At 44.4% G+C, this 144,179-nt stretch overlaps 6 protein-coding genes and 1 non-coding gene across 7 annotated transcripts; 1 reads left to right on the top strand and 6 right to left on the bottom strand.

The window, feature by feature from the left end:
- Positions 1-8,236: 8,236 nt before the first annotated feature.
- On the bottom strand, positions 8,237-9,115 carry LOC140898137 (olfactory receptor 2T1). The gene has a single exon (XM_073311583.2). The coding sequence runs from the start codon at positions 9,113-9,115 to the stop codon at positions 8,237-8,239; it is 879 nt and encodes a 292-aa protein (XP_073167684.2).
- A 13,732-nt stretch (positions 9,116-22,847) lies between these two features.
- On the bottom strand, positions 22,848-39,050 carry LOC140898286 (L-amino-acid oxidase). The gene is made up of 7 exons (XM_073311923.2): positions 39,038-39,050; positions 34,320-34,543; positions 33,192-33,298; positions 32,375-32,576; positions 29,877-29,930; positions 24,412-24,542; positions 22,848-23,661 (listed from the first exon to the last, which is right to left on the bottom strand). The coding sequence occupies exons 1-7, from the start codon at positions 39,048-39,050 to the stop codon at positions 22,848-22,850; spliced, it is 1,545 nt and encodes a 514-aa protein (XP_073168024.2).
- A 10,805-nt stretch (positions 39,051-49,855) lies between these two features.
- Positions 49,856-60,808, bottom strand: LOC140898288 (L-amino-acid oxidase). The gene is made up of 7 exons (XM_073311925.2): positions 60,796-60,808; positions 59,502-59,725; positions 57,762-57,874; positions 56,313-56,514; positions 52,611-52,664; positions 51,325-51,455; positions 49,856-50,639 (listed from the first exon to the last, which is right to left on the bottom strand). Exons 1-7 carry the CDS (start codon positions 60,806-60,808, stop codon positions 49,856-49,858), a joined length of 1,521 nt encoding a protein of 506 aa, XP_073168026.1.
- Positions 60,809-69,718: 8,910 nt separating this feature from the next.
- LOC140898285 (L-amino-acid oxidase) lies at positions 69,719-83,297 on the bottom strand. Its single transcript, XM_073311922.1, has 7 exons — positions 83,285-83,297; positions 76,971-77,194; positions 75,839-75,945; positions 74,296-74,497; positions 72,506-72,559; positions 71,240-71,373; positions 69,719-70,532 (listed from the first exon to the last, which is right to left on the bottom strand). Exons 1-7 carry the CDS (start codon positions 83,295-83,297, stop codon positions 69,719-69,721), a joined length of 1,548 nt encoding a protein of 515 aa, XP_073168023.1.
- A 12,585-nt stretch (positions 83,298-95,882) lies between these two features.
- On the bottom strand, positions 95,883-109,812 carry LOC140898136 (L-amino-acid oxidase). Its single transcript, XM_073311582.1, has 7 exons — positions 109,785-109,812; positions 109,159-109,382; positions 105,813-105,919; positions 102,822-103,023; positions 99,165-99,218; positions 97,418-97,551; positions 95,883-96,696 (listed from the first exon to the last, which is right to left on the bottom strand). The coding sequence occupies exons 1-7, from the start codon at positions 109,810-109,812 to the stop codon at positions 95,883-95,885; spliced, it is 1,563 nt and encodes a 520-aa protein (XP_073167683.1).
- On the top strand, positions 106,763-106,834 carry TRNAD-GUC (transfer RNA aspartic acid (anticodon GUC)). The gene has a single exon. It is a non-coding gene; the product is annotated as a tRNA-Asp (tRNA).
- A 21,846-nt stretch (positions 109,813-131,658) lies between the features above and the next one.
- LOC140898290 (olfactory receptor 2A12-like) lies at positions 131,659-132,578 on the bottom strand. Its single transcript, XM_078848835.1, is given in 3 exon segments — positions 131,659-131,719; positions 131,721-132,455; positions 132,457-132,578. Coding segments are annotated over 3 exon segments (918 nt in total).
- Between the last annotated feature and the right edge of the window lie 11,601 nt (positions 132,579-144,179).

Raw genomic sequence — 144,179 nt, 5'->3', positions numbered from 1 at the left:
AAATGCCGATATCCTATTTCTTTCCTGCAATTCAGTTTTCATACAGACTTAAACCAAGGAAATCGTAGTTTTGGCCTGGCTGTTTCATTGTACAATGTTACCAATTTATTTATTTTACACAAAGCTACAGACACCTGGATTATTAGAAACTTGATGCTTTACATGTGTTGGGCCAGTGAAATGGTGTTCCCTGGAGTCAGAGAACTGACATTTTGGGGACAATGACCAGGGTTTGACAAATAGCCATGAAGGCCAGTTGGCTGAGGAAAAAGGATATGGGGATGTGAAGGCAGGAGTCCACTTGGATTAGAAACAAGAGGAGTGTGTTTTTGGACATGGTGGTAAGGAAGGCAAGTAAAATCATGGTAAGGAGGAAGGTGTGTGTCTCCGTTTGGTTCAGAAGGCCCAGCAGAATAAATTCTGTCTGTGAAGTTACATTTGCTCTCTCTGTTTCTGCTTCTGCTTCACTTGGTTTGACCTGATGGAGAGAATTTTAAAAAATAAAACAAACAAACAGCCCTCTTATGAAATATATACGTCACATAGGGCAACAACAAGGGAGTGTAAATGAGAAACCAGATTCTGCCTTCTGTGAACAAACAAACAAAACCCCAGCTATTCTGCTTAAAGAACACCATGTGCCGTACTTCCCAGGAAGTTTTAATTATTTAGGTTAAAACCTTTGAAGGATGACCTCTGATTTTGGGTGACTACAGGTTTGATGTCCAGTTTGAGACACTCTCAGCTTGGATTTCACTTCTGATGAGCACCCAGAAGTTTAAATCAAGTCACTGGAAAATACAGGCATTCAGCATCACTGAGCATGAGTATCCATGGCCAAGATTATGCAAAGTATCTCTTGATTTTTGGTGCTCAGCTTCAATTGCATCCTCCTCACCATAATCAATTATTCATGATTAATTATGATTAATTATTAATATTATATTTCTTTAAATTGCTGTTCCATAGCCAAGCAGAAGCACAATATTTAGCCTTGCGGATCATTTTCCCATTTGGAGAAGTCAGTCATGCAAAGTCAGGCATTTTCTTGGTGCACTTTGTTTAAAAGAAGTACTAAAAAAATTTTCACAGCACTGGTAACAAACTTCACACGGAAGCTAAGTAAGCAGAAACCTCAGGTCAGTCACTGCTACCTTGTTCCAAGAATTGGCTGTCTTTAGCCTCAGTCTCGCTCTTTCTCTTGGGTTTTTTTCACATCTGAAAACTTCTCAAAACTATTTCCTCTTCCTGCCCTCGTTGATGAGCTTTACCCCCCTGCCCAATTACTCTAAGCTCTCCACCCTCCTACAAGATCCCATGGCCCTCAAAGTTCAGCTTGGGAAGTAGCCCTGCTTTTCTGCATCTGCTCTGCAATACAAAGGAACCTCAGAGCTTTAACACCTAGGGTACATCATAGACTCATAGAATATTAGGGTTGGAAGAGACCTCAGGAGGTCATCTTGTCCAACCCCCTGCTCAAAGCAGGACCAGCACCAGCTAAATCATCCCAGCCAGGGCTTTGTCAAACCGGGCCTTAATAACCTCTAAGGATGGAGATTCCACCACCTCCCTAGGTAACCTATTCCAGTGCTTTACCACCCTGCTAGTAAAATAGTGTTTCCTGATATCCAACCTAGACCTCCCCCACTGCAACTTGAGACCACTGCTCCTGCGGCTGGGACTTGAGGTGAGGGGGATGGGGCTGGAGTTGGTGCTCAGGCCGCCTCGTGCTCCGGGGCTGGGGGCACTGAGTTTGGGGGCACTGGGGCTGCACCTCCCACTTGGTGTTCTGGGATTGGAGGCACTCGGGGGCCTTAGGCTGGAGAGAGGGGAGGGCGGTGACCACAGGGGGGGCGGGGGGCGGCCTCTGGGCTCCAGCGGGTGTGTGTGTGTGTGTAAGAGGCGGGGGAGGGGCAGGGCCTCTTGCAGAAGGGGCAGGGCTGGGGGTTAGCCTCCCTGAACGGGCAGGTCATGCACCCTTCATGCAAAAAGGATTTGCACAGTGTCAATGGCCAGTTGGCCAAGGCTTTCAAAAGGGACTTGTGACTTTAAGTGCCTCAGTTTACCAGTGCCAGATTTGAGACTCTTCTAAAGAAACTTGTGTTTCAAAAGGCAAGCGCTCAGCTCATTCTGAAATCAGGCCTCTAACAGATACATTATGCTGGGCATGCAAAACTGGAGGCATCCAGAACTTGAGGCAATATTTGCAAATGTTGGCCTTAGATGGTTGAAAACAAGAAGAGAAACTTTACACATGTGATTAGACTCACTGAAGTCAGTGGGACTCCTCACAGCATGTAAAATGCAGCAGCTGTACACACTTTTGCAGGATCCGGGCTTTTACACGACCTCTCCTTCAACACAGGCTGATACTAACAGTACAAGCTGGTTACGAGATGCAAAATTGTGAAGTGCGTAAAATCCACTGTGTTCCCTCCATCAAAGTGTGATTTCAAGTGTATTAGAAGCTAAAATGTATGATCTGATATTATAAAATGTAATCTATGTATCTGATATCCATCACTAAAAATGCCTTATATGTAAAAGAATTGCTATTATGACAAATGAAAATTATAATCTATGTAGTTGTTCTAATTTGGGGATCTGCTTTTATTATTTTTATAAATGAATGTTTAAAAAGAAAATTTGAGTCTGTCAGGTGATCTGTGTGATCTGTTCTGACTAATGAGTGTTCTTATTATTTAAAATAGGGACTGAAAATATATTTTGGCCGAAAAATCTATGCAGCTGCTTCTCTGCTCTATTGTTGTAAGACATTTTATGCAGAGTAATTATCCTCCTAAAAATAAAAAAAGGCAACCAAAGTCTTGAAAAACTGAACACGTAACCTAGAAACACAAGAAGCCAGTGACTGCCTACCTCCATCTATCCCATCTTGTTCTGTCAGCAATCTAGAAAAGAGAGAATTGTTCACCTTTTTTGGAAAAATGCTGCTGTTTGTTTGAAATCAAGCTGTGTGTCTTATCATTCTGTTCTGTTATATTCCTATAATCTATCTGTCTCCCCATCACTGTGGTATATGGTCATTCATAACCAACACACATTTATGAGCTGAAAATGATTTCAACAAGTACATAAATAAGCAACCCATGTAAGTCTTCTTTGCCGCTTTTACATTTACTGCGGAAAAAGTCAAAATAATGCATAATAATAGGCACATAGAGTGCTCAGTCTAATTAAGGTTGCATTCATTTAGTATAGGGCAGTAGTATTATTCTCAGGGATTCATTTAGTTTAAAAGTGTTAAGGCATAAATATTCATGCCTGAAGGCTGAAAAAGAATTTAATGATTTTTTAAAAAACAGGATAAAAGATGCCACTTGGAAACCCCCAATCTACAAGAACTATAGTCTGTAATTAGTTACCAAAAATACTGGATGAGACACTTTAAATCTGACTCTCTAACCTAGGTCTAAAGCTACCCCAGTCAATTGCTTACTAAAGAAAAAGGAACAATAACTGGTAGAAGAAAATATAATATTTCAATAGTTTGAGTCAAGGTTGGGACCATTACATCAGCTCGAAATTAATACTCTAAGGGGACATATGTATCTAAATATTACCAGACTTTGGGGAATACTCTCCTAAGTCTTTAATTAAGGTGCAGTTATAGGAGGAAATGTAGCCCTAAGCAATGCCCCCCCCACACCCTCCGCGCACATGCTTTGAAACTCTGCAAGTTTCTCCTTGTGGGTCTTTCCATTCTTCTGTCATGAGATCAGGCGAGGTTCAGAGACCCCAAAAGAGGGGAGTGGAGTTGGCCCTCCCTTCCAGAGTCAGTAGAGGATTATGCTCTCACCCAACCACACACTCACCCACGCACTCAATTCACAGATCTCTGGAGATTCACCTGGATCTTGAGAGATGGGTGGAGTCCAGGAGCATCCATTTAGCTGTTTCTTGCTTGGACATTAGTTCTCTGTAGAGGCCAGGGTCATCCATGTAGATGGCTCCTGACTTCAGAATACTTTTCAGCTTTATCCACATACCCCACACTTTGAAAGCATGGGAGTCAAGCTCCTGTGGGCTAACACCAGCTCCCACATTACCTATTACCCACTAACCTCTCTGTCCCTTCCCCCTTACAGTCTTAGAAAATATCCCAACAGGGTTTTGCAAAGGGTTGATGCTACTGAGCGTTTTGTATCCTAGTCTCCAGTCCTCCCCATTTGTAGAACCCATTCTCTGCAGAGCAGAAATTCACCCTCCCTCCGCACCAGGCCGACTGTTATGTACCCATTAAGCCCTGTTTTGCAGGAGCGCTCTTGCCATGATGAACAGCCTTTTCTTTGACTCTCTGCAGAGAGGTGAAGTTCACACTTGTTTATCTTTTCTCACATGACTAATCCTATTGAAATAAATGGGACTAGCCTTGACCAAAGTTACTCCATAAAGAAAAGCAGTTTAGGGGCAAAAATGTCTTCCACTAAATTCAGTGCTGATGAAAGCACAATCCCATCAGCTTCAGTTTGTTCCATGTTTCATCGTTCACCATTAACTGTTACTAACTGGAAGAAAGTTACACTGGGCATCACTGGTCATTGCTTTTGAGACCTGTAGTAACTGGTTGCTCTGTTAAGTTTTGGTGGGTGAAGTTACAGCTCTTGAGACACAGAAGAGAAGAAATCAAAAAGCTTCCAAAATTTTTTTTGATGGTCAATGGAGCCCCTTAAGAGTGAAAGCAGAGAGTCAGCACAAGGCTGTTTTGAGCTAGAAGTGGGATTTAAGTGGGTTAAGAGCCATAATTGTGATGTCCATCTAGACAGGGGCATATCCACCTGTCTGTAGTACTTATATAGAATCATAGACTTTAAGGTCAGAAGGGACCATTATGATTGTCTAGTCTGATCTCCTGCACAACACAGGCCACGGAATCTTACCCACCCACTCCTGTAACAAGCCGCTAACTTATGTCTGAGCTACTGAAGTCCTCAAATCGTGGTTTCAAGGTGCAGAGAATCCTCCAGCAAGTGACCCGTGCCCCACACTGCAGAGGAAGGTGAAAATCCACCAGGGCCTCTGCCAATCTGTCCTGGGGGAAAATTCCTTCCTGACCCCAAATATGGCGATCAGCTAAACCCTGAACATGTGGGCAAGACTCACCAGCCAGACACCCAGGAAAGAATTCTCCGTAGTAACTCAGATCCCACCCCATCTAACATCCCATCACAGGCCATTGGGCATATCTACTACTAATAGTCAAAGATCAATTAATTGCCAAAATTAGGCTGTCGCATTACCATAGTATCTGATAGCTAAACAACTGTAATGTGTTTATACTTCTGCCCAGATCCACAAGTGCACCTAGAAAATCACAGGAACAACACTGGGATCCACAAAGCCTGAGCTAGGTACCGAGGATCTCTGTACAGTGAATGGGGAGTGATAGGTGCCTTAGAATGGAATCCATTAAAGGCAACACTCTAGCTAGAGAGCTGCCTTAGCAAGCCAATGGGAGATGCCAAGGAGAGGGGTGTGCTAAGCCCTGATCCTCTCATGAACATAGGTGCTTGAGTCTAGGTAGATGTGCCTCTCTCATCTAGCAATCCACAAATTGGGGGAAGATAGTCAGGCCTCCACCAAACACATGTGGGGCAAATTCAATACACCCTTATGAGCAAATTCAAACCTGAGATAACCACATTGACATCAGTGAACATGCTATGCCAGCAATGAATATGACCCATGATGCACCAACAAGCATGATGAAGGAAAATATGACCTAAAACATCCATGGTTTCAGTTTGGTATATTGTGATGATAATATGTGGCCCAGTGCATTGACATTGGCTAGAAATTAAATATCATAAATTACCACCCAAATACAGATGGATTAAGGCTACATGTGGAATGAATCTTCCCAACCGGCTCATGTATTTTACTTTATTTTTGTGGCTGGGAAGTTGAAGGTAGAGGCTGTGGCTTTGAAAAATCATTGCATCATTTTCACTGAGTACTGATGCCTAAATATTTACAGTGACTGACAAACTGTAAATATGATGGATGAGAGGATTATATTATTTACCAGTTCATTTTCAATCTCTAGCTTAACCTATTTGTTCATTGAATAATCTTTTCATTTTTCCAGTTAATTTTGGGTTAGTAAAAGCTTTCTACCATTCAGAAATCTTGAATCCCCATTTCTTCCATTCATAACAGAATAAATTATTGAACCCCATGTCCTTTTTACTTCCTCGTGTGCAGTCGTCATCTGAATTTAAATTAAGGAAACTTCCCATTTATCTTGATCTTCCATTGCCAAGTTTTTAAGTTATGTTAAATGCCTGTCAGAGATTGTCTAGGTTAATTTGTTCCTGCCTGAGGGCAGAAGGATGCACTAGATGATGACTTATCCAGGTCCCTTCCAGCCCTACATTTCCACAATTCTCTATATAAATCATATTCATTTATTTTACACAACATTTACGGGGGTTGGACTAGATGATCTCCTGAGGTCCCTTCCAACCCTGTGATTCTGTGATACCTGCAGTCTGGATTTATAGTTACTTCCTACTTTACATAACTAGGGCTGCTAAAGAGAGAACGCAAAGAACATACTTTGCACCAATAAAAAACAAGGATAACACCTCTGTACTCAGTGGAGCTAAACCAATTTAAAACCAATGTGAGGGGAGAATCAGGCCCAAAGTGGTCTCACACTCTGAAGAGTGAATATTAACAATGTCCCCTTCTTAGCACTGGGCCTACTTCCTGTGGGAGAAATTCAGCCTTCTGCAGAGGGCCGGGCCGGTATGAGGCCTATGCACATTTATAGTTCCTTTTCAGCTCTATTTTGAGCAATGCACATAAAATCTGGTGTGAATGCACTATCAAAGTAGAACACATTATGGACTAGATTCACAACGGGGGCTTAAATGTTGCAATGATGAGTATTACACCCCCTCACTTCTAGCTGCCCTGCCACCTAACGGAATTCACAACTCTGAGCTACATGACTAAGGTGCCTAAAAAGTGACCCACAGAGGATAGCACTCTGAGAAGGGAGCTGCCTAAGTGAGCCATTAAGAAATGTCTCAAAGCCCTGCCTCTCAAGAGGACTTAGATGCCTTACTCTGTGCCGGAGGGTCACACCATCTCTTGTTGGGGATTCACAGCCATGAACCCTCTCCTGGAGTTAGGCGCTTAGGTCAGATTGAGCCTTTCTCACAATAAACCAAGGAGGAACAGAGGGACGATTATCTCAATAGCCCAGTGGTTAGAGCACTCACCGGGGATGTAGGAGACCCGTGCACAAATCCCTATTCTGTTTCATATGGAGCAGGTGCTAGAATCCAGGTCTCCCATATCCCAGATGAGTGCCCTAAACTGTTGGGTATAAGTTGGGGAACAACCTCCTCCTTGCTGGTTAGGTGTGCTCAAAGAACTCCTACACGGCTGGGCCCCACAGGAAGGATCGCTGGGGGAATGCCAAGTTTGTGAATCCCATGGGGGCTTCGGTGTGAGCTAGGTGCTGAGCCCCTCTCTGCCCGTAGGATATAGGGCCCATGTACAGAAACTTAGGTATATAGAGGACTAAATCAGTAGAAACTCAAGTACGTAGGTCTGGATTTTTAAAGGTATTTAACCATTGTTGTGCTCAGTGTCACAATGCCTAACTGATTTATGGCACCTAAATCCCATCAACTGTCCATGGGATTTGGCTCCTAAGGGCATATCTTAGCAGTCAATAGGATTTTGGGTCCTAAGAGCAAAAATCCTATAACAGTCGATAGAATTTAGGCTCCTAAATCAATTTTGCCCAGATTTTAAAAAGCATTCAAAAGTTGCAGCCTCAATCTCATTTTCCAAGCACTCTCCCTTTTGAAAATGGGATTTCAGCTCCTCCATCAGGTAAGGGTTGCAATGCTGAGTGCAGCAATAACCAAACACCGTTACAAATCTGGGGCTTAGGGAATTTAGGTGCCTCCAGGGTTTGGCAGCAGCTGAGCCACGGTTTTGTGAATTTAATTGTGCCTAAATGTCGGACTCAGACAGCTAATGTACAATTAGGTGCCCCTTGTGAATCTAGACACGTGCGAAAATGTCAAAAGTGCTTAAGAAACTTAAAAGCCTAAGACACATTGATTTACAGTGGAACTTGAGCGCTAAGGAATTTTGAAAAATATACCCTACAACTAAATCTTTTAGGAAACCCTGTCTGTGGTCAAGTAGGAAGTGATCAAACCTAGGACACAACAGTCAATGACATTTCATATCAAAGTTTCCGACAGACTCTGCATTTCCCAACCAATTTTCTTAGGGATACTAAAACATCCTTGTTTCTTAGGCTGTAGATGAGGGGATTCAGCACTGGGGTGACAACGGTGTAAAACACAGACACCATCTTGTCTTGCTGAGGTGAGTGGTAGGAAGTGGGTCTCATGTACATGAAGATGGCTGCTCCGTAGAATAGCCCCACCACGGTCAAATGTGAGGAGCAAGTGGCTAGTGCCTTCTGCTTTCCTTTGACTGAGCTCATCCTCAGGACCGAAGAGAGGATGCACATATAAGAAGACAGTATGATTGAGGAAGGGATGAGGAGCAGTACAATGCCGGACACAAAGAGGACTGTCTCATAAGTGGAGGTGTCAGGGCATGACAATTTCAGCAGGGCTGGGATCTCACAGAAGAAGTGGTTGATCTCTTTTGAGCCGCAGTAAGGCAGTTGCAGAATAAAAACTGTGTGAATCAAGGCATCTAAAGATGCTCCAAACCAGACACCAGCTGCCATGCTTAGGCAGGTTCTCTTCTTCATGCGGACATGGTATTGCAAGGGATTGCATATTGCCACATACCTGTCATAAGACATGACCGCCAGAAGGAGGCACACTGCTCCTCCTGTGGTCATCGTGAGAAATATCTGGGCCCCACATCCAACTATCGAAATGGTGTTCCCTGGGATCAGGGAGTCCATTGCCATTTTGGGGACAACGATCAGGATCTGACAGATATCCATGAAGGCCAACTGACTGAGGAAAAAATACATGGGACTGTGAAGGCTGGAATCTGTTTGGATTAGAAATATGAAGAGACCATTCCCTGATAAGGCAGTGATGAAGGCAATTAAAATCATGGCCACGAGGAAGGTGTGCATCTCCGTTTGGTTAAAGAGCCCCAGCAGGATAAATTCTGTTGGAAATGTTGCATTATTCCTCTCTACTTCCTCTTCATTTGATTTGGCCTAAACGCACAAGAAGAGATTAGAACAAAAAATGTGTGGAATATGCACACATTGTGTGTAGGGGTAACACTGACGGAGTCTGATACACTAGTCAGCTTCTCCCTTTGGTGGAAGAAATGCCAAATATCTTGGCTAACATGCAAATTCTGTCACTTCCCAGGAAGTTGTATTTTTTTCGGGTATGTCTACACTACAGGCAGACATAGCTATGCCAACATTGTCTTGTAGTGTTGATGCAGTCTACTCTTACAGAAATAGTTTTTCCAATGGTATAGGAAACCACCTCTCTGATCAATAGTAGCGAAGTTGACAGAAGTATTCTTCCATCAAGCTAGCTGTGTCTGTGCAATGGGTGAGGTTGGCATAATTATGTTGCTCAGGGATGGGGACTTTTCACACTCCTGAGTTCCATAGCTATGTCAACCTAACTTTTCAGTGTAGACCAGGCCTGAGGCTAAAGGGGTTTTTTTGGTGGTTTTTTTTAAATAACATGCAATATTGCAAATCTCAGCATTTGGGTATTTAGCTTCAGGTCTTTTCTATATTTAGAGCTGCCGTGGTTGAACTAAAAGTGTGATTTTATAATCATCTAGATAAAGCGATGCAAATCACAGTGTGGACAATTTGATTTGATTTAAAACAATTTTATGTCAATTTAACTCTGATCTGCAAGGTATCAACTATAACTAAAGCAATATAAGCTTGGTTTAAATCGAACAAAGAGTCTCCAGACTGTAGGCTGTTGGGAATATTTTTTTTCCTGCTATAAAAAATTGGTGACAGAGATTGTTTTCCCATTTTTCTTGAAAATTTTCATTGAAATTTCTCTGGGTACAGCATACTTTAGATGAAAATGGGAATTTTCCTTCAGTCAAAAAGCCATCTTCCATTGGGAAAAAAAAAATGTTTCAACAAATCATTTCTGACCAGCTGCAGTCCACACGGCATTTTTGTCCCAGTTCCACCAAACCGTCTTTTAAATCAAGTTCAAGTTCAAACAGTACAATTTATAAATAAGGCCAGAGGCACTTTTGAGCCTAACTCTCCCATGTTATAAGCATCGATAAGTCCAACTGAAGTCACTGGGAAATACCGGTGCTCAAAATCTTTGAGAACTAGCCCCAGAGGAAAGTTTTTCTAAAGTGACCAATGACTGCAGCCCAACCTGAGTCACATTAGATAATAATGAGAATAATTACAAGTTATAGCTGTGATGACATTGCATCTGGGGCTTGAGGTCGGAAGCCTGGGTGGGGGGCTGGGCTTCCTTGTCTGAATTCCAGCCTGAGCCACAACTTCAAAGTAGTTTTCAGAGTAGCAGCCGTGTTAGTCTGTATCTGCAAAAAGAAAAGGAGGACTTGTGGCACCTTAGAGACTAACCAATTTATTTGAGCATAAGCTTTCGTGAGCTCCAGCTCACTTTATCGGATGCATCACTTCAAAGCACTGTCTACACAGCTGTTTTTAGAGCACAATCCCCAGCAGCCTGTGTCTGTTGACCCAGCCTGCGAGGCTTCCTGCCTCATACTGTGTAGACATGCCCCCTGATGATAAGAAACAGTCCCTGCCCCAAACATATTACAATTCCCTTTATAAATCAATTCTAAAAACAGGAAATCTTGCTCCCAATGCATATTCACTGCTGGGAATTTTCCCTGACAAAATATATTTTCAGGTGCGAATACAGTGAAAATATCCTCACAATGAACATTTCCAGTTGATGAGCGCCAAGATTTTCAAAACTGACAGTGACGTTAGTAGAACGGATAGAAAAATGTGTGTGTGTGGGGGGGGGGTTCTGCAGCAAATTATGGGCAAACTGGAAAACAAATCATCTAAATTTTCCACAAATCATTTCGATTTTTCTTTGAAAATATGAATACCGAAAATTTTCAGTCAAAACCAGAAATATTTGATTGAAAACTGGTGTTATCTGAACTACTTTGCTTTCTGTTTGAAATATTTGGTTTTGAAGTATTTAGTTTTTTGACAACAAATCAAAACTTCTTTCACTAAAAGTTTGTTTAGTCGAAAACCCAGTTGTCTGTCAAAAACAGTTTTGACAGAATTTTTTCCACCAGCTCAAATTTTTAGTGTCTTAATTTAGAAGGGCTCAAATTGAGACACTTTAAAAGCACCTGAACTTTGGATAGTTGGGTGCTCAGCATATTCGAAAAAATCCAGGCTCATCATGTTGGACACCCAAAAACTGAGACACTTATAATCAGAGGTGATATTTGCAAATGTGAGGCTTGGTCCATTAAATAAAGAAAACAAATAAATAAACAACGAAATATAAGGCTGGAGCAGGACAGAAACATGAACATTTATGTGAAAATATTTTAAATCACAAAGAAATTTTCTCTTCCTCCTGGAGAAATTATGGCAGGCTCACTGGCTTGTATCATACTAGGAAAGGTCCCTGCTGGGTTAACAGACAGAGCAGCAAAAGCCTTCTGCCAAGCAAACCACTTATTTAACCTCAGTCATTCCTGATAAAACCCTGCAGTAGAGAGAGCTGGGTGATTTTTTTATGAAATGTCTTCACTGAGAAATGCATTTTGGAAGGTCTGAAATTGAAAAACGTATTTAGGTTTGCATTGAATTAGATTTTTTTTTTTCAAAAAATGTTTTGGTTAAGCCCCTGAGCTCAAACAGCCATTATTTACTCAGCACTAGCAGTAGATACAGAAAGAATGACATGGAAATGTTCTCCCCATCAATTCCACAGGCCAATACCCTCCATCTCAGTGCCCACAAGCAGCAGAGCATAAAACCACCCAAGACTATCTGAAGTTCAGCAACAAATACTTTCCAGGATTCAACCATACACAAACTGACAGCACAGCAAATGGGGACTTTTTATTATTATTTACTATTGTAGCACCAAAAGACCTCAGTCAGGACTGGGGCCCCATTGTAGAAACATGTAAGAAAACGTGATCCTTTGGCCTGAAGAGTTTGTGAATGGGGTATAGGTCAGGGTGGAGTTCGGCCCATAATATTTTGCAATCCTATAACACTTTCTATCCACAAATGTCAAAGTCATTAAAAAACATGCTTTAATATACCCAACAGACCCACTCTGAGGTAGTTAATAAATGTAGGTTTATTGTAAGGAGAGTGATCACTTTAGATAAGCTATTGCCAGCAGGAGAGTGGGATGGGGGGAGGTATTTTTTCATGCTTTGTGTGTATGAAAGATCTTCTACACTTTCCACAGTATGCATCCGATGAAGTGAGCTGTAGCTCACGAAAGCTTATGCTCAAATAAATTGGTTAGTCTCTAAGGTGCCACAAGCACTCCTTTTCTTTTTAATAAATGTAGTTTTCTGTATTGTGGCCTTAGTCCTGAAAAGCCCCAGGCACATGAATAATTTTAGGGATGTGAGTAGACCTGTTTAGTTCAATGGGACAACACCCAGTGTGCAATGTTAAGGATAAGTGTAAATCTTTGCTTGATCAGAGACTTGGAAGTCCTTCTTTGAAGAGCAGATATCCCAAACTGGGTGTTAGACACCATATTGTGCAGTACATTAAAAAAACATCCAAAACAAAACAGCGGGATCCTTCAACTGGACAAGGTTTCAGAAGCACAAGAAATGAAAATGTATGATATATTATAAAAATTAATCTCTATGTATTTGGGATTTTTAATGGCACTAAAATTGCCTTGAAAAAAATTCTTGTCCTGTTGATGTCAATTGCGGTATTTTTCAGTGGCTTCAGTAGATCAAGGTGTCACACCTTATATGTAAACATCATAAACTATGACAATGACTACTTCCACCAATAGCAATAATTGTATTCATTATCTTTACTTAGAAGACATGGCTGCTAGAATGAGGCATTCTGCTCCCTCCATGGTCAGCATGAGAAATATTTGGGCCCACATCCAAACAGTGAAATAATGTTCCCCAGAGACTGGAAGCCTATCCATTTTAGGGACAATGACTAGGGTTTGTCAGATACCCATGAAGGGCAATTGACTGAGGAAAAAGTACATGGGGGTGCGAGGTCTGGAGTCCACTTGGATTAGAAACATGAGGAGAGAGTTTCCGGACAAGTCAGTAATGAAACAACGCTCGACTCATGTGGAATGCCATTCCGGCACTTTTTGGGAGTTGGAACGGCATTCCATGTGCCCCTCCTTCACCACAGGCAGATACTAATAGCGCAGACTGGCTATAAGAAGCAGAACTGTAAGGCATATAAATTCCACGGTGTTCCCTTCATCAGAGCCAGATTTCAAATGAATGAGAAATTCAAATGTAACATATGCTATCATAAAAAGTAGTCAGTATGTATTTAATATCTTTTAAGGCCCTATATGTAATCAGTTGCTACTACAATTCATGATAATTATAATGATTAATTTATTCTAAGTAGCATTTCTAATTTTAATGATTTAATTAAAATATTGAATGTTCAAAACCATAGCGGGCTTTTCTCCAAGGTTATGTGTGTGCTCCATCATCATCATGGTGAGAATAATAACTTGAAAATATCTTTTGATAAAAAAATTGTATACTTGCATCTCTGCTAGTCTGGTATGAGAAATTTTCTGTGTAAGAATGGTGCTCTTCAAAAGAACAAAGCAACGGCCAAAGCTGTGAAGGTTTGAACACATAGCCTAGAAACATAAGAAGACAGTAACTGCTTACCTCCCTATATCCCATCTTGTCGTGTGAGTAATCTAGAAAGGAGAGAAAGTTCACCTCTTTTGGAAAAATGCCACCATTTGTTTTAAAGAAAACTGTTGTTGTATTGTCCCACATTGTGTTATAGTCTTAGAATGCATTTGCCTCCCCATAATTCTGGTATATGGTCATTCATAACCAACAAACATTTATGAATCATAGAATCATTGAATAGCAGGGTTGGAAGGGACCTCAGGAGGTCATCTAGTCCAACCCCCTGCTCAAAGCAGGACCAATCCCCAACTAAAGCATCCGAGCCAGGGCTTTGTCAAGCCTGACCTTAAAAATTGAAAATGAACTGAAAATAGTTGCAACAAGTACATAAATAAGCAATCCACATCAATCTCTTCTTTGTCACCTTTATAGTTCCTGTTGGAGAAATGTCAAAATACTGTCTTATAAGAGGCATATGTAATGAGCACTCCAATTAACATGGCATTCTTCCAGCCTAGGGCAATAATATTATTCTAAGGGAGAAAATTAGTTTAAAATCTTTAAGACATGTATTCCGTTTATACTGAAAAAATAAATAATACCATAAATATTTATACCTGCTCTCACAAAAAACCTTAATGATTTTTTTTTTAAATAGGTTAGAAAATGTCAAGTTGAAACCCGCCGGCTGTAAGAACTGCAGTCTGTAATCGGTAACCAAAAATATTGCATGAGACACTTTAAATCTGACTCTCTAACCTACGTCTAAAGCTACCCCAGTCGATTCCTTACTGAAGAAAAAGGAACAATAACTGGTGGAAGAACATACAATATTTAAATAGTCTGAGTTAAGGTTGGGACCATTACATCACCCCAGTAGCTCAAAATTAACAATCTAAGGGGAAATATGTATCTAAACTTTACCAGGCTTTGGGGAATACTCTACCAAGTCTTTAATTAAGACACAGTTACAGGAGGAAATGTAGTCCTCAGCTGTTCTCCCCCCCACCCCCGCACATGTTTTGCAACTCGGCAAGTTTCTGCTTGTGGTCCTTTGCATTCTTCTGCCATGAGATCAGACCGGGCAGAGACCGCAAAAAAGGGGAGTGGGGTTGGCCCTCCTTTTCAGAGTCAGTAGAGGGGTCTTCTCTCACCCAACCACACACAGACACACCCAATTCACAGATCTCTGGAGATTCACATGGATCTTGGGAGATGGGTGGAATTCAGGAGCATCGAGTTAGCTGCTTCTTGCTTGGACATTAGCTCTCTGTAGAGGCCAGGGTCATCCGTTCAGACACCTCCTGACTGCAGAATATTTCTCAGCTTTATCCACTTACTCCAATTTTGAAAGCCAGGCTCCATTGGGCTATCACCAGTTCCCACATTGCCTGTTCCCCCACTAACCTCTCTGTCCCTTCCCCCCTTACAGTCTTAGAAAATATCCCGATAGGGCTTTGGAAGGCGACAGTGCTACTGAGCATTTTGTATCCCAGTCTCCAGTCCGCCCCATCTGTGGAACCCATTCTCTGCAGACTGGAAAATTCACCCCTGCACATGGCGGACTGTTATGTAATCCCTTAAACCCTGTTTTGCAAAACTGAGTGCTATTCCAGCGGTGCACAGGCCTGTAGCAAGGTGATGTTAATGCTTGTTTAACAATACTCACATGGCTAGTCCCATTGAAGTAAATGTGACTAATCTTGGCATTTACTTAATAAATATAGTACTTGAAGAGCAAAAGCCTCAGGAACTAAATTCAACACTGATCAAAGCAGGCACAGGTCCACCGACTTCTGTTAATTCCCTCTTTTATTGTTGGTTGTTGCTAACTGGAAAATAGTTGCACTGGGCTTCATTAGTTATTGGTTTTGAGACCTGTAGTAAGTCGTCACTCCAGGAAGTTTCACTGGGTAAAGTTAAAGGGCTGGAGAGTCAGTAAAAAAGAAATACAAAAGCTTCCAGGAAAGACTTTTATGGTCAATGTTGGCACTTGTGAGTGAAATTCACCCCTCTCCAGAGACCCAGCACCAGGCTATTTTGAGTTTGAAGTGGGATTTAAGTGGCTTATAGACCATACTTTTGATGTCCCTCTACACAGGAAAAAATCTGTCTAAGGTTCAGATAAGTCCCCAATTATCTGAGCAGCTCACCATGTTTAATATATTGATCCTCATAGCAGCCCTCTGAGGAAGGGAAGTACTATTATTTTCATTTTACATCTGGGGAACTGACGTACAGAAAACCGAAGTGACTTGCATATGGTCACTCAGGAAGGCTAAAGCAGAGATTTGAACTCAGACATCCTACCGTATATGATGGTGCCCTAAATACTGGACCATATTTCCTCTTGAAAGCCTTTACTAATGTGCAGTTGAGATACTCCAAAACTACCTTGTGTTAGTCAATACATATATGTTAGGCATAGTGTACACCATGCTAATAGGTATTATGTGCATGGTATTAACATTTATATATATAAAGTGTTGGGAAGTTATGTTAACTAAATGTATTATGCTCTTCCTACAATTCTGTTCATCAAGCTAAGTAATCCCAACAACACTTTGCAAAGCTGAAGTCAACTTTGATATTAAAAAACAAGAAACTTGTCCAAGCAAAGATGTAGGAATCCTTTGTACCAAGAACTGTGAGAGAGTAGTTTTATGGCTCATCAGCACTTGGAATTTAGTAATCAAAATAAGATATGGGTAAATATAGGTAGGTACCTTCCAGTACCTTGAAATCCTAGTATCCAAAACAGAGATAAGGAAGATACCGAACAATAAGTTAGGAACTGGGCCAAACTGGAGGGCTAGATTTTGGTGACTCATAGAAAGTTTTGTGACTTGTAAAATTACACTATACAGACTGCAAGCTGAAATGCCTCTCTTTGAAGCAAGTCTTCTGTGTAAGGGGAACACCCTGGAAGAATTTGCTTCCTGGAAGCAGGGTGTGTACGTCTCCTTTCGTACTGCTTTGTCTTTAAATATTAAATTTGGCTAAATTTAGTTATTTGGTCTCTGGAAAGAAACATGAGTGTAGTCAAACAACTGGCTACCCCTTTTAGTCAATAATGGGCTTAATTCATCACCCACTAAAGTCTCCATAAGTCTCTCCACCGGATAAGGTTCTAAACCAACAGGACTGATCCTTTCAATAACCACTATTACAGGGCTTAAGTATGACTTAAGTGTGGCATAAGGCTTTGTTCTGTCCCTCTGCTTGGGGTGAATTTCACCTTGTGTGCATATTTCCATAGCTGTTATCTAAGTGACTGCTTTATTAGTAAGATGCCAAAGTAACTGGGTTTCCAATACATGTTTCTTTCTTTTAATTTTAATGTCCCTGCAAGGTAAAATGTATTGACATAACGGATACGTGATGGCAACTTTAGGCAAACACTTACTAATGTGAGTAACTTTAGACATAAATTTGTCCTGCTGAATTTATACACATGCTCAGAAGTGTTCGGATCATTGGGGCCATAACTTTATCTTGATACTTCTTTTGTATTAGGGTTGCAATATGATAGGGGTTCCAGCACATGTTGTGTTTTCCCCTCACTCATCTAATCCAAGATGAAGCTGTGGCCTGGCTCAAGCAAACCCCCATTTTTCAATGGAAAAAAAGTGGGTTGACAAACTCTAGTTATAATATGATGCCCTGACTTTGCTTGATGCAAAATGTCAATGAAAAGCTCTGTTGGAGTTCCAAGTTAATACTTAGGGCCATGCTGCAGCCACGTTTCGGCAGTCCAGCTGTACAAAATGGCTATAAACTCAGTGGATCTGGCCACAGGATCATCCCCTGCATAGGAAACCCTCTCATAGTTCTGAGACACTCTAGCACAATCTTCAGCACCTTTTCTCCCCCGACTGGCATGGGCAGCATGGCTGGGCAAAAAGGGGATGATCTCTACACCACAGAGGTCTTTGAATACCCTTGTGTGTCATTGCCAGCTGGGATAAGGCATAGCAGGTGTGATCCTCCTCTAGTTTACTCCATAACTGGCCTGGCAGAGAGAGGTCCCCCAGATCAGGGATCCAAAAAGCTACTTGTCCCACTCCCCTTCCAAGCTAAACTCAGGGCTTGTCTACACCGATGCAGCTGTGTGGCTGCAGAGCTTAAGTGAAGATGCTACCTACGCTGATGAATGGGGTTTTCCCATCGGAGTTAGTAATCCACCTCTAGGTCAATGGGAGAATTCTTCAATTGACCGAGAGGTGTCTACATTGGGGGTTAGGTTAATTTAACTGCATCACTCAGGGATGTGGATTTTTCACACCCTGGAGCAAAGTAGTTATACTGACCCAATTTCCTAGTGCAGACCAGACCTCAGACTCAGCCCAAGGGCAGAGATCAAGGGGGCACCCAGATAGCTGGTAATGAATTTCAGCTGGCTTAATTAGTTCAAGTGTATTCCAGTTCTTTAATGTCATGAATGGTGTCAAGGTTCCTTCCCCACTCTGAACTCTAGGGTAGAGATGTGGGGACCTGCGTGAAAGACCCCCTAAGCTTATTTTTACCAGTTTAGGTTAAAAACTTCTCCAAGGTACAAACTTTGCCTTGTCCTTGAAACGTATGCTGCCACCACCAAACGTGTTAAACAAAGAACAGGGAAAGAGCCCACTTGGAGATGTCTTCCCCCAAATATCCCCCCAAGCCCTACACTCCCTTTCCTGGGGAAGGCTTGATAAAAATCCTCACCAGTTGGTACAGGTGAACACAGACGCAAACCCTTGGACCTTAAGAACAATGAAAAATCAATCAGGTTCTTAAAAGGAGAATTTTAATTAAAGAAAAGGTAAGAGAATCACCTCTGTAAAATCAGGATGGTAAATACCTTAGAGGGTAATCAGATTCAAAACAAAGAGAAACCCTCCAGGCAAAACCTTAAGTTACAAAAAGACACAAAAACAGGAATATACATTCCATTCAGCACAGAGTATTTTACCAGCCATTAAACAAAAGGAAATCTAACACATTTCTAGCTAGATTACTTACTGACTTTACAGAAGTTCTGAGTCTGCATTCCTGATCTGTTCCCAGCAAAAGCATCACCCAGACAGACAGACCCTTTGTCCCCACCTCCAGCTTTGAAAGTATCTTGTCTCCTCATTGGTCATTTTGGTCAGGTGCCAGCCAGGTTATCTTAGCTTCTTAACCCTTTACAGGTGAAAGGGTTTCGCCTCTGGCCTGGAGGGATTTTATAGCACTGTATACAGAAAGATGGTTACCCTTCCCTTTATTTTTATGACAAATGGTATCTGATCAATGTCATGCAAGTTGTCAGTTGAATGAGGGAAAAATGTAGACCTCAGTATGCAAGGAAAAGGGGAGAACATCCTAAGAAGAACAATAGGCTATACCTATTTCAGAGGTGAGTCGGAAACAGGAGCATAGAAAGCAATTAATACAGGACTCAGAGAATGGAGAGCAGGACTTTTGAAAGAAAGTTAAATTAAATTATTTGGTAAGTAGAGAGAGAGAGAGAGGAAGAAAATTCTATTCCTGGCTCTCTCACATCACATCCCAGTAACTCAGCATCCCCATCTGTAACATGTGGTTAATAATACTTACCAACTTTGAGATATATGAATGAAAACCACATCATCAGAGCTAGGTATTAACATTTATTAATTAATTTAATTAGATTTATAAAATGGGGCTGTCCCACATTCTTTGAGCATATCGCTATTGAACTTTCTTGATTTTTCTCTATATTTACCATATATATAGAACCTGGACTGATATTAAATGCCCTAAAACTCTGTTAATGCAAAATAAAGGTTGCTCAATGATACCTAGTAGACTTCCGGAATATGTTAAAACAAAAGCAGATTAAGCTACAGTGAACTAACGCTACTTTATTTCTGAATGAGAGTGTCCACACAGCTGTTTAATGCATATTAATGGGCTTTAACATCATACCTGCAGTAACTTGGTTTTAACTTCCCTGAGTGTCCTGGTGTGGATAGGCCGAAGATAATGTTAACAGACTGGGGAAGCAGCCAGAAGAGTCTGATGTCACAGAGCAACTGAGCATAGCAGTCTGCTGTTGGTTTAGACAGTTTCTGCACCGCCCCATCTGGGCTTCACCTAAAGTAACAATCTAGGGCCGGATTGTTTCATTGTATCATTGTGCTCCCTCCCCTCACCCCCATCTGTCTGTATCAAGCTTGTCTTATAATTAGATTGTAAGCTCTGCGGGGTAGTGTAATGGTCCTCATTCAGAGTCTGGTTGGGGAGCGTGGCCTACTGGTCATAGTCTCAACCCCAGACTGCCAAGAGGGTTTTGGGGAGGGGAGCCTGGGCTAGTCAACTCTGACCTAGGGCCATTTAGGATACCAGCAGCCTGGCAACCAAGGCTGCTTAAGGCTGTCCTCTTCCTCTCGTTCCCTCTCTCCCAGGGTCAACTTAGTTCAACACCTTCCCCTGGTGGGGAAACCCAAACCACAATAAGTAAAGGGGGTTACCAAAGTGCAAGGTCCACAGGATACTTCCCTCTCTGGTTGTCTCTGGGGCGGGTCCTCCCTATCCTCGGGGGGGGGGATGAGGGCGTGCTTTGGGCAGCTGTGTCAGAGTCTTAGGCTTCCCTCTGCTCTGTGCTGCTGGAGATGTGGGCTACAGAGCTGCTCACCTCCAGTCCTGCCACCCAAATGAGCTAATTCCTTGCCTTGTAATGCCTCCAACAGATGGAACATTTGCTGCAGGTATGGCAGGGCAGGGCTGGCTGAGCCCCAAATAATCCTTTTAGCTCCTTGTTGCCCAGTGTGGAGTTTGTACACCCCATCACAGGCAGACACTCTCTCTTTTTTGTTCTGCGTTTTTCGAGTGACTCTCACAGCCGGACACCTAGGTGCAACCATCAGCACAACCACAACAATAAGGACACTCGATGATTAGCAGCGCAATCCCCATTTGTTTGTACCTTCACCAAACATTCATAATGTTGTGACTTTGTCCTTACCCATAACTATTTCACATTTGGGGACAATGTCTACCTTCAAATCAGCGGCACTGCTATGGGTACCCGCATGGCCCCACAGTATGCCAATATTTTTATGGCTGATTTAGAACAACGCTTCCTCAACTCTCGTCCCCTAACGCCCCTACTCTACTTGCGCTATATTGATGACATCTTCATCATCTGGACCCATGGAAAAGAAGCCCTTGAGGAATTCCACCATGATTTCAACAACTTCCATCCCACCATCAATCTCAGCCTGGTCCAGTCCACACAAGAGATCCACTTCCTGGACACTACAGTGCTAATAAACAATGGTCACATAAACACCACCCTATACCGGAAACCTACTGACCGCTATTCCTACCTACATGCCTCCAGCTTTCATCCTGACCACACCACATGATCCATCGTCTACAGCCAAGCTCTGCGATACAACCGCATTTGCTCCAACCCCTCAGACAGAGACAAACACCTACAAGATCTCAATCAAGCATTCTTACAACTACAATACCCACCTGCGGAAGTAAAGAAACAGATTGATAGAGCCAGAAGAGTTCCCAGAAGTTACCTACTACAGGACAGACCTAACAAAGAAAATAACAGAACGCCACTAGCCGTCACCTTCAGCCCCCAACTAAAACCCCTCCAATGCATTATTAAGGATCTACAATCTATCCTAAAGGATGACCCAACACTCTCACAAATCTTGGGAGACAGGCCAGTCCTTGCCTACAGACAGCCCCGCAACCTGAAGCAAATACTCACCAACAACCACATACCACACAACAGAACCACTAACCCAGGAACTTATCCTTGCAACAAAGTCTGTTGCCAACTGTGTCCATATATCTATTCAGGGGACACCATCACAGGGCCTAATAACATCAGCCACACCATCAGAGGCTCGTTCACCTGCACATCCACCAATGTGATATATGCCATCATGTGCCAGCAATGCCCCTCTGCCATTTACATTGGTCAAACTGGACAGTCTCTACGTAAAAGAATAAATGGACACAAATCAGATGTCAAGAATTATAACATTCATAAACCAGTCGGAGAACACTTCAATCTCTCTGGTCACGCAATCACAGACATGAAGGTCGCTATCTTAAAACAAAAAAACTTCAAATCCAGACTCCAGCGAGAAACTGCTGAATTGGAATTCATTTGCAAATTGGATACTATTAGTTTAGGCTTAAATAGAGACTGGGAGTGGCTAAGTCATTATGCAAGGTAGCCTGTTTCCTCTTGTTTTTTCCTACCTCCCCCCCCCCCCCCCCCCAGATGTTCTGGTTTAACTTGGATTTAAACTTGGAGAGTGGTCAGTTTGGATGAGCTATTGCCAGCAGGAGAGTGAGTTTGTGTGTGTCCCTGGGGGAAAAAAAAAGGGGGGGGGTAAGAAAGCCTGGATTTGTGCTGGCCGGACATGGCCCACCTTGATTACCATGCACATTGTAGGGAGAGTGGTCACTTTGGATGAGCTATTACCAGCAGGAGAGTGAGTTTGTGTGTGTATGGGGGTGGGGGGGGTGAGAAAACCTGAATTTGTGCTGGAAATGGCCCACCTTGATTATCATGCACATTGTGAGGAGAGTGGTCACTTTGGATGAGCTATTACCAGCAGGATAGTGAGTTTGTGTGTGTGTTTTTTGGAGGGGGTGAGGGGGTGAGAGAACCTGGATTTGTGCAGGAAATGGCCCAACTTGATTATCATGCACATTGTGTAGAGAGTTGTCACTTTGGATGGGCTATTACCAGCAGGAGAGTGAATTTGTGTGGGGGGGTGTGGAGGGTGAGAAAACCTGGATTTATGCTGGAAATGGCCCAACCTGATGATCACTTTAGATAAGCTATTACCAGCAGGACAGTGGGGTGGGAGGAGGTATTGTTTCATATTCTCTGTGTGTATATAAAGTCTGCTGCAGTTTCCACGGTATGCATCCGATGAAGTGAGCTTTAGCTCACGAAAGCTCATGCTCAAATAAATTGGTTAGTCTCTAAGGTGCCACAAGTACTCCTTTTCTTTTTGCGAAATCCTTTACAGTTCATTTTCCCTCAGCTCTTTCTGTTGCCACTTAGGTGATGCACTGATATCAGCATGGATGTTTCTGGCTGCTCTCACAGCAGCTTTCATAGCCGTTTCGATCCAGGCGTGAGGGTGAGCAGTGTATTCTCCTGCAAAATAGACCCTCCCTTCATTCTGAAACAAAGCTTTGGAGTAGTCGACAAACTGGTACGGGGTGAATGAAACATATGCTCCCATCGAATATTTGTCCAGGCCCCATTTCTTGATCACATGTTTATCACAGACGTTCTGGATATAATTCTTGGGCATTTGGTGGATTTCTGCCAGGTCCTCCAGCACCACATCAACACACTTTTCATCACTGAGGGGAACGAAGAATTCAGCATCATCATCCCAAGTGTAGGAAGCCAGGATCACCCCCACCCCACTGGAGAAATTGTGGTTGGGGTAGTAGATGAATCTGGAGGGGCGATCAGTGATTGACCTCCCATTATAGATTCCATCCTTTTCCCAAAACTTTTCCCTGCAGACCAAAAAAATCTTCACGTCCTTTGAGTAGTGGAGGGAGCGCAGGGCATGGGTCTTGTTGGAGGAAAGAGGTGGAGAAAATTTAATGAGCCGTGCGGCTTTTGCGGTGGTTGTGACAAGGACATAGTCGGCCGTCACTGAGGAGGGGAGCGATGAGCGTGGCCTGCGATAAAACACTCTCACTTTTTCATTGTTGTGTAGTATCTTCACCACTGTGGACTGAAATAGAATATCCCAATGCATAGTCTTGTAGAAAGCCTCTGGAAGCTGATCGAATCCCCCCGTGATCTCATCAAAACTGAAAGAAAGGCAGTGGGGCGGGGGGCGGGGAGGGGGGAGATGATGGTAGAAGAATTACAGCTTCTGTTAACAGTTCTCTGAATGAATATCACAAAAATAATAAGCGGATCTGTAAGGAGCTGCTTAGCTGAAGATATAATTTACCCCTTCCATCCCCTCCTCCCCCAGTGACTACTTCAATTCCGGCTTCTTTTATTACAGGCAACTGCCAGGTCTGCGGTAGTTAAGGTTAAGACAAGCTTTCTGTTTAAAGCTTCACTCTTCGACGTGATCTAAATTCTGCATGATTACTGAGATTGCCTTAGAATTAGGTGTGCCTCCTGGGGACGGGGTAGGGTTAGTAATCCCAATTCTGGATCATTTGACCAAAGGGTTCCCTCGATACAACAGAGTGATGCTCTGATATCACTATTACAGGTACCCTCAGTCAGAAGTTAATTAGTGAATTCCATAGGAACGCTCCCCATTAGACATTTTCAGTAATGTCCATCTCATCCCTTGTGAAAGTGTTCCCTGCCTTGTATGGCTAGAGAAACATAGTAATGAACACCTGCCCTCTGTGACAGTTCAGACCATCAGTGCCTACTTGAAAGAAGGCAACTGGCCGCACAGATAGATGGATAAGATACATCTATCTTCTTATCAACCTCATTATATCAGAAGATGGATGGATCGATAGACAGATCCTACCATAGATACATGTTCTTCTCCATATAAAGCAAGTAATTAAAGATACTCTTCTTCTTACCCTTCTTTGAATGCAATATCATCCATGACCGAGTACAGAAAAGACATGTGGAAACTACCATCTATATTCAGCAAGTCACCAATCATGTCAATGGCTCCTCTACTTAACTTTCCTTCTTTAATCAAATATTCCTGGTTGGGGAAGAGAGGAAGGGCAGAAAGTGCATGCATATCATATCCACATTGAACCATGACAGCTGAAGAGATGAACATAGGACTTAATCAGTACCCGTAAGGGTTAGCCAAAGGTCACACCCATAGAGATACAGAGACCCCTTGGCAAACAGTCTCCTGTTCTTTGCAAACATCTCTCAGCTCAGACCTGACAAACTGACTACACCAAACACACCTTACAAGCTATTTATCTATGAATAGTAACATGTAAGGTATCTCCAGAAAGCTCACAACTTGTCAAGATTCATAATCGTGGCGAGATGTATGTATGGGTAATATTAAAATGTAACCCTTCTGCCCGTCAGAGTTGGCAGCAACAAGGGCCGGGTTCAATATCTAGGGGTTCCATTCCAATAACACAATGCAAACCGGCTCAAGCCCCCACCCAGTGACCTGGGACAAATATATACCACCCCCGCTGGGCGCCTCCAAGAGGCAATACTTCCCCTCTCGCAAGCACATAGTCTGAGTGTAGCAAAAGTCTTTTAATAACAGAGAGAAACAATGTGGCATTATGTTGGGGAAACACCCCCAACAGGATTCATAACACAACCCATGAGCAAAAACAACCCCACCCCAGACAAATTGGGGCATGCCCTTTTCCCTTTGGTTCTTGAGTCCAGCAACCCCAAAAGTCCAATGCCCCAAAAGTCTCTGTCCCTGGTCAGGGCAGCCCCAGAGTTCGAAAGTTTATCGGCGGAGCTTTACCTCCCAACCTGGGTGGAAATGGGACGGGGGTAAGAGGCACCTTACGTGATCTGAAGCTGACCGCCCCATAGCTCCATAGCGGCGCTCCGCCAGCCGCCCCACGAACTCCTTCGCTCAGCTGCGCTCCGCTCCGTCAGCCGCCCCACGAACTCCTTCGCTCAGCTGCCCCACGAACTCAGCTCCACGGCCCACAAGCAGCTCCTGCCATCCACACACTGCTCCGCGTCGAACTGCTTCACCAGCCGTCCCGCAAACTGCTCCACAATATATCTTCAGGCTCCCCCACTACTTAACACAACACTCAGTGATTTCAGCTCTTAGGTGAATTCAGCTTATAGTAGGGGAGCCCCAGTGCTGGTGCACTGTCAGCCCAAAGTCAGCTCAGCAGCCTATAACTAGACTTCTAATGAAATCAAAATTAGCTCTGATATTCCACAGTGGAGAGAGGAGGAAGTGCAATCAGCATGTAAGGCCCTCACCAGGGGCCCATGCCACCAAGTATTAATACTTGTCCCCAGCCTCTCTCCATTCACACAGTTTTGGAACCCATGACCCTTGCCTAGCGAGTGCTACTTAGTTGATGGTGAATCCCTCCATCATAACAAAAGGCCACGTACAGTTCCAAGCACAGTTCCCATAATCAGGGTAATAACAATTTATTCTTCCTGCCCCAATAACAGAGACACTGGGGATCCCACAGCAGCCAAAGTGACCATTTGGGCAGCTATGGTCTCATTCTAGGCGTGGTGGGTGTGCCTATGCAAATGAGATCGGCCCCTGAAGTTCTTTTCCACAACTTGCCACACCTCACCACCAGATGTCAGGGTGGAGCTCATCCTGACACTGCTTACATCCTCCCCCCAGCCGAGACTTTGTCGTCCCGACAAATCACACTCCCTTTATACCAACTCATTGGTTTCCTCCAAAGGGCCTCAGGAAGCCCACTTTAGCTTCCACAAGCCTGTGTGCTAAATGTATTGGCTCCTCACTAGTCACCCCAGGTGCATCATAAGTTAACCGTTTCACTGGTCTTATCACCCTGTCTCGTCTATTGAGAATCTCTGTTGCCGAGGTAGGGGGAACATCCTCTTGAGTGACGGATGGAGAGGCTTCCCTGGAGGGTCCCTCGGCTACTGGCGTAGGCCCCTGCACTCCTAGTTCTAACGCTGGAGGGTCCAAGGTGCCCAGGACATCCTCTACCTGTCTGTCCCCATTGTCCAATAACCTGTGTTTGTCATCACAGGGGGGTCTCATCAGCAGCACCGGGGTATCAGAAAGGGGCCTAAATAGTTCCGCCATTGGGTTTAGGGCGGAAGAGGGAAAACTCTCGTTTGGTTCAGCTGATCGAGACTGAAATCTTGTCTCCATCCCAGGATACACCAGGGTTGTGTCTTCCTCCTCAGACTCACTCTCAGATGTGCAGAATAGGGGTAAGTTAGCTGCAGGGGGCCCACTGTCTGTGTTGGATGGCGGCTTTGGTCTAGCACCTCTGTTCTGCCCGGCGGCCCTGCCGTGGCCCATCTCACAAGGGGTGCTTACCAATTCCCCCACAGGGAGCAAAAGGTTTCTATGCACCGTCTTTATTTGCCCTGGACCGTCTTCAGGTTTGATCTTGTAGACCGGCAGATCTCCCAGCTTTTCCATCACCAGGTAAGGTATTGCCTTCCATCTGTCAGCTATCTTGTGTTTGCCAGCAATACCCAAATTTCGCAGCAGGACTCTGTCCCCCGGCTGGAGCTCCTGCGAACGCACTCTAGCATCATATCGATGTTTGTTGCCACACCTCACCACCAGATGTCAGGGTGGAGCTCATCCTGACACTGCTTACATCAGGAATAAAGTATTTATACTGAAAGTATGCTTGATGGACTTGGGGTAAAAATTAGTCATCGGGGTACTGTGTCTAGGTGACAACTCATTCAAACCAGAGGGACTTGTTCCCCTCCCTCAGTCAGCCAGTAGGTAATGCAAGGTTCTTTTCACTACCCTGGCCACATCCCAGAACAAATTATCAAAAAAAAAAACCCATTATAACAGGCAGGAGATGGCCCTGGCTATGAATCAAGGCAAAAGACTGTTTCAGTATAAACAGAGTGTCAGGGAAGGCATTCTGGATTCATTCACTGAGAAAACCCCTCAAGGCAGTGGTCCCCAAACTGTGGGGCATGCCCCCCCTAGAGGGGCATGGAGGAACGTGCGGGGGGCTTGATGGGGCCCAGGCCAGCCCCCATTGGGGGCAGGGAAGGAGCACCATCCAGCCCCACTCTGCCCCCATCTCTGCTCCAGCCCAACCCCAACCCCAGCTGAGGCCCTGGCTTTGGCTTCCGGCCCCCGACCATGGCCCGGCCCTGGCCTCAGCCAGGGACCATAGCCAGGCTTCCGGCTCTCGGCTCCAGCTCAGTTCCCAGCCACGGTTCCAGGTCTGGCAGTGGCTCTGCTCCTGGCCCCAACCCCAGTCACAGCTCTGGCCCCGATCCCCGGCTCCCAGCCTTCGGCCCCCGAAGGGGTGCAGACAGATTACATTATGGGTAAGGGGGAGCATGACATAAAAAGTTTGGGGACCCCTGCCTTAAGGAGCAGGGGCCTTGCATGAACATTTTGATGCTGATTCTGGTGAACCCAGCCAACTTTGCAACAGACTGAGCTTTGCAGGGGAAGCCTACTTTAGTGTATTGGAAAAGTAACTATTGAGAAGGGTACACCCAGCTTTGTGTTTTATGCTTTTATATTCTAGCCATTTGCTTCTAATCACTTTCTCTCAATTCTAGTTAAATACTTATTCTTTCTCAAACAAACCTTCTTTCATTCTTTTATAAGTGCTCACCAGGGCTATGTGGTTTACAGGAGTGGTGGTTTAAAGTAAAACTGGTAAACTGAGGTACACTGCGGGGGAGCTGGGATTTCTGTGAGTAGCCCGCGGCTGGGACTGGATATCACAGGGAAATGAGTCTCGGGAATTGGGGTTCACATACTGTTAACCACCCGCAAGGCAAAGCTACGACTGGCCCGGCCCAGAGGAGAGAGCTTGTGTGACTGAAAGGCTGGTGGTGTCAGGGAGCTGCCACTCAGCTACCACAACAAAGACTTCCTCGAGCTGGAGGCAGGGAGAAACAAAGTGACTTAGGCCTTGTCTTCACTACCATGCTAAATCGGTGCTGCTGCCATTGATGCAGCGGTGTCGATTTAGCGGGCCTGGTGACGATGCGATAAGTCGACGGGAGAGCGCTCTTCTGTCGACTTCAGTACCCCACCTCAACGAGAGGCGGAAGCTATGTTGATGGGAGAGTGTCTCCTGTCAACATAGCACGGCACAGACCCAACAGAAGTCAATGCCATTTACGTGAACTTGAGTTACGGAACTTAACTAGCGTAACTTAGATCAACTTCCAGTGTTAGTGTAGACAAGGCCTTAGAGGCCCAGGTGACTGGAATACCATCCCAAACATCAGCTACCCTCCTGTGTGAGTTGTCAGCTTCCTCATAACCAATCACTGGAGTAAGGCGGATGATCCCATTCAGGACACAATCCCCCATCCCTTTTGATTCACTGGGTGAAATCCTGACCCCAGTGAAATCAACGGGAGCTTTGTCATTGATTTCAGTGGGGGCAGGATTTCATTCAGAGTGTCCATAGCAAGATTTTATTGCCTTTGATTAAACAGCCATGGTCCAGGTCACACTTCCTACAGCAGTGGTTCTCAACCAGGGGTACACGTATCCCTAGGGGAACACAGAGATCTCCAAGGGGGTACATCAACTCATGTAGATATTTGTCTAGTTTTACAACAAGCTACATAAAAAGCACTAGCTAAGTCAGTGCAAACTAAAATTTCAGGCAGACAATGACTTCTTTATACTGCTCTATATACTACACACTGCCATGTAAGTATAATATTTATATTCCAATTGATTCGTTTTATAATTATATGGTAAAATTGAGAAAGTCAGCAATTTTCCAGTAATAATATGCTGTGATACTTTTGTATTTTTAGGTCTGATTTTGTAAGCAAGTGGTTTTTAAGTGAGCTGAAACTTGGGGTATGCATGAAAATCAGGTGAAAGGGGTACAGTCATCTGGAAAGGTTGAGAGCCACTTTCGTATGGATTAAAAATAATGATGGGCAGGTACACAGAGGAAGGGTGCCTCATTGAAATAACCATGGATGAGGACACATAGTTGGATGCCACTCAGAGACCCAGGGTGAGAAGAAGAGATGCCATGTCAGTTACATAGGTATGGAGGAGGGTCCTGTCTTCACTACACAAACACAGGACCGATGGGAGCACAGAGACCGTTTGCTTTCTACTGACCAATGTAGGCAAAGAAGATATGGGTCCGTGGCCCTGCCCTCCCCGTTCCGCAATGCAGAACCCGGAGGACCACAGGGGAAAGTATGCAAGGCCCCATGAGGCAACCGTGTTTCCTCCGCATAGCCAGGAGGTGTAGGAGGATTCAGATGTAATACCTCCTACCATGGACTGTGTGAACATGGCACAATCTATCCCACAAGGTGTTGCATTAGCTGGTGTGAGGAAAGTTTTAGGAAATCAGGCACAGGATACTGGAATGCCTTATTCAATTACCTTGATGGAAAAGGAGTCATATTTCTCTTTCAAAACTCTGCAGTCTGTTGTCACCTGGGGAGCAACAAGGCAAACAGTTGCTAGTCTCACAATCACAGCTCTACCTTTGCAGATTGGTTATTTTCCCTGTTTGTGATCACGTACTTATAGGTGGTATCCTAGTGCATATGCCCATGGAGCAGGACATGAAATGACTGCTCAGGTGGAAGAGCTGTTAACAAGATCTTTTTAATGGGGACGTAGGCACGGACCTCTCCTCTAGCTGGTGGGTGCTCGACACCCCCCCCAGGCCTCACCCCCACTCCGCCCTTTCCCCCAAGCCCCCACCACTGCCCTGCCTCTTCCCACCTCTGCCCCACCTATTTCTGCCCCCTCCCCTGAGTGTGCCCCATCGCCACTACTCCCCCTCCCTCCAGGAGCCTCCTGCATGCCTCAGAACAATTGTTCAAGGCAGGTGAGAGGTGATGGGAGGGAGTGGGAGGAGTTGATCAGTGGTGCCGCCGGTGGACAGGAGGCACTGGGGGAGGGGGGATCTGGCTGCTGGCACTGTGCTAAGCACCCGCTAATTTTTTAACTTGGGTGTTCCAGCCCTGGAGCACCCACTGAGTCAGTGCCTATGAATGGGGATAAGGAGCGGTAATTTTTGTTTTCCTTTCCTGCAGTTTTCCAGCTGTCTCAACTGCTTTCGCTCAGACTTTTTGAACAATAAAATTAATAGTTTAAGGCAATGTCTACAGTAGCAGTTTTGTTGGTCAACCTTTTATCCATCCATGGTCTGAAAAAACACCCCTCCTGACCGATAAAAGTTTCACTAACAAAAGCACTGGTGTGGACAGCGCTATGTCGGTGGGAGAGCTCATTGGGGGTGGTTTAATTATGCCGGTAGGAGAGCTCTCTCCTGCCGGCGTAGAGAAGCTACACAGGAGATCTTACAGTGGCACAGCTGCGATGTGCCGCTGTAAGATCTATCCGGTAGACAGAGCCTAAAGGTAAAAAGAGAACCAGATTTTCAAATGTATTTCATTGTTTAAAGAGGCAGATAGGCATCTACTGGCATTTTCAAAAGCACCTATGTGTCTTTAATCCTATTGAAATCACACTGATCTTTTGGAAATATCGCAAGAGGCTAGATTCACAAATGGATATAGACATTGCAGTGCTACGTGTCTCAACACCTAACTTTTAGGTGTCTAGAAAATCACTGGGATTCACACAGTCACATTCTCAGGCTCCCTACACAATGAAGGGTGGAAGAAAGGTTAGGCACCTAAGAATGGGATCCACAAAAGGCTCAAGCAGGCTGAGCTAGCTAAACTGGCCAACGAGAGATGCCAAAAAAGGGGTGTGTCCTAATCCCTACCCCTCCCAGGGCGTTCAACGCCTATCTCTGCTTGGGGATCTCAACTGTGAAGCCTCTCCTAGAGTCAGGAGCCTAAGGTGTGTCTTGAAATAGCACCAGCCTCATAGCTTTTCCCAGGGATTTGGGTACTCACCAAGCATGTGGGAAACCTCTTGTGCAAGTCTTCCCTCTATCTGATCAGCAGTGGGGATTTGAATAGGGGTCTGTTCCTCTCAGTTGAGATACTGCACCCTCTCTGGTGACGCATTCACCCATGTGTATACTGCTAGGACTTCTGGGGCCATTTTCCGTGGTTCTCTGTGCCGTAGTAAGCTGAGCCACTCTATGATTCTTTCCCAGAACTAGTTTATATTTCTGGGCACCTGGGGGTGGGGATTGTGGGAAGGCATTGGAGGACTATCAGAACTCAAGGGTTTTAGCTTGCACCTTCACTGCACACACTGAGTTGCCTACTAGCTCAAGTGAACACAGACCCTTAGCTCTAACTCATACCCTCAGCCATAGGTACTGACTCTGTGGGTGCTCCAGGGCTGGAGCATACCTTATCCAGGGCTGGAGCATCCATGGAAAAAAAATAGCGGGTGCTTAGCACCCACCAGCAGTCAGCTGCCACCCCCTACACCCCAGCACCTCCGGCCCACTAGTGGGTCCAGCTGATCAACTCCTCCCCATCCCTCCCCGTGCCTCTGGCCTGCTGTGGTCAGCTGCTCCATGGTGTGCAGGAGGCACTGGGGGAGAGGGTGCGCTTGGGAGAGGGGCCGGAACTGGGTGGGAAGAGGTGGAGCGGAGGCAGAGTGGGGACAGGAAGAGGTGGGGTGGGGGTGGGGCCTTGGTGGAAAGGGGTGCAGTGGAGGTGAGGCCTATGGTGGAGCAGGGGTGGGGCAGTGGTGGGAGCATGGGGGAAGGGGGGAAGGGGTGCAGTGGGGGCAGGGTGTGGGGTTGATCTGGGTTTGAGCACCCCCAGGGAAAGGAGAAAGCCAGCACCTGTTCCCTGAAGCAATGCCAGCTAGCCTGGGTTGAAAGGACCACTTAAGTTGAGCAAGATGGTTTTGTGTGTGGATGAGATGGGGTTTAGGACCAAAATCTAACTTTGAAGTGAAGACCTACAGTACAAAAGTCCATTCCACAACACACATACCATATCCAGTGTCTGGTCATAAAGTTCACTGGCAGATTTCCCTTTCTCTGTGGGAAGCAGAGGGTATTGCAAGATATCAGGGTTTCGGTCAACATCTCCAGATCTTGCCCTGATGTTGTTAGCCAAATACCAGGCATTGTCATTAGTATTATAGAATGGGTTCAGTTTAAGTTTGAATTTGGTAATAAATTCACGCACAACCCTAAAGAAAAGAAAAGGAGTAAAAAGAGAAAAATTCCAAAATGAGAAAGAATTTTATATGTTCATATATGGTCCCGAGCATGAATGGCCCAGTCCTACCTAGGTAAATGACATTATTTGTGTGTCATATGACCCCAAATCTATATTTTGCTAAATTCACATTCAACCCTGTTTTGCAGTAGATGAAAAATGTGGATAACTAGTTCAATAATGATGATAAATATGTTCATAATAAAAATTGTAGTTAAATATGTCATGAAACATTTTGCTAAAACTGAAACAAAACAATGCACTAAACAATTTACTTTTGAAAAAATGCCACTTGGCATTTTGGCTGGTGGAGTAGATTGTCATAATTCAACCCACTCTGCACTTCTGCCCACCCAGTCCCATCCCATCTATGCAGGAAGAGTTACAGCTCCATAGAGATTTCAGTCCGTGCACACAGACTGACTATCTGATGCAATGCAATTAGTCCACACAAAGAGAGATTTTAACCTACCCAAATTTGAGCCTTCAAAGATTTTTTTTCTTGGAATTATCATAAAAGTCTTTAAAATGGGGCTTCCACTGTTCTGAAAAAGGCTGGCGGGTGAGGAGGGCAACTGTGTATTACCTATGGTCTCTTGGCAAACGCATGGCTCCCAGCTCCGCATACCAATCTTTTTCTCGATAGGTCAAGATACGTCCTCCCACGCGGTTACTGGCTTCCAGAATCAGGACCTAGGGGCAAAACACAGGTCATGATTTTCAGTCCTTTGCTGGTACCTAGTGGCTGTAGGTAGGGCTTGATTTATCCCACATCCTTTCGTTTGTAAATGGCCATCAAAGAAAGAACATTAATGTTTTATCAAAGTAATTTCAGATGATATGTAAGCATACAGGCCTTGATTCAGAAAAGCAGGTACACATATGCTCAACTTGAATTTCAACTTCATAGGACTTAAGCATAGGCTTAAAGTTAAGCATGTGCTCAACCATGCTTCCAGAATCAGGCTGTATTCCTGCATTGGGTACTCAAGGAACACATTCCAGTATGGACGTTTTCACAGTAATAGTGATTTTTCCATTCATTATTAATGCCAGATTTTCAGTGAGGGAGGTTTTAAACCAACAACATCAACTAAGCACTTCAAATATAAATACACAAGCTATCTCTGTTGACTTTTCCAGACTCAGGGGCTGTAGTTCTTGGGTGGTTTTGAGAAGGGGGAGTAGAGGATGTTTAGGCAATCTATAGGGATAATGGATTTGGGTCCTTCCCATGGCCCAAGACAGTAGCTTTTTCTATGGAAAAACAAAACAAAGCAAACAAACAAACAAACAAACAAGAGTGAAAGTTAAAGTTGTTATGAGATAGTTAATATCAGGTTTCACAGGTAGAGAATTTTGTCAGAAATATGCGAACTGTTAGGGCATTTGAATCTTTTGGAACATTTACTTAACTAATCACCATTTCCATAAAAGGTACGGATTAGGGTTTTTTTAGCTGCAGTGTTATTTTTCATACAGCTATGCTATTATTTCGCTAATAACCTTAACTTCAAGACAATGAACATGTTGTCTGGAAATCAAAATAATAGATTTTTCTCTCTCTTTCCTTCACAAGTCACCCAGTTTACTTCAGTTCACATCGTTTTGTTCTTCAGCATTGTTTACGCTATCAAAAAGGAATGATAAGACTATTTCAGAGGAGCACTGCCTCCCTGGCCTGTCTCTGGCTCCTCTTGGTCATTATAATTACCTTGCAACCAGCATCTTTCAGCAGTTTGGCAGCAGTGAGTCCACTGATTCCTGCCCCGACAATCACCACCTTCTTTGAACAACATGCTTTTTCCAACCCATTTTTGGCAATATCCACCAGTTCTTCATAGTCAGAGTCAATAAAGCATTTTTCCCACTCCTTCAGTTTGTGAGGGATACCGTCTGAGCTCAGGACTGCTACAAGGAGGAAGAGCTGAAGAAATACTAGAAACAGAGATGCAAAGAAAACACCCATGTTGAAGCAAACTCACTCTCTGAGACCATGCAGCTTAGTAACATCACTGACATGCTACTCCTCATCTCTAGGAAGAGGCTAACAACCTCAAATGCAGAGCTCTGTTATATTAACAAACCAGGAATGTTATTACAATCCAATACAATCAGCATATAAATCCAGAGAAGGGAAGTCAGTTCTCAAATCCTCTCACAGTTCATGCATTCTTATAAACTGGAAAATATAAGAAAGGCCATACTGGGTCAGACCAATAGTCCCTCTAGCCCAGTATCCTGTTTTCTGTTAGTGGCTGGTACCACACATGGCCCACCACCCAGTCTACCACTGAGGGTCCTGGGCCCCACAGATTCACTTAGATCTGTGCATACCACAGGGATGTGATGATTTTGGGGGCCAGCCATGATCTGTGCGAATGGATGCAGGAGAAATTCATCCATGGTGGACAATGTGACTGAACAAGGTCTTCAAGACTTAACTTCATGAGGTGAATTGAGGAACCTAACCAGAGTCTCTGTCTTATGCCATTAAAAAAATCCCCTCAGTTCTGCTTTTGCTTTCCACAATTCAAGATAAGTTTTTTGTTTTTTCAAAATGGAAAGCTGTGATTCCCCCTCTCGATGACCATGAAGGAGCTCTGTGTCCTGTGGAGTGCAGTTACAGAAGGATCACACAAAGAAATACGTGGTGCATGAGGTCACCAGTCCCCTAACCCGTTACAGCTTTAAAATCAAATCAACACACGGAACTCTGTCTGGAAGTTCACAGGCTGTCAGCGCAGTTTTCAAAGCAAGATTATTATGATGTTCTCAATGGAAAGCTCCTTCCTAGTGAACACTCACATTTTCCACTCTTATCAGTTTTTGACTGGTCTAAACTGAAGGTGACAAAGGCATGGAGGTCCCACATTTCACAGCATTGGTGACTCTGCTGCTTTTTCCTCACCTTTTTGAGCTTCCTTTATCTCCCTTTCCTGCTTGATGACTCTGTTCACTGCTTCAATGCAAATAAAGCAGAACACACAATCCTCTGTTTGAGACAGAGCTGTTTGCCAACCTCAGTCTGGGACATGAGTTAAAAACACCATACAGTGGAATCTTATAACTGCATGAAAATGTTGCCACACATACGTTATCAGGACAATATTAATCATCAAATTATGAGTTTTCAATTGATACCTTAAAAGACATACTTGGTACAAAGATTATTACCATAATAATATGGAGGGTGTGGATACAGGGCTACATCCTGCCACAAATCCTGTTACTCCTTCTCATAACACAAGAACTAGGGGTCACCAAGTGAAATTAATGGACAGCAGGTTTAAAAGAAACAAAAGGAAGTATTTCTTCATACAACGCACAGTCAACCTGTGGAACTCTTTGCCAGAGGATGTTGTGAAGGCTAAGACTATAACGGGGTTCAAAAAAGAACTAGATAAATTCATGGAGGTTAGGTCCATTAATGGCTATTAGCCAGGATGGGCAGGGATGGTGTCCTTAGCCTCTGTTTGCCAGAAGCTGGTAATAAGCGACAGGGAACAGATCATTAGATGATTACTTGTTATGTTCATTCCTTCTGGGGCACCTGGCATTGGCCACTGTCGGAAAAAAAGATACTGGGCTAGATGGAACATTGGTCTGACCCAGTATGGCTGTTCTTATGTTTTTATATTCTAAATAACTATCCCATGAAACCAAAAATGGTACAGGATCACCACAGCCATAAACACCCATGTAATGTGTTTTTAATTACAGTGTTGAAACTGTTAGCAAAAAGCAAAACCAGGAAGGACTGGGTTAAAGCCATCGATACTCTTGACAATTATTATGTTCTTCTTACTCTGCAATTATCCATATCTTCCGATGTGATAGGCTGAAACACGGGCTGGAGGATTGCCACCACGCCTGTTTATTTGCAGTGACACTGAAGGGGATAGTGCATCTTGACCTTTAGCAGCATAATCATGTTATTCCCACAGCGCATAATGTTTCTTTTGTTAAAATGTGTGTATGTGGAGGGGGGGCATGGACTCCTGGCCCTCCTGTTTCTGGCACCAGTGCACCACGCTCAGTTGTGGCCGTATGAGACATTGACACAACTATGCTTCAGTTTTCCTCCTGTCTCCTTTGACCTATTTTGTCTGTAGGAGTGGCCTGACCTTCTGTCTACGACACCTTCAAATGTCTGACCCCATCCAGGACCACGGCACCCTTTAACACAAGGCTCCTCAACCTTTTTTTTTTCTGAGGCCCCCCTGACAGGCTATAAAAACACCACGACCCACCTATGCCTCAACAACTGTTTTCCTGCATATAAAAGGCAGGGTCAGCGTTAGGGGGTAGCAAGCAGGGCAATTGCCCAGGGCCCCATGCCACAGGTGCCCTGCATAGCTAAGTTACTTGGACTTCGACTTTCGTCTGAGCTTGGGTTTTGGGCCTGAGTGGCGGGACTTGGCCTTCAGCTTTCTACCCTGGGCCCCAGTGAATCTAATACCAGTCCTGCTTGGCAGACCCCTGAAACCTGCTTGTGGCCCTGAACGGGGCTATGGACCCCCATCTGAGAACTGCTGATTTAACAAGTCCAACAGAAACATAGAAATAACTACATCTTTGGCCTCAGCTGGCTACCCCTCTCCTTTGCAGGTGGGACCCAGCTACCATGCACATCTGTCCTCAGTCTCCTCTGCTTCACTCCACCCTAAAGTCTATACCTGGCTCAATTCTCCCCACCTTCCCAGGGTTTTGCAGGAAGGCTGTCATCCCTCAATGGCTCCTGACAGCCACTCAAGCACCAGGCTCACCTTAGAGGTTTCCTGTTTGCTTCTTAGTCCCTTAAACCTTCTATCAGTCGCAGAGAGAGGGAACTCACTACATCCTCCCTCCTAGGTCTCCTTCCCCAGCTGACCTCAGTCATGGAACCGCAGGGATTTCCTGGTGGGAGAGGTGTAAGGACGCTCATGTGAGTTGGAAATGGTCACAAGACATGCATTTTTCTTTACTTGTTTCAGATGTTACAAATCAGCTTCAGCTGCTGAAAAGCAGAATGTATCCAATCCTCAGTTTTTAATTAAAATGTATTTTTAAAAGACAATTAAAAATTTCCCATCAACTTTTTTGTTTAGAACTAAGGTAAATTTTCCTAAAAAAATATTCTTCAAATGACATATTTTGACCAGCATTAAAATTAACTTAGTTTTCCAGAAACATGCTTTGACTCAGCTATCTTCAAAGAAAGGACAGACCATGTCCTATTCATGGAGCCCTTCCAACCATAAAAGGACATGATAGCAATCATAGAATCTAAGAAGTGTAGGACTGGAAGGGACCTCGAGAGGTCATCTAGTCCCGTCCCCCACACTCAAGGCAGGACTAAGTATTATCTAGACCACCCCTGACAGGTGTTTGTCTAACCTGTTCTTAAAAGTCTTCACTGATGGAGATTCCACAACCTCCCTAGGCAATTTATTCCAGTGCTTAACCACCCTGACAGTTAGGAACATTTTCCTAATGTCCAACCTAAACCTCCCTTGCTGCAATTTAGCCCATTGCTTCTTGCCAGTTAAGAAGAACAATTTTTCTCCCTCCTCCTTGTAACAGCCTTTTATGTACTTGAAAACTGTTCTGTCATGTCCCCTCTCAGTCTCCTCTTCTCCAGACTAAACAAACCCATTTTTTTCCAATCTTCCTTCAGAGGTCATGTTTTCTAGAGTTTTAAATGCAGATTAATTCAGGACTGTGAAATACACCGTACAATTTAACTGTAAGAGTTGCAGGTGAAAACAGTCAGCCAAGGTATAATAAATAATAAATATAATAAAAATAAAATAATAACCGTAATAATAATAATATTTGCATTTCTCTTCCATCCACATTTCCAAATGGACATTGGACAAGAAATAAACAGGGCGTCTAACATATACTGTGAGGAAAAACAGCTTGCAATTGGGAGCACCCTTGCCATGTTAACTCAAGGAAACAATTCCTTAGAACCCCCACAAGAACGTCAACAGCATCATCAGTACTTTGATTTTTGAGTAAATGTATTTAAAATCTCAAAGGCTTTTCTGTTGTATAAAAATAAATACGTTCAGCACTGACTTACAACATTGTTGTCCCTTCCCTTGGTGAACATATAATTTGCTCTCAATGTTTTAACTGAATCTAATCACTGAGCCACAGCCATGGAAAGTGCAGATCAGCTATACCTGCGTCCCACAGTGTCACTGAGGCCAAGTGCAACCGAAAATACCACTCTGGTGTTTGTTTCCTCCTAAATTCACACTTAAAGAGGAGTTGAGGATTCTGGGAGAAGCTCAACTGAAAGTGAGGAAGAAAAAGACAAAAAGAGAAAGACGATAAGAGAGAAAGATGTGAAACACGAAAGCCCATTGATACAGTAAGATGTGCCCAAAAGAATAATGTATCCCATCGCTCTGAAAAAGCTCAAAGAGAAGTTTCACTCACAGAACCTGTCCATTTCAGATGGTGGGTGGAGTCATCCACTTGCCCTCTTATTTTATACCCACCTTTTATATAGGCAGACTGATGAATATCCCAGCAGGAACTGCTGACTCTGTGTCTGGTGAAACTGGGAGATGGCTGTCACATGGTCTTATAGGACCTCCTCCTGTGACAAGCTCATAGCCTGCAGGTTACTCTGAGTTGAGTCAGCTCCATTCAGGCACATAGGACTTGGGAACAAAGGAATTGTGGTAGTAGACTCTGTCCCATCTATCTTCCTCCACACTCTGCTGAATCTGGCAGCCTCCTATTCTTTCCTGGAAACCACTCCACATTTCCTTCCATATCCTCATGAGCTGATATCCTCTCTCCTGCTGAAGCTGTTCCCGTGTGTGGAAAAAAAGTCATTGGCACAGAGGGACTGGATGCTGGGTCTCCCACGTCAACGCTTTAACCACTAGGCAATGGAGTCATTCTCTGGCTTGTTTTCTTTCTCTGGACCAGTGTGTTCTTTCACTAGTTAGCCACAATGGGTGCTTTGTTTCAGAGGCACAAGTTAAAATCTGTATTTCCTGGGTTTCAAAACATTTGAAATTTTATTTAATCTGTAGTTCTATGTTCTTGTAAGGTAATATGAGTTCAGTCACAAATGGTCAATTTTGAATAATGTCTCACATTTCCACATTTTGAATCACATGATCATTTCAATTTGGATTTTGGATTTTCAGTTTTTTAATTTTCATTATTTTCTTGCTCTACCGCTTTTTTAAAAAAAAAAAAACTTTTCCAAAAGAGAGAAAAGGCAAATAAGAAAGTAGGTTAAAAATATTCTCTGTATTACATGCCTTTCTTTTTTTCCCCAAATGACAAAGTGTGAAGCCATTTTTAAAGCTTTGTCAAGATGAAAACTTAAAAAATTTATTTTACATTTTAAAATTCTTTTTTTCACACTTTTTGAGCTGGTAATAAAAATGTGTGTGTCCCCCCTGCCATTTTCTCACACTTTAATAAAACCTTTCTTTCCTAACATTTGTGGTTTTCCCTACTTTCTCTCACTTTAGAGTCTTTCCCACAGTTTTTCCATTGGAAAAGAGACCAGAAGGGGAAAAAAGGCAAAGAACAGGTGGGGAAATACCAAAAATTCAGTGTAAGAAAGTGCAAGCACTGACATGCCATTTCTAAAAGCAGGTCGGGGAGGGAGAAATCCTGACAGTTTCAGTTCAAATCCTGGAAATCTCAGCATTGGTGAAAAAGTCTATTTGAAATTAAATAATTTTCTACTTCATCATTCTATTTTGAAAATTTTCCCTGAAAAAGAAACGTTCAGAGAAACATATTTTTCCAATGAAAAATTTAAATGTTCAACAAAAGTATTTTTTCAATAGAAGAAGTTTGTTTGACACTTCTGACCAGCTCTAGTTATAATTTGCTTCCCCAACGCAGTTCAGATTCTAAGCTAATATTTTTGGCCATACTGGGGCCATTATTAGACTAGTCCAGAAACACAAAAGGGTTCTAACTGTATGGAATGTGCTTTCAGAGGCAGCGTGGGAACTCCTTAATTAGCCAGGAAGGGATGAGTCAAAGCTATTGCTATTACCAGCAGTTACTCATTCTGCTTATTCTGCAATTATAGATCTTCTTGCACAACTTTATAACTGATATGCCAAGAATGACATGGGATGAATGGGCTGGAGAGAGGAATTGACACCCAGCTATCTTTTGCAATTGCACTGCAAAACAGGAAACATTCTCTGTCAGTCAGTGTAAAGGGCTTTCACGCGCTGCAGGTGTGCCTCCTTGTGGCTGGGCCTGGGAATTAGTTCTCGCCCCATCTGGCACCCCCTTTCATTGGTTGCTCATGATGTGGCCCTATGCTTTCTGTGTGCCTTGGGGTGCACCCTCTTTGTGACTCAGCCCTCTAGTTTCCCCCTACCAAGGTAACAAAGTCCCACCGTACTAGCTTTGCAGACACTGTCTCAGACAGTTTTCCATTCCAACTCTCCAGGTCCTGTGCCACTTTCCAGCAGGTGGTAGTGGAGCCCAGGCCCACCCACTACTCTGGATTCCAGCTCAGGGACCCTAAAATGAACAATCCTGATCTGCTCAATCTCACATACTGTTGCTATTTCCCTGGAGTCCTTCCTACCCTACCTCTCTATTGCCTGGCCAATCTCTGGTTTAACCTGGGAGATTCCTCTGTTCCCCATGGCTACGTCCCCCTCTAGGCCAGGCATGCCAGAACAGTGGGAGTCAGGGGGCCATGGCCCCATCACTTTTAAATGGGGGAGGGATATGCCCTTCCACTTCTTATTGGCCATAAGGGTGAGCAATGGGAGGAGTGGGTGGAGAGGAGTGCGCAGGGCCACGTCTTGGGGAGAAGAGGTGGTATGAGGGTGGGGCCTCAGAGGAATAGGCAGGGCCAGAGCAGTGGCTCAGGAAGAAGGGGCGGCATGGGGTGTGGGTCCTCGGGGGAAGGGGCGGCATATGGGGTGGGGCCATGGTTCCAGCATCAGTGGCCCCCCACTTCTAGGGAGCTTCAGCCACTTCTGGTGAGAGTAGCCAGAGATGAGGAGCATAAACATGGCAGCACCACAGAGGAGTGTCGCCGCAGTGATGGGTAAGGCGCAGTTGGAGAAGGCCTTGAAACTCTCTTCAGCCGGGCATATCCTCAAGACAGCCACTGTGATGAAAGCATAAGAGACCAAGATCAAGGAGAACAGGGCCAGGAGTAGTCTACCGCCTCACTGACCCATGTGCGTCCACACTGGCCCCACTTCAAAATGGCCAGCACCTCACAAAAGCTGGGGTTAATCTTATCCTGGCTGCGATAGGGCAGAGTTATGGTGACGCTGGTGTGCATTGTGGCAAAGGAAATGTCGCAGGCCCAGGAGACCATTGTCATCCTGACACAGATCAGCCGGCTCATGATAAGGGTGTAGCACAGTAGGTGGCAGTTGGCTACGTACTGGTCATTGGCTACCATGGCATGGAGGACGCACTCAGTTATCCCCAGGAAGAGGAAAATGTACATCTGGGTGATGCAGCCAACATAGGAGATGCTCTTCTTCCTGGAGAGGAGAAGGAGCAGCACCTGGGGCATGGTGGTGTCGGTTTAACTGATGTCCAGAAAACAGAGATTAGGCAGTCCCAGCAAGGGCAATGAAGAGGCTGTTCTGAAAGGTGGCCTCCAGAATGATGGCCTGAAAGTCTGCAAGGACCAGCAGCTGCATTCTCTGTCAGCTGGGAAATCCCAGCAGGATGAAATCTTGACACTGAGCTTCTGCATCTGGAGCTATCATCCAGGCAGGGTCTACGTGGCCATGCAGGAGGGCAAGGGAAGCATTACTCAGCTGCAGGGACAATCTGGACCTATTGGTCTTGTTAAGGCTGAATTTCTCTTGTGTGAGACTGCCAGGAGATCAGATCAATAAGCACATTCCTGGCCTCTCTGGCCAAACCCCTCTCTTTAGGGCTTCCTAGAGTAGATGGTGAGGTCATTTCCAAGAACCTATTGACAAAGTCCATCTATCTATTTGCCCAAGGGCCTTTTGCAAGGGTGTCTACTGATACAAGGACTTCTAATACAATTGACACAACACATCAAAAAACTCGCAAGCGAATAAAAGTTGCACTTTGTCTCATTGATTCTGTGAATGTGCTCCTGGCTTAATTCCTGCTGCTTAGTTTGAGAGGGACTAGTTTCAAGTAGCAAAAGCAATCGCTTAAGAGTAGAGCTGTGTGGGAATGGAATTTCCATTCAGTGACAAATCTCGGAAGATTTCACAGAAGGAAGAAGGTCTACCTGGCTGCACAAACAGGGAGCCTGTCAACTCAAGATGCCATGCAGGCTGCCTGTGACCCATGCGTTCCCACGGAGACTCAGCTCCCAGGCAGCCACCCATGCAAGCTGCCTCACATCCAGGAGCTCTGGGGATCCTGTAAGCTTGCCTAGCAGCAAGCTGGCAGGAGGGTGGGCAGGCTGGCAGCCTGTCTACCTGGTGTCAAAGAACATTTTGTTGGAAATAACATTCCCACAGAACATTTCAGTTCCATCAAACCGGCATTATTCAATGGAACTCTGTGCTGTCAGAAAATTTTCAGCCTACTCTTCTTAAATTTATTCTTTGAGATTTCCTTTAGGCCAACCAACATGGAGCTTTAAAGGAGAAACTGTGATGGGTTGGATCACAGAAACCCCCTGGGAGGTGCCACTTGATGTGCCAAGACTACTTCTGATCCTGCTTTCCTGCCCAGTCAGCTTAGGACTTCAGTGCCCTGCCTGGTTTGAGCCAGACCCGCTAGCCTGCTGCAAACCCAGACCCAGGTCTGAACCACGTCCCCTAACAGCTATAGGCTTAACTGAAAGCAACTTACAGAAGTGTTCCTGTCCTTGACACTCAGATGCCCAACTCCCAATGGGGTCCAAACCCTGAATAAATCCGTTTTACCCTGTATAAAGCTTATACAGGGTAAACTCATAAATTGTTCGCCCTCTATAACACTGATAGAGAGACATGTTTGCCCCCCCCAGCCATATAAGGGGGTGGAACAGAAGTATTAATACATACTCTGGGTTAATTAATAAGTAAAAAGTTATTTTATTAAGTACAGAAAGTAGGATTTAAGTCATTCCAAGTAGTAACAGACAGAACAAAGTGAATTACCAAGAAAAACAAAATAAAACACGCAAGTCTAAGTCTAGTACATAATAAAAACTGAATACAGATTTAATCTCATCCTTAGAGGTGTTTCAATAAGTTTCTTTCACAGACTGGACACCTTCCTAGTCTGGGCACAATCCTTTCCTCTGGTTCCAGCTCAGGTGATAGCTAAGGAATTCCTCATGATGGCTCCCCGTTTGTTCTGTTCCACCCCCTTATATGGCTTTGGCACAAGACGGGAATCCTTTGTCTCTCTGGGTCCTCCCCCCTCACCCCCAAATGGAAAAGCACCAGGTTTAAGATGGATTTCAGTACCAGGTGACATGGTCACATTTCCCGTGAGACCCCAAGCCTTCATTCCTCCCAGCCTGACTCACAGGAAGGTCTCCCTGCAAACAGCCATCCGCAGTCAATTGTCCTGGTTGATGGGAGCCATCAAGATTCCAAACCACCATCAATGGCCCACACTTTGCATAATTACAATAGGCCCTCAGAGTTATATTTCATATTTCTAGTTTCAGATACAAGAGTGATATATTTATACAAATAGGATGAGTACACTCAGTAGATTATAAGCTTTATAATAAAAAGAAAAGGAGTACTTGTGGCACCTTAGAGACTAACCAATTTATTAGAGCATAAGCTTTCGTGACCTACAGCTCACTTCATCAGATGCATATCGTGGAAACTGCAGCAGACTTTATATATACACAGAGAATATGAAACAATACCTCCTCCCACCCCACTGTCCTGCTGGTAATAGCTTATCTAAAGTGATCATCAGGTGGGCCATTTCCAGCACAAATCCAGGTTTTCTCACCCTCCACCCCCCCACACAAATTCACTCTCCTGCTGGTGATAGCCCATCCAAAGTGACAACTCTTTACACAATGTGCATGACAATCAAGTTGGGCTATTTCCTGCACAAATCCAGGTTTTCTCACATCCCCCCCACCCAATGTACATGACCAATGTACATGGCAGAGGGGCATTGCTGGCACATGATGGCATATATCACATTGGTGGATGTGCAGGTGAACGAGCCTCTGATAGTGTGGCTGATGTTATTAGGCCCTGTGATGGTGTCCCCTGAATAGATATGTGGGCACAATTGGCAACGGGCTTTGTTGCAAGGATAAGTTCCTGGGTTAGTGGTTCTGTTGTGTGGTATGTGGTTGTTGGTGAGTATTTGCTTCAGGTTGCGGGGCTGTCTGTAGGCAAGGACTGGCCTGTCTCCCAAGATTTGTGAGAGTGTTGGGTCATCCTTTAGGATAGATTGTAGATCCTTAATAATGCATTGGAGGGGTTTTAGTTGGGGGCTGAAGGTGACGGCTAGTGGCGTTCTGTTATTTTCTTTGTTAGGTCTGTCCTGTAGTAGGTAACTTCTGGGAACTCTTCTGGCTCTATCAATCTGTTTCTTTACTTCCGCAGGTGGGTATTGTAGTTGTAAGAAAGCTTGACAGAGATCTTGTAGGTGTTTGTCTCTGTCTGAGGGGTTGGAGCAAATGCGGTTGTATCGCAGAGCTTGGCTGTAGACGATGGATCGTGTGGTGTGGTCAGGATGAAAGCTGGAGGCATGCAGGTAGGAATAGCGGTCAGTAGGTTTCCGGTATAGGGTGGTGTTTATGTGACCATTGTTTATTAGCACTGTAGTGTCCAGGAAGTGGATCTCTTGTGTGGACTGGACCAGGCTGAGGTTGGTGGTGGGATGGAAATTGTTGAAATCATGGTGGAATTCCTCAAGGGCTTCTTTTCCATGGGTCCATATGATGAAGATGTCATCAATATAGCGCAAGTAGAGTAGGGGCTTTAGGGGACGAGAGCTGAGGAAGCGTTGTTCTAAATCAGCCATAAAAATGTTGGCATACTGTGGGGCCATGCAGGTACCCATAGCAGTGCCGCTGATCTGAAGGTATACATTGTCCCCAAATGTGAAGTAGTTATGGGTAAGGACAAAGTCACAAAGTTCAGCCACCAGGTTAGCCGTGACATTATCGGGGATAGTGTTCTTGACGGCTTGTAGTCCATCTTTGTGTGGAATGTTGGTGTAGAGGGCTTCTACATCCATAGTGGCCAGGATGGTGTTATCAGGAAGATCACCGATGGATTGAAGTTTCCTCAGGAAGTCAGTGTTGTCTCGAAGATAGCTGGGAGTGCTGGTAGCGTAGGGCCTGAGGAGGGAGTCTACATAGCCAGACAATCCTGCTGTCAGGGTGCCAATGCCTGAGATGATGGGGCGCCCAGGATTTCCAGGTTTATGGATCTTGGGTAGTAGATAGAATATCCCAGGTCGGGGTTCCAGGGGTGTGTCTGTGCGGATTTGATCTTGTGCTTTTTCAGGAAGTTTCTTGAGCAAATGCTGTAGTTGCTTTTGGTAACTCTCAGTGGGATCAGAGGGTAATGGCTTGTAGAAACTCGTGTTGGAGAGCTGCCGAGCAGCCTCTTGTTCATATTCCGACCTATTCATGATGACAACAGCACCTCCTTTGTCAGCCTTTTATAAAGCTTTATAATGATACCTTACAAGAGACCTTTTGCATGAAAAATATTGTAGTTACATTATATTCACACTCATCAGCATACTTTCATAAAATCATATAGAGTGCATCACAACCAGCATATAGCATTACTTAGTAATATCCTAAAATTCAGTTCTTTAAGGTGTAGCTAGAGAGCACAGACTAATGCCGCTAACTTACAGCTACTTCTATTAAATAAAACAAAGAGAAATACAGCCTCTGAAATGGAGGCTCACCATTGCCTCTTAGTTCTGGTAACCTTTGGAGGAGGAGAGAGGCTGCCCCCATTGGCTGCTCCAAAGTGTCAGATTTCACTTTTTGGCTCCATCAACTTTTCAATGGAAACAGTGACTCTGAGGTTCCGTTCAGTGACCTTGTGTATAATAACCATTCTCCGACAACCCCAGGAAAAAGGTCTCTTCTTAGTTTCCATTGCACATTTGTCAACAGTCTCTCGTATTCCAGTTCCTGCAGTTTCTCTTCTGCTTCCATCGATATCCAGTAGAAGGCATTGATGTACAATATATTTATTTCAGGTTTCAGAGTAGCAGCTGTGTTAGTCTGAATCCGCAGAAAGAACAGGAGTACTTGTGGTGCCTTAGAGACCAAAAATTTGATTTGAGCATAAGCTTTTGTGGGCTACAGAAAAGCTTAGCCCACAAAAGCTTATGCTCAAATCAATTTGTTAGTCTCTAAGGTGCCACAAGTACTCCTGTTCTTTTTAATGTTTTTATTGTTCTTTTCAGGTCAGAAGGGCTTTTTTTTAAGTTTGACTCATTTCAGAGACTATATTTGCATATTAACCCACACTAGTCATTACAATTTCCCATTTAATCACTTCCTCTTAATATTCAAAACTATACACACTAAGTGCTTATTCCTTCCACCAAATCTTTTTTCTGGTCTGCAATTCCATTATATAAATATAATTATTTCAGAGTGCAACAACCATTCAAAAAGAAAAAAAGTTACAGTTCCTCTAAATTTGATAGGCATGTCATACTTTCTTTGATTATTCTGAGACATTTCATTTCACATTCTCTTGGGATTAACAGAATAAGAGACATCCTATTGGTGGAACAAGATACGTTATCCACACAAAGAGAGATAGTATATCAGATTCATAAGGCAGACAAGAGTACAATTTTATTTCTTTGTTTACTTTTGGTTTGATTTTGAATTTGTGGTGAAAGAAAGGTAGTTCAAATTCTGTGGAGTATCAGAACATTTGATCTATTCATCCTTCAGTTTCTTTGGGTTATTTCTAGTCTATTCAATCCGACATCTTCCAAGCACTTATCGGGGATTTAGTAAACTCAGAGGAGGCAATGAGCCAATCTGATCAGGAAATAAGGTTTTTACCCTTATTTGTCAATCATCCAGGAGGGTGCTTCAGTAACTGCAGAAGAGAAAAAGGATTCCCCTAAATTTCTGAGAGAGTCTTGCCTCAGTAACTAGCAGTAGTTTGATGATCTTATTTAAACATTCCAGGTTTTATTCCTCAGGCGGGGATGAGCGGGGGAGGACATAGGCACTATTTTGGGTAAACAGAGATGGGTGCGAGTTTCTTGCTGTGTCACTGAGAAGAGAACAGATTCAGATCACAGTTGCCAACTTTCACGCAGTAAATAAGCACCCCGACTTTCACAATAAGCCAAAATCAAGCTAATTCCATATCAAAACAAGGCCAAAACAAGCCAGTCCCTAAGAACCCCAACACTCTATGTAACTAGATCCCCCCAGTGTGCAATCTGAGACTATGGTGGGCCTGCTGTGCACCCCTGACTCTCTTTCCCCCTTGCCCCTGCTTGCCCCTTGCCCCTGTTTGCCAGGAGCCGATCAAAAAAAAGAAGCAACAAGCAACAAGCTACAAGCCAAACAAGCAACAAGCTACATGCTAAAAGCTAGTCAACAAGCAACCCAGAAGCCAATTAAACCAAAAACAAGCCCAATTTCTGCATTTTTTTCATGGGTTTGCCATGTCTGATTCAGATTTTAACCTTGCACATTAGAAATGACTCTCATAATTAACAATATACTCAAGGGATAGCTGATATCTATACACATCACACCTGATTCCATCCATGTTGACCATGGAATGACCATAATCAGAGTCAAAGATGAGGTCATTGGTTTCCTGCTACACATTGCATTTCACTGGTGGACAGACTGCAATGGAGGCAAAACCCTGAACAGGGGGGGATGCAGAGTGACTTATCCCATCCCAGGAGATGCCTCCTGTGAAATTTGCTTTGGGGAGCTTTGAGGAAGTGCAGAAGCATTGCTGCCAGATTGGAGATCAAGACATGTACTGCTGATTGCAGCCTTGCAGTTCTGCCTCTCCTCCCATTTTGGGAATGCTGGTGTGGCTGATAGGATCTGCAAGGGCTGGACTTGTTGGCTCTGGAACCAGGAGACAGAATAGTAATTGTATGCCTGCCATCTAGGCATGAGGCTAGATTGGGAAGCAGATTATTTGCCTCATTAGGGAAGCAAGAACCACCTTCAGACTCTGACGTGGGCTACATAGACCTTGAGGGTAGGGCAGCTAGGAGTTACTGGGGCTACTCATTCATTTCTTCCCTTCTTAGGAGTAAGTGAGTGTATTGGGCACAGCTGTGGCTTTACCCTCTGGTGGCTGAGCAGGGTGGCTGAGTATGAGGGCATGCAGAGTTGTTGTAGCTAGGTTGGTCCCAGCATACCAGACAGATGAGGTGGGTGAGGTAATATCTTTTATGGGACCCATAGGCACCGACTCCATGAGTGCTCCTGGGCTAGAGTAACCACAGAAAAAAATTAGTGGGTGCTTAGCATCCACCGGTAGCCAGCTCTCCCCTTCCCCTGCAGCGCCTCCCATCTGCCGGATGCCCTGCCGATCAGCTCCTCGCCCTCCCCCCCATCACCTCCCACCCACCGGGATCAGCTGTTCTGCCGCAGTCCCTGCTCTTCCCCATTCCCCCCAGTGCCTCCTGCACACGGCAGAACAGCTGATCCCGGTGGGTGGGAGGTGCTGGGGGGGAGGGCGAGGAGCTGATCGGCAGGGCATCCGGCAGATGGAAGGCGCTGCAGGGGAAGGGGAGAGCTGGCTACCGGTGGATGCTAAGCACCCACACTCAGAGTAGGGGCGCACTCAGAGTAGGGGGCGGAACTGGGCGGGAAGAGGAGGGTAGGGGTGGGAAGAGGCGGGACAGGAGTGGGGACTTGGGAGAAGGGGTGGGGTGGGGTGGGGGCAGGGCCTGGCGTGGAGCATGGGATGTTGAGCACCCCCAGGGCCCAGAGGAAGCCAGACCCTGTGATTGGACCAACTTCTGTGGGTGAGAGAGAGCTGAAGAAGAGCTCTGTGTAAGCTTGAAATCTTGCCTCTCTCACCAGCAGAAGTTGGTCCAATAAAAGATAATTACCTCACCCCCTTCTCTCTCTGAGTGTAAGGGTAACAGTCTAATGCCAATGCATACAGTTTATGCATCCCCCCCATCAGGGCTAAACCTAAAGTAACAATCTTGTAATGCCCGCTGATAAGCAGTGCAATTTCTAAATTCCCCAGTCAGTAGCTGATGCATTTGTACCTTCCCCAAGCACCCTTATTATTATTATTATAATATCATCAATTATGTTTTATTTTTCTTCAGCTCTTGCTGCTACTGCCTGGGTGATGCATTGATAGCGCCATGGATGTTCCTGGCCGCTCTCACTGCAGATTTCATAGCGGTTTCGATCCAGCCGTGAGGCTGGGCTGTGAGTTCTCCTGCAAAATGGACCCTCCCTTCATTCTGAAACAGAGCCTTGGAGTAGTCAACAAACTGGTACGGAGTGAATGAAACAAAGGATCCCATGGAATATCTGTCCAGGCCCCATTTCTTGATCATGTGCTTATCGCAGACACTCTGGATATAATTCTTGGGCACTTGGTGGATTTCTGCCAGGTCCCCCAGAACCACATCAACACACTTTTCATCACTGAGGGGACTGAAGAATTCAGCATCATCGCCCCAGGTGTAGGAAGCCAGGATCACGCCCAGGCCACTGGGGAAATTGTGGCTGGGGTAGTAGACGAATCTGGAGGGGCGATCCGTGACTGACCTCCCACCCTGGATTCCCTCCTTCTCCCAAAACCTTTCAGTACAGACCAAAACAATCTTAGTGGCTTCTGAATAGTGAATGGAGCGCAGGGCATGGGCCTTGTTAGTCGAAAGAGGTGGTGAAAATTTAATAAGCCGTGTGGCTTTTGCCGTGGCAGTGACAAGAACATAGTCGGATGTCACAGCCAAGGGGACCAATGCATCTGGCCCCTGGTAAAACACTCTCACTTGGTCATCCTCGTTTAGTATCTTCACTACTGTGGAGTGAAATAGAACGCCCCTGTGAATATACTGGTAGAAAGTATCAGGAAGCTGATCAAATCCCCCAGTGATCTCATCATAACTGAAAGAAAGGGGGAGAAAAGAGGATGGTAAGGCAACAACATCATTGGACAACAGTTATCTGAGAGAATTTCACAAGAACGACAAGGAGAGCTGTAAGGAGCTGCATAGTTGAAGATAGAACCTAGCCCCCACTGAGTGCCAACTCCAACTTCTTTTATTATAGTAGAGTGGCAGGCCTGCTGCTGTTAAGGTTAAGATCAACTATCTGTTTAAAGCTTGACTCTGCTAAATGCTCTAAAATCTGCGTGATTACTCAGATTCCCTTGGAATTAGTTCTGCCTCATGGGAGCGCTGGGGAGCATTAATGATACTACTTTAGCGTCATTTGACCTAGGAGGTTCTGAGATACAGCAGAGTGATGCCCCAGTATGCCCATAACACATACACTCTGGACTTAATTACTGAATTCCATAGGATCTGACCCAGTTAGAAGCTATGGACACTGTGAAAGTGACCCTGGTTTTTAATGGCTAGTGAACTATAGTAATGAACACTTATCCTTTATAACAAGTCAGACCACCAGTGCCTACTTCAAAGAAGGCAACCGGCTGCATTGATAAGATGAGGTTGATGGACAGTTAAATGTATTGAAAGATGGATGGATTGCCAGACAGATCCTACCAGAGCTACATGTCCCTTCCACATACAAAGCAACTGAATAAAGATTCCTTTTTCCTTACCGCTTCTCAGAGAATATAATATGGTCCATGAAAGAGTGAAGAAATGACACCTGGAATTCACTATCTTCATTCAGCAAATCACCGATCATGTTGATGGCTCCTCTACTTAAATTTCCTTCTTTAATCAAAAACTCCTGGGTGGGGAAGAGTGGAGAGGGTGGAAGGTGCATGCATATTATATCCCCATAGAGAAGAGATATTTCTTTTCAGTTGAACATAGGAATTTTTCAATATCCATAAGGGATGGGCAGAAGTCAAACCCATCCACTATCCTACTCGATGATTTGTCTGCTTCCTCATAAACAATCACTGAAGTAAGGCTGATGCTCACTTTCAAGACACAATCCCTCACCCAGTTTTGATGCACGTGGTGCAGTCCTGACCCCCCCCCCAATAAAGTCAATGGGAGCTTTGCCATTGATTTCAATGGGGCCAGGATTTTATTCCTAGTGTCCATACCAAGATTTCACTGTCTTTGACTAAAGATTCATGATCCAGTCCACACCTCCTGCGGGGTAAAAAGTAATTGTGGGTGGGTATACGGAGACAGGTTCTCTCACTGAAATAATTTTGGATGGGGATACATAGGTGGATGTCACATAAAGTGCTGGGGTGGGAAGAAGAGATGTCAAATCAGTCACACCAGAGTGGAGGAGGGCGCTACACAAACACTAGGCAGGTGGGAGCACAGAGACTGGTGTTTTGGATAGGGAGAGACAGAGAAGATCCATGGCCTTGCCCTCCCCCTGCCACTAAGGGGAATCCAGAGGACCACCGAGGGAAGAAGGCTGTGCTCCGTGAAGACTCATGAGGCAAATGTGTTGCCTCCACCCAACCAGTAGCTTTCAGAGGATTCGGATGCATTGTCTCCTACCAAGGACTTTGTGCACATGGCAAGAACTATCCCACAAGGAGTTACATTGGCAAAGTGAGGAAAGTATGTCTACACTACCCGCTGGATCGGTGAGTAGTGATCCATCTATCGGCGGTCAATTTATCGCATCTAGTATAGATGCGACAAAGTCGATCCCCGATCGCTCTGCCGTCGACTCTGGTACTGCGAGAGGCGGAAGCAGAGTTGATGGGGGAGTGGCGGCAGTCAACCCCGCACCATGAGGACGTGAGGTGAGTCGATCTAAGATACGTCGACTTCAGCTAGGCTATTCTCGTAGCTGAAGTTGCATATCTTAGTTCGATCCCTCCCCCCCCCCCCACCCCCACTGTAGACCAGGGCTTAGAAAATCAGGCACCTTTAGATTTAAAGATACTGGAATGCTAACTTCAATTACCTTGGTGGAAAAGGAGTCATATTTCTCTTTCAGAACACTGCAGTCTGTGGTCACCTGGGTAGCAACGAAGAAAACAGTTGTTTGTTTCATGATCACAGTTCCACCTTTAAAGGGTGTTATTTTCCCTGTTTGTGATCATGTACTTATATATGGTATCCTATTACATATGCACAAGGGGGCAGGACATGAAATGACTGCTCAGGTGAAAAAGCTGTTAAGAATATCTTTTAAATGGAGATACAAGGGACAGCTTTTGTTTTCCACTCCTGCAGTTCTCCAAATGACTGAACTGCTTTCACTCAAGCTTTCTAAACAATACAAACAAATAGACTAAAGGTAAAATGTTTAAATGTGGCAAAATGAATCTGGGATCTAGCTCCCACCTTAGAAGTGACTTAGGTACTTTAGGGGGCGCATTTTCAAAGGTATTTAGGCATCTAAACATGCAGATAGCACTGGGATTTTCAAAAGCACCGAAGTGCCTAAATCCCATTGAAATCCATGGGAGTATGGCACCTAAGTCTTTGGAAATACCACTAGCGGCTAGATTCACAAAAGAACTTATGCTCAGCAACGCAATGCCTAACTTCTAGATGCCTAGAAAATCAGTGGGATTCACAAAGGTTGAATTTGGCATTCAGGGTTATGTCTATACCGGAAAAAAAACAACAACCCCAAAACCCACACCTCCAAGTCTCAGAGCCCAGTCATGACTTGGGAATGCACGGCTGAGGCCGCAGGGATAAAAATAGCAGTGTAGATGTTCCCTCTGGAGTCCTGGCTCTGAAACCCAGTGAGGGGAGAGAGTTTTGGAGCATGTGCTCCAGCCCAAGCAAGAATGTGTACACCAATATTATTAGGCTTGCAGCCCAAGGCCCCTGCTCCTGGGCTTTGACACTTGGCACCATGGGTTTTTCTTTGCAGTGCAGACTTACCCTCAGGCTCCCTGCACAGTGAGTGGAGGTAGACAGGCCTTTAAGAATTAGATCCACAAAAGCCAGCACACAGACTAAATTAGTCAATGGGAGATGCCAAGGAGAGGGGTGTATACTGTGGAGGAAAAAATCTAGTAGGCCTAAACTTATAGGCCTAAAACTTTGGTCAAGCTAACTGTGTATATAGAGCATAAGAAGAGGATGAGGAAAATTCCATTGTGGGGCAATTACAACAGCACATCTTAAGAAATGTAACCATAACAGCTAGAAATTAGGAAAGACCGTTAACCGCAAAAGAACAGATTTGTCAATAACAGGAAAAGCTTGTTTTGCTATATTCCAAATAAGGAAAGCTGCAGTTAAAACTTGCACTATATGCCAAATATGGGAAAATGCCGTTAAAGGAAATTTGCTTAACAAATTGTGGTTTTCAGCTATATAAGCTCCTGTATTTTCTGTATACGACAGGAACAGCTACTTAGAGCTGTTACCCCCTGCGCTTGTAATCAATAAAGGAGCCTCAGGCTTGTTCTGATCCAAACACAACCCGTGGTTAATTTTCCACCACAATCCTAAATCCCATCCCTCTCAGGAAGTTCGGCACCTGCGTCTGCTTGGGATTCTCAGCTGCGAGCCTTCTCCTGGAATCAGTCACCTCAGGTGTCTGTTGCAAGCAGTAGCAGCAGCAGCCGCTTTCTAGCTTTTGGTGGCAGTAATTAGAGTGAGTCGGGGGTGGGGGGTGGGCGAGAGCTGCCCCCGCCCATGTCCCTTCCCCTGGGGCCCCCTGCCCAGTGCAGGTGGAGGGTCCATGCCACGGCTCCCCACAGCTGCCCAGCCACTCAGCTCTTACCATGGACAGGCTGAGGCTTCAAGGCCCCATCCTTCGGCCAGGGGCGGGGCCTTGAGCAGAAGGAGCAGGGCACGGCGGGGCCACAGAGGGGGCAGGGCCCTTGGCCCCCCATTTTTGGGAAGGCTCCACCACTGCTGGTATGAGTACGCTAATGTGGGAGACCACCAGTTCAAGTCCCCTCTCTACCTGCTGAGGGGGAGGGATTTGAACAGGAGTCTCCCCACCTCTTCCATAAATGCCCTAACTGCTGGGCTAGTCCCAATCTCTCTTGCTGAAGCTGTTCCATTTTGGATGAACAAATAGTCATTGGAGCAGAGGAACTGGATCCAGGGTGTCCCAGGTGAGTGTTTTAACCACTGGATTACACAGTCATGCTCACTTGCTCCCTACTTTGTCTCTTTTTTAAAAAAATCCAGCCCCAGATGCCTCTGCATCCATGAGCATAGGTGCTGAGTTTTATTTTTCTCCAGGGATACTCAACCCTGGCTCTGTCCTGAGGTCCCTTCCCCACTCCGCCCCCTCCCACAAGGCCCTGCCTTTGCTCCACCTCCTCCTGTCTCCACTCCGACTCCAACCCTGAGACTTCCACCCACCCGCTGCTTGCTGCTCTCTGCCCTCCCCGAAGTGCCTCTGCCAGCACCAAACAGCTGATGGGTGGCACCCACAAAGAGCTGTGGCTGATCATAGAATCATAGAATCTCAGGGTTGGAAGGGACCTCAGGAGGTCATCTAGTCTCAAAGCAGGACCCATCCCCAATTTTTGCCCAATATCCCTACAAGGCCCTCTCAAGGATTGAACTCACAACCCTGGGTTTAGCAGGCCAGTGCTCAAACCACTGAGCTATCCCCCCCCCCCCCACATGGGTGCTGAGCACCCACTATTTTTTTTTCTGTGGGTGCTTGAGCCCCTGAGCACCCCCGAGTCAGTGCCTATGTCTGTGAGCACTGAAACACCTTTGAAAATCTGGCCTTTAAGAGCCTAAATCTCATGAGTTCAGCTGTAACACTGCACTTCTGTGTGTGTGTGTGTGTGTGTGTGTAATAGACAAAAAAGTCTAGCAAAACTCCAAAGTGAGAAGCTACGGCTTATTCAAATTACTATATCTTGAACACTGCTTAACCTCAAGTTTTCAACAACAACAAATGTCTCCTAGGGGCCAGCGCTATATGGGAGTAAATTTGGGCTTAATTTGGAAATATACATACCAAGTTAATATAGATTTACTATCCTAGCTAATATGTGTCGGAGAATCATGTCGCTCTGAGGTTTGCTTTCCTAAACATTTACTAAGGATACATACCGAGCACCCTTTGAAACCAGTGGAACTTGAGGGTGCTCAGCACCTCCCAGATGTGCTCAGCACCTTGCAGAATCAGCTTCCCAGGATATGTCCTCACTGGAGAGCTAACTCAGTTGACCAGTCTCTGGGTTAGCCTACCATGGGTGTGAGCAGCCACACTGCAAAGCCAAACCCAAAGTACTGTGTCCTTAATGGTATTGCATGCTCCCACGGATTTCTCTAGGACTTCTGGAGCCGGGTTCCATGGTTCTGTGTGATGCAGTAAACTGAGCTGCTTTATGAGATTTTCCCTTGTTTGTCCTTCTTGGCACATGGGGGGGGGGCAGAGGGGATTGTGGGATGGCACTGGAGGAATATCATCACTTGAGTGGTTTTTAGCTTGTATTTTCACTGCCAAGTGGGCAGGATAATAGCTCAAGTGAAAGCAGAGCCCAGGCTATAACACATACTACCAGTCATGCCAGCTAACCTGGGTTGAAAGGACCACTAAACTTGAATGAGAAAGCTGTGTGGGTGTGGATATGAAGGGAGCTTAGGACCAACAAGTAAAAGTCCAGGCTAACTCTTTAATGAAGAGAAACCCACGGTGCATGAGTCCTTTCCACAACACACATACCTTATCCAGTGTCTGACGATAAAGCTCACTAGCTGATTTTCCTCTCTCTGTAGGGTGCAAGGGGTATTGCAAGATATCAGGGTTTCTTTCTACCTCTCCAGCTCTTGCCCTAATGTTGTTAACTAAATACCAAGCGTTGTCATCAGTATTATAGAATGGGTTCAGTTTAAGTTTAAATTTGGTAACAAATTCACGCACAATCCTAAAGAGAAAGGAAAGGGGTGGGGGGAAACAGAGAAAAATGTCAAAACTGAAAAAAATTAAATTCACAAAACAATTCACTTTTGGAAAAAAGGCAAAAAACCCAAAACTGTTTGCCTGAGAAAGTTTCAGAGTGGCAGCCGTGTTAGTCTGTATCCACAAAAAGAAAAGGAGGACTTGTGGCACCTTAGAGACTAATAAATTTATTTGAGCATAAGCTTTCGTGGGCTGCAGCCCACTTCATTGGATGCATGCAGTGGGAAATACAGTAGGATGATTTTATATATACAGAGATCATGAAACAATGGGTGTTACCATACATACTATAACGAGAGTGATCAGTTAAGGTGGTAATAGCTCACCTTAACTGATCACTCTCGTTATAGTGTATATGGTAACACCCATTGTTTCATGTTCTCTGTGTATATAAAATCGTCCTACTGTATTTTCCATGAATTAAGTGTATATATCTATATATCTATATATATAAAATACTCTCCGAAAATAAGTTAATAATTTAATGCAAGTTGATAACAATTAAGATTATATATATAATTCTCACAGAAAATTTATATAAATATACTAAATATTTCCCATCATATTGTTTAAATATGACTAGTACTATAGTAAATGAAACAATGAAATCACACTATTGTGGCTCTTTTGGGTAATGTTGAACGCTAGTTTGGCTTCTGAACCACTGACATTTGAGTATCACTGTCATAAAGGGTCCACATCTCTTGGATCTCTCTGGGGTGGGACCTCTGTAACCAGTCCATAAGCGGTATCTGACAGCTGTGTACTCCAAGAGCACACCAGGAAGCAAATTGTGACTCTAATTTCTGGTTACCCCTTTGCCTAAGGGGGAATTAATCTCTGGTTTACCCTTTGCTTCAGAGGGAATTTATCTGGGCCAATCCTAGGCACTGCCCCACGAGGCTGGTTTGGTTGCACTGGCTGGCATAGTAGAGAGCCATAGCTCCAATCCGCTCCCTGCTTCTCCCCACCCATTTGCAGCCCACCTGTTCTGGAAGAGTAACAGCGCTCAAAGATGTCTCTCTCCCCTGCACACAAACTGACAATGTAAAGCAATGCAGGTGGTCCACACAAGGCAGAAAGAGGGCACCTTAAGCTCATCAGATACAAGCCCTTCATTATTTTTTTCTAGGAATTATCATAAAAATCTTAAAACTGAGGCTTTTCCTTTTATGAACAGTATCGGTGGCTGAGAAGGGGTAAATGTATTACCTGTGGTGTATGGGCAAACGCATGGGTCCGAGGTCCACATACCAGCCTTTGTCCTTATCATGATAGGTCATGATGCGTCCTCCCACACGATCACTGGCTTCCAGAATCAGAACCTAAAAACAAAACACAGGCCATGGTTTTCTATCACTTCTATCACTTGCTGGTTTCTAATGGCTAGATTCACAAAGGGACTTAGGTGCATAAATCCCAAATGTAGATGCCACTGGCATTCACAACCCTCCCCCCCACCTCCCCCTTCCCGGCTCATCTGCCACGGAATCTTGCAAGCATCTAAACTCACTCAGTGCCTACATTTTCACTGTAAAAGTTCCCTAAGAACCTAAGATTCTACTCTGGGGATGAGTAGGAATGCAAAACTTAAAGGGGGAGATGTGATGGAATGCTGCCTCCCTCTAGGTGTCTGAACACCTGTGCCACAGAGCCATCTGTGAACTGAGGGAAGATAGGTGTACTTCTACACAGCTCATCAGCAGGGCCCAACCCAATCACCGAGCTCAGAGAGAGGGACACCAACATCAGACTGTCCCATTGCCCAGGAGTCAGGGCATGCTTCTGAGAGGTGGCAGCAAGGCCGGCGTTACAGATCGGTGATGCAGCCTACCTCTCAGGGTGCCGTGGTCGGGGGGGCACCATGGTCAAGAGGTGGCCCTGGGTTATGAAGCCACAGAAAGGAGCTTGGGGCAATGCAGCAGGAGGCAGCAGGACCTGGGGGCAATAGAGGGGGATGGGGAGGCAGCAGGAGCCAGGGGCAATGAATGGGGAGCCCAGGGAGGCAGCTGAAGCCATGGGTACCAAAATACAGGTTAGCCCAGGTTGCCCTTTTCCCGAAAGCCAACCCTGTGTGGCAGATCCCTGTTCAAATCTCCTCTCCCAACCAGGCACAGGGAAGAATTGAATCAGAGTTTCCCACCTCCCAGATGAGTATCCTAATCACTGGGCTGGAAGTGATGAGGGAAGTCTTCCTCTTCCTCCCATCTCTGGCTCTTTTGTGTGAACTCATCTGTGGAGCCTGAGCTCTGAGCATGCTTACCGGATCGGATCCCTGGGGGAGGAATGGTGACCTTCCCCCAGTTCATGTATCCCACTGGGACAAGGGGGCCAGGTGCCTAGAGGTAGCTGCAGTTTGCATGCTCATAGACAAAAACATAGGAGCCCCAAAACTTAGGCATTAAGTGAGTTTAGGCATCTAGAAGATTCAGGGACAACTGAGCAGGAGTTTTGCGAATCTCACTGGGGCCTGATTCTGGGATTTAGGCACCTAAAGTTGAAGTTAGGCTCCCAAATCCTTTTGTGAATCCAGCCCCTTAACTTTAACTCAATGAACTTTTTTGAGAGTAGCAGCCGTGTTAGTCTGTATTCGTAAAAAGAAAAGGAGGACTTGTGGCACCTCAGAGACTAACCAATTTATTTGAGCATGAGCTTTCGTGAGCTACAGCTCACTTCATCGGATGCATTCAGTGAGCTGTAGCTCACGAAAGCTTACGCTCAAATAAATTGGTTAGTCTCTAAGGTGCCACAAGTACTCCTTTTCTTTTTTCAATGAACTTTGAGTCTGGAAAAGAGAGTAATATACTGCTTGCGTGCACAGAGCACCCAACTCAATGAAATTCACCTTGTTCTGTTCTTCAACATTGTTTACTCTATCAAAACAATCAGACCATTTCAGAGAAGCACTGATTGCCTGGCCTGTATCTGGCTCCTCTCAGTCATTATAATTACCTTGCAACCAGCATCTTGCAGCAGTTTGGCAGCAGTGAGTCCACTTATTCCTGCCCCTACGATCACCACCTTCTTTGAATGACACCCTTTTTCCAAGCCACTTTTGGCAATATCCACCAGTTCTTCATAGTCGGGGTCAGTAAAGCATTTTTCCCACTCCTTCAGTTTTCTAGAGATACTCTCCAAGCTTGGTGCTACCACAAGGAGTAAGAACTGAAGAAGTACTAGAGACAGATATACAAAGAAAACAGATGACGCAAATGAAGAAGGAAACTCATTCACGGAGCTCAGTAACGTCACTGATGTGATACCCCAGGTCCAGGAAGAGGTTAATAACCTCAGATTCTGGAGTTTAGCTATATTAGCAGAGAGGGAATGTACTACTACAGAAGAAGTCAGTTGTGTGATAACATTATCTATCTTTTTACAATATTTTTCCCCAATCCAGAAATAAAATGAGCCAGAACTAAACAAGCGATATGTTCCTTGAAAATATTTCAAAAGAAGTATACAATTTTCTTTTAAAGTCTCATGGAAATGTTGTGGGTTTTTGTTTTGTTTTGTTTTTTTTGACAAAAAATTTTTTTCAAGCTGTTTCCAAAGTGTTTCAGTTTCTGAAGGAAAAACCAATCAACAATATTGAATTTTTCCTTACGAATGATTTGTTCAATATACATTTTTGTTAATAATCAATTCAATTTTGTGCCCATTTTTTTCAAACTGTACATTTTGAACAGCTTTAACATTAACTTAGCTTTCCAGAAATGCACCCCTCAATGGTGACTCAAAGGAGCTCTTATTAAGAACACTTAGCAAGAGCTTTGCAGGATCAGGACCTTGGTTTTGCTATTTAAAACCTACAGGGCTTTCCTATTCCTTATTATAGGACTGATTTACAACATTGTTGTCCGTTGATATGTTGAAAATACATTTCAACTGAGTCCAAGAACCATGTTCAAGCCTTGGTCAGAGGAGGACTATTATACCCATGATAAAATTGGTCTTTCTGTGTAACTTTGAAGCACAGTGCAACCAAAAATACACCATTGGTGCTGTTTTCCCCAACTGTACATTGCAACACTTAACAAGTAGTAAAGGTTTCTGGGAGAAAATCAACGGAAAGAGACAGAGAGAGAGAGAAAAAAAACAGAAATACAATAGTGAGAAAGAGAGAGGAAAAAGTTATGAAATAAGAAACTAGTTAAATATTAAGCAATTGCAAAGTAAGATGTGCCCAAAAAGGCAAAATACCCCATTCCTCCACAAAAGTTTCAAAAGAAGAAATTTCACTCACAGAACCTGTCCATGTTCCAACTGGCAGCTCAAGTCATCAAGTCAGCCATGTCCTTTTGTACACCAAACTAGGCTGGTTGATAAATATCCTAGGGCAACCGGCTAGCTCTGTGTCAAGTGAAACTGGGAGAACTGGCTGTCACAAGGAATCACAGGACCACATCCTAGGAGCTGATCAGCACTGCCTCTGGCTTACTCTGGGTAAGTCAGTGTTTTCCAGGCATGTGGGACTCAGAAACAAAGAAGGGGTGGGTGACGGGAGGCTCTGCCCTTTCAATCTTATGCCAGGCATGCTTAGAACTCAAATCGAGCTGGGGAAGGCTATGAAAGTTAAAGATTGTTCAAAAATTGTATTTGTTAAATATACTGAGTGCAACAGTTAGGGAAGGGGCCTGAAAGGCATTGGTTCTCCTGACAAATTAGTACATTCTTAATACTCTGCAATTGTCTATATTTTCTTACATATTTTTGCATGTGATATGCCAAGACTGGCACAGGGATGGGTGGGATGTAGGTAGGAGTTGTTGGCCACTAGTTTAGTTTCACTGCAGAACTCAAAATATGCCCTGTAGATTCATCGTCTTGATGGATTGCTGTATTGATTAATTTCTTGGACCACAGTGGTCAATAAGGGTTAGGACTACTGAGCATCTACAGCATCATGCAAATTATTACCGGCATAATCAGAATGAGACATTCAAGGAGCACATGAGAAACAATTGCAATTTATCACAAGTCTCTTTATTAACAAAACCACTACACAGATAATTCCACAAATACTGAAATACAACAGCAGATAGAGAGATAGAGCTAGGTGTTTAGCCCTATGACTGGTGTGATCGGGTGCCTGGATGGACCACACTGAAAATGCCTCACTCAGGGCAGACTGGAAGAAACAAGGAAGACAACCTCCCAAAACTGGTGCTTTATGCTATAGTTAGATTTACCAAACCAAAAGTTCTCCTGTAACACCACACTGGTTAACAAGAAGCAAAACACAGTCCCCTTTAAGCATTCCAGCCTTTGGTTCCCATCCAGACAAATTGGTCTAATACGGACAGAGGTTCCTGAAAACCCATTTCACCATATCTGAGGTTCTACCAATTCCAGAGGATCAGAGACTTACTCCCAGGTCTATATAGTGTGACAAAGTTCCTCCTCTGCCTTGGTGGGTCCTGCACTTATTGGCAGATTTGCTCACCTCAGAGGTTCATGGCAGCCCTCAGTTTGGCCACTTTTGCTAGTGGCTCAAACCTGCCACTCACTAAGCTAATCTCGTCACTGGCCAGCATGGGAAAAAGGAAGGAGAACAATCCCCGCAGTCTCTGCTGATGCACCTAGTGGGTCGGGGGACAGGCCAGGGACCTTCCCCTCTGGTGGGACCTACAGTCCAGACCAACTCCTTTTATATCCAATGGGGGGAGGGAGAAGGGGGGAACCCGGGCCCACGCTCTACTCCAGGTTCCAGCCCAGGGCCCTGTGGATTACCGCTGTCTACTGTGTTTCTTGTAACAGCTGTGTGACAGCTACAACTCTTTGGGCTACTTCCCCATGGCCTCCTCCCAACACCTTCTTTATCCTCACCACAGGACCTTCCTACTGATGCCAGAGAGCATTTGTACTCTTCAGACCTCCAGCAGCATGCCCTCTCACTCTCAGGTCCTTGCACATCCCTCACTGACTGAAGTGAGGTCCTTTTTAAACCAGGTGTCCTGATTAGCCTATCTGTCTTAATTGATTCTAGCAGCTTCTTAATTGGCTCAGGTGTCCTAATTAGCTTCCTTCCTTAATTGGCTCCAGAAAGTTCCTGATTGTTCTGGAACTGCCCCTGTTACCTTACCCAGGGAAAAGGGACCTGATTAATCTGGGGCTAATATATCTGCCTTCTATCACTGTCCTGTAGCCATCTGGCCCGACCCTGTCACTATATATATCACACTGTTACTGTCAGCCAATCCTTAGTAAACTAGCTAAAGACTTATTCATAAAAGAAAAGAAGAGATTTACTGAATGGTTAAAGAATCATTTACATACAAGTGACAGTCAGCGTTCATAGATCAGGATCATAGCAGTGATGGAATAGACTGCCGGCTTGCAAAAGTCTCTCTGGTGACAGAAGATTGGAAGGTCCTCAGTTCACAGTTCAAAATACTCCTTTTAGTTGTAAATCCACTGTCCAGAGAATTGGACCAGGAATTAGGCATGGAGATGTCTCTGGTGTCTTTTATATCCTCTGCCACATGCATGGAAAGTTACTGTCCCAAACGTAGCTCGTAGCCTGCCACCAGCAGCAGCACAGAAGTAAGGGTGGCATGGTTGCCACCCTTCCTTCTCCTTCGCTGCTGGTGGCAGTGCTGCCTTCAGAGATGGGCATCTGGCCAGCAGCCGTCATTTTCCAGCCATCCAGCTCTGAAGCCAGTGCAGAAGTAAGGGCAGCAATACTGCAATCCTCTTACATTAGTGTTGCAACCCCCTACACTACTCTCTTCTGGTTTGGACCCCCATGGTTATAACACTGTGAAATTTAAGATTTAAATATCTGAAACTGTGAAATTTACCAAAATGGATCATAAATTTGGTAGGGCCCTAATCATACACCATTAATAGCTACAGGCTCCATAGCTCAGGAGTTAAAGCACTGGTCTTGTAAACCAGGGGTTGTCAGTTCAAGTCTTGCTGGGGCCTGGCATTGTCCTTAAGTCACAGGGTGGCAGGTTGGTGCTTACTTGCTCCAAAGATCCCTGTAGATGAAGGTTCAAGACCTGCAGTCCCTGACAATTCTGTGGCTGCAGATACAAAGGAACACTTTTGGAAGGAGGGATAGCTCAGTGGTTTGAGCATTGGCCTGCTAAACCTAGGGTTGTGAGTTCAATCCTTGATGGGGCCATTTAGGGATCTGGGGCAAAAATTGGGGATTGGCGCTGCTTTGATCTGGGGGTTGAACTAGATGACCTCCTGAGGTCCCTTCCAACCCTGATATTCTAGGATCACAACCAGCATCAGTCACGTGTCATCAGCCCTTACATTCTCACTGTGTTCTCCCTCTCCTCCATAATCACTGTTAGTGATGGTAATATAGCATTTGGGCCTGTATATTTGTCTGAGATAGAATTTTGGATTTTGTTGGCCGATTTGATAGTCTTATATTCTTATTAACATGTGTGAACAAAGAACAAAGATGCTGTGTGTTGCTTCTGCCCAGCCAGATGGGTTTGTCAGAAAAGATAAGGAAGAGAGTTAAAGTGTTGCTGGGTATGGTGAGAGTTTAATATATAAGTGTACAATTGAAGACTGACTTGACTCCTATCTCAAGGCAAGGTCAAGCAACCAGTTGGGGGGAGACATAAGAAACACTAAGAAGCCAGAGAAAAGGTGACCCTGGCCAGTACATAACCTTACTCCCTATCCTTCCCGTGGGGTATAAAAGAGGTGGTACCAAAGCCTCAGGACTCACAACTCTCCAAAACAGAACATGACCATAAATGGTAAGTGTGGGACCAGGGGCATGCACTACAGGTATAATTATGCCTGCTAGGAAAGGGGAGGGGGACAGGGAAAAGCTCTGTGGCATACAGAGCTATGGATCTGCTTACTTGATTAAACCAAATAAACATCACATTGCCTGCACTTCAGATTCTGGATTTCTGTCTGCGTGACAAGAACCAAGTGAGGGGGAGAGGGAAAGCCATAACAATCACACCATGTGAGTCTCGTTCTCCCCTCCAAGTAAATCCATACAGGTAGAGTCTCACTCTGCCAATTAATCTCTGCTTGTCATTCAGATCCATGGAAAGGAAACCACAGGGAATCTTTCCAGTTCTGCAGTGAAAACTTCATACCATTAAGCTTAGGAATCCTAGACGATGGAGGAGTAACAGAAGAAGTCAGTGGAGTGGTGGCATTTTTCTGCTGACCCTAGTGAAGACTTTTAAAGAGAAAATTTCCTGGTGCAGAAATAAAATGAAGTAAAGCTAGTCCGAAAATGGTATTGTCCTTGAAAATTTTCAAAAGAAGTATGTGTGTGTACGAGGGCTGTCAACTGATTAAGAAAAATAATCTCAATTAATCATGAGGTTAAAAAAATCGCAGTTAATGACAGTTTTAATCACACTGTTAAACAATAATAGAATACCATTTATTTAAATATTTTAGATGTTTTCTATATTGTCAAATATATTCATAGAATCATAGAATATCAGGGTTGGAAGGGACCTCGGAAGGTCATCTAGTCCAACCCCCTGCTCAAAGCAGGACCAATCCCCAACTAAATCATCCCAGCCAGGGCTTTGTCAAGCCTGACCTTAAAAACTTCTAAGGAAGGAGATTCCATCACCTCCCTAGGTAACGCATTCCAGTGCTTCATCACCCTCCTAGTGAAAAAGTTTTTCCTAATATCCAACCTAAATCTCCCCCACTGCAACTTGAGACCATTACTCCTCGTTCTGTCATCTGCTACTACTGAGAACAGTCTAGATCCATCCTTTTTGGAACCCCCTTTCAGGTAGTTGAAAGCAGCTATCAAATCCCCCCTCATTCTTCTCTTCCGCAGACTAAACAATCCCAGTTCCCTCAGCCTCTCCTCATAAGTCATGTGTTCCAGCCCCCTAATAATTTTTGTTGCCCTCCACTGGACGTTTTCCCATTTTTCCACATCCTTCTTGTAGTGTGGGGCCCAAAACTGCGCACAATACTCCAGATGAGGCCTCACCAATGTCGAATAGAGGTGTCATAAATATAAAGGGAAGGGTAAACCCCTTTAAAATCCCTCCTGGCCAGAGGAAAAACCCTTTCACCTGTAAAGGGTTAAGAAGCTAGGATAACCTCGCTGGCACCTGACCAAAATGACCAATGAGGAGACAAGATACTTTCAAAGCTGGAGGGGGGGGAGAAATAAAGGCTCTGTCTGTCTGTGTGATGCTTTTGTTGGGAACAGAACAGGAATGGAGTCTTATAACTTAGTAAGTAATCTAGCTAGATACGCGTTAGATTCTGTTTTGTTTAAATGGCTGATAAAATAGCTGTGCTGAATGGAATGTAAATTCCTGTTTTTGTGTCTTTTTGTAATTTAAGGTTTTGCCCAGAAGGATTCTCTATGTTGTTGCGGTTCAGTGATGAGACAGAACACAGCTTTATGCAAGCAAACAGGCTGGTCAGCGGAGATGGGCTGTTCTGCCCCCCCTGCCTTCCACCTTCTCCTTTTATTATATTTCTCCCCCTAAGCATTACACACTGCTACACAAAGGAATGTATGACGTTGATTCATATGCTTAGTTACCATCCTCTATCTACTACAATCCTGGTTCTCAGGCCTTGAGCCCAGGCTAAAGAAACCTCCCACAGTTGCTGTCCAAACAATCAAGTTCTCAGGGTTCATATCTAGCCCTTGTCCTTGGATAGAGCAATGTGTGCATTGCTCCTAGGAAACAGTCAGGGTGTGCCCCGCCTGCTTCCAGGTGGAATAGCTAGACATTAACCCTTCACTATGTTTTGAATCTAATTACCCTGTAAGTCATTTACCATCCTGACTTTACAGAGGTGATTCTTTTACTTTTTCTTCTATTAAAATTCTTCTTTTAAGAACCTGATTGCTTTTTCATTGTTCTTAAGATCCAAGGGTTTGGGTCTGTGTTCACCTATGTAAATTGGTGAGGATTTTTATCAAACCTTCCCCAGGAAATGGGGTGTAGGGTTTGGGAGGATTTAGGGGGGAAAGACGTTTCCAAGCGGGCTCTTTCCCGGTTATATATCTGTTAGACACTTGGTGGTGGCAGCAATAAAGTCCAAGGGAAAAAGGAAAATAGTTTGTACCTTGGGGAAGTTTTAACCTAAGATGGTAAAAATAAGCTTAGGAGGTTTTCATGCAAGTCCCCACATCTGTACCCTAGAGTGGGGAAGGAACCTTGACAAGAGGGGAATGATCACGTCCCTCGATCCGCTGGTAATGCTCCTACTTATACAGCCCAAAATGCCGTTAGCCTTCTTGGCAACAAGGACACACTGTTGACTCATATCCAGCTTCTGATCCACTGTAACCCCTAGGTCCTTTTCTACAGAACTGCTGCCTAGCCATTCGGTCCCTAGTCTGTAGCGGTACATGGGATTCTTCCATCCTAAGTGCAGGACTCTGCACTTGTCCTTGTTGAACCTCATCAGATTTCTTTTGGCCCAATCCTCTAATTTGTCTAGGTCCCTCTGTATCCTATCCCTACCCTCCAGCATATCTACCACTCCTCCCAGTTTAGTGTCATCTGCAAACTTGCTGAGGGTGTAATCCACTCCATCCTCCAGATCATTAATTAAGATATTGAACAAAACTGGCCCGAGGACCGACTCTTGGGTCACTCCACTTGATACCGGCTGCCAACTAGACATGGAGCCATTGATCACTACCCATTGAGCCCGACAATCTAGCCAACTTTCTATCCACCTTATAGTCCATTCATCTAGCCCATACTTCTTTAACTTGCTGGTAAGAATTGATTTCAGTTACAATACAGAACGCAAAGTGTACAGTGCTCACTTTACATTATTATTTTCTATTACAAATATTTGCACTGTAAAAAAGGTAAACAAAAGAAATAGATTTTTCAGTTCACCTCGTACTAGTACTCTAGTGCAATCTCTATTGTGACAGTGCAACTTACAAATGTAGAATTATTTTTTTTACATAACAACACTCAAAAATAAAACAATGGAAAACTTTAAAGCTCACAAGTCCACTCAGTTCTACTTCTTGTTCAGCCACTGGCTAAGACAAGCAAGTTTTTTTATATTTAGGATTTAAGATCACTTTAGATAAGCTATTACCAACAGGAGAGTGGGTTTGTGGGGGGCGGCGGGGGGGAGAAAACCTGGATTTGTGCTGGAAATGGCCCAACTTGATTATCGTACACATTGTAAGGAGAGTCGTCACTTTAGATAAGCTATTACCAGCAGGAGAGTGGGGTGGGGGGAGAGGAAACATTTTGTAGTGGTAAACACCCATTTTTTCATGTTTTTGTGTGTATAAAAAGATCTTCTGTACTTTCCACAGTATGCATCCGATGAAGTGAGCTGTAGCTCATGAAAGCTTATGCTCAAATAAATTGGTTAGTCTCTAAGGTGCCACAAGTCCTCCTTTTCTTTTTGCTTACCAGACTGTAATTGCCAGGATTGCCTCTGGAGTTTTTTTTTTTCTTCAATGATGTCACATTAGCTATCCTTGAGTCATCTGATAGAGAAGGTGTAATAAAAAGTTAAAGAATATTATTTTGCCCATTTTCCTCTACTTTGTAAATATTCCCCCCCCCCGAATTTTTTTTTTTCTGTACTCACTTTTGTACCTTTCGCATAGATCTTTTAATTAGAAAGCAGAGAAGAAAGGGTGGGGGAGGCAGAGAAAGGGAGGGGGAGTGCCAAAAATCCAGTACAGCAAAGATGATATCAGATACATTTCATTTCACGTTCTTTTGGTGTTTAGAACAGAATAAGAGACAGCCTGTTGGAGGAACAAGGGAAATTAGCCACATGTAGAGTTGTCATATCAGACTCACAAGGAAGACAAGAGTAGAGTTTTGTTTATTTTGCTTTGTTTTTTAATTCGTGGTAAAAAACAGGGGGTTATATTCTGGGGTATTGGGACATTTGATCTATTCATCTTCTTCCTGTTTCTTGGGGTTAAACAGCAAGTTTCTTTTACAGTTGCCATTCATATATCTTTGATTCAGAGGACCCAGTGGGCCAATATTTAGGAAAACAGAATTTTACGCTTAATTGTCAATCTTCAGGGAGGGTGTTTCAACTAACTACAGGGCAGAAAAAGGAATCTCATCCATATGTAAATTTCTGAGACTCTTTTGTCCCAGTAACTAACAGTAGTTTGACAATATTAATTAAATATCCCAGCTTTTAATCTTTGGGTATGGAGTAGGGAATGATTCAGTCCAATTTCATTTTTTCTGGGATTCCTTAGGCAATATGTTTCATGCCCTGGGGTGTGAAGTGGTGTTCACCTGTAGTTTAATTTTCTAGCTAGAGTTAGAAGAGGCTAAGCATGATTTCGGGTAAAATGGGACGGTGCAAATGTTTGCTTTGGCACTGAGAGGAAACAGATTCAGATTTCAACCTCACAAACCACAAGGGCATGTAGTTATTAACAATATATTCAAGAGATAGTCAACATCTATATGCATCACACAGTCTTCCATACAGGTAGATCATGGAAAGACCAGGACCATAATCAGGAGTGAATATGAGCTAAATGGCTTCCTACTACACACCACTTTTCACCGTTGGACAGATTGGGTCAGTTAGGCAGAGACCTGAATGGGGTGGGATGCAGAGCTGCTTATCCCATCCCAGGAGGGACCCCAAGAAACATTTTTTCTGCAAGGATCTCCAAGGGAGTGCGGAGACTGGTTTGGAGACCAGGACATATGCTGTTCTGTGCAGCTATTCCTTTGGGGAGTGCTGAGGTGGCTGATGGGATCAGCAAGGGCTGGACTTGTGGCTGGCTCCAGAAGTGCAGATTATGTAGTCTTTGGTTCAGTGTAGTCTTTGGTTCAGATTATATGACTGGTTAAGTCAGGAGGAGTAAGAACCCCCTTCCCACTCCTACATGGGACACCTGGACCTAGGACTAAGTGAAGCTACTTGCTCACTTATCATCTTCCTAGGGCATGTGGGTGCAAGGGGACTGGGCAGGGACTGGGCACAACCTTGGCTTCACCCTCTGGGAGCTAAGCAGAATGACTGAGGCAGCTCAGCAATGTGAGTAACAATCTAATGCTGGTGCAGGCAATTTATGCACCACCCCTTCAGGGTTGAACCACAAGTGACAAGTGAGTAGTGCATGGTGATTAGTGGTGCAATTTCTAATTCCCCAAGTGCTAGCTGGTTCATTTGTCCCTTCCCCAAACCCCTCACTATTACAGTTCTTGAATTGATTAAAGTTCATTTTCCTTCAGCTCATGTTGCTGCTGCTTCGGTGAGGCGTTAATAACAGCATGGATGTTCCTTGCTGCTCTCACAGCAGATTTCATAGCGGTGTCGATCCAGGCGTGAGGCTGGGCTGTGAGTTCTCCTGAAAAATGGATCCTCCCTTCATTCTGAAACAGAGCCTTGGCGTAGTCGACATATTGGTACTGGGTGAAGGAAACATATGAGCCCATGGAATATCTGTCCAGGCCCCATTTCTTGATCACATACTTATTGCAGACACTCCGGATATAATCTTTGGGCACCTGGTGGATTTCTGCCAGGTCCCCCAGCACCACATCAACACACTTTTCATCACTGAGGGGAATAAAGAATTCAGTATCATCGCCCCAGGTGTAGGAAGCCAGGATCACGCCCAGGCCACTGGGGAAATTGTGGTTGGGGTAGTAGACGAATCTGGAGGGGCGATCCGTGATTGACCTCCCGCCATGGATTCCATCCTTCTCCCAAAACTTTTTAGTACAGGCCAAAGCAATCTTAACATCCTTTGTGTAGTGCATGGAGCGCAGGGCATGGGTCTTGAGAGGAGAAAGAGGTGGAGAAAATTTAATGAGCCGTGCAGCTTTTGCCGTGGCTGTGACAAGGACATAGTCGGCCGTCACAGATAAGGGGACCGATGTGTTTGCCCTACGGTAGAACACTCTCACTTGGTCACCCTTGGTTAGTATCTTCACTGCTGCAGAGTGAAACTGAATACCCCCACGAATATGCTGGTAGAAAGCATCAGAAAGCTGATCGAATCCCCCCGTGATCTCATCAAAACTGAAAGAAAGAGGGAAAAGAGATTATGGTAAAACAATGACAGCCTCTGACAAGTTATCTGAATGAATTTCACAAGAAGAATAATTATGAGAAGAGCTGTAAGGAGCTGCATAGCTGAAGATACAAGCTACCCTCCACTGATTTGCCAACTCCAGCTTCTAGCAGAGTGCCAGATCTGCTGCAGTGAAGGTGAAGACCAGTTCTATGATTAAAGATTCACTCTTCCAAATGCTCTAGAAACCTCATGGTTACTCACATTGCCTTGGAATTAGGTATGTCTCACGGAATTGTGGGTAGAATTAGTGAGCCTAATTTGGGATCATTTGACAAAAGGGTTTGTGAGATACAACAGATCTCTGCTCCGATATTCCCATCGCACATACACTCTCGAGTTAATTATTGAATTCCATAGGAACCCACCCAGCTAGAAGCCATGCACTCTTTCAGTAATGTCCTGCTCAGCCTGTGTGAAGGGACATTTGCATTTCATGGCTAGTGAATTATACACATACCCTCTGTGACTACTGAGATCAACAGTGCCTTTGTGAAAGAAGGCGACCAGCTGCACTGATAGAAGGGATGATAGATGGATGAGATAGAAAGAGGTTGCAGAGGTATTTAAAAATGGATGGTTACATAGACAGATCCTACCATAGGCACATGTTCTTTCAAATATAAAGCAAGTAAATAGATTCATTTCTTCTCACCTGGTGTCGGAGAAGGTAACATGAGCCATGACTGAGTGAAGAAATGACATGTAAAATCTACCATCTTCATTCAGCAAGTCACCAATCATGTCGATGGCTCCTCTACTTAAATTTCCTTCTTTAATCAAATACTCCTGGGTGGGGAAGAGTGGAGAGGGTGGAAGGTGCATGCATATTATATTCTCATTTAGAAATGACAGCCGAAGAGATATTTCATTGCAGTTGAACATAGGAATCATTCAATATCCATAAGGGATGGGCAGAAGTCAAACCCATCCACTATCCTACTCGGTGATTTGTCTGCTTCCTCATAAGCAATCACTGAATTAAGGCTGATGCTCACTTTCAAGACACAATCCCTCACCCAGTTTTGATTCACTGGGTGCAATCCTGCCCCCCCCCCGCCAATATAGTCAATGGGAGCTTTGCCATTGATTTCAATGGGGCCAGGATTTCACTCCGAGTGTCCATACCAAGATTTCATTGTCTTTGATTAAAGATTCATGATCCAGTCCACACCTCTGAACCCATGCACTACCGTCTGGTGTGATTTGTCTGTTTCCTCATAACCAATCACTGAAGTAAGACTGCTGCTCATTTTCAAGACACAATCCCTCACTCCTTTCCATTCACATGATGAAATCCTGGTTTCTGTGAAGTCAACGGGAGCTTTGCCATTGACTTCAATGAGCACAGGATTTCATCCATAGTGTCCATACCACAGTTTAATTGCCTTGGATTAGAGAACCATGGTCCAGACAACACCTTTTACCTTAGAGGGTAAAAGTAACAGTGTGAGGGAAACAGAGGAAGGTTGTCTCATTCAAATAAATGTGGATGAGGATACAAAACTGGATGTCAGCTGGGATGGGAAAAAGAGATGCTAAATCTATTACACAGGAGTGGAGGAGAATCCTGTTTTCACAAACTCAGGCACTGGGTGTATGGGAGCACCGAGACAGCTTGCTTTCTATGTGTTGGTGTTTTGGCAGAGATAATGTGGATCCATGTTCCTGCCCTCCCTCTGCCAGAAAGCAGAGCCAGGAAGATCCCCGGGGGAAGTATGTGGTACCCTCTGAAGACCTATGAGTAGAACCACCTCTGCCCAGCCAGGATCTTTAGGAGAAGTAGGCATTATCTTCTACCATGACTGTGTGCATGTGGCAAGATCTATCCCACAAGGAGTTCTATTGGCTAATGTAACAAAAGGTTTAGGAAACTAGAAACATTTAGATTTCAAGATACTGGAATGCCAACTTCAATTACCTTGGTGGAAAAGGAGTCATATTTCTCTTTCAGAGCACTGCAGTCTGTTGTCACCTGGGGAACAACCAAGAAAACAGTCATTTGTTTCATGATCATGGCTCTGCCTTTAAAGGTTCCCCTCCCCCCCCCCATGATTATGTACTTAAAGACTAGGGGTCTAACAAATTCACGGACATGAAAAACGTGTCACAGACAGTAAAATCAGAGGGTGGGGCAGGGCTCTTACCAGGGGCCCGGGTCCAGCTGCTAGTCTCCTCTGGGCTGGGGAGGAACGTGACTCACCCTTCCCCTGTGCAGCCACTCTGGTGGAGAGATTAGACCCACCTCTGGATATCTACCCCAGGATCTCCCTCCCAGCCCTGCTGGGACTAGCAGCTAGGAGCCCTCAAGCTGGCGCACTCCCAGCAGCACGGGGGAGATCAGACCCACTTCCACCTCCAGAAACCTCCTGCAGCTGCAAAAAGCTCTGTGGGGTGCTGGTGTGAAAGCAGCACAGAAGTGAGGGTGGCAATCCCACAACCGCTCTACAACAGCTTTGCAACACACTCCACCTGCCGCCCCCCACCGCCTCCTTTTGGATCAGGACCCCCAGGGTTACTACTCCATGAAATTTCAGGTGTAAACATCTGAAAACTTGAAATTGACTAATTTTCAAATCTTATGGCCATGAATTGACCAGAATGGACCATGAATTTGGTAGGGCCCTATTAAAGCCAGTATCCTAGTGCATATGAACAAGGGGGTGGGACATGAAATGACTGCTCAGGTGAAAGAGCTGTTAACAAGATCTTTTTAATAAGGGTAAGGTAGCTTTTTGTTTTCCACTTCTACAGTTCTCTAGCTAACTGAACTGCTTTCACTCAGACTTTCTAAAATATAAAAATAAAAAGACCAAAGCAAACCGTTCAGTAGCGCCTAAATGAATTTGGGACCTTAACTCTCATTTTCATAAGTGACTTAGCTACTGGGGGGAGGGCAGATTTTCAAAGGTGATTTAGGAGACTAAGTCTTATTTTGAAAAGGTGCAATTGACAAAGCAATTTAAGTGCCTAACTCCCTTTGTAATCGATTGTAGTTAGGAACCTAAATATCTTTGTGAATCCCACACTTAATCATCTCAATCCCATTGACTGTCTCTGGGAATCCTAAGTGCCTAAATCCTTTTTGAATATGAGATGTAGGCTCCTTAGTCAGTTATCTTTAAACATCTGGGCCTAGATTCCCACAGGGACTTAAGGCATTGCATGCACAGTACCTAACAAGTAGATGCCTAGAAATGTACTGGGATTCACAAAGTCTGAATTAGATGCTCAGGTTCCTACCTGATGAATGGCAGGAGATAACACTGAAGAATGGGAACCACAAAAGCTAGCATGCCAAGTCACCTAAATGAGCCAATGTGAGATGCCAAGGAGAGGGGTGTGTCCTAAGATCCACTCCTATCAGCAGGGCTTAATTTTTAATGAAATGTTCAAGCAATTTTTTTTTACATTCATAACTGAGGCAGCAAGCCCTGAGATGCCGGGGTTATGAACTACCTAAACTAGAGGTGCCGGGGCTCAGTCCTGGCAAGCCCTGGCACAAATTGAGCACTGTCTCTCAGGCAGTTCAGCACCTAAAACCCATGTTCTGCCAGCTAGCCTGAGTTAAAAGAACTCTTCAACTTGAGCAAGATAGTTTTGTGTGTCTGGATGAGACAGGTTGAGGGCTAAAATCTGATGAACAGCCCATGCTAACTTTGAAATGAAGACCTACCTACAGTACATGAGTCCATTCCACAACACACATACCTTATCCAGTGTCTGCTCATAAAGCTGAGTGGCAGATTTTCCCTTCTCTGCAGGGTGCACGGGGTACCGCAAAATATCAGGGTTTTTTTCTGCATCTTTATATCTCACCCTGACATTGTTAACCAAATACCAGGCATTCGCATCAGTATTATAGAATGCATTCAGTTTAAGTTTAAATTGTTTAATAAATTCACGCACAATCCTAGAGATAAAGGACAGAGGAGAAAAAAAGAAAATGTCAAAAATGTGAAAGAATGTTATGTGCTCATATATGATCCTCTAACAAAAATCAGCTGGCTCCTACTTATGTAACTGAAATTATTTGTGGGTGTATGACCCTAAAGATATATTTCACCTGAAGACAATCATGCAACTAGTGCTGTTAACTTTTGTCAATTGTGAAAATTTTTGAAATATTGATGTTATTTCAGTTGTACAGGGCTCACATCAGACTCACTTTCACAACTCTTTAATTAAAAAAATGGGGGGGGGAATGTACTGCAAACCCAAGTTTTCAGTAAATGAGCAACATTGATAAGTATTTAAATAATGATTTATGTTTCCAATAAAAAATGTAGGTAAATGTGTCATGAAAAGCATTGGTAAAAACAGCAGATGCCATTTTTCAATGAAAAATACTTTTTGCTTGAGAAATTTTGACCATCACTTCCCATCACATCCACTCCTGGAACAGTCCCATTGACTTCAATGATTGCACATGATGATCAAGTATTACATCTACTAATTGTAAAATCAGACTCTTTCTCACTCATTACAAGACACATGACAGCAAAAGCGGACCGTTCCTAAAATTCTTCAGAGCAAAAAAAATCAGATATATAGATGTATTTGTAATAACACTACCAGGGGCTGTATCTGCAGGGATTGAACCTGGGACCTAAGGATTTAAAACAAAACCCTGCTGTGGTTGAGCTACAGGGTAAGACAGTAGCAGACTCATAAGCAGAGCTGTTTGTGAAAACTCACATTCTATTCCGAGGGAAATACTGGTATTTTCATGTTTGTTTTTATCCCAGAGTGTGATGAAAGGTTCTGAACATAAACGTTAAAACATCTAGACTTTCCCAAATCAAAATGTTTCATTTTGGTTGGCTTACTTGCAATGAAATGTTTGTCTGTGACTGCCACAGCCAAAGGAATCTTTGGTTCCCCTTTTGCTTCAGGGGGAATTAATTTGGAGCAGTCCTGGGCCCTGGGATCTCTATGGTGGTTTAGCTGCACTGGCTGGTGCAGTAGCGAGCCATTACTCTCAGTAGAGACCCATTCTCTGCTTCTGCCCATCCACTCCCAGCCCCTTTGTGCAAAAAAGAGTAACAGCTCCAATTTTTCTCCTTCCTGTAGAAAGGCTGATGATTCAACGCAGTGCTTGTAGTCCACACAAGAGAGTACAGGGGCATTTTAACTATTCAAATCTGCACCTCCAAAGATTTTTTCCCCTAGAAATTATCATAAAAATCTTTAAAATGGTATTTCCACTATTCTGAACAAGGTTTGTGGCTGAGCAGGGCGAACCGTATATTACCTGTGATGTTTTGGCAAACGCATGGGTCCCAGATCCATGTACCAATCTCGTTCTCGATAGGTCTCGATGCGTCCTCCCAAGCGGCCACTGGCTTCCAGAATCAGAACCTAGGAACATGGAACACAGGGTTATCATTTTCAATCCCTTGCCAGTAAATTTCTCTCTTGTATGGTAAAGGTTGATTTGGTCATCACGGAAATAAAATTAATATTTTAGAAAATAAATTTTGGACAGTATGTAAGCACTCAGGCTTTGATTCAGGAAAGCAAGTAAGCATATGCTAAACTTGAATTTGAACTCCCTAGATTTAAGCATGTGCTCAAAGTAAGCATGTGCTTAAAGTAAGTATGTGCGCAAGCAGCTTTTCTAAATAGAGGTATTCCTGAACTGAGATCTCAAGGATCAGATTCTAAAATGGTAGTTTTTACACTAATAGTAGCCTTTCCAATGTATTGTAAATACTATATTTTCAATGAGAGAGTGTTTAGTACAACAACTAAGCACTTAAAGTATAAGTGCACAACTGATCTCTGTTGATTTTTCCAGCCTTGGGGGGCTGTAGTTCTTGAGTGCTCTCTAGAGGGAGAGTTGTGAATGTGTAGGCAGTGGATAGGATAGTGGATTTCAGTCTTTCCCAAGACCTACAGGAAGGCCAAGAGAGTAGCTCCTTGGAAAAACAAAACAAACAAAAAAGACAAGGTTGCAAATTAAGGTTGTTATGGGATGGCTAATATCCACTTTCACATACAGAAAATTTTGTTAAAAACATGTGGACTATAAAGGGGTTATAGTGAAGTATTTGAGTCTTTTGGAACATTTCCTTAACTAATCACCATCTTCATAAAATATAGTGATTGCAGGGCTTATTTGTTATAACATTATTATTTTTGCTTTTGGTAATGTTATTATTCCTCTAACAACCTTAAGTTTAAGTCAATTAACTTTTTGTCTGGAAATGAAAAACATATATATTCTGCCATCTTTTTTCTTTCTTTGTTCACCCAGCTTACTTAAGTTCACCTCCTTTGGTTCTTCTGCATTGTTAATGCTATGAAAAAGAAACAATAAGACTATTTCAAGGGAACACTGACTCCCTGGCCTTTCTCTGGCTCCTCTCAGTCGATAGAATTACCTTGCAACCAGCATCTCTCAACAATTTGGCAGCTGTGAGTCCACTGATTCCTGCCCCAACAATCACCACCTTCTTTGAATTACACTTTTTTTCCAATCCGTTTTTGACAATATCCACCAGTTCGTCATAGTCAGGGTCATCGAAGCATTGTTCCCACTTCTTCGGTTTGCCAGGCAGGCTCTCCAAGCTTGGGAATGCCACAAGGAGGAAAAGCTGAAGAAATACTAGAGACAGATATACAAAAAAACAGATGACACAAAAGGTGAAGGCAACTCTTTCTCTGAGAACAGGGAGCTCAGTAATGTCACTGACATGATGCGCCTCAGTTTTAGGAAGAGGCTAACACCCTCAAATGTGGAGCTCAGTTATATTAACAAACTTGGAGAGTTATTATGATAAAATGCAGTGAGCGTATAAGGCAAAGGAAGGGAAGTTAATACTCAAATCCTCTAACAGTTGGTGCACTCTTCTAAACTAAAATATCACATGGCCCATTCAAAACATTTTCTACATTGAGGGTCCTGGCCCCCCATACATTTAAATCTGTGCATCCCATAGAGGACTGATGATATGGGGGCTGGCTGTCCTGTGAGGGAATGGTGCAGGACAAATTCATATGCTGCGATTGATAATAAGGTCTTCAAGATTTGGCCTCATGGGCTGAATTGAGGAACCAAACCAGAGTCTTCTTCACAGCATTTAAAAACTCAGTTCTGCTTTCCCTTTCCATGATGCAGAACAACTTTTTCTTCTGGTTTTCCAACATATAAATCCCAGATTCCCCCTCTCACAGAGCACAAAGGAGTTCCCACTCCTGCTGAGCACAGCTGTTTAAGCGTCAGACAGTGAACAATGTGGTTCATCACATATCCAATTCCCAATCCACTTAGAGCTTTAAAAGATCAAATCAACTATCTAAATTCTATTGTATAGTTCAGAGCAACCTTTACAGCACCCACACCACACTTCCTTCCCATGCTAGTGTAGGCAGCATTGTTGAACAAAAAAGAGGTGAACTTTATACCCCAGAGCTCTCTGACAGTACCTATGGGCCACTTGCCACTGAAATAAATGTCTCTTGCAAGGCATAATATATCTTGACTTTTGTCAGGCTTTTGACACAATCCCACATGACATTCTCATTTAAAAACACCTAGGGAAATATGGTCTGGGTGAAATGGATATAAGGTCAGTGCAGAACGGGTTGAAAAACTGTACTTAAAGTGTAGTTATCAATAGTTTGCTGTCAAACTGAGAGGATGTATCAAGTGGAGTCCTGTAGAGGTCTTTGTTTGGTACTGTATTATATAATATTTTCATCAATGATTTGGACGATGGAGTAGAGATTATGCTTATGAAATTGACAGGTGACACCAAACTGGAAGGGGTTGAAAACACTTTGGAGGATGGGTTTGGAAAATTGAAAATGATCTTGGTAAATTGGAGAACTAGTCTGAATCAACAGAAAGAATTCAATAAAGACAAGTGCAAAGTACGATGCTTAGGAAGGAAAAATCAAATGTACACATACAAAATTGGGGGGAACTGGCTAGGTAGCAATAATGCAGAACAGGATCTGAGGGGTTATAGTGGATCACAAACTGAATATGAGTCAACCATGTGAAAAGGCAAATGTCATTCTGTATTAACAGACATGTTGGATGTCTGACATGGGAGCCAATTGTTCTGCTGTGCTTGGCACTGGTGAGGCCTCCGCTGGAGTATTGTGACCAGTTTGAGGCACCACACTTAAGAAAGATTTGGACAAATGGGAGAGAGTCCAGGGCAGAGCAACAAGAATGATAAGAGGGTAAGAAAACATGAGCTATGGGGAAAGGTTGAAAGAACAGGGCATGTTTGTTCTAGAGGAGAGAAGGCTGAGGGGAGCATGATAGCAGTCTTCAAACATGTAAAAGATCGCTATGAAGGAGATGATGATCAATTGTTCTCATGTCCACTGAGAAAAGGACAAGAAATAATCAGTTTGAATTGTCACAACAGAGATTTAGGTTAGATAGTAAGAAAAATTCCTGACTGTAAGGATAGCCAAGCTTTGAAATAGGTTACCTAGGGAGGTCGTGGAATCCTCACCATTGTAGGTTATTAAGAACAGGCTGCACAAACATCTGTCAGGGATAGTTGAAGTATACTTCGTGCTGCCTCAGCACAGAGATGATGGACTAGAAGAACTCTTGAGGTCTCTTCCAACCCTACAATTCTGTAATTTCTGTGGTGAAGTAGAAGATGTCTGAGCCTCCTCTAGTTTTTCTTTGGCCATTGGTATAAAGTGGAGCAACTCCGAACCTCCTTTAGTTTACACCACTGGCAGACAAAGATCCCCCAGATCAGGGAGATAAAAAGCTACGTTTGGTCCAAGCTTCAATTCAGCCCAAGAACTGAGTCACTGAAAAGATGGAGGGGGAGTATCTTCCATGTCTGGAGACATAGATAGTGCCTCATTTAGAGTACCAAACGGATCCAGGTTACAAACAGGTCTGGGAACAAATCTGTTATAACTTAATTTCCAACATGGTAGGAACTGTCCTGTAGACACAGCTTTGAAGGTCAGGAGGAGAAATTCAGTTTCCTAGAACCTTTCTTCAGAACTGAAATATAATTTTAAAAATGGAAAGTTTAATATTTGTTTTGTGGTATTGAAAGAATAAGGCACTCTTAAATTTTCCTTAAAAACCAGTATTGTCTGCCCATTAAATCCATGACTCTGGGTGAGGATGGAGCCATATATTTCAGAGTGACTGAAATTAACTGAGCACAAAACATATCCAACCCTTTGAGACCAGGAATTATTTAGGGTCTCCACAGGTAGAAACACACTTATGTAATGTATTTCCTGCAGCAGTGTGAGAACTCCAGGAAGATCTGGGTTGAAGGCACTAAACATTGCTGCATCTGAAGAAGTGGGTTTTTTTACCCACTAAAGCTTATACCCAAATAAATCTGTTAGTCTTTAAGGTGCCACTGGACTCCTTGTTGTTTCTGTGGATACAGACTAACATGGTTACCCCCTGATACTTGAACATTGTGTGTCACAATTCAGGGCAACTGCACCTGTGTTTTCCCCTTCCTCACCCTGAGGCTTACAGCTCCCCAGCCTTCACCTCTCTTGGGTGGAGATCTGCATCTCCCTCCTTCCTTACTGGGGTATTTCCGGGCTACACAGTTGCCTGCCTACATTGCGAATTCCCTAGCAAGTCAGACTGCCCAGCAGGCCTACTTTGCTTTCTCCTCAGATGTCATAAACAGCATAACTGTCCACTTGTCACCACAAAGCTCGTTCTAAACAAGTACATTTATTCTTAAGGTGAAAGCGTTACAGAGGCTACATCTACACTACACAGCTTTTAGTGACATGGCTGTGTCTCTACTGCCGTGCTGCTAAAAGTTGTGCAGTGTAGCTGCTGCTTGTTGGCTCTCCTGCAGACAAAAATCTTCCCCCCACTCCAAGGAGCGGCATTTGTGTTGTTGGCAAGAGAGCACTCCTGCTGACAAAGCACTGTTCACACTGGTGCTTGTCACTGGCAAAACTTTTGTCTTTCAGTGTTGTTTTTTTTAACACCTCTGAAAGGCAAAAGTTTTGTCATGCAATTGCCAGTGTAGACATAACCAGAGAAAACCTACTAAAAACAATAAAAGAACTTAGACATGCATGCCAGAAAGCTTACCAAAGACCACCCTAACTCCAGCAAGGGCAGGTGAACGCCCTACAAACCCCACCAAGGCAGGTTTCTGTGATCACAAGTTCATAACAGCTGTTCCTCAGGACAAGCACCCTCATTAAAAGTTTAGTCCTGCCTTTATACATCTAGGGTCTTTGATCTGGGAATAGATAATTTGTAGGCAATGCTTTTCTCCTCAGGGTTTAGCTTCAAAGGGCTGCAAACTTGAACAACTGGAAGTGCTATATTTGCATACCCTTTCCCCTGTGGATTTCCTGGGAAACTCCCTTAACATTAAACATTCACATTGTTTCAAATAGTCCTTTGAAGATCATAACACTTATCAAGGTTTCATTCACCATGTCTCCTCCCTAGAAATGTCCCCTATAATCCCACAACAATATATAAACATTTGCATTTTAAGACAATGAACTCCTAAAATATTGATGCTTAATTACATAAGGTTTGTCCAGGATATTGCAGGAGATTGCTATATTAGTCACACCTAGGCTCTTCTTACTCTGCAATTATCAGCATCCTTTTCCTTATCTTTTGTATGTGATAGGACTGACATGCAGATGATTGGACTGGAGAGAAAAGTTCTGATGCCAGCGATATATTCGCTATTACACTGCAGAACTAGAGATGTCCGCCAGAGCTAAACACCAACCAGAGATTATTTGGCAGAAGTTATATCCATCAACAGGCAAGCAGGAGTGCTTGCCTTCAGAGCTCAGCTGGGAACATAAAAACAATGTGGATGGAATTCATCCTGGTGGAGAATAAAGACCTACACACCACATGAGTTCCGTGTTCACTTGCTCCTGAAAGGAACAGCCATCTTGGGGATGGTATGGAGCCCTCTAACACCATAAGGTATTCCTGGAGGAAGGGACATAAGGATGCATGGGTTGGAATGATCACCATAATTTCATTTTTGCTTTATTGATGGATATGAAATTAGTTTGTAGGCAAGTGAAGTAAGTGGAAGAGGAAAGGAAAACAAATATAGTGGCTATGTTGGACCGCTAAGCATCTAGCAGCAATCTTTGATCTAAGCAAACACCTGCAATTTCTTTTATTATTTTTTTCCAGTCATGTCCAACTCAATTCCATTGTGGGCAGTGATATACAGCTGAACAATTCCTATGTTTGTTTCCCCCAACCTACCAAAGCTATTTCTCTCTTATCTGAAATGAACCTCAAGCAGCTAATCCTCATAAATGCCCTGATCTCCTGCAAGCATTGGATCATCAGGTTCACCGCATTGTCAAGGGTCAAATGAGAGGGTGATTAACATCAACACATTATCATCAGCCAGTCTCCCTCTCCTCTATAACCGTACACCATGAGTCTCTCATTGTCACAGGCTAATCATCCCCTCCATCTAAGTCTATACAAGTAGTCTCACTCAAAGTGTGGATCTGGCATCGACCCTTCCCAAGTTACATGCCACCAAGTCAGGTATCTTGCACTATGGAGGAGTAACAGAAGAAGTCAGTTGACTGATAGAACCTTCCCGCTGACACAATGTGAAGGCTTTGCAAATAAAAATTCCCCAATGCAGAAATAAAGTGAATTAGGGCTAGACAGACAATTGTATTTTCCTTGTTTTTTATTATTTGTTTGTAATAGACTGGTTTCATTTTTTTCTCAGAAATACTCATGGAAATGTTCTGTTTTACTGACCAAAAAGCAAGCCAAAAACCCTGGAAAATAATCATTTTTCAGTTTTTCCAAAATATTTTCATTTTTGAAAACAAACAGAAAACCCCCCACAACAATTCACTATTCACTTTATTAAAAATGACTTTCTAAACAAATTTTTAAAATCCATGAACATTTTTTATTTGAAAAGCAAATCAATTTTCCGCTGAGTAATTCTTCATATGATACATTTTCATCAGCTGTAAAATTAATTTACATTTCCACATTGGCATTCACAACTCATTCCCCTTCCTTGGTCAAAATCAAATCTAAGGGCTTGTCTACACTTACCAGGTGATCGACAAGTGGCAATTGATGCATCGACCACAGATCACTCTCCCGTCGACTCCTGTACTCCACCAGATTGAGACGAGTAGGGGGAGTCGACAGGAGAGTGTCTCCTGTCAACATCACATAGTGTGAACCCTATGGTAAGTAGGTCTAAGGTACATCGATTTGAATTACGCTATTCACATAAATTGCGTAGCTTAGATCAAATTTCCCCTGAAGTGTAGACAAGGCCTAGAATAACTTCCCCCACCTCAGATAATTCCTCCACCTTCTGAAACAAAAAATGGTTCCCAGTTTGGACAGAGCAGAGTTATTACTCCAGTGTACCACAATAAGTAGTAATGATTTTCATTGTATTAAAAATGCAAAAACCACAAATGATTTTCCTGTGTAATTGAGGCCAAAAATATGCCATTAGTGCTGTTGTCTGCCACACTTAAAGAGAAGTAAAGGATAATGGGAGAAAAATGACTAAAAGAGAAAGAGAGAAAGAATAAGACAAAATGAGAAACACCATAACAAGAGAAGGAGAAAGGTGTGAAACAGGAAAGTTAATTGAATATCATTGGTAGAGTAAGATGTTCCCAAAATGACCTATCCCCATCCCTCTGCAAAAGTTTTAAGAGAAGTTTCACTCACAGAACTTGTCCATGTCTCAGGTGGAAGCTCAAGTCATCAGGGAAGCCCTCTCGCTTTATACATACAACTAGCCTGGCTGATAAATAGCCTCTAGGGAACTGCTAGCTCCATGTATAATAAAGCTTGGAGATCAAAGGGCTTCCTCCTATGATGTATTCAGCACAGCTTGTGGGTTGAGTCAGCACGTTCCAGGTACATGGGACTAGGATCAAAGAACGTGTGGGTGTTGAGAGGCTCTGCCCTTTCCTCAAGTCCCTCTGAATCTGATAGCCCTCCATTCTTACCTGGAAAGCACCTGCTTTTCCCTTCATCTCTTTCTTCCCCCCTTGATCCTCTGTGCTCTGCTGAACCCAGTAGTGGTTGTGATACTTTATACCCTTTTTCATAGTCACATACTTTAATCACCGTGCAAATTATGGCTTTGACTAGACACATAAAAAAGGCAAAAACTCCCCAGTCTTTATTTAGGGTCCAGTCCTGCAAGTTGCTCAGGGCACTCAGAACCTCACTGGATCAGACCTTATGGTTCTGTGTAGCACCCAGTTTTCTGAATTTCAAACGGCTCGGGTGTTTCCATATTCCAATTTTACCATACACCCAGATCATGGAATTGGAGAAAATCCATGTAAATAACTAGGATTAGTACAAGGAATATACAGTGCACTTGGTATCAGAGACAGTTATATATGACACAAGGAGCAAAGCCAATTGTCTGTGACACATAGTTGTTATATCCTACAGAGAAAGGAAGATGTTTGGATGGCATTTCTATTCAAGCAGAGCTAAAGACATTTTGGTGCCTTGTTTCAAAAGCACAACTTTAAATCTTTATTTCCTCAGTGTCATAGACTCATAGATGTTAATGCCAGAAGGGCCTGTCGTGATCATCTAGTTTGACCTCCTGCACATCACAGGACACAGAACCTCGCCCACCCACTTCTGTAATAGACCCCAACCTCTGGCTGAGTTACTGAAGTCCTCAAATTTTGATTTTAAGACTTGAAATTACAGAGAATCCACCACTGATTCTAATTCAAACCAGCAAGTGAGCCATGCCTCATGTTGAACAGTAAGGCAAACCCCCCCAAAAAACAACAACCCAGGATCTCTGCCACTCTGACCTGGAGCAAAATTTCTTCCTGACCCCAAGTATGGTGTTCAGTTAGACCCTAAGTATGTGGGCTAAGCTGGGAAAGAATTCTTTATACTAACAAAGAGCCCTCCCTCTTCAGCATCCCATCTTCAGCTATTGGAGATATTCACTAATAGCAGTCGCAGATGGGCCATATGCCACTGTAGGACACCTTATCATACCATCCCCTCGATAAACATATCAAGTTCAGTCTTGAAACAAGTCATTTTCCCCTCCCTCCCCCCCCGCACCCGACTACTTCCCTTGGAAGGCTGTTCCTGAACTTCATTCATATGATTATCTAATTTCAGGCCTTAACTTGCTGATAGGCAGTTTATATCCATTTGTTCTTGTGCCCACATTGGCCCTTAACTTAAAGAACTCCTCTCCATCCCTGGTGTTTGTCCCTCTGATGTATTTATAGAGAGCAATCATATCTCCCCTCAACTTTCATTTTGTTAAGTTAAACAAGCCAAGCTTCTTAAATCTTCTCTCATAAGGCAGGTTCTCCATTCCTCTGATCATCCTAGTAGCCTATCTCTGCACCTGTTCTAATGTGAATTCATCTTTCTTAAACATGGGAGACCAGAATGGCCCACAGTATTCCAGATGAGGTCTCACCAGCATGTTGTACAATGGAAATAACACTCTCCTGTCTCTACTGGAAATACCTTGCTGATGCATCCTAGGACTGCATTAGCCTTTTTACACAACCGCATCACATGGGTAGCTCATAGTCATTTTATGATCAACCAGCAGACCCAGGTCTTTCTCCTCCTCTGTCACTTCCAACTGGTAAGTCTCCAGTTTACAGAAAAAATTCTTATTGTTGGTCCCAAAGTGCATGACCTTACACTTTGAACTACTACATTTCATCCCATTTCTATTACTCAAGTTTTCAAGGTAATCCAGATCTTCTTGTACAATATTCCTGTCTTCATCCACAATGGCAATACCTCCCAACTTGGTGTAATTTGCAAATTTTATTAACACATTCCCACTTTTTATGCCAACGTCATTGAGGTAAGGTTAAATAAGATTGGTTCCAAGACCGATCCTTGAGGAACTCCATTTGTAACCTTGCTTCAGCCTGACAGTTCACCTTTCAGTATGCCCCGTTGTAGTCTTCCCTTTATCCAGACCGTTACTCACCTTTCAATTCTTGTATTAATCCCCAGCTTCTTCAAATTAATGAAAATTTCCCCAAGTGTAACTGTATCAAATGCTTTATTGAAATCAAGTTACATTATATCTACTGCATTTCCTTTGTCTAGAAAATAACTATCTTCTCAAAGGAAGAATTCAGGTTTGGTCTAGCATGATCTGCCTTTTGTAAAACCATGTAAAACCATGTTGTATTTTATCCCTATTGCCATTTATCTTTTAAGCCTTTAATTACTCTCTCTTTCAAAATTTGTTCTAGGATGGTTGTTCCCAAACATTTTCCCTGCATGACCCCATTTTCGGATATATTGCTTCATAGAATCATAGAATCATAGAATATCAGGGTTGGAAGGGACCTCAGGAGGTCATCTAGTCCAACTCCCTGCTCAAAGCAGGACCAATCCCCAACTAAAGCATCCCAGCCAGGGCTTTGTCAAGCCTGACCTTAAAAACTTCTAAGGAAGGAGATTCCATCACCTCCCTAGGTAACACATTCCAGTGCTTCATCACCCTCCTAGTGAAATTTTTTTCCTAATATCCAACCTAAACCTTCCCCACTGCAACTTGAGACCATTATTCCTCGTTCTGTCATCCACTACCACTGAGAACAGTCTAGATCAATCCTCTTTGGAACCCCCTGTTGAAAGCAGCTATCAAATCCTCCTCATTCTTCTCTTCTGCAGACTAAACAATCCCAGTTCCCTCAGCCTCTCCTCATAAGTCATGTGTTCCAGCCCCCTAATCATTTTTGTTGCCCTCCGCTGGACGTTTTCCAATTTTTCCACATCCTTCTTGTAGTGTGAGACCCAAAACTGGACACAGTACTCCAGATGATGCCTCACCAATGTCAAATAGAGGGTAACGATCACGTCCCTCGATCTGCTGGCAATTCTCCTACTTATACATCCCAAAATGCCATTGGATCTTCTTGGCAACAAGTGCACACTGCTGACTCATATCCAGCTTCTCGTCCACTGTAACCCCTAGGTCCTTTTCTGCAGAACTGCTGTCGAGCCATTCGGTCCCTAGTCTGTAGCGGTGCATGGGATTCTCCTGTCCTAAGTTCAGGACTCTGCATTTGTCCTTGTTGAACCTCATCAAATTTCTTTTGGCCCAATCCTCTAATTTGTCTAGGTTCCTCTGCATCCTATCCCTTCCCTCCAGCGTATCTACCTCTCCTCCCAGTTTAGTGTCATCTGCAAACTTGCTGAGGGTGCAATCCATGCCATCCTCCAGATCATTAATGAAGATATTGAACAAAACCAGCCCCAGGACCAACCCTTGGGGCACTCCACTTGATACCTGCTGCCAACTAGACATGAAGCCATTGATCACTACCCGTTGAGCCCGACAATCTAGCCAGCTTTCTATCCACCTTATAGTCCATTCATCCAGCCCATACTTCTTTAACTTGCTGGCAAGAATACTGTGGGAAACCGTGTCAAAAGCTTTGCTAAAGTCAAGGAATAACACGTCCACTGCTTTCCCCTCATCCACAGAGCCAGTTATCTCATCACAGAAGGCAATTAGATTAGTCAGGCATGACTTGCCCTTGGTGAATCCATGCTGACTGTTCCTGATCACTTTCCTCTCCTCTAAGTGTTTCAGAATTGATTCTTTAAAGACCTGCTCCATGATTTTTCCAGGTACTGAGGTGAGGCTGACTGGCCTGTAGTTCCCCAGATCCTCTTTCTTCCCTTTTTTAAAGATGGGCACTACATTAGCCTTTTTCCAGTTGTCCGGGACCTCCCTCGATCACCATGAGTTTTCAAAGATAATGGCCAATGGCTCTGCAATCACATCCGCCAATTCCTTTAGCATTTTTGGATGCAGCGCATCCGGCCCCATGGACTTGTGCACGTCCAGCTTTTCTAAATAGTCCTGAACCACTTCTTTCTCCACAGAGGACTGGTCGCCTCCTCCCCATGCTGTGCTGCCCAGTGCAGTGGTCTGACCTTGTTCGTGAAGACAGAGGCAAAAAAAGCTTTGAGTACATTAGCTTTTTCCACATTCTCTGTCACTAGGTTGCCTCCCTCATTCAGTAAGGGGCCCGCACTTTCCTTGGCTTTCTTCTTCTGTTGCCAACATATCTGAAGAAACCCTTCCTGTTACTCTTAACATCTCTTGCTAGCTACAACTTCAAGTGTGATTTGGCCTTCCTGATTTCACTCTTGCATGCCTGAGCAATATTTTTATACTCTTCCCTGGTCATTTCTCCAATCTTCCACTTCTTGTAAACTTCTTTTTTGTGTTTAGGATCAGCAAGGATTTCACTGTTAAGCGAAGCTGGTCACCTGCCATATTTACTATTCTTTCTACACATTGGGATGGTTTGTCCCTGTGACCAGAATAAGGATTCTTTAAAATACAGCCAGCTCTCCTGGACTCCTTTCCCCTCATGTTATTCTCCCAGGGGATCCTGCCCATCAGTTCCCTGAGGGAGTCAAAGTCTGCTTTTCTGAAGTCTAGGGTCTGTATTCTGCTGCTCTCCTTTCTTCCTTGTGTCAGGATCCTGAATTCGACCATCTCATGGTCACTGCCTCCCAGGTTCCCATCCACTTTTGCTTCCCCTACTAATTCTTCCCCGTTTGTGAGCAGCAGGTCAAGAAGAGCTGTGCCCCTAGTTGGTTTCTCCAGCACTTGCACCAGGAAATTGTCCTCTACACTTTCCAAAAACTTCCTGGATTGTCTGTGCACCACTGTATTGCTCTCCCAGCAGATATCAGGGTGATTGAAGTCTCCCATGAGAACCAGGGCCTGCGATCTAGTAACTTCCGTTAGTTGCCGGATACAAACTGGATACAATTAACTTAGGCTTGAATAAAGACTGGGAGTGGATGTGTCATTACACAAAGTAAAACTATTTCCCCTTGTTTATTTCCCCTCCTACTATTCTTGTAAAGTGCTGGAAAAGGCCCACCTTGATTATCACTACAAAAGGTTCCCCCCTGTCCCCCCAACCCTGCTCTCCTGCCGGTAATAGTTCACCTTTCCTGGTCACTCTTGTTACAGTCTGTATGGTAACACCATTGTTTCATGTTCTCTGTGTATATAAAATCTCCCCACTATATTTTCCACTGTATGCATCCGATGAAGTGAGCTGTAGCTCATGAAAGCTTATGCTCTAATAAATTGGTTAGTCTCTAAGGTGCCACAAGTACTCCTTTTCTTTTTACAGATACAGACTAACATAGCTGCTACTCTGAAACCAGAAATTATCTGGGGCCCCTAGTTTGGTCCAAACAGGCTGTTTGAGTCTGGGTTCCACCTCATATGTGGTCATTTCTATTTCCATATTCTTGTTCTCAGGTGTCACTCCAGCACTGCCCCCAAGCTTCTCATTACCCTTATTAAAAACTTAGGCAAAGCATTTAGGTGTGGGCCATACCTAAATTATCTTTAATCTCCACCATGTCTTCAATGTTTAGCAGTCCCACTTCTTCCTTCCTGCTTTCTTTTTACTTAGCTAGCTAAATAACCTTTCTTATTTGTTTTAATTTCCTTTGCAAGGTCCACCTCTGCTTGGCTTTTGGCAGTTCTCACTTTATCCATCCAATTTCTGATCTCCACCAGGTAGCTTTCCTTGTTCATCCATTGCTTCTTCCATTCCTTGTAGGCTTTCTGCTTTCTCTTAATCACCTGTTTGAGATGCTTGGCCATCCATTTCAAAATATTTGAAATTTTATTTCATTTTTAGCTCTAATGGTCTTGAAAGGTAATATGCACTCAACAATGAATGGTGAATTTTGCCTCATGTCTCACATTTTGAATTAAAGCATCATTTTGGCTTGGATTTTGGAAACTGAGAAAAAAAAGGTTTCCTCTTTCGTTTTCACTATTTTCCTGATCTCTCCCTTTTATACCCTTTCAAAAGGGAGGAAAGATAAAATGTATGAGAAAGTAGGGTGACAATTACTCCTTGTATTATGCCTTTATTGTATTCCAAGTTAAAAACTGTGAAAACATTTCTTCAAGATTTGTTTGTGAAAAAAATTATTTGACATATTTTGGTTTTTCACCCTTTTCCAGTTGGTAATAAATATGTAAAAAATGTTATTCCCCCTATTTTCCATTACTTTCTAAAACTCCTCCTCCAACCCCAACAAATTTGGGTTTTTCTCTACTTTCTTTCACTTTTGTACCTTTCCTACAATTTTTCCATTGGAAAGCAGAGAGAAAAGAAAAAAAAGGCAGAGAAAAGTTGGGAAAGTACCAATAGTGCAATAAAACAAAGAGAGGATACTGACATAATTCAATTTCCAAAACCAGAAATAAACCCTGACATTTGAAGTCAAATCCTTGAAATATAAAAAATATTGAAAATCTCCATTTCACATTAAACTTTTTCATCATTCCATTTTGTAAATTTTCCATGAGACAATGGAAATTATTTAGTAAAAAACAAAGAGATTTTCCCATTAAACATTGCATAGTCAACATAAGCACTGTTTTCAGTGGGAAAAGAGTTTGGTTGACACATTTTGACCAGCTCTAAGTATAGTTTCCTTCCCCGACTCAGTCTGAGCTAATATTTTTGGCCAGGCTGGAGCTATATTCTGACATTCTAGCTCTACAAGGTGGCTGTTCATGTATGTATGTATGTAATGTAATGAATTTTAGTGGTAGTGTGGGAACTCCTAGCATTACCAGGAAGGGCTGGGTTAAAAACATTGACATTCTTGATAATTACTCTGCAATTATTTTCATCTACTTGCAAATGTTTGTAAGTGATATGCTAAGAGAGACACAAGGATGATTTGGCTGAAGAGAGGAATTGCCACCACAGCTATTTTTGCAATTACACTGCAAATCTGAAAACGTTCCCTGTAGATTAACTTCCATGGATCTGAACACCGAGCATGGATTCATTGCAGAAATTATGTCCAGCAACACACAGGCAGGAATACTTAACTTCATCTCCCAGCTGGGAACAGGAAAACGATTTAGGGTGAACTTAACAGAAGTTTATGGATGGATTTTAATACCTCCATGAGAATAGCTGGAGTCCAAGGGCACGGACATGTCAGAACCATAGAAGACCATCACCATGGTGATGTGTGAGGTGCATCTGGAGAAGGCCTAGGAGCTCCCCTCAGCTGGACAGATCCACAAGATGGCCATTAGGATGAATGCTTAAGAGACCAAGATCAAGGAGAACTGAGTCAGGAGCAGTATCAACCCCTCAGTGAAATTTACCACCTCACTAACCCATGTGTCCATGCAGGCCAGCATCAAAATGGCCAGCTCCTCAAAGAAGAAGTAGTTGATCTTGTTCAGGCTGCAATAGACTAGACCCATGGTGTGAAACTGATGTACCTTGTGGCAAAGAAGAAGCCTCATGTCCATGAGCCAGTTGCCATCCTGGCTTAGATCAGCCTGCTCTTAATAAGGGTGCAGCACAGAGAGTGGCAATTAGCTGAGTACCAGCTGTAGGCCATCATGGCATGGAGGGCAGACTCGGTTATCCTCAGGAAGAGGAAGATGTACATCTGGCTGATGCAGCCAGCATAGGAGATACTCTTCCTCCTGGAGAGGAGGTAGAGCAGTATCTGGAGCATAGTGGTAATGGTGTAGCTGATGTTCAGGAATGACTGGTTAGCCACGAAGAAGTATGTGGAGATGGGAGTCACATACTGAGGCGAGTCCCAAGGAAGTTCATAGATACTAAGGTCAGAAGGGACCATTATGATCATCTAGTCTGACCTCCTGCACAATGCAGGCCACAGAATCTCACCCACCCACTCCTGAAAAACGTCACCTATGTCTGAGCTATTGAAGTTCTCAAATCGTGGTTTAAAGACTTCAAGAGCAGAGAATCCTCCAGCAAGTGACCTGTGCCCCATGCTACAGAGGAAGGCGAAAAACCTCCAGGGCCTCTTCCAATCTGCCCTGGAGGAAAATTCCTTCCCGACCCCAAATATGGCGATCAGCTAAACCCTGGGCATATGGACAAGATTCTCCAGCCACATACTACAGAAAATTCTTTCCTGAAGTTCTCCAGGTTGATGGCCTGGAAGTCCACAAACAGCAGCAGCTCCATCTTCCTATAGACGGAGAGAATCCCAGAAGGCTAAAATCTGACATGGAGCTTCTGCACTTGGAGCTGGCCTCCGGGCAGGGTCTATATGGCCATGCAGAAGGACATGGAAAGCCATACTTAGCCTTCAACGGGCCATATTGTCCCTGCAGCTAAGTTTCGCTTGTCTGGGAACTCCAGGACAGGGGATGAATGTCTCTGGCTGAACTCCTTTTTTTTGTACTCCCCAGAATAGGTGGGGTGAGCATTTGCAAGAACCTATTGACGAGGTCCATGGGTGGTGGGTGATGCTTCCCTTTGGGGAGGCTTGCCCCCCTGACTCATCTCTTCTGGCTGAGGCCCTGCCCCATCTCACTACTCTTAGCCCCCCCTTTCCCCTAGCGCTCGGAGCAGGGGGCATGAGAGCTTGGCTTCAGCTGGGGTCAAGCTCTCAGCCTCAGCTAGGACCATGGCAGAGCTCTCTGCCCTGGCTGGGGCTCCCCCATTTTGCCCACGGCCCCGTCCATGGCCCTACCTCATTCTGCCCCTTCCCCTGCAGCCCCGCCATGGTTCTGCCCCCACTCTGCCTCTCCCACTCAAGGCCCCTCCCCTGCATGCTCCTTCCCCGCTACCCCTCTGCTGTGGCCCCCAGAGCAAAAAAGCTCTGTGCCCCCGCCGTGGCTCTGAAGCCATGGCAGGGAGTGAGATCTCCTCCAGCCCCAGGGCTATGGTGGGGGAGATTTTTCAGGAGGCTCCAAATTCGCCATTGCTCCTCCCTGCCCTCTGGTGGCATGGGGTTTGGAAAAGCTTAGCCTCCCCGGCCCCCATTATGTGCTGCCCGTGACAAGGTCCCTCTATCTATTTGCCAAGGGGCCTTTTGCAAGAGTCTCTACTGGTGTAAGCATAAATCGGGGTCAACTTTTATAAATTTGCCAGGTACCAGTTCGATTTTAAAGCCCAAAATTAACAAATAACATTTGCCTATTTTTGGTAAATATTATAGTTTGTATGTGTATGAAATTTAATAAAGCCACCCCAACTCCAGGGATGGTTACCTTACTAATTGTAATGATAGGATCACCTCAGGTCAACTTTAACCTTGGACAGTTTTTCTCAAATCAGGACATTTTGCTATTCTTAAGCAAGCAAACAGTTTTATTAATTCACCATCAAGTCTATGAGTATACAGTCAACAGTTTAAAGAAGGCTTGTAGATTAAGTTTGGATGCTAGCAGTTCCAGGCACGTAATGAATACAACATACAGTTGCGAAAGCAATTGACATAGGCTAATGCTGGGGCCAAGCACAGAACAATCAAATTGTCTACAGTTCTTTCTCACAACAGTTACTTTATAATGTTCAGTTATCAATTCTTTAGGACTTCGAATACAGTTAATGTATATAATATAACTCCTAAGGGAATTAAAGTTGCACTTTATCTCCTGCTTTTGATGAATGTGCTTAATTGCTGCTAATTAGTTTGAGAGGGACTAGTTTAAAACATCAGAAGAAATCATATAAAAGTAGACCTACATGGGAATAGAATTTTCCATTTCATAATAAATCTTGTAAGAGTTCAGAAAAGATAGGTGGTCTTCCTGGCTGCCCAGGGGGCTCCCACGCAGCCAGCCATACAGGCTGCTTCAGAACCAGGAGTCCCTGAGACCCTGACAGCTCACCTACCATTTAGCTGCCTGGTGAGCTAGCTTTTAACCTATGTGTCTGCTGTCATAGAAAATGGTAATGGAATTAATAAATTCCTGCAGAACATTGGCGCTGACTCTGTGGGTGCTCTGGGGCTCAGCACCCAATGTCAGCCCTGCCGATCAGCTCCTCCCCCTCCCCCTAGTGCCTCCTGCCCACAGACAACCCAACCAATCAGCTCCTCCCCCTCCCTCCCACCACCTCCCTTCTGCTGTGATCAGGTGTTCAGCAGCGTGCAGAAGGCACTGGGGGGAGGTGGAGGAGCAAGGGCATGGCACGCTCAGGGGAGGGGGTAGAATGGGGTGGGAAGAGGTGGGGCAAGGGTGGAGTCTGGAGAGTGGTGGTCAAGCACCTCCAGGCAAATGAGGAAGCCAGCGCTTATGCTACAGAACATCTTGGTTCCTTTGAACCAGCATTTTCTGATAGAACTCTGTGCTGACCTACCCTACCTAAAAGTTATTCTTTGAGATTTCCATTCAGCCCACCAGTTTGGACATGTAAAGAATAAACCAGCATCTAGCATTATTCAATCAAAATCCTAAAATTCAGTTCTTCTCGGGGTAGTTCGCGAGCACAGACTCAGTGCAGCTAACTTTACAGGTACTTATATTTAATAAAGCAAAGAGAAATACAGTCTCTTGCCACTTCCTCTTAGTCCTGGTAACTGTGAGACGAGGAGAGAGGTTGTTCACACTGGCTTGTCTGAATTATCCAGTCACATTTTTGGGGATGAGCAGCTCTTTGGTGTATTCAGGAACTCAGACGTTCCACTCAATGGTCTCATGTTTCATACCCTTTCCTGCAGTCTTTGGAGAATGGTTATCGTCTTATTTTTATATTAAACTTACCATTGTTCTCTCACATTCCTGCTCCTCCAGTTTCTCTGCTACTTCCTTCCATAGCCAGAAGAAAGCATTCATGGCACTTATTGGATTTTTTTCTTGTCAGATAATTTTTTTAGGTTTTATTCATTTCAGAGATTGTATTTCTCTATTAGCCCCCATTATTAATTAGAATTTCCCCTTTTAAGTAATTCCTCTTAATAGTCGAAAGCTATACATATTAAGTATTTACAGCTTTCACTGTTTGCTTTTTTTCTTCTTCCATACAATTCATAGACAAGTTTTTTACATTCTTTGATTATATTTGATACATTTCATTTCACCTTCTCTTGGGGTTTACAACAAAATAAGAGACATACTATTGGAGGAATAAAACAGATTAGGCACATGTAGAGAGATGGTATATCAGATTCATAAGGCAGACATGAGTACAAGTTTTTTGGGTTTAATTTGTGGTGAAAGGCAGGTGGTTCATATTCTGGGGGTATCAAGACCTTCATCCTTCGGTTTCTTGGGGATGAACAGCAAGGGTTTTTGTTTTTTGTTTTGTTTTCTCTAGTTAGTTCAGTCATGCAGTTTCCACTCAGATATCTGGGACTTGATTCAATCAGTGGATGCAACGGGCCACTCTGTTTAGGAAATAAGGGTTTTACCCTTATTTTTCAATCTTCCAGGAGGATGCTTCAGCTAGCAATTTCAAATTTGGGGGATTCCTTAGACAATGCGATTCATACCTTGGGATGTGGATTGATATTCTCCTATAGTTTTAATTTTCTAGCTAGAGTTAGAAGTGGCGAGGCATGATTTTGGGGTAAACAGAGGTGTGTGCAAAATTTCCTGTGTCATTGAGAGGAAAATGGATTTGGATTTTACCCTTGCAAACTACAATGGCATGTAGTTATTAACAATCTATCCAAGGAATAGTCAACATCTATATACATCACACCAGCTTCCATCCAAGTAGACCATGGAATGACCACAACTGTAATCAAGGCTCAGGATGAGCTAAATGGCTTCCTGCTATGCACCGCATATCACCGATGGACAGATTGTGTCTTTGAGGCACAGACCTGAAGACCTGTGTCTTTGAGGCAGACCTGTGTCTTTGAGGCAGACCTATCTATCCCATCTCAAGAGGAGCTTTACAAGACAATTTTTTTCTCAGAGATCTTCAACGCCCTCCACCCATTTGGAGATGAAGACTGTTCTGTGCAGCCATTCACTTCTGCACCTTGGGGAGTGCCAGAGTGGTTGATAGGATCTGCAAGGGTGCTGGAATTGTGGCTAGCTCCAGAAGCGGGAGGCAGAACAACCACAGTTTCCATGCAACCTAGCCAGGAGGTTAGAATGTGATTCAGATTATGTGCCTGATCAGGGAAATCGGAGGGAGTAGAAACCCCCTTTACACTCCTACATGGGCTACCCAGACCTTGGAGTAGGACACCTAGGAGTAACTGAGGCTACTTGCTCACAAACTGCCTTCCTGGAGCATGGGGGAGTTAGGGGACTGGGCACAACCTGGGTTTCACCTTCTGGTGGCCGAGCACAGTGACTGAGGCAGTACAGCAGTGTGAGTGTAGCAGTCTATTCCTGGTGCAGGAATCTTATGCACCCCCACTTCAGGGCTGCACATAAAGTCACAATCCAGTGATGCCTGGTGATTTGCGGTGCAATTTCTAATTCCTCAGTCAGTACTGATGCGTCCCCAATCACCCTTATTATAATTATTATTACTATTAATTACAATTCATTGTCTTTCAGCTTCTTCTGCTGTCGCCCAGGCAATGCATTGATAGCACCATGGATGTTCCTGGCTGCTCTCACAGCAGATTTCATAGAAGTTTCGATCCAGGCGTGAGGCTGGGCTGTGTGTTCTCCTGAAAAATGGACCCTCCCTTCATTCTGAAACAAAGCCTTGGAGTAGTCAACAAACTGGTACGGGGTGAATGAAACATATCCTCCCATTGAATATTTGTCCAGGCCCCATTTCTTGATCACGTGTTTATTGCAAACCTTCCGGATATAATTCTTGGGCACCTGGTGGATTTCTGCCAGGTCCTCCATCACCACATCAACACACTTTTCGTCATCGAGGGGAACGAAGAATTCAGCATCATCCACCCAGGTGTAGGAAGCCAGGATCGCCCCCGCCCCACTGGGGAAATTGTGGCCGGGGTAGTAGATGACTCTGGAGGGGCGATCAGTGATTGACCTCCCGTTATAGATTCCATCCTTCTCCCAAAATTTTTCAGAACAGATCAAAAAAATCTTAGTGGCTCTTGCGTAGTGAATAGCACGCAGGGCACGGGTCTTTTCAGCAGAAAGAGGTGGAGAAAATTTAATGAGCCGTGTGGCTTTTGCTGTGGCCGTGACAAGGACATAGTCGGCCGTCACAGATAAGGGGAATGAGGTGTGTGGCCTGCGGTAAAACACTTTCACTTGGTCATCATCTTGTAGTATCTTCACTACCGGGGAGTTAAATATAACGCCCCCGTGAATATCCTGGTAGAAAGCCTGCGGAAGCTGATCGAATCCCCCCGTGATCTCATCGAAACTGAAAGAAAGGTGGGGAAAAGATGATAGTCAAACAGTTACACCCTCTGACCACAGTTATCTGAGAGAATGTCACAGGAGTAATAAGCAGAGCTTGCATAATGGGAGAGAGAATCTAGCCCCCAGTGACTGTACAAGTGTTTTATTAGAGCGGAATGGTAGGTCTGCAGTAATTAAGCTTAAGGCCAACTCTCAGTTTAAAGCTTAACTCTTCTAAACACTCTAAAATCCTCATGGTTCTCAGACTGCCTTGGAATTAGGTGTGCCTCATGGGGGTGCTGGGTGGAATTAGTGAACCACGATTTGGGATCATTTGACCAAGGGCTTCCTGAAATACGACACAGCTACGGTCCAATATGCCTATAAACCATACTCGCACTATGGAGTTAATTATTGAATTCCATCAGAACTCATACAGTTAGTAGCTGTGGACACTTTCAGTAACGCCCAGCTCATCTCCTGTGAAAGTGTCCCCAGCCTTTCATGGCTATAGCTCTATAGTAATGAACACCTACCCTCTATGACAATTCAGACCATTAGTGCCTACTTCAGAGAAGGCAGCCAGCTGTACTGCTAGACGGGATGACAAATGGATGAGATAGTAGGAGGTTGACAGACAAATGGATGTATTGAATAATGGATGGATACCTAGACAGGTCCTACCATAGACATATTGTGCTTCCTCTTACAAAGCAAGTAAATAAAGATACTTTTCTACTCACCTCTTCTCAGAGAAGGTGGAAAAGACCATAACAGAGTAAAGAAATGACAAGTGGAATAGACCATCTTCATTCATCACGTCACCAATCATATCAATGGCTCCTCTACTTAAATTTCCTTCTTTAATCAAATACTCCTGGGTGGGGAAGAGCAGAGACGGTGGAAGGCACATGCATATTATATCCCCATTGAGAAATGACAGTCAAAGGGATATTTCATTTCAAATGAACACAGGAATTATTCAACATCCATGAGGCAGGGGAGGTGTCAGACCCATTCACTACCCTCCAGTGTGATTTGTCTTCTTCCTCATTACCAATCATTGGAAGTAAGGCTGATGCTCACATTCAAGACCCGATCCCTCATCCCTTTTGAGTCACTGGGCTAAAGCCTGACCCGAGTGAAGTCAATCAGAGCTTTGCCATTGATTTCAATGGGGCCAGGATTTCACCCAAAGTGTCCCTACCAAGATATCATTGTATTTGATTAAAGAACCATGATCCAGACCAAATCTCCTGTGGGGTGAAAATAATGATGGGCAGGGCCACAGAGGAAGGTTATCTCATTGAAATAACTGTGGACGAAGATTCAAGCCATGGCTACACTTGCAGATGTAGAGCACTTTGAGTTAAATCAGCCTTCAGAGAGCACAGTAGGGAAAGCGCTGCAGTCTGTCCACACTGACAGCTTCAAGCTCACTGGTATGGCCACATTTGTGGCACTTGCAGCGGCATTGGGAGCGGTGCATTGTGGGCAGCTATCCCTGCATGCAAGTGGCAGGTGGGAGGGGAGAGTGTGACAGGGAGTGTGTTGTGTGTATGTGGGGGGGGGGGGGGAGAGAGAGTGGGTTTTGGGCGGTCTGAGAGCATGTCAGCTTGCTGTCTTGTAAGTTCAGACAGCAGTAGACCCCCCTCCCCCCACACCTCTCTCTCACACACACAGCATTTCACAGTAATGGTTGCTTTGTCTTGGAGCAGATAAGCAGCCGGCTGCCAGAAATGGAGCTTTCAAAGGGCATTTCCGCATTCCTACAGCTGATTCCAAACAATGACAAGAGTGGCCACTTGACTTAAGGGGATTATGGGATGTTTCCAGAGGCTGATCAGAGCGCAGTAAAGCAACACCTCGTTCACACTGGTGCTGCGGTACTCCAGCGAGGGTGCAGCAAATATCTTGGAGTACCAGCAGCGCTGTAGCCACGGAGTCAGAGTGCTCTACATGCCTTGCCAGTGTGGACGGGTAGTGAGCTAGTGTGCCCAGGGCTCCTTTATTGTGCTGTAACTTGCAAGGATAGCCAAGTCCTCATAGCCGGACATCACACAGTGAGTTGGGGTGGGAAGAAGAGATGCCAAGTTGGTTGCACAGGACTGGAATAGGGTCGTGTCTTCATGACACACACACTGGGAGTATGGGAGCACCGAGACTGCTCACTTTCTATGGGTTGGAGTTTTGGTTAGGGAGAAGCAGAGATAACATGGGTCCACATCTCTGCCCTCCTCCTGCCAGAAAGCAGAGCCAGGAAGACCCAAGGGGGAAATAGGAGGTGTCCCAGGAAGGCCCATGAAGTGAGCGTGTCAACTCTGCCGGGCCATAGATCTTTAGGAGGGTTCTGATGCATTATCTCCTACCATGGACTGTGTGCACCTGGCAAGATCTATCCCACGAGGAGTTACATTGGCTAACGTGATTAAAGATTTAGAAAATTGGCACCTTTAGATTTAAAGATACTGGAATGCCAGCTTCAATTACCTTGGTGGAAAAGGAGTCATATTTCTCTTTCAGAGCACTGCAGTCTGTGGTCACCTGGGGAGCAAACAAGAAAACAGTCATTTGTTTCATGCTGATGGCTTTACCTTTAAAGTTTATTATTTTCCCTGTATGTGACAATGTACTTATAGGCCGTATCCTAGGGCATAGGCACAAAGGGGGCAGGACATGACATGACTGTCCAGGTGAAAGAGCTGTTAACAAAATCTTTTTAATAGTGCTCTTGTTTTCGGCTCCTACAGTTCCCCAGCTGACTGAACTGCTTTCACTGAGACAGTCTAAACAACAAAAATATATAGACTAAATGTAAAATTTTCAAAAGTGACTATAGGGCCTGTCAAGGTTCCTTCCCCACTCTGAACGCTAGGGTACAGATGTGGGGACCTGCATGAAAAACCTCCTAAGCTTATATTTACCAGCTTAGGTCAAAACTTCCCCAAGGTACAAAATATTCCACCCTTTGTCCTTGGATTGGCCACTACCACCACCAAACAAATACTGGTTACTGGAGAAGAGCTGTTTGGAAACGTCTTTCCCCCCAAAATACTTCCCAAAACCTTGCACCCCACTTCCTGGACAAGGTTTGGTAAAAAGCCTCACCAATTTGCCTAGGTGACTACAGACCCAGATCCTTGGATCTTAAGAACAATGAACAATCCTCCCAACACTTGCACCCCCCTTTCCTGGGAAATGTTGGATAAAAAGCCTCACCAATTTGCATAGGTGACCACAGACCCAAACCCTTGGATCTAAGAACAATGAAAAAGCATTCAGTTTTCTTACAAGAAGACTTTTAATAGAAATAGAAGTAAATAGAAGTAAAGAAATCACCTCTGTAAAATCAGGATGGTAGATACCTTACAGGGTAATTAGATTCAAAACATAGAGAATCCCTCTAGGCAAAAACTTAAGTTACAAAAAAGATACACAGACAGAAATAGTTATTCTATTCAGCACAATTCTTTTCTCAGCCATTTAAAGAAATCATAATCTAATACATACCTAGCTAGATTACTTACTAAATGTTCTAAGACTCCATTCCTGGTCTATCCCCGGCAGAAAACCAGCATATAGACAGACAGAGACCCTTTGTTTCTCTCCCTCCTCCCAGCTTTTGAAAGTATCTTGTCTCCTCATTGGTCATTTTGGTCAGGTGCCAGCGAGGTTACCTTTAGCTTCTTAACCCTTTACAGGTGAGAGGAGCTTTCCCCTGGCCAGGAGGGATTTCAAAGGGGTTTACCCTTCCCTTTATATTTATGACAGGGCCTAACTCTCCTTTCCAGAAGTGACTTAGGTACTTAAGGGCCAGATTTTCAAAGGTATTTAGACATCTAAAGATGCAGGTAGGCAGCTACATGGATTTCCAAAGCACCTAAGGGCCTAAATCTCATTGAATATTATGGGCTAGATTCACAATGGGACTTAGGTATTGCAATACTCAGCATCACAATGCCTAACTTTCTGCTGTCTGGAAAACTGCGGGAACACAATGCCTGAGTCATGCGCTCAAGCTCTCTACACCGAATACCGCGGTCTAACCGCTGAAGAATGGAATCCACAAAAGCCAGCACACGGAGCCACCTAAGCCAGCCAATGGGAGACACCAAGGAGAGTGAGGTGTCTTAAGCCTCCTCCTCCCCATTTTAGGGAGTTCAGCACCTATCTCTGCTTGGGATTCTAAGCCGTGAGCTCTTCCCACCCACAGCATTTCTAGCAAGGAGCAGCAGCACTGCCCTCATAGCTTGTACCCCAGTGGTTAGTGGATTTCCACAATGTGGGAGACCACCGGCTCAAGTTCCCCCTCTAGCTGATAAGGAAGAGTCTCGCACCTCCCCCGTGAGTGTTAGACTAGGTTTTTTTCCTATCATGAGCGTCTCATGGGGGCCTCCCTTAGTTTCTCCTGTTAAAGCTGTTCCAGTTTGTATAAATAATCAGTGGAGCAGGGGGATTGGATTCTGGGTCTCCCACATGAATGTCCTACCCACTAGATCAGTGGCTCTTAACCTTTCCAGACTACTGCACCCACACGTGCTGTGGGTGCTGCTGCACCCCCTGGCTTGAAGTGGTTTCCATTATATAGAGGGTTTACAGTTTGGTTCAATGGCTCTCAGCACCCCCACTATACAAATTCATAGAATCATAGAATATCAGGGTTGGAAGGGACCTCATGAGGTCCCAGCAAATTGTCCCAGCAACCCTGATGGTACCCCTTGCAGGAGGCTGATTTGTCTTGCATACCCCCAAGTTTCACCTCACTTGAAAACAACTTGCTTACAAAATCAGGCCTAAAAATGCAAAAGTGTCACAGTATGCTATTACTGAAAAATTGCTGACTTTCTTATTTTTACCCTATAATTATAAAATAAATCAACTGGAATATAAATATTACACTTACATTTCAGTGTGCAGTACATAGAGCTGTATAAACAAGTCATAGTCTGTATGAAATTTTAGTTTGTTCTGTCTTCACTAGTGCTTTTTATGTAGCCTGTTGTAAAACTAGGCAAATATCTAGATGAGTTGATGTACCCTCTGGAAGACCTCTGCTTACCCCCATGAGTACATGTACCTAGGGTGACCAGATAGCAAGTGTGAAAAATTGGGACAGGGGGTGGGGGTAACAGGCACCTGTATAAGACGAAGCTCCAAATATCAGGGCTGTTTCTATAAAATAGAGACATCTGGTCACCCTCCACATACCCCTGGTTGAGAACCACTGCACTAGACTACAGAGTCATTCTCACTGTATCACTCTGGTGGCATCTATGTCCCTTTGTGAATCTAGCCACAGGTGCCTCTCTGCATTCTTTAGACAGTAAATACCTTTGAAAATCTGTCATTTAAGAGTATTTCTACACTGCTATAAAACACCGGCAACTGGCCCGTCTCAGTTCACTCGGGCTCATGGAGTTCAGGCTGCAGGGCTATAAAATTGCAGTGTAGATTTTGGGCAGCCCAAGCCCAAATGTTTACACTGCAATTTTATATACCCATGAGCCCAAGTGAGCAGACACTGGTGTTTTATTGCAGTGTAGACACACCCTAAGTCTCATGCATTCAACTGTAATTTAGCAATTTTGTGTGTGTGTGTAAATCGACAAAGAAAACTAGGGAAACTCTCAGAAGCGAGAAGCTGCCACCTATTCAAATGAACAAATCTCTAACAGTAGTTAACTTCAAATTTTCAACAACCAAACAAATCGGCACCTGGTTAGCCTACCACAGGCATGAGCTGCCACATTGCGAAGACAAGAGGCTGTCCCCTTAATGGTGCTACATTCACCCATGTGTATTGCTAGGACTTCCAAAGGCACGTTCCATGGTTCTTTGTGGTGCAGTAGGCAAAGCCACTTTATATTTCATCCCTGGAACTTGTTTGTCCTCCTGAGCATCGCCACCCAAGGGGAACTGTGGGAAGGCACTGGAGGCCTATCAGCACTCATGGGTTTTATCCTCCATCTTCACTGCACAGAGGGGGGTTACTAGTGCAAGTGAAAGCAAAGTTCAGGGTCCAATGTGCAATGAGTCTGGGCTGAAAAGACCACTAAGTTTGAGGGCCAACACCCAAGTGAGAATCCAGGTTAACTCTTTAGTGAGAACATACCCACAGTTCACGAATCCTTTCCACAACACACATACCTTATCCAGTGTCTGATTATAAAGTTCTCTGGCAGATTTTCCTCTTTCTGTGGGAAGCACGGGGTATTGCAATATATCAGGGTTTCGGTCTACCTCTCCAGCTCTTGCCCTGATGTTGTTAACGAAATACCAGCCCTTGTCATTACTATTATAGAATGGGTTCAGTTTCAGTTTCAGTTTTTTAATAAATTCACGCACAAGCCTAAAGAAAAGGGAAAGAGGGGGGAAAAAAGAGAAAATTTCAAAAATGTGAAAGAAAGTTATATGATTGCGTATGATCCTCTAACATAAATGCCATGATCCTACCTATGTAACTGAAATAATTTGTGTGTAATGACTCCAGACCCACACTTTACCAAAAGTCAATCATGCAGCTAGTGCTGGTCGCTTTTTTTAATTGTGAAAACTTTTGAAATACGGAAGTTATTTCAATTTGGCATCATTCGCATCAGGCTCATTTTCATAAGTTTTTTAATATAAAATATCAAAAAGTGTATTTACTGCAAACCCTGTTTTGCAGAAAATGAAACACGTTGGTAACCATTTCAGTAACGATTGTAAATAAGTTTACAATACAAATTTTAGTGAAATGAAAAATTTTGCTCAAAACTAAAAAAATGTTGAAAATTTGCAAAACAGTTTACATTTGGAAAAATGCCATTTTTTTCCAATGAAAACTACATTTTGCTTGAGAAATTTAGACCTTCTCTCCCAGCATTGTCTGCTCCCTGAACAGTACCATCGACTTCCAGGATAACCGATGAGCAAGCATTACTTCTACTAATTGTAAAATCAGACTTTTCCTTGGTTATTACGAGAGACATGATAGCAAAAGCTGCCCATTCCTAACATTCGTAACAGGAAACAAACAAACAAACAGCCTGGTGATACAGATGCACCTTTAACAATGCTCCTGGTTAGTATAGATGCACAGATTGAATTTAGGGTCCTGTGGATTTAAAACAAAACCCCACTAGTACTTGAGCTAAAGAACCAGATGGAGCTGTCTAAAGGTAGTAGTAGACTCATATAGAGAGCTGATTGGACAAATGGACATTTTATTCTGTGGGAAATGTCAAAATAACAGATTTTGACATTATTTCCATCCCAAACTGGGATGAAAAATGCCGAACCATGTCTCTTCGGAAATGTCAAAACATGTTTGTGTAAGTGGAGTTGTGACCTGGCTCATGGGGTTTCAGGGCCATTCACTCAGATTTGGCCTAACCAGACTCCCGTCATCATGACAGATGGGCCAAACCTGAGTGGCACTGGGATCCCAGAGGTTGCAGTGTCTGGAGCAGGGAGGTGAGCCCAGCCAGCCCCATGGGACAGGAGCTGCTACGTGACCTTTTGAAACATTCAAAGGTGGTCTGGAACTTCAAGGTGCATATACACCTCTTTCCTCTGATAATACACATGGGCGGATTCAGAACCAGATCTCCTCGTATCACAACCACAGCTCTATGATGCTCCTGAAACGAATCCCCAGGCCTCCTCAGCAGGGCCGTCCCTACCAATTATGGTGCCCAAAGAAGCCCGAGCACCTGTTTCCCCACCCTGCCCCCCGCCCCCACCTCGGCAGAGGGTCTGGGTTGCACTCAAGGCCAGTGGGGCCGCAGAGGCAGGAGCTGTGGGGGGCCGCTTTGTGGGGCCTCACAAGCCGAGAGCGGCCCAGGGGATTAGCGGGGGGCCTGGCACTGGGAGCAGGAAGCAGAACAACCTGGGCCCAGCCTGCTCCCCTCCCCCTGCCTCAGCCATGTCACTTGGGGGAGGGGGTTTGGAGGAAGGGGTCCATAAAATTTGAGGCAATTTGGTGCCCCAAATTTTGTGGTGCCCTCCGCAGCTGCTTATTCTGCATCTACCTAAGGATGGGCCTGCTCCTCAGGTCGCAATCACCGCTTTTCCAACCTGCTCCAACATATTCCTCCACCATTACAATACAGCTCCACCTAACACAGTGAATGCAGCTGGCGTGTGTAGGTACTGCCCAGTAAGTATTGCCAGCTCTATCAGGGCTGAGTTACGTTTCCGTGGGCATTTACTTTGAATATTTTCTGGTTTCCAGATGGTTTGAGTTTGGCAGAACTCAATGTTTTGGGAGGGCAAGAGCAATCACAGGGCAACGTCAATGCTGTGTTCACAAGTTTTTTGCTGTTTAATTATAAAACTTATCCTGAGTCCCATTTCTTTCAATAAGCAATATGGGTCCAGAAAATTGGACCTACGTGGTTACCAGCTGGTCGGTCTTGAGTCCCCGACAGTCTGAAACCCTGACTAGCTCCAACTAATAAATATTCAGAAAGCCCTTTGAAAAAATCCATAATACAAAAATAGCACATTTTACAAAGAAGGTATGAAAGGAATCATGGCTGGAAGGTGGCAGTTCTGGGCTTTCCATGGGGCCAGAGCAGTGGCAGCTTGGTATCTTATATGATAAGGTCCAAACCTTCCAATATGTGGGGGGTTTTGTAAACTCAACCTTAACTGTTGATTTCCTGGATTATAAACTGGTGTTGTTTTGCTGACTGAAGTGTTCTAGGTGGAGTTTTGCCCTTCATTTACTGATACATGCTCCCAGTCGTAACTTCACTTTACCTCTCCATTGTGGTGTAGTTGCATAGTCCAAGAACATACCTGGGACCTAATTATGACTCTAATATCCAGTTCCCCATTTGCTGCGGGGATGGGGTGGAGAATTAATCTGGGCCAGCCCTAAACCCTGTGTCTTTTAGGCTGGTTGAGCGACTTCTGACCACCTACTCTCAGCCCACCTATGCAGGAAAAGTGACAACTCCATGGAGATTTCTTTCCCCTCTGCACACAGACTGACAACTTGATGTCATGGAGTAAAGGGGCATTTTAACCTATTCAAATTTGAGCCTTTAATGAGTCCCGCCACCCTCAGGAATTATCATAAAATGTTTTAAAAATAGGGCTTCCCCTATTCTGAACAAGATTGGTGGCTGAGGAGGGATAACAGAATACTACCTGTGATGTGCTGGCAACCGCATGGCTCCCAACTCCACATACCAATCTTGTTCTCTGTGGGTCACGATGCGTCCTCCCAAGCGGTGACTGGCTTCCAGAATGAGAACCTGGGAACAAAACACAAATTATGATTTTCAATCCCTTGCCGGTATCTGGTGACTGTATCAGTGGTTCTCAAACTGGGGGTCATACATACTGGCAGCGGGTATCATAGGCTGGGGAAGGCTGTGCCTCCCCAAACAGCTGGTGTGGTCCCACCCACCATCCACCTCCAGTCCCCCTCTTGCAGTTCCCAGTGCTCTGCCCCAGCCCACGCTGACTGGGACTGAGGTTCTCTGGCCTGCCACGGGGGCTTGGAGCAGCTGGTGCTGGGGCTGACCTGGCTGCCCATTGCTCAGACTGCGCTGTCCAATGCTTTGGGGCTGAGGGTGCTGCTGCATCACCTGGTCGCCCCGGGGCTGCGGTGGGGGTGCTCTGGGCTCCTGCTGGGGAGCAGCACAAAAGGAGAGGGGCAGGGCCTTGGACAGAAGGGGAGGGGCTGGGGGTAGCCTCCCCCAATGGCCAGGTCACTAGCTGCCTCAGGGGGTCGCAAGATGGTTACATGGAGGTTGCAAGCTGTCAGCTCTGTGGGGCCGACAGCCCCAAGTCCCATTAAATTAAATTAACCCCCCATTTTTTATTTATAAGGGGGAGCTCACACTCAGAGTCTTGATGTGCGAAAGGGGTCACAAATACGAAAAGTTTGAAAACCTCTACTGTATATTTCTCTCTTGAACGATAACGATAGATTTTTATTTGTTTGTTTGTCATTTCTATTGCAAACGGTCACCACACAAGGAACACGCTTATTTTATAAAAGTAATTTTGGTCAATTTATGGACACGCTCTGTCCTTGATTTGGGAACCCATGTAAACATGTCCTTAAGATGAATCTGAACTCCATGATCACTTCCTTGTTAGTATAGTGGTGAGTATCCCTGCCTGTCACGCGGGAGACCGGGGTTCGATTCCCCGACGGGGAGGAAAAAGTCCTTTTATCTTCATAAATGATCTTGGAGGATGGTGTGGGTTGCACTCTCAGCAAATTTGCGGATGATACTAAACTGGGAGGAGTGGTAGATACGCTGGAGGGGAGGGATAGGATACAGAAGGACCTAGACCAATTGGAAGATTGGGCCAAAAGGAATCTGATGAGGTTCAATAAGGATAAGTGCAGGGTCCTGCACTTAGGACGGAAGAACCCAATGCACAGCTACAGACTAGGGACCGAATGGCTAGGCAGCAGTTCTGCGGAAAAGGACCTAGGGGTGACAGTGGACGAGAAGCTGGATATGAGTCAGCAGTGTGCCCTTGTTGCCAAGAAGGCCAATGGCATTTTGGGATGTATAAGTAGGGGCATAGCGAGCAGATCGAGGGACGTGATCGTTCCCCTCTATTCGACATTGGTGAGGCCTCATCTGGAGTACTGTGTCCAGTTTTGGGCCCCACACTACAAGAAGGATGTGGATAAATTGGAGAGAGTCCAGCGAAGGGCAACAAAAATGATTAGGGGACTGGAACACATGACTTATGAGGAGAGGCTGAGGGAGCTGGGATTGTTTAGCCTGCAGAAGAGAAGAATGAGAGGGGATTTGATAGCTGCTTTCAACTACCTGAAAGGGGGTTCCAAAGAGGATGGCTCTAGACTGTTCTCAATGGTAGCAGATGACAGAACGAGGAGTAATGGTCTCAAGTTGCAGTGGGGGAGGTTTAGATTGGATATTAGGAAAAACTTTTTCACTAAGAGGGTGGTGAAACACTGGAATGCGTTACCTAGGGAGGTGGTAGAATCTCCTTCCTTAGAGGTTTTTAAGGTCAGGCTTGACAAAGCCCTGGCTGGGATTATTTAACTGGGAATTGGTCCTGCTTTGAGCAGGGGGTTGGACTAGATGACCTTCTGGGGTCCCTTCCAACCCTGATATTCTATGATTCTATGATTCTATGATTCCATGGGACTGAAAGATGTGCTTAAAGTTAAGAATGTACTCAACCATTCTTCCTGAATAGAGATATATTCCTGAATTGGGAATCTCAAGAAACAGATTCTAATATGGAAGATGTTATCCTTTCCCATGTATTACAGAAAATCGGTTTTCAGTGAGAGAGTCTTTAATGCAACAACTAAGCCCTTCTAATATAAGTGCCCAAGCGATCTCTGTTGACTTTGCAGCTCTGGGGGCTGTATTTCTTGGGTGATACTGAGAGGGGGGAGTAGCGGATATATGGGCTATGGGTAGGGATAATGGATTCCAGTCTTTCTCAAGGCCCACAGGCAAGCCAAGAGAGTAGCACCTTCAATGGAAAAACAATATAAAACAAAACAAAGAAAAAGAGCAAAGGTCAAAGTTAAGGTTGTTGTGAGATAGTTAATATGAATTTTCACATGTATAGAATTTTGTTAGAAAGACATGAACCTTTGAGAATATTCCCTTAACTAATCACCACTTCCATTAAATGTAGCGATTGGGATTTTTTTAACTGCAACATTTTTGGTATTTAAGTTTTCTTATGGTAATATTATTAATACTGTGGCAGCCTTAACTTTAAGTTAATTAACTTTGTTTTCCTGGAAATGGCAATAATAATATACTGCACTATGCTTTCTTGCTTCCTTCCTTTCACAGTTAGTTTACTTAAGTTCACCTTGTTTTATTCTTCAGCATTGTCTATTCTATGAAAAAGAAGTAATAAGACCATTTCAAGGGAGCACTGACTCCCTGGCCTGTCTCTGGCTCCTCTCAGTTAATAGAATTACCCGTGAGCAGTGGGTGAAGCTTCCCCTTGAGGAGGCTGGCCCCCTGCCCCACCTTTTCTGGTTGAGGCCACTCCCCCAGTCACTGCTTTCAGCCCCCACCCCACCCCCTTGCCCCTGTGGCCCTGGCCAGGGCAGGGGGCTGAAAGCTCAGCCTCTCCCACCAACAGCCAGGGGGCAGCTGAGAGCTCGGCCCCAGCCAGGGTCAAGCTCTCAGCCCCAGCCAGGACTGCACCTTCCCCTGCAGCCCCACCCCCACTCTGCACCTCCCCCCCAAGGGCCCACAGCCACTCGTTCCTTTCCCCCCCACTGTGACCCTGAGACCAAAAAACTTGTGCCGCAGCGGGGAGCAAGAGCCTCTCCAGCCCTGGGGTCGTGGTGGGGGAAATTTTTTCAGGGGCCCTAAATTGTTTGGGGGCCCCTGGGCATGGGCCCTGTGGACCCATGTGGGAATCTACCACTGCCCATCCCGTCCCATCCCCCCCGCCCAGTGATGCGAGGTTTGGGGAGTCTTAGCCTCCCACAGCCTCCATTACATGCCGCCCGTGGAATTACCTTACAACCAGCATCTTTCAACAGTTTGGCAGCTGTGAGTCCACTGATTCCTGCCCCAACGATCACCACCTTCTTTGAACGACACCCGTTTTCCAGACCATTTCTGGCAATAGCCACCAGTTCTTCATAGTCTGGGTCAATGAAGCATTCTTCCCACTTCGTCTCTATGCCAGGGAGAATCTGTAAACTTGGGACTAGCACCAGGAGGAAGGTCTGGAGGAGTACTAGAGAGAAAGAGATGGAAAGAAAACAGATGATACAAATGGTGAATTAAACTCATTCTCTTAGACCACAGAGCTCAATAATGTCACTGATATGATCCATCTGAGCTCTAGGGAGAGGCTAAGAGTCTCAGCTGTGGAGCTCAGCTATATTAACAAACAAGGAATTTTATTATGATCAAATGCAGTGTGCATATAAACTGAAAGCAGCGAAGAGAATACTCAGATGCTCACAGTTGTCTTGTAAACTGTAAAATATCACATGGACTATTCAAACCACAATCTACCATGAAGGGTCCCGGCCCCACCCTCTCAGATACACTTAGATCTGTGTGTACCACAGGGATATAACAATCTGGGGGCTGGCCATTCTCCGAGGGAATGGTGCAGGAGAAAATCTTGTACTGTGGACAATTTTCAGAGTAACAGCCATGTTAGTCTGTATTTGCAAAAAGAAAAGGAGTACTTGTGGCACCTTAGAGACTAACAGTCTCTACGTAAAAGAATAAATGGATACAAATCAGATGTCAAGAATTATAACATTCATAAACCAGCCGGAGAACACTTCAATCTCTCTGGTCACGCGATTACAGACATGAAAGTTGTGATATTACAACAGAAAAACTTCAAATCCAGACTCCAGCGAGAGACTGCTGAATTGGAATTCATTTGCAAATTGGATACAATTAACTTAGGCTTGAATAGAGACTGGGAGTGGCTAAGTCATTATGCAAGATAACCTATTTCCCCTTGTTTTTTCCTGCCCCCCCCCACCAGATGTTCTTGTTAAACCCTGGATTTGTGCTGGAAATGGCCCACCTTGATTATCATACACATTGTAAGGAGAGTGGTCACTTTAGATAAGCATTACCAACAGGAGAGTGGGTTTGTGTGGGGGGGTGAGAAAACCTGGATTTATGCTGGAAATGGCCCAACTTGATTATCATACACATTGTAAGGAGAGTGATCACTTTAAATAAGCTATTACCAGCAGGAGAGTGGGGTGGGGGGAGGTATTTTTTCATGCTTTGTATGTATAAAAATATCTTCTACACTTTCCACAGTATGCATCTGATGAAGTGAGCTGTAGCTCACGAAAGCTTATGCTCAAATAAATTGGTTAGTCTCTAAGGTGCCACAAGTACTCCTTTTCTTATTGTGGAAAATGTGACTCTGAATGAGGTCTTCAAGATTTGGACTCATGAGCTGAATTGAGGGACCTAACCAGAGTCTGCTTTATGTCATTCAAAAACTCAGTTATGTTGTTTCTTTCCATTAGTCAAGATAATTTTTTGTTTTTTCCATGATTCTCCCCTCATTGAATGTGAAGGTGCTGCCTCTTCTGTTGAGCACAACTCTGGAAGTGTCAGAAGGAGAACCACATGGTTCATCACATAATCAATTCACAATCCATTTAGAGCTTTAAAAGATCAATTTAACCATCTAAATTCTATTGTATGGTTCAGAGCAACCTTAGCAGCACCCACACCACCCTTCCTTCCCATGCTAATGCATTGCTTGGTAAAAAGGGGGGGTAACTTTAAGAATGTGGTGCTGTTATAAAAAGGCAAATGTCATTAACTGGAGTGTTATATCTGTGACAAGGGAGGCAACTCCTCTGCTCTACTTGGCTCTGTGGCCTCATCTGGAATACTGTGTCCAGTCTGAGGTACTACAGTCCAAAGGAGAGCAATAACGATGCTAAGAGGTTTAGAAAACATGAGCTAAGAACATAAGAATGGTCAGACTGGGTCAGACCAAAGGTACATCTAGCCCAGTATCCTGTCTTCCGACAGTGGCCAATGCCAGGTGCCCCAGAGGGAATGAACAGAACAGGGCAATCATCAAGTGATCCATCCCTTGTCGCCCATTCCCAGATCCTGGCAAATAGAGGCTAGGGACATCATCCCTGTCCATCCTGGCTAATAGCCATTGATGGACCTATCCTCCATGAACTTATCTAGTTCTTTTTTGAACCCTGTTATAGTCTTGGCCTTCACAACATCCTCTGGCAAGGAATTCCACTGGTTGACTAGCTAAGAGGAAAGGTTGAAGGAATTGGGCATCTTTAGTCTGGAGAACAGAAGGCTGAAGGGGGACATGATAACCATCTTCAAATATGTAAAAGATTGTTATCAAAGGGATGATGGCCATTGTTCTCCACCTCCACCAAGGGAAGGACAAGAAGTAATTAGCTTAATTTGCAGCAACTGAGATTTAGCTTAGATATTTGGGGAAAATGTGTAACTGTAGGGATAGTTAAGCACTGGAACAGGTTATCTATGTGGAATCTCCATCATTGGAGGTTTTTAAGAACAAGTTAGACAAACACCTGTCAGGGATGGTCTAGGTTTATTTGTTCTTGCCTCAGCACAGGAGGATGGACTAGATAACCTCTTGAGATCCCCTTCAGCCCTACTGTTCTATGTTTTCTTTGACAAAGTAGAGCATCTCTGAGCCTCCTTTAATTTTCACCAGTGACCGGTCTGGCAGACAGAGAGCCCCCAGATCATGGAGGCAAAAAGCTACTTTTTCTCACACACCTGACCAAGCTACACTCAATCCAAGCTTTGACTCAGCCCAAAAACTAAGCCTCTAATGATATGGAGGCCTATGTTTCAAGTTTGAGGACATAGTTTGGGTCCCATTTCTAGTACAAAATGGACCTGTGTACAAACAGATCTGGGAATAAATGTATTCTAACTTTGTTACCAACATGGTAGTAACTGTACTGTAAACAAAGCCTTGTAGGTTGGGGGGAGAAATCCAAATTCCAAGAACCTTTCTGGAGAAATGAAAAATAATTTTAAAAGTACAAAGTGTCATTTTTCCTGGTATGGAAGAATAAGACACTATTTTTCCCCTAAAATCCAGTATTGTCTGCCCTTTAAATTCCCAACTCTATCTGAGGCAAAAGCCATATATTTCAGAATCTCTGAAAGTAACCTGAGTGCAACACCCATCCCATCTTTTGAAATCAGAAATTGCTTTTGATCACCACAACCAGAAACATGTTTATGTAATGCATTTTCATAGGTGAAACCAGGAAGGTGTAAATTGAAGGCATTGATGCTCTCAATAATTACTATGTTCTTCTTCCTCTGTAATTATCTACATCTTTTGCATGTTCTAAGATTTCCAAAGGGATGCGTGGGCTGGAGATAGGAGTGCCACACCCGCTGTTTTTGCAATTAAACTACAGAACAGGAAATACTCTCTGTAGGTTAATTTCCATGGAGCTACATGCCAAACAGAGATTAATTTGCAAAGGGTACATCTAGCAACAAGTTAGGAAGGATAATCACTTCCAAAGCTCATCTGGGGGCATGAGAACAATTTAGGGTGGAATTCATCCTGGGTCAGAAAAGGTCCTACGCAACACATGAGTTCCATGCTCCAGGGTCAGTTCCTGAAAACTACAGCTGTGTTGAGAAGGGTGTGGAACACTCTACACTGCACAGAGCTCCTGGAGGAATCATAGACGTGTAGGATTGGAAGGGACCGTGAGAGGGCTTTTAGTCCAGTCCCCTGCACTCAAGGCAGGACGGAGCCCTGGTCTACACTACAAGTTTAGGTCGAATTTAGCAGCATTAGATCGATTTAATCCTGTACCCATTCATACAATGAAGCCATTTACTTTGGCTTAGCCCTGGTCTACACTAGGACGTTAGGTCGAATTTAGCAGCGTTAAATCGATGTAAACCTGCACCCGTCCACACAATGAAGCCCTTTATTTCGACTTAAAGGGCTCTTAAAATCGATTTCCTTACTCCACCCCTGACAAGTGGATTAGCGCTTAAATCGACGTTGCTGGCTCGAATTTGGGGTACTGTGGACACAATTCGATGGTATTGGCCTCCGGGAGCTATCCCAGAGTGCTCCATTATGACCGCTCTGGACAGCACTCTCAACTCAGATGCACTGGCCAGGTAGACAGGAAAAGAACCGCGAACTTTTGAATCTCATTTCCTGTTTGGCCAGTGTGGCAAGCTGCAGGTGACCATGCAGAGCTCATCAGCACAGGTGACTATGATGGAGTCCCAGAATCGCAAAAGAGCTCCAGCATGGACCGAACGGGAGGTACGGGATCTGATCGCTGTTTGGGGAGAGGAATCCGTGCTATCAGAACTCCGTTCCAGTTTTCGAAATGCCAAAACCTTTGTGAAAATCTCCCAGGGCATGAAGGACAGAGGCCATAACAGGGACCCGAAGCAGTGCCGCGTGAAACTGAAGGAGCTGAGGCAAGCCTACCAGAAAACCAGAGAGGCGAACAGCCGCTCTGGGTCAGAGCCCCAAACATGCCGCTTCTATGATGAGCTGCATGCCATTTTAGGGGGTTCAGCCACCACTACCCCAGCCGTGTTGTTTGACTCCTTCAATGGAGATGGAGGCAATACGGAAGCAGGTTTTGGGGACGAAGAAGATGATGAGGAGGAGGAGGTTGTAGATAGCTCACAGCAAGCAAGCGGAGAAACCGGTTTTCCCGACAGCCAGGAACTGTTTCTCACCCTAGACCTGGAGCCAGTACCCCCCGAACCCACCCAAGGCTGCCTCCTGGACCCAGCAGGCGGAGAAGGGACCTCTGGTGAGTGTACCTTTTAAAATACTATACATGGTTTAAAAGCAAGCATGTGAAAGGATTACTTTGCCCTGGCATTTGCGGTTCTCCTAGATGTAGTCCTAAAGCCTTTGCAAAAGGTTTCTGGGGAGGGCAGCCTTATTGCGTCCTTCATGGTAGGACACTTTACCACTCCAGGCCAGTAACACGTACTCGGGAATCATTGTAGAACAAAGCATTGCAGTGTATGTTTGCTGGCATTCAAACAACATCCGTTCTTTATCTCTCTGTGTTATCCTCAGGAGAGTGAGATCTAATTCATGGTCACCTGGTTGAAATAGAGTGCTTTTCTTCAGGGGACACTCAGAGGAGCCCATTCCTGCTGGGCTGTTTGCCTGTGGCTAAACAGAAATGTTCCCCGCTGTTAGCCACAGGGAGGGGGGAAGGTTGAGGGGGTAGTCACGCAGTGGGAGGAGGCAAAATGCGACCTTGTAACAAAAGCACATGTGCTATGTATGTAATGTTAACAGCAAGGTTTACCCTGAAAGAGTGTAGCCACTGTTTTATAAAATGTGTCTTTTTAAATACCGCTGTCCCTTTTTTTTTCTCCACCAGCTGCATGTGTTTCAATGATCACAGGATCTTCTCCTTCCCAGAGGCTAGTGAAGCTTAGAAAGAAAAAAAACGCACTCGCGATGAAATGTTCTCCGAGCTCATGCTGTCCTCCCACACTGACAGAGCACAGACGAATGCGTGGAGGCAAATAATGTCAGAGTGCAGGAAAGCACAAAATGACCGGGAGGAGAGGTGGCAGGCTGAAGAGAGTAAGTGGCGGGCTGAAGAGAGTAAGTGGCGGGCTGAAGACAGGGCTGAAGCTCAAATGTGGCGGCAGCGTGATGAGAGGAGGCATGATTCAATGCTGAGGCTGCTGAAGGACCAAACCAGTATGCTCCAGTGTATGGGTGAGCTGCAGCAAAGGCAGCTGGAGCACGGACTGCCACTGCTGCCCCTCTGTAACCAACCGTCCTCCTCCCCAAGTTCCATAGCCTCCACACCCAGACGCCCAAGAACGCGGTGGGGGGGCCTCCGGCCAACCAGCCACTCCACCACAGAGGATTGCCCAAAAAAAAGAAGGCTGTCATTCAATAAATTTTAAAGTTGTAAACTTTTAAAGTGCTGTGCTTAAAGTGCTGTGTGGCATTTTCTTTCCCTCCTCCCCCACCCCTCCCAGGTTACCTTGGCAGTTATCCCCCTATTTGTGTGATGAATGAATAAAGAATGCATGAATGTGAAGCAACAATGACTTAATTGCCTCTGCAAGCGGTGATTGAAGGGAGGAGGGGAGGGTGGTTAGCTTACAGGGAAGTAGAGTGAACCAAGGAGCAGAGGTTTTCATCAAGGTGAAACAAACAGAACTTTCACACCGTAGCCTGGCCAGTCATGAAACTGGTTGTCAAAGCTTCTCTGATGCGCACTGCGCCCTCCTGTGCTCTTCTAACCGCCCTGGTGTCTGGCTGCACGTAACCAGCAGCCAGGCGATTTGCCTCAATCTCCCACCCCACCACAAATGTCTCCCCCTTACTCTCACAGATATTGTGGAGCGCACAGCAAGCAGTAATAACAGTGGGAATATTGGTTTTGTTGAGGTCTAACCAAGTCAGTAAACTGCGCCAGCGTGCTTTTAAACATCCAAATGCGCATTCTACCACCATTCTGCACTTGCTCAGCCTGTAGTTGAACAGCTCCTGACTACTGTCCAGGCTGCCTGTGTATGGCTTCATGAGCCATGACATTAAGGGGTAGGCTGGGTCCCCACGGCTAACTATAGGCATTTCAATATCCCCAACTGTTATTTTCTGGTCTGGGAAGAAAGTCCCTTGCTGCAGCTGTTGAAACAGACCAGAGTTCCTGAAGATGCGAGCGTCATGTACCTTTCCCGGTCATCCCACATTGATCCACGAGTGCTTGCAGCACCACTGAAAAGTACCCCTTTCGGTTTATGTACTCACTGCCTTGGTGCTCCGGTGCCAAGATAGAGATATGGGTTCCGTCTATCGCCCCACCACAGTTAGGGAATCCCATTGCAGCAAAGCCATCCACTATGATCTGCACATTTCCCAGAGTCACTACCCTTGATAGCAGGAGCTCAGTGATCGTGTTGGCTACTTGCACCACAGCAGCCCCCACAGAAGATTTGCCCACTCCAAATTGATTCCTGACTGACCAGTAGCTCTCTGGCATTGCAAGCTTCCACAGGGCTATCACCACTGGCTTGTGAACTTGAAGGCTGCTCTCATCTTGTTATTCTGGCTCTTCAGGGCAGGGGAAAGCAAGTCACAAAGTTCCATGAAAGTGCCCTTATGCATGCAAAAGTTTCACAGCCATTGGGAATTGTCCCAGACCCGCAACACTATGCCATCCCACCAGTCTGTGCTTGTTTCCCGGGCGCAGAATCGGCGTTCCACAGCATGAACCTGCCCCATTAGCACCATGATGTCCACATTGCTGGGGCCCGTACTGTGAGAGAAGTCTGTGTCCATGTCCTCATCACTCTCCTCACCGCGCTGCCATTGCCTACTTGCCTGCTTTTGCAGGTTCTGGCTCTGGTTCTGCATATACTGCTGGATAATGCGCAGCATTACAGTCATAACTGCCATGGTGATCTGAGCGGGCTCCATGCTTGCCGTGGTACGGCGTGAGCAGGAGAGCAGAGTGGCAGCAGAAGCAGCGGGTGGATGACAATGCTGACAGCAATATGGTGCCCACACGGAAAAAGGCGCAAAACGATTGTCGGCTGTTGCTTTCATGGAGGGAGGGAGGGAGTGGGGGCCTGTCGACATGTACCCAGAACCACCCGCGACAATGTTTTGGGATAGCTACCCACAGTGCAATGCTCCGGAAGTCAACTCTAGCCTCAGTACTGTGGACGCACTCCACCGACTTAATGGTCTTAAGTGGGGACACACACAATCGTCTGTATAAAATCGATTTCTAAAAACTCGACTTCTATAAATTTGACCTAATTTTGTACTGTAGACATAGCCTAAGTATTATCTAGACCATCCCTGACAGATGTTTGTCTAACCTGCTCTTAAAAATCTCCAGTGATGGAGATTTTGCAACCTCCCTAGGCCATTTATTCCAGTGCTTAACCACCTTGACAGTTAGGAAGTTTGTCCTAACTTCCCACCTAAACGGTCCTTGCTGCAATTTAAGACCATTGCTATTTGTTCTATCCTCAGCGGTTAAAGAGAACAATTTTTCTCCCTCTCCCTTATAACAACCTTTAATGTACTTGGGACGTATGTTATACATTCATTTGGGCTTTACTGATGGATTTGAAATTAATTTGCAGGCAAGTGGGAATGCTCACCAAAGATGGAAAGAAATTTGTATCATGGTGATGGCTTCCCCCTGCGCACCCAGCAGTAGTCTTTGATCAATCAAAACCCCTAACATTTGTTTCAAATCATGCTCAGCTCCACCCAGTTGTGGGGGCTGATGTACGGCTCAGTAATTCTTAAAATTGCTTTCTCCAAACTACCAACATTATTTTGCTCATCTGAAGTGAACCTCAAGCAGCTAATCCTCATAAATGCCCTGATCTCCAGCAAGCATCGGATGTTCAGTTCTATGACATTGCGAGGGACAAATCAGAATTTTGACAAAGAACAAGATACCAGCACACTAAATACATTGCAGGTCTCACAGTCTCCCTATGTTCTCCCTCTCCAGTCTTCTTCATAACCATACACTGTGAGTCTCTCATTAACCAGCCCCTCCCACTAAATCCATGCAGTGTGGGTTTGGCATCAGTCCCATCCAAATTCCATGCCACCAAGTCAAGTATTTTGGACTATGGAGGAGTAACAGAACAAGTCATTTGACTGCTAGAATCTTCCATCTAACATAAGTGAAGGCTTTGCAAGATAAAAATTCTGCAGTGCAGAAATAAAATGAACTAATACTGGATACAAAATGGCATTTTTCTTTGATTTTTTTAAAATGCACAGATTTCATTTTTTCCAAAAATTCTCATTGAAACTTTCCATTGTATTGACTAAAAGGCAAGCAAAAACTAACAAAAACAAAAAAGAAGCCCCACAATTAATCATTTTTCTGCTATTTCCAAAATATTTCAGTTTTTGGGGAAAAAATCAGTACTCAGATTTTCATTAAAAGTGATTTTTATAGAAATAAAAATATTCCATTAAAATCAATTTTTCCATGAATCATTTTTCATATGATACATTTCCAGCAGCTGTAAAATTAAATTAACTTAGATTTCCATCTTCAGATTCTTAACCAGTTCCTCTCTATTAGTCTGAATCAAATCTAAAACAGCTGCCCCACAAGTAACTTCCTCCATCTCCTGAAATCCTAATTTGTCCCCAACACATTCTCTGTACTGGAGCATTGGACAATAAAATTGATCTTAATGTGTAGCTGAAGCCAAGTACAAACAAAAATACACCATTGGTGTTGTTTTCCCCAAATTCCACGCTTGAAAAGGAGTAAAGGATTCTGGGAGAAAATCAACTTGAAAAGAAGGAGAAGAAAAAAAAGATAAAGATGGTAACGAGAGAGAGAGAGAAAGATGTGAAATAATAAAGCTAATTGAATATCATCAGCTAACTGATAAAGTAAGATGGGCCCAAAAGGGCAAACTGTCCCATCCTTCTGTGCCCAGAATTGCAACCCATCCCATCCCGCTGCAAAAGTTCTAAGACGAGAAGTTTCACTCACAGAATCTGTCCATGTTTCAGCTGGCAGCTCAAGTTATCAATGAGCCCTGTCACTTTATACACTCCCGCTAGTCCCTGGCAGGAACTGTTGGCTGTGAGCCTAATGACACTGAGATTGCTGTCATATGGACTCATAGGGCCTCTTCCTATGAGTTGCTCAGCATGGGTGGGTTACTCTGGATTGCATTAGCACATTGACCTCAGGAAAAAAAGATACATTGTTATTGGAAGGTTCTGCCTCCACAATTTTTTGCTACTGCCCTCTGAATCTGATAGCTTCCCCCACATTGGAAGAACTGGAATTACTGGTGCAGGAGATCAGAGTAGATATTACAGGGATCATAGGAACATAGTGTAATAGCAATCAGGACTGGAATACAGGCATTGAAGGGTGTGTGCTGTTTTGGAGAAATAGCAATAAATGCAAAGTTGATGGGATGACGTACATCCATGAAATGGTAAACTGTAAAGAAATACGAAGTGATAGTGTGGACAAAACAGAAACTGTTTGGATCAAAACCTTTTTGCTGAAGAACTGTAAAAGAGGTTCTGTTGGGATAGCATTATGGGTCTGCTATAGAAGCCCAGGCCTGAAGAAAAATACTGTGCAGCCCTCAAGCGTGTATCTTTCACCAACAGAAGTTGGTCCAATAAAAGATATTACCTCGCTCACCTTCAGTCTCTTGTCTCTCTTATAGAACTCATGGGTCAGATTCCAATCTCTTTAATATAATTAGAACAATAAACACTTCTGGGAATTGTGTCATAATGGGAAACTTTAACTTCCTGGATATAGACTGGAAAATTCATCCAACTAATAAAGGTAAGGCTCAATTATTCCTGGTTGTGACAGAGGACAGCTCTCTTCATCAAATAGTCACTGAACCAACAAGACATAATGCAATTTTAGACGTCATTTTGGTAAGTAGTGAGTACATCACAGAAGAGCTGGCCATTGGAAATAACCTTGGATAGAGTGCTCACAGGTTGATTCAGTTTAAATTAAATGGAAGGATAATCAAACCCAGGTCATCAACTATGGTTTTTTATTTTAAAAGGGCAGATTTTGGGAAATTGAAGGAATTAGTCAAGAAAGCCAGCTAGCCAGAAGAGCTCAAGGACTTAACTGTGGAGGAGGCTTGGAATTTCTTTAAATTAGCTACTGTGAAAAAAACAACTAAAATTTGCATCCCAAACAAGGGGAAAAAACTTGTAGGGAAAGGCCCCAGACCCATACGGATGAATAACTATCTCAAAAAAATTATTAGGAGTAAGTAGAGAGCCTCAAGGGACTGGAAAAAGGAATGACCAGCAAAGAAAGCTGCATCATGGATGTTATAAAATGTAGGTATAAAGTGAGAATTGCTAAAAGTCATGCTGAATTTGCTCTTGCCAAGGAAATTAAACTGAATAATAAGAAGTTATTTAGTTATGTAAATAAAAAAAGAATAAGGAAGGTGAAGGATGGGGTGCTATGCAGTATGGATGGGAAGGAGATTAAAGATAATCTAGGAAGGGCCCAAAAACTAAATGAATACTTTGCCTTGGTTTTCAATAATATGGAAAATGTGCATGAAGGCGGTATTGGTGGTAGACATAACCACATCTGAGATGCAAGAAAAACTCAAAGAGCTTAATGTGCTCAAATTGAGGGCAATGGATAATTTCCATGTTGGAATACTGAGAGAACTGGCACATGAGTCTGGTAGCAGGGATTTTTAATAAATCTATCTATTTGGAGGTCGTATCTTATGACTGGACAATAGCTAACACTGTGCCTATATTTAAGAAAAGGGGGAAAAAAGATCTAGACAATTTCAAACCTGTTAGTCTGAGCTCAGCAGTATGCAATTTGAAGGACCAACTGTGAAGGAAAGAATAATTACATTCATAGAGGTAAAGGTTGTAACTCAACATAGGTTAATGAAAGGTAGACTAACCTAATTTCTTTCTTTGAGAAAATAACTGATTTTTTAGACAGGGAAGTGCAGTAGATCTAACATACATGGACATCAGTAAAGCATTTGACACTGTACTACATGGGAAATTATTAGTTGGGGAAAATGGGGATTAGTATAAGAATTGTCGGTCGGATAAGGAATTGATTAAAGGGGAGAAATCAACGGCTTGTGCTGAAACGTGAATTATTGGACTGGAGGGAGGTTACTAGTGGAGTTCTTCAAGGATCTGTCTTGAGACCAATCTTATCCCAAATTTTTGTTATTGACCTTGCCACAAAAAGTAGGAGTGTGCTAATGAAATTTGCTGATGATACATATTGGGAGGCATCGTCAATACAGAGGAGAAACGGACTATTATACAGGAAGATTTGGATGACCCTGAAGACTGAAGTGACAGAAGTGGGCTGAAATTCAAGAGTACAAAGTGTGAGCTCAATCACTTAGGCCTAATAATAAGATCATCATCCGTTGGAATTGACAGTGGAGGAGAGAGACTGGGTGCATGGGCTGATCACAGGATTACTATGAGTCACCAATGAGGTGGCTGTGAAAAGGCAAATGCGGTCCTAGGATGCATTAGGGGAGGCATTTCAAGTAGATAGAGAGAAGTATTAATGCCATTGTACAAAACACTGGCAAGACCTCATTTGGAATACAGTGTACAGGTCTGCTCATCAGTGTTCAACTTAAACTAGAACAGGTGCAGAGAAGATTTACTAGGATGATCAGGGGAATGGCGGGCCTATCTTATGAGATGGCACTGGAAGAGTTTGGCTTGTTTAGTCTAGCAAAAAGAGGGCTGAGAGGGCATGATTGCTCTCTCTATATATGGGCGGGGAGGGTAAATATCAGGGAGGGTGAAGAGTTATTTAAGCTAAAGGATGAATAACAAATGTGTATCAATTGATCATGAAGAAATGCAGACTTGTAATATAAGAAGGTTTCTAACCATCAAAGGAGTGAGTTTCTGGAACAGCCTACCAATAGGAGTTGTGAGGGCAAACAATGTAATTGGTTTTAAGTCAGATCTGACCAAATTTAAGAGTGCAGTTGTATGATGGGGTTGCGTGTAATGGTGGGAGGCAGGGCTCAGCAAACCCGGGACTCACTTCTGGTTTATGTCTTCTGTTCCCAAAGCTCATGCTTCAGGGGTCAGGAAAGGACTTTTAAAAATCTCCTTCCTCTGAAGAATCAGAGATGGCCATGGCTGGAGATGGGGCCTTGAGTGGATTGAGCCAGGGATCTGAGTTGGCACTGAGCATTGTCTCTCTCTCAAATGCTTGGCTGGTTGGTTCTTGTGAACAGGCTCAAGGTCTAACCATATGTGGGGTTGGGAAGGAATTTTCCCCCAGGTCAGATTGGCAGTGATCTTGGGGTTTTTTTCACCTTCCTCAATAGCATGTGAGTGTGGGTCATAAACCAGAATTACCTGAGTGTATCTCACTTAACCATTTCTCTGCCTTTGCATCGGTGTGCCTTGGTCCCTTTATTCTTTGCCTGTGGCACATAATAGTCTAGTCTCCTGAGCAGGGGCAGCGAGTTCTATGGGCCCGTGGTGCCTGGGCACCAGGAATATTCCTGGCCCCTGGGGCCCAGCTCCAGCAATGTGTGAAGCTGAGTCTCTCCCTTGGCCCTGCTTTCCGCCCCCTGACGCTCCCACTACCACCCCATCCCGCTCATCCCCCGGGTGATTTAAAATGTCCCGGGGCCCTGACTCACCACCAGCAGCACAGAGGAGCTGAGCGGCTTCCTGCCTGCTCACTCCACATGGCTGCCGGCCCCTCCCTGTGGCCCCTGGGTGGAGTGGGTCTGTGTCCCACTCCAAGTGCCTCTGAGGCCAATAGGAAGCTGCGGGGCAGTGCCTGGGGGTAGCAGCACATGGAGGCCCCCTGGCCCGCCTTGCCTAGGAGCCCCAGGTAAGCGCAGCACCCCCCCACCAGCTCCCAGAGCCTGCACCCCCACCCCTTTTCCACACACCCCTCCCACTGCCAAACTCCCTCCCAGAGCCTGCACCCCTCACCCCCTCTTGCACCCCCACCCCTTGCCCCAGACCACAGCCTACTGTGACAGATTTTTTTGTCAATCTGCCTAGAACCTCAGGTGATTAGTCTGAGGCTACAGGATCGTTAGGGTCGGAGATGAAGGAGCACACCAAGTGACTAAATTTTAAAGCTTTATTAACCAAACAACAGCAGTGAGTGCCTGGGTACACCCCACGTCACTCAGAGTAAGGAAGAAAGAGTTAGTGCCCGAGCCCTAACCCACTTAAATACTCACACATGCACAACCCAAGGCTGGCCAAGCCTGGGTGTAACATAAGAAGAGGGGGAAGGGTGTTCTTCCCTGTGCACAGGTCATCCGGGGTCCGCTGTAGATCTCTGTGGAAGAAAAAATCTAGTAGGCCTAAACTAATAGGCCTAAAACTTTGGTCAAGCTAGCTGAGTGTATAAAGCATAAGAAGAGGGTGAGGAAAATTCCATTCAGAGGCAGATAGCAACAGCTCAGCTTAAAAATGTAACCCCAAACGCTAAAAGTTAGAAAAGACCGTTAACCACAAAGGAAGCACCTGTCAATAACAGGTAAAGCTTTGTTTGCTATATTCCAAATAAGGCAAAGCTACCGTTGAAGCTTGCACTGTATGCCAAATAACGAAAATGCTGTTGAAGGAAGTGTGCTTAACAGATTGTGGTTTTCAGCTATATAAGCTCCTGTATTTTCTGTTAACTGCAGAGCAGCTCCGGCTGACTCTCTCTGTATGTGCATGCTTAAATAAAGAGGACCTCAGGCTTTGTTCTGATCCAAACAAAACGTGTAGTTAATTTTTCCACCACATCTCCAACTTGCTTCCACTCTTGGGAAGATTTTAAGCCCTGGGTGTTTTGTGGGGAGTCTTGACCAGGGGAGCACCCCCACCCCACCCCATTCCCCATGCTTTTTGCTCTTTGCACCAGTTTGAACTGGCTTTTTGCAGCTCCCCTAACTTTCCATAACACACCGGCTCCAGGGTCATGAGGCAGACTGTTGAGTCTCACCGGGCCAACCTTCACAAATGTGTAATCTGGCAGTCCTGCAACTTTTTCAGCTCTGTTTGGTTTTGTTTTCATTTTTTACAGCCATTTTGGGGGCTGAGAAGCAGTTTTTTGCTGCTTGGCATGCAGAGAGTGTGTCTCTGTTAGTTTTTTTACCTTGAGCACTGAACAGCTTTTTTTTTAATTTTTGGACTGAATTTTTAAATTAACCCATTCCCCTCCCCCTCGGCCTTTTGCAACCTGCAAAGGAACCTTCCATTCCCCACTTACTTACACCTTTAACCCTTCCCCACTGCCAATCCACTACATATATAAAAGTGTTAGCAATGTATGGTGCTGGTGCTTACCCAGGGGACCCCAAGGGTCGGGGCGGGGGGTGTAGTTCATACTGTGACACTACACCCAATCTCCATCTCAGAGCCTGCACCCCTCACCCCCTCCTGCACGCCTGCCCCAGCCAGGAGCCTACACCCAGCACCCAAACTCCATCCCAGAGCCTGCACACTAGACCCCCCTCCCCTACCCAAACTCCCTCCCAGAGCTCAAACTCTCACCCCTTCTGCACCCAAACTCCCTCCCAGAGCCTGCACCCTACATCTCTCCTGCACTCCAATCCCCTGCCCCAGCCCAAGGCCTGCACCTCAGACCTCCAGGCTCCTCCACCCATGCAAACTCCCTCCCAGAGCCTCAGGCAGGTTGGGGGTGGAGTTTGTGGGTGGGCGGAGTTTGTGGGGGTGGCTCTGGGTATTCTGGGCACCACCAAAATTTCTACAAACCTGCCACCCCTGCTCCTGAGGGCTGTAATACTTTGGTGTCATTTTGGTTGTTGGGGTTTAATGTGCAGCAGCGGGGTAGTGTTGGTGGCCTGAGATATACAGGAGGTCAGACTAGCTGATCTTGTGGGTCCGTCTGGCCTTAAATGCTATAATTCTATGATTCTTCCCTGGAAATCACTCACATTTCCTGCCTTCTCCTCCTACACTCATAGCCTCTATGTCCTGCAAGTCATACCCACTTAACTGAATAGTGGTTGTGGTGTTTTACAGCCTTCTTTGTAGACATTCACGGTACACACCATACAAATTCCTGCTCAGACAAGCAGCATAACAAAGGCACAGGGTAAGGGTTTTTTGGGGTTTTTTTGATGTTGCACTCTAATGTTCTTGAAAGGTAATATGCAAGAACCATGAATGGTGAATTTTGAATAATGTACCACATTTTTTATTAAATATCATTTTGTTTTGGATTTTGGAAACTGACCAGAGAAAAATCCCCTTTCTCTCTTTTTTTCCACTTTTTCAAAAGGAAGGAAATGTTTTGGTTTTTTTTAAAAAAAGGTCAAAATACATCTACATCTTTACTATTTTCCAAGTGAAAAGATGTGAAAACAGTATTTTTTTTAATTTGTCGTCTTTTAAACCTTATTTAACTTATTATTTAAAAAAAACTTTTTCATTTTTCCAATTAATAAAAAAGAAAATGCTAAATGTATTTCCACCACTTTCTTATATATTTTTTAAAAATATTTTCCATACATTTAGGTTTTACCCTTCTCTCATGTTTGTATTTTTCCCACCACTTTTCCCTGGAGGGAGGGGGAAGCAAGCAAGAAATTTAAAATCGAATCAAAACAAAGATGGAAAATGGAAAATTTTAGTTTACAAAAGCCAAAACAAACTGAGAATTTAATCTGAATCCTTTAAATATTAAAAATGTTGAAATGTTTAAAATGCCAATTGGAAATGAAAAGATATTTTTGTTTTATTCCATTTTTAATTTTTCCAATAAAAAGTTGAAATATTTAGTAAAAAATGATAAAGTTCATTTTCACCAAGCCCTTCTTTTCCCAGAGGGTTAACACATTTTGACCATCCCGGTTTTAATTTGCTGCTCCATCTCAGCTTGAGTCCCATGCCAGTATTTCTGTCCATGCTGCAGCTACTGCAGGCAACTGGGCACAATGATGAACATATGTTATGTATATTCAGTGACACTGTGAGAACCCCAAGCAATTGAACTAAAGGCTTTGATGCTCTTGACAATTACTGCCTTCTACTTACTCTCTAATTATCTAAATCATCTTGCAAACCTTTGTACGTAATATACCAAGACTGACATGGGGATGGGTTGTAATAAATGTGCCTTCACATTTACCGTGATTGTGAGCTCAACCGTGGAAAAGTCGATATAAGTTCACAAAATGTTCCAATCACATATATGTAGATGGGAAACAGTCCAAAAAGGGAGATGGAATGACTGAACTAGTCCAAGTGAAAAGGTATACTGATACAGCTCAAGGCCTATCTTAAGATCATTTCTGGTAAACGACAAATTTGGGACAGGAAATCAATGAACCAAAATTGGTGTGTCGGAAATGAGGCCCAATTGACGGACAAAATAGGGACGGGGATGAGCTATTCCATCCATCCCTCGCTTTTGGGGTCCTTAGAAAAAGAGACATTGGGAGAAAATTTAGAAGATGGGGTCAGGGATACTGACTAATTGAAAGATGTAACACCACTGGGCCATTGTCATTCTGATTCTGTGAGATGTCCTGACCAGACCAGATTAAGGAGAGGGACCCAGATGACACCATCACCTCCACTGGCTCTGGCTAAATCCTGAAAACCATCTGTGAGATGAGCCTATGTTTCCCCCAGCGATGAAGTGGGAATTTTCTTTAATATTTTTTATGAATCCTAGACATGCCTCAGTTTCCCCTGTGTTTTGCATTGTTACCCTGTGGGGTAGGGGAGTGATGGTTTGCTCTCAGGACAGACTAAAAGACATAGGTATGAATGAGGCCTATTTGTCTGAGACTGCAAGAATCATTGCAAAGGACTGGCCAAGGCCAACCTCTTGTCAATGGAGTATCTGAGAAGACAGTGGCAAAGCCAATCACCAGGACATTGACACTTTCCAACCAAGGATCCAGAAGGAGATGGATTTTCCCACCTCTCAAAAGGGAAATTGAGCAACATCCCTCAGCTCAAGAGCTAGGAAAATGTGAGCTGAGAGGATGAGTTGGCTGCTGGAAGGAGTCGGGGCTCTCACCTGGGATCTGACCAAGGAGGTCAGACGAAGAGACAGACAGAGTTTGAACAATGGGGTTCTCTACAGCTTGGCTGGGCTCTGGGGTAACCAGAATGGACTAGGCTTTAACTAGTGCTTCATTTGTAAGAAAAGAGGTGCAGGACTCAAGCAATTTTTTTTACATTCATAACTGATGCAGCAATGCCAGAGGAGCTGGGAATATGAACTGCCAAGCCTAGAGGTGCCGGGGCTCAGCAGGGTGGGTCCGTCAAGGGCTATTAGCCAGGATGAGCAGGAATGATGTCTCTAGCCTCTGTTTGCCGGAAGGTGGGAAGGGGCGACAGGGGATGGATCACTTGATAACTGCTCTGTTCTGTTCATTCCCCCTGAAGCACCTGGCATTGGCCACTGTTGGAAGACAGGATACTGGGCTAGATGGACCTTTGATCTGACCCAGTCTGGCCGTTCTTATGTTCTTCTTACGTTCAGCCCTGGCACAAATTAAGCGCTGGCTTAATTAACCTAAGGACTTCCTAGGCTGTGTTCCAGTTCATTAATAAACCAAACTATTTTGACACCACTGTGTGAGTGTCACTGCAAATGTTGGGTGAGGTGCATTAACTCCCAAAGAGTGGACAGGTCTTGATGAGGAGTCTGTCTCAGTTGGACTCACTCTACAGAGCTCACAGTGGGAAGCAGGAGGGCTGAAGATCAGAGGTTCCATCAAGGAGGCAGTGAGGCTGCATGTCCTACCCTGTGCGGGAGGAGTGAGACGCTTTTGGGGTTTGGCATATTGAAGGGGTTCCTCCTAGAGACTATTCCAAAGCTGGGGGTGTAGCACCAGTCCTGTGGATCCATGACCACCCTCACTCCCATGTGCCCTTTTCCTTCTCCACCTCATTTCTTCTTTTTCCTACCCATCTTTTGTCTTCCTTTTCTTTTTGTTTATAAAAAGTCTGGCTTAGCTGGCTGAGACAATATATTTTGCAATACTGCAGTAAGCTTATGACCTAAGGAGCCCAATGATAGGGTTGCCAACTTTGAATTCCTGGAGGTTTCATCACATGACATTATCTTTAATGAAATATTAATCTTTAATTCCTGGAGACTGCCAGACAATCCTGGAGGGTTGGCAACACAACCCAACATTGGTAAAAGGTTGCCAGACCTTGGAGTGACTGATAGAACCATGTGCCAGGCCTGTGTTTTTTTTCCAGCAGTCAGATTGCAAGTGAAAGTCAACACCAGAGTCAGTAGTTGTATGTTTTATCTTTGCTGGTTTTTTCTTTCCCCTTTTGCGTGCGTTTGTCCTGGTTTGTCTTCTAGGAAATGGGATCAGACTTTAACAACTGCTCCAGCTCATCTCAATTAACTTTTCCTCTTTCTCCCCAAAAGCACAGACATCAGCATCTTTAATACCACCCGAAAGACTATCAAACAAAGAGGGGTTCTTTATAAAATCTCCCTACGACAAAAGGAAAAGGGTACTAAGGTTATGATTAAAATAAAAGATTTATTTAATACTTTACATTTCAAATGTTTTAACTGTTCCCCTGCCCCCCCCCTTTTTGTATCTTTAATAAAGAGTTAAAAGGATGTTTAATGGTGTGTTTTTGTCATGGTGCTAAGCAAACGGAGGTCTGTATATAGCAAACCCCAGACCTTGTTTAAAGCTGTTTAATGTTGGACAGTTTTAGGGTCATGTTGACACCTTTGGTTCTTCGGACCCATTTAGTCCATCGTCATTAATATAACAGAGGCCAGGTGCAGCGTTCATGCGATTTGGGAGAAAACATAATGTGGGTGTTCTGACAAGGAAGTCCTAGTTTTGTGTCTGACGAAATATGGGGAATTGGCTGACACGTTGAATCATTGGCATTATCTTAAGATGTGCTGAGCACAGTCCCAGGCTCGCTCTGGGTGGAGTCAACAACTTCCAGACACTAGGGACTCGGGAACAAAGGAAGTATGGGTGTGTGATGAATGTGGAAATTTTAGCAATATTTTTGTGAGTCATGTGCCTCAGTTTCCTTCAGTGCTTTGTACAGCTATGCACTGAGTGCAAAGGGAGGGGACAAGGTTGGACAGCTGATTGGAGACCAGAATAATCAGAAACCTCTTTCTGACTTGGCTGGACTTGCTGTAAAGAGACACAGAGGGAGACCTGGTGCAGCTGTGACAGGATGTTGGGAGGCCCTTCCCCCTTCATCTGCCACCAGACACCTCCGAATCTGGCCACCCCCTATTCTTCCTTGAAAAGCATTCACTTGCCCTACCATTTCCTCATGCCCTCTATCTTTTACACCATTTCTGCTGAATTGAATAATGGTCATGGTGCTTTACAGACTTTTTCTTAGCCCTAGTCTACACTACGGATTTATCTCGGTATAACCACATTGCTCAGGGGTGTGGATGCAGTTATACCTACCAAACTCCTGTTGCAGACTGCACTAGGTCTATGGGAGGGCTTCTCCCCTCAACACTGCCTCTCGGGGATGTGTAGGGCTGCCAAACCTCCAGGTCTGTCCTGGAGTCTCCAGAATTTAAAGGTAAATCTTTAATTAAAAATTCTGTCATGTGATGAAACCTCCAGGAACAAGTCCAATCTAAATTGGTCAATCTAGGGAGGTGGCGTATGGGAGAAGCTCTCCTGTCAACATAGTTAGCATCTTCACTAAGTGTTACAGAAGTGCAGCTGAACTGGTGCAGTGCTGTAAGTGTAGACAAACCCACAGACATTGACAGTACACAGCATACAAGTGATTGCTTAGGCGAGCGGCATAACAAAGGCACACACTACCCAGTCCTTATTAAAGTATCTGTCCTGCAAGGTGCTCCTGGCACAAAGTACCTCATTGCATCACACTTTCTGGGGCTACGCCTCCGATTGTCTAAATGTCATATGAGGAAAAGCTAGACTGGCTCCATATACTGCCTATAATTCAGATCATGAAAGTGGAGCAAATGCATGTAAATAACAAAGATTAGTGCAGTGAACATGCAGTACATTCAGCAAGAGACAAGTTTATATTAAGTAGCGAAGCCAATTTTCTGTTATACATACATTTTATATTCTACAAAGAAGAGAATGTAATCAGCTGGCATTTCCAGTGGGTCAGAATTTAGGCAGTTTGGGTGCCTGGTTTGAGAAACTCAACTTTAAAACTGCATTTCCTGAGTTTCTAAACATTTGACGTTTTTTTATTTTATTGTTAGCTCTCATATTCCTGAAAGAGAATATGTGCTCAGCCATGAATTGTGAATTTTGAATAATGTCCTACATTCCAAATTTGGAATTAAAAATATCATTTCATTTTGGCTTTTGGAATCTGCCAAATTTTTGTTTTCTGTTTTCAGATTTTGAATTTCCATTTACCCCAAGCTCCTACCTTGCCTTTTTTACTTCTTCAAAAAGTAGAATGAATAAAGTATATAAGAAAGTAGGTCAAACAGACTCTTTCACACGTCTTTTCTTTGTTCCAAGTGGTAAATTGTGAAAAAGAAAAAAAATGGGTCAGATTTAATTTTTTTTAATTGTATTTTACTTTTCAAATTGTGCTCAGACCCAGGTGCCAATCACTTAAGTTAACTTTGCAGCACAGATATGCCTGGGGAGAGATTTGAAGGGAGATCAGCAATTTTGAAGAAAAGTTAAATGGAATTATTTGGTAAGTGTGGAGATAAATCAAAACTATTCAATCACTGATAAATACTTGCAGAGTCACCTAATGGATTGAGCACTGAACTGAGTCTTAACAGCCCTGGGTTCTATTCCTGGTTGGTGAATTTACCTAGAGCTAGACACTGCAGGGCCCTGTGCTTCAGTTTCCCCATCTGTAAAAGGCAGCTAATAATAATTACCTGCTTTGACATGTAGGGGTGAAAAAATCCTTATTGGAGCTAGGCATTGATATTAACTAATTTTATTAATATAAAGTGTCTCTGTCTCTATATGCATATTTAACAAAAATGTACAAACCAACAAACATAAACTGGATTGGTCCATCGTTAATGAATGTGTCCCTGCCCATGCAATCCAGCGCTACTAATAACTGGCCCACTTACCCCCCAAAAATCAACCTCTTCCCAAAGATTTGGGCTGAAACTCACAGCCAAGCAAAGGACCAGGAAAATACCTATGCACCATTTACGTCCTATTTTGAGAGTTTAAGTTCAATTAAGCTCTGATTGGCACACAATTTAATGAAGCATTTATTTCTGCAACTTTGTGTATTGACACCATTCTACTAGTATACACCTGCCTTATAAACCAACATAAATGTGTCCACATAGGCGTTTGCACCAGTTTTAAAACAATGCAAATTCTATCCTTTCGTGGTACATAGGTCTTCTGCTGGATCTTTACACAGGAGTGAATTTCACCTTAGGGAATAGATACACCTTGTATTGCCTTAAACCATCTAAGGATGTCAGTCCAAAGGCAATGGATGGAGCAGTGATTTCTATAGTTAAGGAGCCTTCACTTAAAATGTCTTGTCATTATCTCTCTGACATATAACAGGGCAGCTCTATTAACTTAAACAACTCAGAATTGAGAGGCAGTATGGCAGGCAGTCAGAAGGTGTCCTGGGTTTTGAATACAGCTCATTCCCTTTCTCTGTGCCTTACTTTCCCAGTGTCACACGGTTATTCTGGGCCACAGCGAGGTGTAGAAATCAGGAGTTGTGATACCTAGTGCCCACTGCTCTAACTCACTAGATCCCACTTCCCTCCCAGAATGGTGAATAGAACCCAGGAGTCCTGAGTTCCAGCCCCTCCCTGCTCCAGCCATTGGACACTTCTCCCCTCCTAAAGCTGGGGAAAGAACCCAGGAGTCCTGACTTCTACTCCTACTGGCTGTAACCATTATCCTCCACTCCTGTCCTAGAACTGGGACCAGAACCCAGGAGTCCTGAACCACATGACAATTCTTCTTCCCCCTTGATGCAAAGGTCATTTTTTACCCATCAATTTGACCAGCGCTCCTTTGACATCCTTGTTTCTCAGGCTGTAGATTCAGGAGGGAAGACACCACACTGTAAAAGAAAGAGAAGTATTTGTCCCTCTCGGGTGCATAGCTGTAGGCAGGACGCATGTACATGAACATGGCAGCACCATAAGAGAGTGTCACCGTGGTGATGTGCGCAGTGCAGGTGGAGAAGGCCTTGAACCTCCCCGCCGCTGAGGAGATCCTCAAGATGGCCATTAGGATGAACACGTAAGAAACCAGGATCAAGAAGACCGGAATCATGAGCAGTATCACCCCCATCACGAAGACCACCACCTCGGTGACCCGGGTGTCCGCACAAGCCAGCTTCAAAATGGCCAGCACCTCACAGAAGAAGTGGTTGATCTCATTTGGGCCACAGTAGGGCAGCCTCATGGTGACACTGGTGTGCACCATGGCAAAGAAGAAACCACCCACCCAAGAGCTGGTGGCCATCTTGACACAGACCGACCTGCTCATGATGAGTGTGTAGTGCAGCGGGTGGCAAATGGCCATGTACCGGTCGTAGGCCATTACAGTATAGAGGACGCACTCAGTTATCCCCAGGGAGAGGAAGATGTACATCTGGATGATGCAGCCAGTATAAGAGATGCTCTTCTTTTTGGAGAGGAGGTGGAGCGGCATCTGCGGCACAGTGGTGGTGGTGTAGCTGATGTCCAGGAAAGAGAGGTTGGCCAGGAAACAGTACATGGGCATGTGGAGATGGGAGTCAATCCTGATAAGGGCGAAGATGAGGCTGTTCCATGGCTAAGTAGATGGCCAGGAAGACCGCAAAGAGCAGCAGCTGCATCCCGGGCTGGCTGGAAAATCCCAGCAGGATGAACTCTGACACGGAGCTTCTGTTCTGCCATGTAAGATTTCTCATTGTGTCTTACATGACAGGGGGAAAAAACAGGGTTGGGGAGAAACAAATGATAAAAGCCACCTTCAAGGGAGATAAAGCACAGAAGGTTCATAGGTTCCATCTATCTCCACACATATGCGGTCTTCATCACAGTAGTATCTGAGCACCTCACAGTCAGCAATAGATTTTAGCCTCATGACACCTCTGTGCATGAAGGAAGCAGACACTATCTCCATTTTACAGTTGGGGAAACTGAGGCAAAAGATAGAGTAAGTCATTTACTCAAGGACATCCTTTCTTTAACCAGCCAACATCAGGGCAGCATCATGCTAGGTTCTGTTCATACATGTAACCCTTCTACCAGGTGGAGTTGGCAGCAATATCTAGGGGTGCCTCTTAAAAATACAAAACAGAGCTGGCTCCAGCCCCCACCCAGTAATCTGAGAAAACTAAACACCACCCTGGGCACTTCTGAAAGGCAATAACTGCCCCACTAGCAAGCAATAAGTCTCTGCGTAACAAAAGATAACTTTTATTACAAGGGAAAGGGAACCCGGCATTAATTTTGGGAAACACCCACAACCACGATTCCAAAGCATGTAACCCTAAGCAAACACCCACCTCACAGTACATTGGGTAGCGTCCTCTGCCTCAGTTTCCCGCTGTCTGGAGTGAAAACCTGACGAACGAAAGTCCCTTTAACACACCACTCCCTTTCCCTCCGCTGCAGCCCGCTCATGGTTGGCTGTCCTTAGTCAGCAAAGATCCGGAGGTGTGTTCACCTCTCATCCCTGAAAACGAGAGGGGGAGGACATTGACCAATGCTGCTGATCCTGTAGTCTGGTGGCACTCGGCACCACTGCTATCTCTGCTGTCATTGGCTGCCTGCTGTTACCCCCTGTAGGCTCTCTAGTGTAGCCATAGTCTCAGAAAGCTTTTCCTAACACCCAACCTACATCTCCCCTGTCCTGGGTGGATGCGGAGAACAACTGATCACTGTCCTTTTTGTAACAGCCTTTTACATATTTGAAGGCCATTATTATGTATGCCCCCCCCCCGCCTCAGACTTCTATTCTCTAGACTACACATGCCCAGCTCTTTCAACCTTTTCTCACAGCTCATGTTTGCTAAACATCCCATTATTTTCATCTCTCTCCTCTGGACTGGCTCCAATTTGCCCACAAATTCTTTAACTGTGGTACCCAAACTGGATGCGATACTCCAGGCAAGGCCCCATTAGCTCTGAGGGGAGTGGAACAATCACCTCCCCAGATCACTGTTACGCTCTGGGATTCAGAGCTGCATTGCTCCAGTCGTGCAAAGCAGCCGTCAACCTGGCATAAACAGACAGGTGAACGAGCTGTATGGCTTTCTTGGCCGCTTTCCCTGTTTTGCTGCAGAGTGCTGTAAAACACCCCTAGCGTACCAGTGATTCTGGTGCACGCTGCTCTTTTATTTGACTAGGGACATACTGGGGAGAGGAAGTTATTAATACGGCACACGATGGAGCAGAGAAGAATGGCACAGCTCAGAATTAAATCTCAGTCTAAATCTGACACAATTGCCAATTTAAACAGTGATTGCGAAAGAAGAACATCAGTTTCCCCCGGATATTCTGTAGGATTTTATATAGATTCCCAAACAATCCAAAAGTGTGGGTTTGTGGGGCACCGATATGCCCATTTCAGCTCTTGGGGTAGGGGCTGCATCTATGCATGTTTTTTGACACCGCACCTGAATCTCTGTCCAGTGTCTTAGCCACAAAACCTTCTCTAGTCATCCCCTCATTCTGGATTTAACCAGTAGTCCATTTATTCCAGTCTCTTAATTCTTATTTCTAGGAACATAGGTATTTCCAGACTATATCAAACTATTTGTACATCTCCTTCAATTACCTATCTACGGCTTTCAGAGTAGCAGCCGTGTTAGTCTGTATTCGCAAAAAGAAAAGGAGGACGTGTGGCACCTTAGAGACTAACCAATTTATTTGAGCATGAGCTTTCATGAGCTACAGCTCACTTCACAGTATGCATCCGATGAAGTGAGCTGTAGCTCACGAAAGCTCATGCTCAAATAAATTGGTTAGTCTCTAAGGTGCCGCACGTCCTCCTTTTCTTTTTGCTATCTACAGCTGTGGCCAGTATCAGCTGAATTAAAGGAAAGTGTAAGAAGACCCCTAGTGGTTAATTATGCAATTACCAGCCCACAAGGAAAGTTTCCCTCCTAAACCCCAATACTTAGAAGTTAGTTTAGGCTCCAAAGTTTGAGAGTTTATATCCTTTCCAATTATTTGGTTATTACTTCTCACCAATATATATACAAATTCCTCAGTCTGGTGTTTTCATCACCACAACATTTCATTACAAAATTCACTGACTTCGTTTGTGAGAGAACAGCATAGTGTCTTCAGTTGTAAAAGTACAGAATCTGGATTTATTAATCAAAAGGATCACTTAAGCTAATTCCTCAGGCAAAGCTGCAGAACAGTGCCATGCATTGTGGAAGACTTTTGTGTACCTCTCACTGGCTCCAGGTGTGGAAAGAAAAACCTAATAAAACAAAGATAAATTAAATAGTTTGCCAGTGTATGATAAATTTAATGAAAATGTGTTTCTAACAGAACTGAAACTGATATGATACAGGAGGCATGAATTTACAATGCTACTTTGTTACAGATTTTCATTAGGTTAGACTATAAATGAGCTGGAGTTTTTGTGAACCACAGTTTTGGTCGTGTGTGCGTGCGTAGTAATTATCACTGCCATTAATTTATTTTTCTTCAGCAGATTACAGACTATTTGCTGTTTGTCCCGTGCTGTGAATCTGATTCACTGTCCTGGATTCAAAAAGGCAAACACAATTGTTAGGGGGCTTATTCCTTCACCCACTTACTTCCCTGGTCCTTCTCGCATGAACAGAGAGCAACAATACCCGAAGTCCAAAGGTGCAAACAATTCAATGTTTATTGGGGTGAACTTCCAGCAAGCATGATTCCAGTTTCCTTCCTTAGTATCCTCCTTCCCAGCTCTGACACCACAGAGCCTTACACCTTTGTCCCTGTTCCCATTCCTACCCTGAGCCAAACATGATTCCAACTTCCTTACCCCCATTCCCTGTTCCCATTTCCCCCTTTAGCAAAACATGATTCCAACTTCCTTACCCCCATTCCCTGTTCCCATTTCCCCCTTTAGCAAAACATGATTGCAATTTCCTTACCCCCATTCCCTGTTCCCATCTCCCACACCCACACCCACCCCCACTCCCCCCCACACCCACACCCCCTCACTTCCTCATTGACTCCAGATTATATAGTAAAACTTGAGTTCCGCTTAGCTATACCTTAACCAATCATTTTCCTGAAATTTAACTAACCAATCCTAACATATTGTAACATGATTATGTAACCAATTATATCCCACCACCTTAATTAGTTTACACCCAGCAAAATTAATTATACAGCAGACAGGAACAATCACAGAACCAGACAGAGATTATACAGACAAACAATAGCAAAGTGGGAACTACAATCACAAGACAACACAGAAGCGAGGATTTCACATCCCAGCTATTGATAAGTGAGTTCTTGCCAGACAGGATGCTATCAAACTAAGTTTCCTTTTACATTTTCTAGGCACTTCCCTTTCTCTGGAGGTGATAGGAACTATCAGGACAGGATTGTATTCCTAACAGCCCAATAGCACCTTATTTCCATGTGACTAGGTTGGAATGTGAGGATGTGACTGTTCGTTTCCCAGTTTATGGCTGCCTCTGCTGCTTAGCCAAAGGCCTTAGCCTAAGCACAGGGCCTCAATCTGTCACAGTAAGAGAAGGCCCTTACACCGGCAGACAGTGATTTCTTTCTTTTATACCTCTAGAACTAGCCAAGCGATAAGAATACACCTAAATTCTTAGAGTATAGGCCTTTACCGACAGGCCTGAATATCTATATCCTAACAACAATACACTGGACATAAGCAAAGGCTAAAATAATAAAAATGTCCATATAACATTGTGAGGAGAAGATCAATCAACTAAAAGACGAAGCGTTAAGAGTGATTCATTCACTTCTCAAGTCCACTGCTCTTTGAATAAACCTAAAGGATCCAAGGGTTGACTGCAAAAAGGTTTGAGATATTTCAAAGGTGGCTTTAAATCCCAGGGCTTTTCTTGTGTTTGTTTTTTAATAAACTCAGCAAAGGCAAAAACAAGGTGTTATTTTTCAGGTGTCTCAGGGGTTTTGTACTCCAGCCATTCAATTAAAACAAACTTATTAGCTGAAAATATATGAAGTGTAAAAAGTTACTTATCTGCAACCCACTTCTCAAAACATATTAATGTGTTTATCCTCACCATTCCCTGCTGGGTAAGGATTATTATCCACATTTTACAGATGGGGGAAACTGAGGCACAAAGAGATGGTGGAACAGGATTCTTAATCTACAGCAAGTCCCCATTGTAAAAGGCACTGTACAAACCCAGATGATGCTGATGCTGAACAGATTCCCTGTGTTGGGAAACTACAGTTTAATAAGCAGATCAGACAAAAGGTGGGAGAGGAGAAAGAGTTGAAAGATGAAATTAAATTATGACACCCACTCAAGAGTATTGTCTGATTACCATTTATTATATGGATTATTGTAACACCTAAAGGCACACTGGGCTGGGCCCTTCTCATACACAGAGAGATAAAGAACAGATGGATGTCATGGAGGATAGGTCCATCAATAGCTATTAGCCAGGATGGGAAGGGATGGTGGTACTAGCCTCTGTTTGCCGGAAGCTGGGATTGGGTGACAGGGGATGGATCACTGAAGGATTGCCTGTTCTGTTCATTCCCTCTGAAGCACCTGGCATTGGCCACTGTCGGAAGACAGGCTATGGGGCTGAAAGGACCTTTGGTCTGACCCAATATGGCCATTCTTATGTTTCAATTTATGCCTCTGGGATGGTGAAGCACAAAGGCAGGATAAATAGTAGAAGGGGAGTTAATCTACTCAGGGACAGCCTAGCCAGAGTTGTCAGGAAGATGCTAAACTAATAACAAAAGGCAAGGGTTAAAAGAGGCAATTTTAAAATCAAGTTTCAGAGTAACAGCCGTGTTAGTCTGTATTCGCAAAAAGAAAAGGAGTACTTGTGGCACCTTAGAGACTAACAAATTTATTTGAGCATGAGCTTTCGTGAGCTACAGCTCACTTCATCGGATGCATACCGTGGAAACTGCAGCAGACATTATATACACACAGAGATCATGAAACAATACCTCCTCCCACCCCACTGTCCTGCTGGTAATAGCTTATCTAAAGTGATCATCAAGTTGGGCCATTTCCAGCACAAATGCAGGTTTTCTCACCCTCCACCCCCCCCACACACAAACTCACTCTCCTGCTGGTAATAGCCCATCCAAAGTGACAACTCTCTTCACAATGTGCATGATAATCAAGGTGGGCCATTTCCTGCACAAATCCAGGTTCTCTCACCCCCTCACCCCCCTCCCAAAAACCACACACACAAACTCACTATCCTGCTGGTAATAGCTCATCCAAAGTGACCACTCTCCCTACAGTGTGCATGATAATCAAGGTGGGCCATTTCCAGCACAAATCCAGGTTTTCTCACCCCCCCACCCCCATACACACACAAACTCACTCTCCTGCTGGTAATAGCTCATCCAAAGTGATCACTCTCCCTACAATGTGCATGATAATCAAGGTGGGCTTTTTAAAATCAAGATGGCTTGTTTTTCTGAAAGATCTGCTCTGGGAATTATTTGGGGGAAGTTCTCTGGCCTTTGTTCTGCACCGACTAGATCAATGTTCCATGGGAAGGGGCTAGGTGGGTCACGCATGCCCCTGGGGCAGTCCCTGTTCCCCAGCTCTCTCAGTTTCCCTGGGAAGCACCACCAGGGGACAATCTGCTAATTGTCTGCTCACTGGCTCTGGCTTCCTTGGATCCCATTCACACCTCCCTGGGCATCAGGCACTGGAGTGGGGAGAGGAATTTCGGCAGCTGGAGCAGTGCAGAGGAAATGGCTGGAGCCAGCCCCGTGGATGGTTGGCAGACTGGTAAAGATCGCAGCCTGGCCATAGGGGAGAGGAACAGGCCAGTGCTGGAAGAAGGGGCAGATATGGGAGAGTGAAAGCAAAGCGCTTGGGGGCTGAGCCGGGGGAAGCAGGAGGCTGGGGAGGGGAGGGGAAAATAAGGGGCTGGAGAGGGTGGAGTAGGGGTAAGGGTGGATCCCCCAAAAAGAGAAAATGCAGCTGGGGCAATCACTGGACCAGGCAATCAAAGTGGTCCCTTCTGGCTTTGGAAGCTATGCATCTATGAGTAATGCGAACCCCCCACCAATGCACCTTCTCAGGTCCTGCACCAAGTGTCTCTCGGCTGTATCCAGAGATCTAAGAGGAGTGGGTGTAGTAGGAAGAGGGCCTCAAACATAAGCCCTTGTATCAGAGGCATGGTATGAGGCCTGAGGCCCGGGCTAAAGTAGTGGTCCAAGCTTTGCAGATATAAAGCAAAGCCAGGTTGTGAGCAAGAGGCAGGCCCTACTCACAGAATCTGTCAAGAACAGGGCTGATATTGCAGAAACACACACTCCTAAGAGGTGCTAGGCACAAAACACAGATGCAAACACCTTCCAGAAGGGTGATGCTAGAAGCCCTCAAAACCAACACATTCCCCAAAGAGAAAAGGAGCATGCTGACCCATCCTAAAGATAAGGTCAGGATGATAGTGTGATTGATAGAAATGATATGATCGAATGAACATGTACAAAGTAATGGGGGTCACCTAAATATGTCCGAGGGTGGCACCTAGCCATGTCAAAGGAGCAATATGTAACTTGTTTGTATCAGTGTAAAAAGAGGGGTCTCAGAGAGAGTGTCTTTGGCCAGCCAAGGAGGCAACGGAAAGTCCTGTCATTCACTGAGCTGCATCCATAGTCACAGGCATACATGTCTTAGTATCCTCGTAGAGTCTGCAGGATATTTATACCATGCTTCGTCAACAATAAACTTGGCAGGGTGCCTTCATACCTTAACGGCTCTTGTGGTCATTGAGTGGTTCACTCGAGGTCTGCTGTGCCAGCTGCCTGTGCAGAGCTGGGACGGCACACAGAGAGAACACACACACACATGCAGCTGAACATCTGACGATGGGGAAGGGGGGGAATAGAATGGTCCATTAGCTTTGCTGCATGGCAGGGCACAGATCCATCGTGAAACTTTGGAGATCTTTCACTATGTTTGACATATCACCTCTCCACACTCCCCCACCGCGGACAGCATCACAAATGGGAGACTAACAAGTCCACGGGACAGCGCTTCTCTGGAGGCGTCTGTGTTATCGCAGGTTTGGAGAAACCTGATTTTGAAGGATTTAGGTGAAGGGACCGCATGAGGGCAGCAAAGTGACTGGACAGTAGGAGAAGGTTGCAGTGTCCAAGGACAGATTCTGCAGAGTTTCTCCACCATGTGGCTCATCACCCAAAACTGGCTTGCCAGAACATGTCAAAGGGTAACATGGGGAGCTGCAGGGTGGGCCCAATCTGCACTGACCCCACAGCAGCAGCTCCTGCAGCTCCCATCCCGCTGTGCTGACTGGTCTCAGTTCCCCAATCCAGGCCTTGCAAAATGGTACGGGGGGTTGCTGCGCTGCTCAGGTTGGGCCTACCCACCACTGAGCCATGTTCCAACCCCGGATATCACAATGCCTTGAGTGGGACGCCAAGACCAGCCAGCCCCATGGGACGGGAGCCACAGGAGCTGCTGCTATGGTCCTCATAGAATCATAAAACCACAGGGTTAGAAGGGACGGCAAGGGTCATCGAGTCTAACCCGCTGCCAAGATGCAGTTTGTTGTGTCTGAACCAGTGATATTCAAACTGAGGCTCGTGAGCCACAAGTGACTGTTTAATGTGTCCCCTCCTGCTCTTTGCAGCATGATATTAAAACACTGTGTGATTGAATTATTAACCAATCTAAGTTATTAATCAACCAGGATGCTTTTACTATGTTATTAGCCAATTGTAACTGATAAAATAATAATATTTGGTCAATCATTTTGCTGTGAGATGTTAGACAGATGGCTGTCCAGTTTCCTTTTGAAAACGTCCAGTGAAGGAGCTTCCACAACTTCCAGAGGTGTCTGTCCCATTGGCTTCCTGTTCTTATGGATAGGAAGTTTTTCCTGAGTTTTACTCTAAATCTGTTATGCTGGAGTTTGATCCCATTGCTTCTTGTTCTGCCCTTTGTGGACAAACAACTTTTCTCCGTCTCTTTTATGTCAGCCTTTCACATATTTGAAGGCCACCATCATGTATTCATGGCTAAGGCTACGATTTAGTCATGGGGGTCACGGCAGTCACGGATTCCGTGACTTCTTGGGATTCAGGAGAAGGAGGCAGGACTGTGCACCTCTGCTCTGCAATTGGGGCTGGCAGGAATAAGGACCCTGCAGCCCCAGCCCCACAGCTTCCTCCAGGGGCTGCAGCCAGACTGGGGGCTGCAGCTGGTGCCGCGCGCCCCAGCCCTGTGGTGCTCTGGGATTGGTGGGGTCTGCACCTGAGCCCCGTGGTGACCCGGTCTTGTCGGGGCTGCGGCTGGGGCCAGGCACGCCTGCCCTGCGGCTTTCACTGGAGTCTGCAAGTGGGGTCACACATCCCCCTTGTGGCTTCCCAGGGCCGTGTGTCCCCCCCACACTGCATCCGGGCTTGGTGGGGGCTGCAGTCGAGTCACGCACCCCTTTTCCCACAGCTGGACCAGCTCTGGAGCAAGGGCTGTGTGTTCCCCATGACTGCGACCCCCATTGTGGCCACTGGAGTCAGGGCTGTGCCCCCTGCCATGGTGAGGGGCTCGGCCTGTCAGTCGTTTCCCCCCCCCCCCCCCCCATGGGACTCCATTTCTCCCCCCTACCTAGCCCTGCCCCCAGTTATTTTTAATAAAGTAATGGACAATGGACAAGCTCCGTGAATGTTTGTTTATTGCCCATGACCTGTTTGTGACTTTTACTAAAAATAACTGAAAAAGTCTTAGCCTTACTCATGGTGTACTTATTTAGTACTTATTACATTAATATATTTAATACATACCACGGAGAAGAAGTGTTTAGTAAGCCAAATGTTTTTTGCACTAAAGCTGTTTACTGTGTTGCGACAAGCCATCAAAGTTTACAAGTGGATCCTGAGCCCCAAAGATTGAGACCCACTTAGCTTCTATGAACTTTGAATTCTTTACATTTTAGATTGAAGGAAACATCTCCTTGTTAGAAGGGGCAGTAGCTACGGGGTTAATCACTACCCACAAAAAAAATCACTGCCTAATCTAATCATTGCAAGTTAAAAAAAAACTAAGCCAGTCATTCATCTCTGCGGGGAATCCATAACTTGGCAATTGGATGTAAACTTGTCAGGGACTTGAACTATCCCAGAGATTCCCCTGGGGCAGCTATCTCACAAAGGACGTCCACTAACGTTTCATTAACTGGGACATTCTCTCCAGAGTTTCCACTGTGAAGTTTTTGTTCGGTAAATAAAATAATGCAGTTGGCTGAGTCCAGATGAATAGCCCTGAGTATTATTAACGTCAGTGTTTCGGAGGAATACAGTTAAACAAATGATAATTAGGTCTCAGTGGGGCCTTACTGAAGACTTTATGTCTTAAGGGTTACTAGGAACATTCTTGTTACACAGAAAGTTGGAGGTGGCACTTTGGGCTTTTCAGCTAACGCAGAGAGAAACCCAGGAAAATAAAACAAAACAGTTTTATTCAGTATTTTTAACAGCCAGATTTTCTATCTTTCAATCTCAGGTACCTGTATGGCCACCTTGACCATAATATTTGGGCACCTCACAACAACCTTTCATGCGTTTACCCTCACACCATGCCTGTTATGTAGGGAAGTGCTACTACCCCCATTTTACAGACAGGGAACCAGAAAACAGAGAAATTGCAGGTACTGCAATTACAAGGTGTGACTGCAGCCCGAGCAGACATATCTGAACTAGCTTTAATCTAGCTAGCTCAAATTCCAGAACAGTGAAGCTGCAGCAGGGCGAGTTTCAGTATAGACTGTATAAAGCCAGATGGAAGCCTGGGTCATTACTCACAGGGCTAGCCCATACTGAGGGTCACAGTGTCTGGGCTTCAGTCCTCCGGTACCTGAGTTAGCTAGATGAAAGGTATCTCAGGTAGGCCTGCTCATGCTTCAGTCATATCCTGTGACTGCAATATAAACATACCCTTTGTGTGCCTCCCAGCATGGGTGGACAGACTTTGTTAGCGCACTAAAAATAGCAGTATGGACTTGCGGCACCAGGGCAGGCTCCAGCTAGCCACCCAAGTCCAAACCCACCTGACCCCCCAGGATCTGAGCTTGGGTGAGTAGCTAGAGTCTCCACTGGAGCTGCAATGGCCATGTGGCTATTTTTATTGTGGTAGCTTGAGCAAAACTAATGTGCGTTTTCTAGCCATGCTGGAAGTCATGTTCCCAGAAGCGGTGTAGACATGACTTCTCCAAGCATACAAAGAAAGCCTGGGTTGGAGCAGGGGATTAAATCCAGCTCTTATATGGTAGGCTAGAACCTTAATGAACATATTTATCTTTAGAGAGACAAGGTGGGTGAGGTAATATCTTTTATTGGATCAACGTCTGTCATTGAGAGATACAACCTTTGGAGCTTAACCAGAGCTCTTCTTCAAGTCCTGTGTAAGCTCGAAGGCTTGTCTCTCTCACCAACAGAAGTTGGTCCAACAAAAGCTATTACCTTGTCCACCTTGTATCTCTAATATCCTGGGACCAACACAGCTACAACACTGCATACATAAATTTATCTTTTTTATTTGGGCATTTATTTCATGGGTAAATTTGTTAGTCTTTAAAGTGCCACCTGATTCCTCATTGTTTTTGTGGGTACAGACTAACATGGCTACCCCTGTGATATTTATCTTTGTTTATTTAGCCTGTTGAGAACCTTTTGAGGAGGACAAAGCTAACCAGAATTCAACTGTAGCTCACGATGAGGGTGCTATCTCTGCCTTACCTACATGAGATGTTCATTTCTGCAAATTATGGTACCTAACTTTTAAATTACAGCTAACAAGCAATTCATTGAGTATACTGATTTATTTCCATATGCTCCATTGCTGATAATAGCCTGCAGGATGACATATACTTGACTGCTATAAAATTCAGGTTAGGAAAATGTACTTGATAAGTAATGATTTTTATCAGTGTGTAGCATGGCGGGACTCACCACTGCAACACTTCCTGCCGGTCGTCCAGGAAATTAGCATTTCCAGCCTCAGGAGCGCCCTCTACAGGCTGGTGTCACGCTTGCCGCTGGGCCCAAGTCCCTCCTGGACCCCCGTGCCCCTTTCAGGTTGGGGTGCTGCCCCCGAGCAGTACTCCCACAGATCTGGGTCTCCCCTCCCCGGGGAACTCCACCTTCTATCCCCACCTCGCCTCAGTCTATGGCCACTGTCCAGTCATCAACTATCCCCCGTTCCCTGGGGCAGACTGCAGTGTAAATGCCACTCATCACAGGCAAGGGGGGTTGGGACCTGCTGCCTCTGCCTACCCGTGGGCTGCCCCCTGCAACCCCAGTACCCTTTTTGGCCTTACACTAGG

The sequence above is a fragment of the Lepidochelys kempii genome, chromosome 14 (assembly GCF_965140285.1).
Source record: "Lepidochelys kempii isolate rLepKem1 chromosome 14, rLepKem1.hap1, whole genome shotgun sequence".
NCBI classification, from domain to species: domain Eukaryota; kingdom Metazoa; phylum Chordata; order Testudines; family Cheloniidae; genus Lepidochelys; species Lepidochelys kempii.
This window is presented reverse-complemented; position numbering and strand designations above follow the sequence as displayed.

Bases quoted from the DNA above. Each gene is read 5' to 3' on its own strand.
- LOC140898285 (XM_073311922.1), bottom strand. The intron at 75,946-76,970 runs GTAATTCTATCG...CCATGTTCCTAG, and splicing joins TGAGAGATGCTGGTTGCAAG to GTTCTGATTCTGGAAGCCAG. The intron at 71,374-72,505 runs GTAATTGAAGTT...TTCCCCACCCAG, and splicing joins ATGACTCCTTTTCCACCAAG to GAGTATTTGATTAAAGAAGG.
- LOC140898137 (XM_073311583.2), bottom strand. From the start codon at position 9,115: ATGCACACCTTCCTCGTGGCCATGATTTTAATTGCCTTCATCACTGCC.
- LOC140898286 (XM_073311923.2), bottom strand. The intron at 33,299-34,319 runs GTAATTATAATG...TTTTGCCCCTAG, and splicing joins TGAAAGATGCTGGTTGCAAG to GTCCTGATTCTGGAAGCCAG. The intron at 29,931-32,374 runs GTATGTGTGTTG...GTTGCTCCCCAG, and splicing joins ATGACCAGACACTGGATATG to GTGACAACAGACTGCAGAGT.
- LOC140898288 (XM_073311925.2), bottom strand. The intron at 56,515-57,761 runs GTAATACATTTA...CTTTCTCTTTAG, and splicing joins CGTTTGCCCATACACCACAG to GATTGTGCGTGAATTTGTTA. The intron at 51,456-52,610 runs GTAATTGAAGTT...TTCCCCACCCAG, and splicing joins ATGACTCCTTTTCCACCAAG to GAGTTTTTGATTAAAGAAGG.
- LOC140898136 (XM_073311582.1), bottom strand. From the start codon at position 109,812: ATGGCTGTTACTCTGAAAATTGTCCACA. The intron at 97,552-99,164 runs GTAATTGAAGCT...TTCCCCACCCAG, and splicing joins ATGACTCCTTTTCCACCAAG to GAGTATTTGATTAAAGAAGG. The intron at 96,697-97,417 runs GTGAGTAGAAAA...CCTTTCTTTCAG, and splicing joins TCCACCTTCTCTGAGAAGAG to TTTCGATGAGATCACGGGGG.